At 44.8% G+C, this 135,022-nt stretch overlaps 1 protein-coding gene across 2 annotated transcripts; it reads right to left on the reverse strand.

Annotated features, from left to right (window-relative positions):
• Positions 1-52,539: 52,539 nt before the first annotated feature.
• Positions 52,540-120,456, reverse strand: MOB3A (MOB kinase activator 3A). Of its 2 annotated transcripts, none has more exons than XM_069218655.1 (4): positions 120,335-120,456; positions 101,310-101,852; positions 68,636-68,838; positions 52,540-57,479 (listed from the first exon to the last, which is right to left on the reverse strand). In XM_069218655.1, exons 2-4 carry the CDS (start codon positions 101,725-101,727, stop codon positions 57,450-57,452), a joined length of 651 nt encoding a protein of 216 aa, XP_069074756.1. In that variant the 5' UTR covers positions 101,728-101,852; positions 120,335-120,456; the 3' UTR covers positions 52,540-57,449. The 2 variants fall into 2 exon arrangements, with proteins under 2 accessions (XP_069074756.1, XP_069074757.1); XM_069218656.1 differs by lacking the exon at positions 120,335-120,456 and adding an exon at positions 120,116-120,226 and having other exon boundaries at positions 55,393-57,479.
• Positions 120,457-135,022: the final 14,566 nt, after the last annotated feature.

A 135,022-nucleotide genomic window follows, 5' to 3' on the forward strand; every position in this document is an offset into this window, starting at 1 on the left:
TCAAGACTCACTCTCATTTCATCAGTCCATAAAACCTTAGAAAAATCAGTCTTGAGATATTTCTTGGCCCAGTCTTGACGTTTCAGCTTGTGTGTCTTGTTCAGTGGTGGTCGTCTTTCAGCCTTTCTTACCTTGGCAATGTCTCTGAGTATTGCATACCTTGTGCTTTTGGGCACTCCAGTGATGTTGCAGCTCTGAAATATGGCCAAACTGGTGGCAAGTGGCATCGTGGCAGCTGCACGCTTGACTTTTCTCAGTTCATGGGCAGTTATTTTGCGCCTTGGTTTTTCCACACGCTTCTTGCGACCCTGTTGCCTATTTTGAATGAAACGCTTGATTGTTCGATGATCACGCTTCAGAAGCTTTGCAATTTTAAGAGTGCTGCATCCCTCTGCAAGATATCTCACTATTTTTGACTTTTCTGAGCCTGTCAAGTCCTTCTTTTGACCCATTTTGCCAAAGGAAAGGAAGTTGCCTAATAATTATGCACACCTGATATAGGGTGTTGATGTCATTAGACCACACCCCTTCTCATTACAGAGATGCACATCACCTAATATGCTTAATTGGTAGTAGGCTTTCGAGCCTATACAGCTTGGAGTAAGACAACATGCATAAAGAGGATGATGTGGTCAAAATACTAATTTGCCTAATAATTCTGCACTCCCTGTATAGCAAGGAGCTCTAGAAAATTGATATGGTGACCTTGGTACTGAGATGGCCTCTGTAAGTAGATTGTGTGATGAGCTAAGGGTTCACTACATCCCAGGAGAGAGGCGTCCAAGGTAATGGTTATGTGCGGGAAAAGGTCTGTGAAACACCTATCTTGTACCATATTTGTTGGTGTCCACCATTGCCGTGAGTAGTGAACTTTGGCCTGAACCAACACTAGATCTTCCTACTGATCCTAAGCTTGGGAACACTGGTCCGCCAGGCCCCCTTGCAAAACCCACATGTATGGGACTTCCCACAATGCACTGGATTTTTTTTTTGGGGTGTTTTGACTTCATTACTGATTTGGTACTGTATAAATAATTTACACATTGCTCCAGTTCAGCCTGGCCTCTCTGATCCATGACTACTGGGGGCTTGAGCTTCGGTTAATGTAGTGATTTTTGGGGTTCACCCTGACAAGTTAAGGTTATTAATCTTTGACGTGGGCAGCCACCCAGCCGAATTAATAATCTACTTTTTATAATCTGTTAATACTGTTGTGGTTTGTTGTGTTGAGTTACTTATCCTTTGTGCTGTTGCAGTTGTGGGGTATGCTTATTGTGTTTTATTGGTATTTGTATTGTTTTTTTGCTGGTATCATATTTATATTGTTTTGTTGATTTTTGTAGTGGTGCGCTGTTTTGCTGTGCTACGTATGTTGTAATGGATTGTGTGTTTGTTTTATTATTGTGTTGTCATGTTGTGGGTTTACCTTGGGACCATTAAGTCAGAGCAATGTGGTATTCAGTTGTAATTTATAGCATTATTGTATAATTTGCAGCATTGTGTTGCTTGGTCCTGTGTTATATCTTTGTGTGCTATTTTTCTGGTGTTATTCAGTTGTGTTGTACTTTGGGTACCATGTCCTACCTAACTTTAGAAAGGGTCACCCCCCGCCCAACGTTTGATGACTTTTCACCTTAGACTATCTTTAACTAGTACAAAAAAGGTGAAATTCTACCTGTTGACTGAGAATACCAATACACACCCGTTACCACTTTACTTTCACGGTGTAACTGAATGCAGATGAACGTTCGCTAAAACAGTTAAGCAGATAGAAAACGAAAAAAAAACGTTCGATATCTGAATCCAATAGAAACCCCTTAACTGGTTAGACTGAATTTCTTCTAGGGTAATAATGTTACTTGCTATGTGGTTTCATGGCCATGAACTCGTCTGCGGAAGTGGTACAACAAGTTTCCTGCAACACGTCAGCTCCTGTTTTATTACGTTAGATAATACTGCCCTCTAGTGGCAGATAGCAAGTGTAGCAGCAGGAAAACGCAAATCTTGAGAATAACCCCTCCAGGTGTAAAGTGAACCGCAGACCTTATTCTCGGGGCAAATATACACGCGCACTTTTACTAAGGCAGCAAGTTGGTACTGAAAATAATAGAGGTTCCAGTATATTATATTCATCCACAAAATTACCTCCTTTCTTTTGAAGCAAAAAACAGAAGGAAATTGGTTTCAAACATCAAAACTCCGTTTCCACTATTGGACACCCTGCTTACCCTTAGCTGGAAATCGTTATTATATATTTAAGTACACTATTTATTTTAGTGGATCTTCAAGGTTTCATGATATCCTGAGTACTTACCTAGCTGGGGGTATTTTATTTCGTATAAGACAGTGTTCAGTGCTTTATTTAAAACAAATGCAAGCTGGGCTGCTTGTGCTTAATTCGAGACAACTTCATGTCACACTAGAGCAGAGGTCTTCAAACTGGGGGGCGGGCCCCCCTTGGGGGGCCTCAAGTGATCCCAGGGGGGGCGTCAAACTCTGGCCAAAAGAAATATTATACAGATAACATGCCTTTGTTTTAAGCAAAAGCATGTTATTGCAGTTTTAAAAAGGTAACAATACTTAACTGCAATGTTTAAATAGGTTTAGACCTATTTAAACATTGCCATCTTTCTAAAATAATTGTGAAAAATTCTGAGGGGGGCGCGGCTTTAAAAAGTTTGAAGACCACTGCACTAGAGTGAGCGGGTTGTGTGGGTTTTAAAAATGGACTTCTGCAAACACTATTGTGCTGTCTGCACCGTAAAATTTAAACTGTGGCGCAATAACGTATTGCAAGCCGCCTAGAAGACAGTTTGTATTAAACTACGGTCTTCCTGCCACCTATTTCAGCAGCTCCATATTTTATTTAAAAAAAAAAAAAAAAAAAAAAAGAATGTACGGTGCACAATGACATTTGCTAGCTTCACATATTTATTGTGGTTCAACATGAGATTCAACTGTGCTTGCTTTAACTGTATAATCTGAGGGGGCGTGGCCGGCAAAATGTCCGCTCGTACGCACTAGAAGAGTGCTTGCAGCCCCGTTTTCAATATCCTGCATCATCCTGCCACCCTGATCCCTACAGACCCAGCAAAATAGTCGTGGGGGACTACGGGATCGAGGTGAAGCGCGGGGGACGGGGGCAGTAAAGTGTTTGGGCCTTGATGCCGAATTCCGAGAGGGCGCCTGACCCTAACATGGCGGCCGGCCTCTCGGCTGGATGCTAAGGCGATGGAGGGGTGTGGGGGAGCTGTGCCGCCCTGCAGACTTGGTAGGAGGGAACCCCGGTGGTGGTGGTGGTCAGAGCTGCGTGGATCGGCATGTGTGGAGATTTGTTTCCCCTACCTCGTCTTCGCTTGAGGTGAGAGTTGGGCCGACGGTGGGAGACTGGGCCTAATGGCCCTCTTGAACTAATCTGGCACCTGACGCGGTGGAGTCCCTGCGGAGTAGGCCGGTTACAGGAGCCAACGTTTTGGCGCACGAAAGACATTGGTGCTGGCATGGCCTGCGTGAGGCGCCGGCCTGGGACTGCTGGACGGAGATGGGTCCTTGGTCCACAGTGCTACAGCAACCGGTAAGAGTGTGAAGTTTGAGAGGTGACCCTGTCGCACGCACAGCGACCATCAGTACCCTGGGAGAGTGGCGTAGACGGACACTGCGCGTAGTACACACCATGGGCAAGGACAAATCGGGAAAAGGAGTTCAGCAAACCCGGATGGAGCAATATACAGCACAGAATGTGGGAGCGAGTTTACAAAAAGAACCCCGTGGTCCCCTGGAAAAGGGGAGTGAGCCCACTGGAGCACAAATCCTAGCTGCCATTGAGGCCTCTGGACAGCTGGTAAAAATCGCAAATTGCGGCCATGGCGGTTGACATGAACTTGTTGAGAGCGGATTTGAGAGTGGTAGCTGAGCGCTAAGTGGTGACTGAGCAACAAGTGGCTTCCATGCAGGCTGACAATGATACGCTAAAGACCTCGGTGGCTGCCCTGGAGGTCAAAGAGCGCAAACTGGAGATTGTAGGAGGCTGGCCTGGCTTGTAGTGGGTACTAGAGGTACTTACACCTTGTGCCAGGTCCTGTTATCCCTTATTAGTGTAGAAGAGGTGTTTCTAGCAATTTAGGCTGATAGAAGGTAGCTATGGCAAAGCAGCTTAGGCTGAACTAGGAGACATGTAAAGCTCGTACTATCCCACTGGTGTCATATGCACAATATCATAAGAAAACACAATACACAGAAGTACTAAAAATAAAGGTACTTTATTTTTATGACAATATGCCAAAAGTATCTCAGTGAGTACCCTCAGTATGAGGATAAGTTATATACACAAGATATACGTACACAAACCAAAATTATGCCGGTAATAGCAAGAAAAGTAATGCAAGCAGTGTAAAGTTACAATAGATTGCAATAGGAGCACATAGGTATAGGGGCAACACAAACCATATACTCCAAAAGTGGAATGCGAACCACAAATGGACCCCAAACCTATGTGAGCCTGTAGAGGGTCGCTGGGACTGTAAGAAAACAGTGAGGGTTAGAAAAATAGCCCACCCCAAGACCCTGAAAGGTAGGTGTAAAGTGCACCTACCACCCCCAGAGAGCACAGAAGTCGTGATAGGGGGGATTCTGCAGGAAGAACAAACACCAGCAATGCAACAACAGTGGATTTCCGGACCTGAGTACCTGTAAGACAAGGGGACCAAGTCCAATAGTCGCGACAGTGTCGAGAGTGGGCAGGAGCCCAGGAAATGCCAGCTGAGGGTGCAAGGAGGCTGCCACCTGTTGGAAGAAGCTTGGAGTTCTGCAAGAAAGAAGAGAGCTAGGAACTTCTCCTTTGGAGGATGGATGTCCCACGTCGCGATGAAACTTGCAGAGGTGTTCCCACGCAGAAAGACCGCAAACAAGCCTTGCTAGCTGCAAGGGTCGCGGTAGAGGTTTTTGGGTGCTGCTGTGGCCCAGGAGGGACCAGGATGTCGCCACTTGGAGGAGAAGACAGAGGGGGCGCCCATCAAGTCAGGGAGCCCTCACAGAAGCAGGCAGCACCCGTAGAAGTACCTGAACAGGTACTTGGAAGAAGAGTGAACCGGAGTCCACGCGAAGTCACAAAAGGGAGTCCCACGACACCGGAGGACAACTCAGGAGGTTGTGCACTGCAGGTTAGAGTGTCGGGGACCCAGGCTTGGCTGTGCACAAAGGAAATCCTGGAAGAGTGCACAGGAGCCGGAGCAGCTGCAAATCATGCGGTACCCAGCAATGCAGTCTAGCGTGGGGAGGCAAGGACTTACCTCCACCAAACTTGGACTGGAGAGTCAGTGGACTGTGGGAGTCACTTAGACAGAGTTGCTGAGTTCCAGGGACCACGCTCGTCGTGCTGAGAGGGGACCCAGAGGACCGGTGATGCAGTCTTTTGTTGCCTGCGGTTGCAGGGGGAAGATTCCGTCGACCCACAGGAGATTTCTTCAGAGCTCCTGGTGCAGAGAGGAGGCAGGCTACCCCCAGAGCATGCACCACCTGGAAACAGTCAAGAAAGCCGGCAGGATGAAGCAATACAAGGTTGCTAGTAGTCATCTTGCTACTTTGTTGCGGTTTTGCAGGCGTCCTGAGCAATCAGCGGTCGATCCTTTGGTAGAAGGTGAAGAGGGAGATGCAGAGGAACTCTGATGAGCTCTTGCATTCGTTATCTGGTGAGATCCCCAAAGCAGAGACCCTAAATAGCCAGAAAAGGAGGATTGGCTACCAAGAGAGGTAAGAGCCTATCAGAAGGAGCCTCTGACGTCACCTGCTGGCACTGGCCACTCAGAGCAGTCCAGTGTGCCACAGACACCTCTGTTTCCAAGATGGCAGAGGTCTGGGACACACTGGAGGAGCTCTGGGCACCTCCCCTGGGAGGTGCAGGTCAGGGGAGTGTCGCTCCCTTTTCCTTTGTACAGTTTTGCGCCAGAGCAGGGCTGGGGGGGGGGTCCCTGAACCGGTGTAGACTGGCTTATGCAGAGATGGGCACCATCTGTGCCCATCAAAGCATTTCCAGAGGCTGGGGGAGGCTACTCCTCCCCAGCCTTCACACCTATTTCCAAAGGGAGAGGGTGTTACACCCTCTCTCAGAGGAAGTCCTTTGTTCTGCCTTCCTGGGCCAGGGCTGCCTGGACCCCAGGAGGGCAGAAACCTGTCTGAGGGGTTGGCAGCAGCTGCAGTGGAGACCCCAGAAAGGCAGTTTGGCAGTACCCGGGTTGTGTGCTAGAGACCCGGGGGATCATGAAATTGTCCCCATTGGGGTGACAATTCCATGATCTTAGACATGTTACATGGCCATGTTCGGAGTTACCATTGTGACGCTGTACATAGGTAGTGACCTATGTACAGTGCACGCGTGTAATGGTGTCCCCGCACTCACAAAGTCCGGGGAATTTGCCCTGAACGATGTGGGGGCACCTTGGCTAGTTCCAGGGTGCCCACACACTAAGTAACTTTGCACCCAACCTTCACTAGGTGAAGGTTAGACATATAGGTGACTTATAAGTTACTTAAGTGCAGTGGTAAATGGCTGTGAAATAACGTGGACGTTATTTCACTCAGGCTGCACTGGCAGGCCTGTGTAAGAATTGTCAGAGCTCCCTATGGGTGGCAAAAGAAATGCTGCAGCCCATAGGGATCTCCTGGAACCCCAATACCCTGGGTACCTCAGTACCATATACTAGGGAATTATATGGGTGTACCAGTATGCCAATGTGAATTGGTAAATTTAGTCACTAGCCTGTTTAGTGACAAATTTGGAAAGCAGAGAGAGCATAACCACTGAGGTTCTGGTTAGCAGAGCCTCAGTGAGACAGTTAGGCATCACATAGAGAACACATACATATAGGCCACAAACTTATGAGCACTGGGGTCCTGGCTAGCAGGGTCCCAGTGACACATAACAAACATACTGACAACATAGGGTTTTCACTATGAGCACTGAGCCCTGGCTAGCAGGATCCCAGTGAGACAGTGGAAACACCCTGACATATACTCACAAACAGGCCAAAAGTGGGTGGTAACAAGGCTAGAAAGAGGCTACTTTCTCACAGAGATGAAGGCTGAAGATGCAGAAGGAAGGGGGCGCTCAGGTGTAACCTTCGCGTGGTGGGTTTCCCCGAAGGTGTGGAGGAGGCGAACCCAGAGGCATTCTTAGAGGACTGGATTTAAAAAAAAAAAAAAAAAAAAATCGCTGCTTACCACCTCCCTATCAGCCATGTTTATGGTTGAACGTGCGCATAGGGCATTTTCCCCTCCACCGGGTGCCCCTCCTCGATCGATTATTGACAAGATTCTCAACTACAGAGACCAAGACATTATTTTACAGGAGGTGCGCAAACACGGAGACTCTACCTATGAGAACCACATAAGCTGCTTTTTTTCTGACTATACTAGAGAGGTGCTGCTACAACGACAGTCCTTTATGGAAAATTGAAAGAACTAGGTTACACCTATATGTTGCTATTTCCTGCCATGTTGAAAGTACTCCATGCGGGCCGCTCCCATTTCTTTCAGTCTCCTGAGGCAGTATGGGATTAGCTAGAATTGAGTAATGGTGCCAGAACCCCGGGGTCCACTTGTGAAGGGGGCCACGAGAAGCCCCCAAAAAACGGGTGACTTGCAGTCCACTATACGCCAGAACAGCAGGCGACGCCGTGCTACCCCAAGCGCCAGAGTGATAGTATGTCCGGTTGGCACCTTGAGTATGGACCTGAGACGGCAGGAGCGGGAGGAAGCAAGACTTCTAATGCAATCTGTCACTTCGGAAGCGTCCCCACGTTCCGGATCTCCACGTGGTGATGGTGAACTGACACAAGACTCGGACAGCACCAACGCCTGAGGGGTTGTGAATTCATAACAGAACTGGATGAGTGGAGCTGGACTACCCCCAGGCTTGGGGATACTGTTCCCGGTTTTCCTCCTCCCCCCCTCCTTTCTATCAAGGTACTTCTTGTTGCTGGGTAACGGAGGTTCGGGCGGCTACTGGGTACGGGGCGGGGCCAGAGTGGTGTACATACGCTTCCTTCCCCCTCCCCCTAGCTTTGACCAAGGCTAACATTGTTTCATTATACCCCTTCCAACGGGGGGGGCGTTACTTGTTGTGGCTTATACTATTCATTGTAGTGATAAATGCAGTGATTTGGGTACAGTGTGTGCGAGGTCTGGATAATCGAGTGGGAGTATAGTGGTGACTCTGTCCAGGTCAGTTCCTCGCTATCGAGAAGGGTCAACGACTGCTCTTTATCTTCTGGACTCTGGGGTAGATAGCGGGCCGCACACACGGAGTGGGCAGACACTAGTTGAGGGTGGTGTTTACCCGGGGTGGGATGGGGGTGTTGTTTATGGCTCCTAGTTGTTGTTGGAGTTCTGTTTCATGCACTGAATGTACTGTATTTCCTGAGATGAGAAAGAGGCTCGGACCCCCACTGTTGAAAATGCGACATACTGGAGAGCTTGGATAGGGGGGGGGCTGCAGGCGGCGGGGTGGACTGGGATGGGGTTTGAAGTGGTGAATGAGATTTCACAAAGATCATGACAGGTACTCTAATGAGAATGGTTACATGGAATGTGAGGGGGCTGAACTCTTTTGTAAAATGCTATAGAGTGCATACATATCTTAGACGACTGGGGGCCCATATTGCTCTCCTGCAGGAGACGCACTTGTTGGATAATGAAGTGCAAAAATTACAGAAAAAATGGCGGGCCAGTTATACTCGGCGACATATTCATCCTACTCCAGGGGTGTGTCAGTATGGGTGGCCCCGGGGACACCTTTCCAACTAAAAAGCCGTACGGCAATTGTGCAGGGCCGCTATATTTTCTTACACAGAGATTTGGACGGCCACGAGCTCTGCATTTTAAATCTATATACGCCCCCAACTCAGACGATGCAAAGTTCTTTCAAAATCTCCAGTGTGAATTAGTACCCTATACGGGGATGCCCATCATTTGGGCGGGCGATTTTAATTGTGTCTTAGATGGTACCTTGGATAGAAGCCCGCCAAAGATAACTGCCCAACTCCGCGAAATCATGAATAACCTACACTTAGTGGATATATGGAGAGAGATGCACCCCATTTCCACAACATTTTCTTGCTACACTCCCATACATGGGGCATATAGCAGATTAGACAGATTTTTACTTACAAATGACAGGACCCTGGATGTCCGTTGAGCTGTCTATCAGGTCACATTTCTGTCAGATCATGCCCCTCTACTGTTAGAATGTGGTACACACATGCCTAGACCGGTGATCCCCCTGTGGCGCATGTGGCCTGAGTTACTTGGCAACCATGAGTATAGGTGAGATATTCAGGAGGCGCAGAATGGTTATTTTAGTGAGAACTGGACCACTTCCCAGAGCCTTGGCATAGAATGGGAGGCTTTTAAAGTTGTCATACGAGGCGAAAGCCTTACTAAAACATACTGTATTAGGAAGAAGCTAGATCAGGAACTGGCTCAGCAGGAGGATGTCCTAACTATCCTGCAGCGTCAAATAGACAGCGGAGTGGCATCGGAGACTGAGAGCAGATTGGTGCATGAGCGAATTTGAGCCCTGTGGAGTAGACTAGATAATCTGATAGAGACTTCTAGCTGCAGCTTCCTTACCTTAGAATTCCTTGGCGTCGGCTTCGAATCCGGAGTTTTTTGTGAGCAGTACCCTGCGCGCGCACCGTCGGGCGGCGTCGTACGGATCCGCGTGCGTCGTTGGAGTCGTCTATGACGTCACGGTTGTCTAAATAGATGCCGTCTCGGCGCACGTACGTCAGTTCTTTTCCTTCCGCGCCGGTTAAGCGCAGTTTTGGAAAGAGCTACCCTTCTTCGACGGTTTGTCGACGCTTTTTTGACTGTTTGGAGTCATGTCTTCGAGAAAGACAGGATTCAAGCCGTGTGGTGCGTGTCATCGCACCATGTCGGTGACGGATCCGCACTGAGTTTGTCTTTGGTGCTTGGACAAGGACCACGATTCCACCTCGTGCTCCGATTGTCGGGCCATGGCGCCGAAGGCCTTGAGGGAGAGATCCCTTAAGCTTCTTGCGGCCCGACATTCGTCTTCGGTCGGCACGACTCCACGGAGGTCACGGTCCCGAAGTAGGAGGAGGTCGCGGCACCGCTCCCAGAGCCCCAAGTCCTCTTCCTCGCACTCGAGGTCATCGGAAGGTAAGAGGCACAAGAAGAAGAAGTCCAAGCGGACTTCGTCTTCGCCACGCCCTTCGACCGACGAGGCGTCTAGGGCACATTGACGTTCAGAGCGCGGTTCTGCGGAGCCGTCGGCAGGGTCGACTCCGCGTCTTCACCCCTTTCCGGGGACCGGATCGACCCCCGCTCAAATTAAAGAATTTTACGAGGCCATGCGTCTCGTTTTTGAGCGGGCTGTACCCTCGGGTGGGTCTTCGGGCCCCGTGGGGTCAGCAGGGGCACCTTCGGATTCGACGCCAGCGGCTTCGGCCTCGACGCCGTTGGGGACCTCAGGATCCGATAACGGACCTGGACCAGCGCCAGTTTCACACAGTCTACCTCCTTCGGCGCCGGGTCCGACGTCGACGAATCCACCACCGGCGCCCACCGCTAGCAGCCCCATCCTTATTCCGGATGTTCCGGAGCCGGAGCGACGTCGACTCCGACTTCGACGGAGCCGATTCGGCCCAGATCATTGTCTGAGCATTATTTGGAACAGCCAGACGCAGGAGAGGAATGGGAGGGGTCTGAGGACCCTTTAGAATCAGGTTTGCAACAGGACTGGTATGTGAATCTAGGGGAGGCCAGTGGACTGGACACATCTCCAGATACTGGTATGCTCTCTCTCCTCCTAATTTGGCTACGGAGGAGGGGGCTTCTTTCGCTATGGTGGTGCGTAGGGCAGCTGAGGTCTTGGACCTAGATTTGCCTACGGTGCCAGTCAGGACAAATATCCTGACAGAAGTGCTTCAGCCGGGGGTGTCAACATCGGAACCGTTGTTGCCCTTCAATGAGGCTCTTACAGACGTCCTTCTGGGTACGTGGTCCAAACCCAGCACAGGGGCTCCTGTGAATAGGACGGTTGGCCGCCGCCATAGACCCGCTCCCAGCGACCCTAGTTTCCTAACACAACACCCCACTCCTGAGAGCTTGGTTGTCCAAGCCTCTACTTCACGTGGTGCCTTCCCTTCCGCTCCCCGTATAGGGAATCCAAGAGGCTGGATCAGCTTGGGAAGAAGATGTTTTCTTCCTCCAGCCTGGCATTGAGGTCTGTAAACACCTCTTGCCTATTGGGCCGTTATTCCCATACTTTATGGGATACGCTGGCGCAAGTGCTGCCCCAGGTCCGGGAGGGCGTGCGGGACACTCTCACCCAGGCTGTAAAGGATGGGAGAGATGCAGCCAAGTTTACAATCCGGTGTGGCTTGAATACGACCGACTGGCTGGGCAGAGCGATTTCATCATCAGTGGCCCTTCGTCGCCACGCCTGGCTACGTTCCACTGGTTTTTCAGGGGATGTTCAGTCCAGCTTGATGGACATGCCTTTTGATGGCTCTCGCCTTTTTGGCGAAAAGGTAGACTCCGCGCTTGAGAGGTTCAAGGATTCTTGAGCCACGGCCAGATCCTTGGGCCTTTCAACGCCAGCACGACAGCAGTCTGTTTTTCGTCCCTTCCGAGGCTTCGGGAGGGGTGTGGTGCCACGCCAGCCACAATTTAGCCACCGTCATCAGGCTTCACAGCATCCCGGAAGAGGACGTGGTACCATCAGACCCAGAGGGTCTGGCCAGAGGTCGACCGCCACACAGCCCCCCCTCCACTGCGCCCAAGCCCTCCTAGTGTGGTTCTGCGGGATCACGTCCGTCCAGTTGGAGGGAGGATTCGTTTTCATCTCCCTCACTGGCTTTCCATCACCACGGACAAGTGGGTCCTGCAGATCATACGGAAGGGCTACTCCCTTCCAGTCTTTCCCTCCTTCTATCCCTCCGACAAAGGAATGGCTGATGGAGGACCAATTAGCTTTGCTCCGCGAGGAAGTTTCGGCTCTTTTGGCCAAGGGAGCCATAGAAAGATTCCCGATATCAGAAGTAGGCAGTGGTTGTTATTCCCACTACTTTCTGATTCCCAAAAAGAAAAAAGGCCCTTCTCCCTATTTTGGATTTAAGGGACGTCAATCTCTTCCTCAAGAAGGAGAAATTCAAGATGCTCACTCTTGCTCAGGTTTTGTCTGCCCTAGACCAAGGAGACTGGATGGTAGCGTTGGATTTGCAGGATGCGTATTTCCATATTCCTATCCTGCCAAGCCACAGGCGTTACCTGCGGTTCAAGGTGGGCCACGAGCACTTTCAGTTTACCGTGCTTCCTTTCGGTCTCACCAGTGCCCCTCGGGTGTTCACAAAGGTGATGGCGGTAGTGGCGGCTCATTTGCGCAGGTCAGGGATTTCAGTCTTCCCCCTACCTGGAAGATTGGCTGGTGAAGGCTTCTACGCCCCAGGCTCTCGTCACCCACCTCCAGACGACGGCGGACCTCTTGCATTCGCTGGGGTTCACTATAAATGTGCCGAAGTCACACCTGACTCCCTCTCAGAAGCTCTCTTTAATCAGAGCTGTTCTGGACACAGTGCAGTATCGGGCTTATCCTCCCGATCAGCGGGTTCAGGATATTCAGGTTATGATTCCGATGTTTCGGCCTCTATCCTGGATCTCGGTGAGACAGACTTTGAGGCTGCTGGGACTCATGGCTTCCTGCATCCTGTTGGTCAAGCATGCCAGATGGCGCATGAGGGCTCTGCAGTGGGACCTGAAGTTCCAATGGGCATAGCATCAGGGAAATCTTACCGACGTGGTTCAGATCTCGGAGAGGACTGCGGAAGATCTGCAGTGGTGGTTAGTGAACTGCGAGTGGGTCAAGGGCAGACCCCTCTCCCTTCCCCAATCAGATCTAACGGTAGTGACAGATGCGTCACTTCTGGGATGGGGCGGCCATCTGGGGGAGGTGGAGATCAGAGGTCACTGGTCTCCGCCGGAATCCGGGCTCCACATCAACTTGTTGGAGCTTCGGGCGATCCGGCTAGTATTAAAAGCATTTCTTCCTGTTGTGAAAGGGAAGGTGGTGCAGGTGTTCACGGACAACACTACCGCAATGTGGTACTGCAACAAGCAGGGCGGTGTGGGGTCGTGGACCCTTTGTCAAGAGGCTTTACGTCTCTGGACATGGCTGGAACAGCAGGGCATGACCCTGGTGGTTCAACACCTGGCAGGTTCTCTGAACGCCAGAGCAGACGAACTCGGCCGAAAATGCTTAGAGGATCACAAATGGTGTCTCCATCCGGAGGTGGCGCAAGGACTCTTTCAGCAGTGGGGAGAGCCTTGGTTAGTTCTGTTAGTTCTGTTAGCCTCTGCAGAGAACGCGCAATGTCAGCAGTTTTGCGCGTTGTGGTTTCCAAGGGAGCTATTGCTAGGCGACGCTTTTCGTCGCCAGTGGAGTTCAGGCCTCCTGTACGCCTTTCTGCCTATACCACTTCTGCCCAGAGATCTCAAGAAAATCAAGAACGACCGGGCCCAAGTAATCCTTGTGGCTCCGGATTGGGCACGGAGAGATTGGTATCCAGAGCTTCTCAAAATGAGCATCGGTCCTCCAATCAGGCTGCCTCTTCGGGAGGATCTTCTGTCGCAGCAGCAGGGGAAGGTTCTCCACGCCTGCCGTTGGAAACGTTTTGTTTCTTATTGTTCAGAGAGGTCTATTGATCCTCTTTCTTCTTCTCTGTCTAACATCCTTTTGTTTATTTTGTCTCTCGCCCAGCAGGGTTCCTCCTTGGGGACTCTCAAGGGCTATTTTGCAGCCTTATCGGCTTTTCTTCAGTTGCCTGATCAACCATCTCTGTTTAAATCACCTATAGTACAGAGGTTTTTGAAAGGGCTTGTACATCTGTTCCCGCCTGTGCCTTTCGTTATGCCCCAGTGGGATCTTAATCTGGTTCTTACCTTCCTTATGTGTGCTCCTTTCGAGCCCTTGCATAACTTTCCTCTCCGGCTGCTCACTATTAAGACAGCCTTTTTGGTGGCAATTACATCTGCCAGGAGAGTAAGTGAGCTGCAGGCTTTATCTTCTAAATCTCCTTATCTCATGATATATCCTGACAAGGTGGTGTTAAGAACTCGTGCCTCTTTCCTCCCCAAGGTGGTGACCCCTTTCCATCTGTGTCAAAATATCACCCTGCCCACCTTCTTTGCACCACCGCATCCCTCTAAGGAAGAGGAGCGTCTCCATTGACTGGACCCAAAAAAGAGCGTTATCGTTCTACCTTGACCGCACTAAAGAGTTCTGGGTGGACGACCAACTCTTTGTGGGGTACGTTGGTGCAAAGAAGGGTCGGGCAGTACAGAAGCGATCCATTCGCGCTGGGTTGTTCTCTGTATAAAAATATGCTACGCTTTGGCGAAGAAGCAGCCTCCTGAGGGCTTGAGAGCTCATTCCACTAGGGGGAAAGCTGCTACCACTGCGTTGGCACGTGGCGTACCGGTGGTGGACATATGTCAGGCCGCAACGTGGGCTTCTTTACACACATTTGCAAAGCACTACTGCCTGGACAGCCAGGTGAGGAGAGAGGGGCATTTTGCCCGTTCTGTCTTGCAGGACTTCCTTGTATAATAAAATTAAAAAAAAATCTCCTTCCGACCCACCACCATGGGTTATAGCTTGGGTATCTATTCTAAGGTAAGGAAGCTGCAGCTAGAAGTCTCTATCAGATGAACAAGTTACTTACCTTCGGTAACGAGGTATCTGGTAGAGACTCTATCTAGCTGCAGATTCCTTACACCCGCCCAAGCCTCCCCGCTCTGGGGAATTTTTTCCCATGTACATATGTGTGTGTGTATATATATATATAGATATATATATATTTCGTTTTGGCAACTTTTTGCCTTTCTTACAGGCATGATAGTGTTTTTCTCCAAACAGTCAAAGAGGTTAAAAGTGTATTGGTTGGTTCTTCCATGACTCTGTGCTTCTGGCGCGGGAAGTTGTGGAAAAGAACTGACGTACCCGCGCCCAGACGGCGTCTATACAGACAACAGTGACGTCATAGACGACTCCAATGACACTGACGACGCACGCGGAGCTGGTCGACACACGCGGATCCGAACGACGCCGTCCGACGGCACGCGCGCAGGGTACTGCTCACAAAAAACTCCGGACTCGAAGCTGACGCCAGGGAATTCTAAGGTAAGGAAGCTGCAGCTAGATAGAGTCTCTACCAGATACCTCGTTACCGAGGGTAAGTAACTTGTTCATTATGTCCGTAAGGACTTCAGACAGAGATTGTATCGAGAAGGGGATCGCTCGGGTCGCATGCGCGCTTGGCTGCTCAGACGTGAACGTCCTATCCCCATAATCCTATCTCTCCAGGGTCCAACCGGGGAAAAGATTTTAGGTCAAACACGTGTGAATACCCATTTACGCGAGCACCTCAAAACCATATACACCTCACCGAAGTGTGACGATAGTTGTCAAATACAAGAATACTTAGACTTGCCCCGGCTTACGGATGCTCAGATGGAGGCGACGGCGGGGGAGGTGTCCCTGGAGGAGCTCCAGGAGGCCTTGGGGTGTATGGCCTCTGGGAAAACGCCAGGCCCTGATGGCCTTCCGGTTGAGTTTTATCATGCATATTCTACAATGCTTCTTCCCAGATTGTTGGAAATGCTTCATGAGTCACGAAGAGAGGGCCTTTTGCCAAAACAGATGAGGGAAGCGTTGATTGTTATGCCACCAAAATCAGGGAGGGATACTGCAGACCCGGGCTCCTATAGGCCGATCTCAATGCTAAATGTCGATGTGAAACTCCTTGCCAAGGTCCTGGCAATGCGATTAGGACGAGTGGTGACTCATTTAGTGGGAAGAGATCAATGTGGTTTTATACCTGGGAGGGGGACTCACATGAACCTATGGAGATTATCGCATGTCATGCACAAGATGCGTAAACTTGCTGGCCACACAGCATTGGTAGCCTTAGATATAGAGAAGGCGTTCGATACTCTGTCCTGGGAATACTTATAGGCGGTTCTGTACAGGATGGGCTTAGGACCATACTTCTTATCATGGGTGCGTCTACTCTGTTCATCACCGCGGGCCCGGGTACGTACTGGGGCAGTGGTGTCCGAGGCATTTGATATTGAGCAGGGCACACAACAAGGTTGCCCCTCTCCCCGCTACTGTTTGCTCTGGCCATGGAGCCCCTAGCTATACAGCTGCGGACACGACTGCAGAGTTGGGGCATACAGGTAGGGGCAACGACACACATTATATCACTGTATGCAGATGATGCCCTGGTGTATGTTACCGACCCGGAGCGATCGGTCCCACTCTTATTAAAGCTGATGGACAATTTTGGTATGGTATTGGGACTCCCGAGTAAATCAACGGAAGACGGTATTGTTCCCTATGGCAAGTCTGTCGGCGGTGGCGGAGTCAGAGCTGCTGCGGCAGGATCTGGAGTGGGAGATTGAGTCTTTTCAGTATCTAGGCATGCCGGTGACACACTCCCCTCAATTACAATATGACTTAAATATGGGTAGAGTGATAGATGGCCTCCGAGCCTCGGTCCAATTTTGGACTTCCCTCCCACTGTTGGTTGTGGGCAGAATTGCACTCTGCAAAATGATCTTACTCCCGAGATGCCTGTATATGCTGCAGAACTCGTTCTGTGAAATACCACCTCCTCTTTTTCAACAGTTAGATAAATTACTTCTGTCCCTGGTCTGGGCAGGTAGGCGATCCAGAGTCCGCATGGAAGTGCTGAAGTTGGACCTGGTTGATGGAGGACTGGGCCTGCCCGATTTGTACCTATACTACGTGGCGGGCAGGCTGCAGTATGCTGTCATGTGGTGTGATGACGGCCCAATTGGGAAAAAGAACTGTTAGAAAGCTCTGTTTGTGTGTATCATCTACCGTATCTGCTGATGGGTGGCTCTAAGCACCCGCCTGATGCCCCCTTCCTGGTAGCGCAAGTGTCGCGGGTTTGGGAACAGGCTACTATGAGGGTGTTACGTAGAGCACCACATGCGCGCTTACTACCGCTCTGGTGGGTGCGTCCCTTTGCCAATGCTGCAGAAATACTGGACTTTGTGAAGTGGCGAGACAGCGGATGTAATACCGCAGGTGATTTATATCAAAATAATACATTTATTACCCGGGAGGAAGCGGAACCCCTCTTTGGAATTGACCAAGGTCAATTTCTGCAATACGCAAGCCTATCACAGACAGCCCAAGGGATTTGGACCTCTTTCCACACAGAATCGGTTGAATCTCACCTTACAGCCACTCTTGTTGACCCTGGTTGTGAACGGGGTCTCCTTTCCCGACTATACAAGGCTCTAAAAAATGACAGGCAGATAAACATCACTGGGACAAGAGATCGTTGGGATGCACATCTGGAAACTCCACCTACAGATGGTGAATGGACTAGAACCTGTTGCCTGATACGGAATGCAACTAGCAATGCAAGATGTGAACTGCCACACTTTTATTATATACACAGGGCTTACCTGACGCCACACCGCCTACATAGAATATTCCAAACACGGCCGGACCGATGTGCTCGCTGTGGTGGGTCCTCTGCTACTTTTGAACACATAACATGGGCATGTAACATTATTAAACCCTTTTGGCACCAAATAGTGAAGACACTGAGGGAGGCGACAGCTGTTAACGCGAAGGTAACCGTGAAACACAGCCTGTTGGGATTAATTCCCTACCCCAAAAAAGGGCGCAAGATGACATACAGATTTGCACAGTTGGGGCTTATCTTAGTCAAGTGACGCATTGCAATCCACTGGGCGAACCCTACCCCTCCATTGCATGATACGTGGCTGGCTGATCTTGTTGAATGCGCGACTGCGGAGGAATGTCGACTACGTAAAGTGCGTTTAGATGAGTACGCTGAACGTGATCTGGAAAGGTGGAGAGACATGATTGATGGACTGTTAGAGGAATCTGTAGGGGTTGTGGAGGACTCCTCAGAGGGTGCTTCCACTAGCTGAGTCTGGATGTTGGCCTGCCAATATATGTGTGGGTTGTGACTGACTGGTCGGAAGTGGCTAGAGGATGGGGCTACTCCTCGCCTGTTACTTTGCTACTTTGTGGCGGATGGCCCCACCTTTTCTCCTGCTTCAATGGGAGACCCAGCCTGGGCCTGGGGAGTAATGTCTGTTGGCCCATGTGGGAGCCTCCCCAACAGACTCCAATAGTTTGGTCTGTCTGGCTCGTGTCCGTAGTTGTCTCGCCAGTATTAGACTTAATACATCAGCTTGGTAATAGTAGAATACAATGGTTCGCTCTGAAATGTCTTAAAAGTTGTAACACTTATAGTAAATGTTGTCCATTTCTCCAATGCCCACGTATTGTATGACTGGCGACAATCGCGTCTGCAGTCACCTTTGGTTGTTTTGGTCCACCCCCCCATGCGTAGTTAACACTTTGTGTATTGCTGGAAACTGCTATGGACCTGATGTGGGCATAATAACTGACAGTTTGAACTGTAATGCTGTGCTGATGTAATGTAACTCATGAACAGTGCAATTCATGTGTATGTTATTCTATAGTGAATAAATAACGTTTTTTTTTAAAACTGTATAATCTGATAGAAACTTCTAGCTGCAGATTGCTTAGGCTGGATCTGGAAACTTGCTGAGCAATACCTTTTGCCCACACCGTTGGGTGACCTCATTTGGCTCTGCGTGGTGTCATTGGCACCAGAAGTCACATCGCGGCCACCTATATAGGTGCCACCCTGGCACGCGGGCTTCAATTATTTTCTTTCTGCACCGGTTAGCGCAGATCCTGAGAGAGCTACACCTCTGTCGATGTTTGACAGGTCTTTCTTTGACTTTTTTCTTTGTGTCAAGATGCCATAGAGGAAAGCTGTTTTCAGACCGTGTGGCACCTTTCACCGTGCCATGTCAGTCACTGACCTCCATCTCGTTTGCCTCTGGTGCCTCGAGCGCAACCATGACTCCAAGTCGTGTTCGGACTGCCGGGCCATGGCGCCAAAGGCTTTGAGGGAGCAGTCCCTAAAGCTGCGTGTGGCCTGATAGCAACACCGGCAGGCATGATTCCAAGAAGGTCTCGTCCCGGTCAAGGAGGTCACGGGATCGATCTTGGAGCCCCAAGTCCTCTTCTTCCCATTCGAGGTCCTTGGGAAAGAGGCATAAGAAGAAGGCGTCTAAGAGGACTTTGACTTCACCTTGTCCGTTGGCTGACGAGACGAGTGGAGAACATCGGTGTTCCCAGCACAGTTCTGCAGAGCCGCTAACAAGTTCGACTCCGCACCTCCCACCTTTTCTGGTAACCGGATCAACACCTGCTCAAATAAGAGTTCTACGAGACCATGCGCCGCATATTCAAGTGGACTGACCCCCCTGGCACGTCTTCGGGCCCCACGGGGTCGGAAGAGGCTCCAACCCAATCTACACCAGCTGCTTCAGCTCTGGGGGAGTCTCATGGATCAGAGTCTTGATCTGGACCGGCACTGGTCGTACCTAGGCAACTTACTCCGGCGCTGGTCACGACACTGATGCTTCTGGCCCTCACCGGTGACGCCAACTCCATTCTTATATCCAATGATTCGGAGCTGGAACAGCATTGCACGACGCAAATTCCAGTGCCCAGAGATGTCAGATCATTGCCTGAGGATTATTCTTCATAATGTAACGGCAAACAATGGTTCACCCGGGGGAAAAGTGTAGTTCTCAGCTTCCACGACAGTGGTTGTACCACTAAAGCACTCTGCCTCAGTAGGGTTCAATCATTATTACATCCAATTTATTAGGAAAAATTATACTTAAAATGAACAACTAAAGCAGAATAATGTATCAGGTACTCCTAAATAGTGACAACGCAGTGCAAGTGAATAAGGTGTCAAAGTGCATCAGTGCTATTTACAAAGCAATAAAATCAAATGTGGCTAAAAGTCTTGTAGTCTCCTTTGAACACCCTAGTGTAGGTGTCCAGAATCTACAGGCACTTTTCAAAGCCCAATCCACATTTAGATTCTATGTGGACGTTTCAACCCCAGAAGCTGAAATTGATTCAAACGGGTCATCATCAAGACAAATTATTTTTGTAGGAAGCACCTGGAAGGAAAAAAATCATGTCAATTTCCTCAAAGTTGTCATACCTTAACATATGATTACTCAGCAAAGCAATCTAATATTAAATTTGTTTATCACATATGTATAGCATGTGAAATGGAATCAATGCCCAAAATTCTGACTCCCCTATTTTAAGATTAATGTTACTCATATATAGCTCTCCTGGATTGAAACAATTATACTCACTGTGAACTTAAAAACAAATACAAAGTCGGGCCTTCTCATTAAGAAAGGTCCAAAATTTGCCAACTGGAAACAAAACCTTGTTAGAGAGGTACTCGCCACTTAGTGATATTAACAACGTACAGCCCTCTCAGGCATAAATCAATACATCACGAATCACCAATTCGTTATAACGTGGCCATAGTGCGCTATCTATTTTTTCACTCTGTTGCATAAGACCTATTTGAATAAAAATAAAACAACTTTGTAAAACACCGGAATAAATACTCTTTAGTGTCAACCAAATAAGGGGCCCTGTATTGAGTGTCAGAGAGTCAATACTAACTAGAAAAACATTATATAGTTACCTATTGACTTAAGAGGCCATCAATGAAATAAGATGGAAAAAAACACTTTGGTGCAGGATCCCTTTTAGTGGCTGAGGCAAAACCATCTTATCCGAACTGCTCATACATACAGAAGCCAGTTACCTCATGGCCAATCTCAACTGGTTCACCCTGACTTCCGAGTTCTAAAAAATAGAAGGGAGCAATTGTCTAAATAATGATAATAAGAACCGGCAACTTAAGGAAGTTGACTAATCCTCTGTATCACTGTTATCTGAGCACACTTACTATCGAATTCTGGGACGGGGTAATGTATCCATTAGGCACCCGCCGCCCGTATCAACAACATTTATAAGTGGACGATCCAACGTAACGTGCACGCGGTTGAGCTGGTATGCCATCCAGTGCCCAAAGAGTCCTGCTGGAAACTTGGTCCAAGTCCAGCAAGAGGCTCTTCTAAATAGGATGCCCAGCTCTGGGCGACCCTAACCAACACCCCTCTCCTGAGAGCTTGGTGGTCCAAGCCTCCAAATCCCACGGCGCATTCCCTTCCACTTCCCTGATAGGGAATCCATGAGGCTGGACTATCTGAGGAAGAGGTTGTTTCCTTCCACCAGCCTGGCACTGAGGTCGGTGAACACCTCATGCTTATTGGTACATTTTTATCATACCATTTGGGACAAGGTTGTGCAAGTGCCGCCTCAGGTCCCAGAGGATGCCTGAGCTATTCTTTCTTAAGTGGTGAAAGATGGGAGGGATGCAGCTAAGTTCACCATTCGGTGTGGCTTAGATACGACTGACTCGCTGGGCAGAGAGGTTGCATCGACAGTGGCCTTAAGGTGGCAACCCTGGCTGAGGATATCTGTTTTTTGGGGGGATGTCCAGGTAAATCTGATGGGCATACCCTCCGATGGCACTCACTTGTTTGTCGAGAAGGCAGACGCGGCGCTGGAGTGCTTTAAGGACTCTTGGGTGATGGCCAAGTCCCCTCAGCGACCCCTCGTCCACGGTCTGCCTTTCGTGGTTACAGAAGGGGCGTGGCACCTTTCTAGCCATATGCCAGCCACCATCCCATGCAACCAACCCAGGGTATTAAAGGACGTGGTGCCTTCAGACCTAGAGGGTCTGCAGGCCAGAAGTCATCTGCTACACAGCCCCCAGCAGCTGCAGCCTCAAAGCCCTCCTAGTTTGGATCTGCAGGACCATGCTTGCCCAGTTGGAGGGCGAATACACAATCATCTACTCCACTGGAAGTCTACAACCTTAGACACATGGGTACTGCAGTACCATCAGGAAGGGCTATGTCCTGCCTTTTCAACCCTTTTCTCCTCCTATTCCACCAATATTTGAACGGCTGGTGGAGGATCATTTGTCACTATTCCGAGAGAAAGTTACGACTCTCTTGACAAAGAGAGCCATAGAAAGGGTCACGATATCAGAAGTAGGCAGTGGTTGTTATTCCTGCTACTTTCTGATACCCAAAAAGAACAAGGGTCTTGGCCCTATTCCAGACCCACGGACCATAAATCTCTTCCTCAATAAGGAGAAGTTCAAGATGCTCATGTTGGCTCAAGTCTTCTCTTCCGTAGAAGGCTGGTTGATAGCACTGGACTTGCAGGATGCATATTTTCAAGTCTCCACCCTGCCAGCCCACAGGCTTTCCTGCAGTTCAAGGTAGGCCACAAACACTTTCAGTTCACCATGCTGCCATTTGCTCTTAACAGCACCCCTTGGGTGTTCACCAAGGTGTTGGTGGTGGTCTCAGCTCATCTGCGCAGGTCAGGGGTTTCAGTCGTCCCTTACCTCGATGACGGGCTGTTGAAGGTGGGCTCGCCCCAAGCTGTTGTCTCCCACCTCGGACTACGCCAAACTTCCGGCATTTGCTGGGATTCACTATAAACGTCCCAAAGTTACACCTGACTCCATCTCAGACACTCCCTTTCATAGGAGGTGTTCCGCATGCAGTGCAGTTTTGGGCTTATCCTCCCAGGATATTCAGGCTATGATACTGGTGTTTCAGCCTCTGTCCTGGATTTCAGGCAGAATGACTCTGAGGCTGCTGGGCCTCATGGCCTCCTGCAGGTAAAACATGCCAGATGGCATATGCGGGCTCTGCAGTGGGAACTGAAGTTCCAGTGGGTGCAGCATCAGGGAAATCTCTCCGACATGGTCCAGATCTTGGCGGGAACTGCAAAGGACCTGCAGTGGTGGTTAACAAACCTCAATTGAGTCAGAGGCAGACTCCTCTCCCTTCCCCAACCAGACCTCACAGTAGTGACAGATGCATCACTCCTGGGTTGGTACGGAGTTATTCTTTTCACTCTTTCTCTTGCCCAACAGGGTTGGGGACACTGAAAGGCTATCACTGTGCTTTATCAGCCTTTCAGCGGCTGCCTGATCAACCCTTTCTTTTCAAGTCCCCTATTGGAAATAGGTTTCCCCTACTTCCTTTGTTATCCTTCAGTGGGATCTCAGTCCAGTTCTCACATACCACATGTGCACTTCTTTCGAGCCACTGCACATTTATCCCCTCCGGCTGCTCACCATCAAGACAGCCTTCTTAGTGGCAAAAACATCTGCCCGGAGGGTGAGTGAGCTGCAGGCCTTAATATCTAAGCCACTCAAGTGTTTTCAGAAAAGTAGTGCTGTGCACCTGGTGTCTCTTTCCTTCCCAAGGTGGTGACCCTATTCCACCTGGGTCAGAATGTCACCTTGCCCACATTGCTCAGCAAAAGTTTCCGGATCCAGCTGGATGCCTGGGAAAATGTTTTCCCAACATCCCTGGACCCAAAAAAGAGCATTGTTATTCTGCCTTGACCACACAAAAAAGTTCTGGGTGGACAACCAACTCTTTGTGTGGTATGTGGGAGCAAAGAAGGGATGGGCAGTACAGAAATGGTCCATTTTGTGTTGGGTTGTTCTCTCTATTAGGATCTGCTATGCCCTGGCCAAGAAGCAGCTTCCCAAGAGCTTAAGGGCCCATTACATCAAGGGAAAGGCTCCAACCACAACGTTAGCACGTGGAGTCCCAGTCCTGGACATCTGCCAGGCAGCAACTTGGGCATCCCTGCACACGTTCACCAAACACTACTGCCTGGACAATCAAGTCCCCATGTACAGGCATTTCGCTTGTTTGGTCCTACAGGACTTTATAGTCTGAATTATTGTCTGCAGCCCACCGCCAGGAGGATATGGCTTGGGTATCTAATCAACGGTAAGGATTCATAAGCTAGAATTCTCTATCAGATGAATAAGTTACTTACATTCCGTAACTCATTATTTGGTAGAGACTTTATGTAACTGCAGATTCCTTACACCCACTCATGCCTCCTGGCTCAGTGGACTTGTTACTAGGGTTAGGGTGATCCCTTTTTCAGGGCCCTATTTTTGACACACATTGCATTAGTTCTTGTCGTGGCTCTGCGCTTCTAGCATGGAAAGCTATGATAAAAGTAATTGACGCCCATGCGCGTCTATATAGCTGCCCGTGACTTCACTTCCGCCGCCAACTATGCCACATGGAGCCACTCAATGGCACGGGCAAGTGGTATTGCTCAGTAAAAGTTTCTGGATCCAGCCTGACGCCTGGGAAAGTCAAAGGTTAGGAAACAGCAGCTAGACAGAGTCTCTGCCAGATAATCCGTTACGGAAGGTAAGTAACTTGTTCTTCAGTTCCATGGAACAGTAGCCCGAGCATAGAACTTTCACGTCGTTAATCCACTGTACAACGGGAACAGCTTTGAGAGATTAAAAACTACTATTGCCTCAAAAGTCTGTTATTGGAATTCTTCCCATGCATTTACTACACAGCTCATATTTTTTATGAAACACTGTACAGTTAGAATTTACCAGTGTTCGTACAGGTCTTGGCATTCACAAAGAATCGGCATATCTATTTGTCAGCAAGAAAAACATCTGTTTGTAAAAGCAAACATATTATTACACAACTGCAGTGCTAGGCGCTGCATCAAAAACAACAAAGTGGACGAGGGGAATAAGGACTGGTAGAAGGCTTCTGCTCCAGACTCGCATGCTCTTTGTTTCATTGCACCATCCCACCCACTGATTTTGGTTCTCCTGGTTTAATGTAGAAAATTCTACCTTCAGTAGGTGAAATGTTCCAGGTGAGTATTGCCATTATCCATTAGGCTATACCCAGGCTCACTTGAAGAAAGTGTCAGGGAAGGACCAAAGTAGGGGGTCAAGAAAAATCCAATTGCAGGGGGTGATGCTGCACATTTTCTGATTGCGTTACTTCATTATTTAGTCACTTGTTATCACTGTCTGGGCATAGGTTACACCGCATTAGTACCGGTTTAACATCCAAATAAAGCAGTAAGCAGAATGGTGACCAATCAACTTCTGCAAAGAGCATTCCACTGCCCCACAACACGTAGCCGCACGTTTAGTAACTGTTGAACTAGAAACAATTATTATTATTTAAATCTCCAAATTATGCAGAACATAATGGATTATGTGCAAATGCAGCAAAGCCATAATTATGCAAAAAAAAAAAAAAAACACTGTGCCCACACAATTGCATAATTCCAATGGCCATCGCTGTTCCGGCAAATGCCCTTCTCTTTTCTGAAAGGCTCTTGCCTGCATCTCTAGCCTCTGATAAGAAATGGGGCTTTTTACAGTTGTTAAAACCCCAGCAGCGGGCTACATGCTATATTAGAACACTAGAATATTCAAAGCTCATTTGAAGGCAAGAGAGAAACATAAGTCCAATAGAGGCTGCTGTAGGCCTTGTACATCACCATTCAAACGTTTGCATTTCTTTTTCTCGGTGTTTAATTTAACACGTACCGATACTGTTACAGCCCTCCTGCTCTTGATCTTGTCAAAGATACCCACACTCGCTATAGGACTGCACTTAATTCCTGGAACCCAGAAGGGCCTCCCTCAACCAGTACACCCCTATGCCGTGGCCAATACAACTATATTAATCCATCACTACCAAACGATTATCCGCAGTTTCCCTCACAATAGCACATTTGGCAGAATTGAACTCGAGACAAAAGACGCCTTGGTGGTGTTTTGGACGCAGACAGTAGGTATAGGGTTGTCTGTCAGTTTCTTTTGGACAATGAAGGCGATGGATCTATCTGTAGAAAATTAGTAATTTTCCACCTTTGTTGGCCGACCTGTTTAGTTTGATAAACAGTATGAAGAAACTATTAACATAGCCAAACATATTTAAGCTGAGATAACCATTTAATCCCTGTGCCAATTCAGGAGGAAGTCTGATCGTAAATTTCAGCTACAGCTTGAATATTCCATTGGCGAATGCATCTCATTCATAGTTTAGATGAGCAAGAGGACATAAGCATCAAAAGGAAAGTCCAAAACCCTTTATTAACCTTACATCTGCAGTTTTAGGAAGAAAATGCATCTGGCAAGCCATCGACAGCGATGGTCATAATGACATTTCAAGGCCATAATGACATGCCAGCATGAACATGTTTGTTGGATCCTCCTAGGTGGACCCAGCTCTATTTACTGCGGTGTTTGTGTGTTTTCACATTTGAAGCTTACACCCAGTCATAACTCTGCATGGTCTTGACAGAAGTAGGTGGACATAAAGGTGTCATCAAGTGATACAGACTTTGTCTATCCCTGCAGATACCTGATGAAACCACACATGACTAATTGGGGGTGGTGAGAAGAGGTTCACTATACCTTGTCTGCAGAGGCCCTGAACTTGTCTCTCTTTATGGTGGTGGATGCAAAGGACCAGAGCTTTATGGAATCATGAACCTTTGAGACATAGTAACAGCTTTTAAGATACCCTCCTTATAAACAATGGGTATTTTTTTTTGTTTTGTTTTTTGCTACCAAGTCAGAGCAGGTATCTCAAAGTGTGCATTTTCATGCGAGGGCCTCCTCCCCTCCAAATGGACAGGGAGAAGGGGAAATCTTCCTTTTCCATGAGCCAAGTCAGTCATCTTTTATATTCTGATGCTGCAAATAATCATATTATTCTAACACCCTTTCAGGTACTAGTACCGAATATCTCTCACACTGCTTAATCATATGTAGCACTGACACCCAGAGTGGTCTTGTCTGCACTTATTTAAAACAGCCAAACATTAAGTGATAAACTTTATAAATCACAGCTGACCTCCCCAGTACTACATTATGTATTAACCTCTGTATGCACAGACCTAGAACTTTCTAATTAATACTAGGCATTCTTTTGCACTTATTCTTCTAAATCTGTGCACAAGAAATCTCTACTTTGCTGCAAGTATTTTAATTTCAATATCCTTTGTCCATGGATTAATCTCCAAAGCTAAGTGTTTTACCTATTATTTTTATACACATCATATTTATTTCTGTCTGTACAGACATCTTTTTAAAGTGCTAGGATATCTTTCAGCTACGTTTATGTTATCCAGAAATGCAAAAATAAATACTAATACATTTGTGCAGGTGTAAATTTATTTTTTGCACGATGGGTTTCGTTTCAGAAATGTTTACTGCTGTTTAACTTGTTGGCAAACGGCGTACCCAATATCAGTGTCAGACTCCTTACATGTGTCTTCTCGATCAGGAAATATTGTGAACACATTCCCTTCCTCGGATGATCACACCAGCTTCAAGCAAAATGAATACCTCCTATTGTAACTGGAGTAAATGTTACTAAAACTGCTGTACCAGATATAGTGGGTGGGATACATTAGCAGGGTTACCATCCCAGAGAAAATAACACTCAAACGCATACAAATCTTATTCCATAGCTGCAGGAACTCTGCGATCCTACTACCCACCAGAGTGCTGATCACCAAGGACGATGTAACAAGTGAGGGTCCTTAGTTTCTGATAGTCGCAGAACTCTTCTTCACTAGCAGGAAGAGTGCCTAAATCATTCTGTCAGGCAAGATGCTGGGCAAAGGACTGCTTTTTAGGGTCGAGCCTGCGTCGCATGCGTATCGCTAGCGAGACACTTTAGTAATTAAAAAGGGCTCCGAGTCCTGTCTACGTCACGTCAGTGTCTTTCACTGGCTCGTGGGCTTGCCTGTTAGGATCTGCTTGATTTCATTAGTGGAAGGCATGCATACGTCATGCCTTTTCCTGTGGGTAGCCCTCCTCGAGCGCATCGACCAAGTACAGAAAACATGCGAGGCTCGCTGTTTTCTGTCCGGCTGTGGACTACTTTTTCTCTATTTTCCCAGCGCGATCTCCCTTGGCAGAAGTCGAGCGCTTTACATAATAGCGACCCTGTTACAGTTAATTGCACTTTTTCCGGTTAGTACATAAATGCACTTTTGCCGATAGGTTTCATTACCAGTGAAAAGTCGGGTTAGGAGTTTACAATGCTATCAGCTCTAACACGAGCAAACGCGAGACCCGTTGCATTGCAAATGCTTGTTTATAATGGTGTTTAGTATCTCTTTCTTTGTTTTTAGAATCTCATTAGTCTTTCCTTTGGCAGTATAATCATCGGCTTGGGAACCAATCGGCATTGCCTTGATGGTAGATTCTGTACATTTGCTAAATATCAGAACACAGCCGTTAGATGTAGTCTCAGGAGCGTTTTTTTTGTGTGTGAGATTTGGCACATCTCATTATTACCAAGCAGAGACATCTACTATCACATCCTAGGTACATTTCTGAGAAAACATTACACTGTACTAAGGGCATCTATTGTAATACTCTAGGAGTGCACAGGAGTTTGCAGTTGCTCTTAATGTCAAAACACTGGTTACACACATTTTTTCCCCATCAAAATGATCCCGTGCTTTTGAGGGAACTAGAAAAGACAGGGGACGTTCTACCTGAATATCTGAGAACAAAAGGATCCTCTGAAAGAGCTTGATGTTTCTTCTTATGTCTTTGTGGGCAATATCTTATTAAGGTGTCAGGAAAACTAGCATTACTGATTCTAGGTGGCCTGGAACTAAGGGATGATCATTCTGGAGAGAAAATGCCTCACATGGACACAAACACAGTAGAAATTGCCATGTTCAATCCTTTGAATGCCTTCCGTGAAATTTGAATCAACTGGAAAAGACAGGTTTAGGAGACCTCTCGGAAATATTGGCACAGGGCCCAAGATCCAGTTTGCTCCACAAAGAGCATCAGGACAAACCACTCATGGCCATGGTGCTCTCTCAATGCTCCCACAAATGCCTTTCTGTAACAATAAAGAAAAACTCTTTGCTGGGCCTTCCTTAAAAAGATTGTGAAACCCCAACTATTTCCTAAAAGCTATGTCTTCTACTAATAGTATGCCTACTCATAGTACAAGCTCGCTACTTAAGTCATACAATTCTGTGGAAGAGCCTGCGCCACAGGAGGATTGATGGTTGTCTACAGGGCTGTCAGCATCTCTGGTTCCAATTAATTGTGCTACATCAATTTGAGACTTGCTGAGGAGTGTCTAGAAATTCAGTGCTAGTGCTGAAACTCCAGAGGGGAGCCCATCATCCTCAAAGAACCGCTCTGTAGCAAAGACCAATCTTGGGCTTACGTACTAATCACCTTCAATACCCGAAATAAAACACCCATCTCGGAATTCAAAGTGTAGGTCACCGCCAAACCAAAAAGCCCCAAGAATGTTAATTATTATTATTATTTTTTTTTTTTTAACATGCATTCTCGTTTTTTCGCCAACAAACTATTTGCATATAGTTGCAGGTCTTTCTCAAAAGACATAGAACATGCTAGACCAAGAAAAAAATTAGTTAAGTCGACATTATCACATTCCCAGAGTGAACTCTACCCTATGACATAACAAGGATGATAATTTCATTACAGGACCAGAGGCTGTCATGCATTATTCCTTTAATGCCTTTCCACACAGCACTTGAAAGAACTTTATAATAAAAATAAAAAAAATCTAGAACAGAACACACGTTGCATATCATTTTTCACTGGCAGTAATTTGCTTCTCATTTCATAATTCATCCAAGTATTGCTATAAGGCTTTTTATGAGTCTTTACAGTTCTAATTTATGGAACTTACCTGTGTTATTAATTAGGAATTAGCGTACCGTTTGTCTTAAGGAGATGTAGGGGTGGCGTTTCAATGACTAGGGGGTGGTCGCCCCTTGACCTGTTCACGGTGTACGTTGCGGGCGGCCGGGCCGGGAACAGAACAGGCTGATGTCTGCTCTCTACCCAGGCTGCCCTTGAGAGCAGGCTGCCTTTGCTCAATGCCCACGAGCCTCGGTCTGCTGAGGCTCCACTCTTAAGAGGGCCACCTACTATTTCTTGTCCGTGGGACCTGGTCTACTGGGGTTGCCCTTCAGCGCCTCGGAGCCCCGGGTGATATTCCTTTGGGGCTATGTGGACCGCATTCACCCAAAGTGTCTCACAATGACGCGTTGGGAGGAAATGAAAAAGTACTGGGCCACGACCCAGCACACAAGGTGCTGCCATTTTTTATTGGGTTTTCATTTTGCATCCCAATACATTCAAGCAGCTACAAGGAGACGCTGCCAACATCACGGTGATAGTTGCAGTATCTCTGCGATGAACTGTTTGGTGAATTCTCTCAGGATTTAATTTTTAAGTTATTATTAGCCTCATTAACTAGTAATAAGCCTCTTATTTAACAACTTTAATATTAATAAGACTATCCCTTTGAAGTACTCATTATCTGGAAGAATTTCCACTCATTATCCTAAACATGTCAGATCAGGAGATCGAGAGCCCTAAGACTTCTCAGGCTAAGGTTAATGAGGAACTAATTAAAACAATTGATCCAGCATGAATTGCGAACCTATGTGGCAAACTCATTAAACGATTGATTAGGAGCCCACTTGATAAAGAGGCACGTATTATTCTAAAGGCTGAATGTTCAAGGCCTGTAATTCATGAGAAAGTGGGCCTGACCCCTAAACTAGACCTGGAGCTCATTACCTTCCTCTTTAAGCTAGGGAGGGACCCAAGGAAGGGGCTTCAGCGATCCTCAAGGCTTGTAAGGACCACCTTCTTGAAGTTTTGAGACCCCTAGCAAGGATCGGCGACACAGCCAAAGAGGCACATGTTAAACTCCCTTTAGATATTAACCTCCTCAGAGGTTTTCAGTCAAAGAGCTTTAGTCCTTCTTGGAAATGCCAATGCTGCGAGGCATAGACTGGTTCTCATGAGAATGAATCCCAAACTCTGAGACCTGGCTGAGAGAGAACCTTTAAAACATCACAAAGGCCTACTCTTTAGAGGATATGATTAAAGTACTGGGCAAGTACATAGCTACCTTTACTGCCCTTAACAAGGCCCAATCTAACATGTGCAAGGTTTTCAGCCTGGGCGTTTTTGGACGAGCTGGGGCTCCCAGAGGTCCCACTTCACAAACTTTCAACAAAGAGGCTTGAGGATACTAAGCCGGAGGATCCACGGCCTTCTATCCTCAAAGAGGACGTCTGCATCATGCGAGGGGGAACAGGTTGCGCGGACAAGGCTCGACTGGTTTCTAGGGCGAGTACAGTGATTTCGCTGACTACTTCTTTCCTGCGAAGAGTGGTAGGTCGCCTCAGACTTTTTATCCATGCCTGGAAGGCTATAAGGCAGGACCCTTGTGTGTTCGAGACTATTCTGATGGATACAACCACCTGATGAATTCTCCCAATGCGCCAGCATTCAACGGAAATTTTCTTCCCAGCTCTGCATGTCGACAAGGACGTCACAATTGCCCGACTCCCACGCAACACCGTCTGACGTCATCGAGGCAATAAGAGGTCCTCACTGGCGTGCTGACATCAGTTCCCTTTTTTCCGTGCCTTCGAAGTAACAGTTTTTTCTCCTGGCTCTTGGGAGCTACTGTTTCTCGGAGGTGATACTTTGTAGGAAAATGTCTCCACCTCGGAAGTCCGGGTTCAAGCCTTGTAGGGAGTGCTGGGGCCGTAGGGGTGCTTGAACTCCGAGCATGACGTGGAGGAGTGTGGTTTGTGCCAACAGGTGAACCCAAAGGCGCTCAAGGAGCGTGAGGCCAAGCTGTTTTTGGTCAAATCAAAAAAGAAGGAGAAACATCGGCATCGGAGGTAGTCTTCAAAATCTTCAAGATCCCATAAGAGGCGTTGTCGTCATGACTCCTGGCGTTGGCATGATTACCGACGTTGTTTGGAGAAAGACCAATCCCGTTCAAGATCTCCATCTACTCGGCGTCGTACGACGTGGGAGGTCAGCCCGACAGTGATGCCTCAGCCACAAAGCCCTCAGGCTTCGCCGGCGCCGGTCTTTGAAGTGGTCGAGCCTCGCCTTGCTTCTCGCCTGCACAGTCAGAGGTGCCTGATCCAGCGCCGACGCCGCAGGGGTAGCCAGCGCCGATGACGCAGGAGTATCCTGCATTCCCGGCTCCAGATGCGGATCCGGTGGCATTCTTGAATGCTATGTACAACATCAATCAGCTCCATGGCCCCTGGCGGTGCACCGGCTGGTCCCTCAGGTCCCTTGGCTTTTGGTTTGTGCATTCCGGCTCGATACAAGCAGACGCCATTCATGCCCTTCTGTCCAGTAGAGGATGCTGGTCCAGCGCCTTTGGCCTCGCCGAGGAGACCTTCACCGGTAGCTTCTGCTGATCCGGTGGCGCCGCTGACTTCGCCACGATTCCAGTCAACGCCGGCAAAGAGGGCTCGCCTTTTCATGGCACCTATGGATCCGATGTCCGCCGAATCCGAAGATCCGCGTCACTGATGTCGACGTCGGCCAATTCCTTATTGCCGCCGAGGATAGAGGCCAGGTTGTGCTCGAGAAGGAAGGCTCTGAGGCTATTGGAGTGGCAGGAAAATCAAAGGCAGCTCCTGGAGGAAGGAGAGATCGCAGAGCCCCTGGGTGACTTTCAGGGGTTGGACTCTGCCAGCGGTCTCGATATTTCCCCAGAGCGGGATTTGGCTTCTCCTGGGAAGTTTACGGAAGAGGCTGCCTCGTTCCACTCAGTGGTGAGGAAGGCAGCGCACTTCCTAGATGTCCCGCTACCCGCAGCTGAAGTGAAAACGAACATCCTCACAGAAGTGTTACATCTTGCTTCGGCTGCTGTGCAGCCACTCCTTCCTTTTAACAAGGCTCTCACAGAACTGATCCTGGAGGTTTGGAGAAAACAGTTGTCTTCGACTGCTGTTAGCAGATCAGTGGCGAGGAGATACTGAGTGGCTCCTGGGGACCCAGGTTTCCTCTGTAGCCATCAGACTCCAGAGAGTCTGGTGGTTCAGGCCTCCTGCTCCTCGCGCTCAGCTCCTGGATCCTTCCCTGGGGCCCCGTCGGACAGGGAATCAAAAAGGATGGAGCAATCTGCCAAGAAGACTTTCTTCGTGCAGTATGGCCCTGAAGTCTGCTAACTCCACTTGTGTCTTGGGCAGGTATATCCATGCCCTGATGGACGCGACCAAGGCTGAGCTGCCTGATTTGCCCCAGGACATGCGGGGTCTTCTGACTGATGCACAAGTGGCAGCGACTCAGGTCATTCAGTCTGGGCTGGATACATCAGATTTGGTGGCCAGGGCAATGGGCACGTCCATTGCAACCAGGAGACATGCTTGGTTGAGATAGTCTGGATTTTCATCAGATGTGCAAACAACCCTTTTAGATTTGCTGTTTTGATGGCGACAAGCTGTTTGGTTCTAAAGCTGACTCTGCCTTAGAGCGCTTCAAGGAGAGCAGGGCTACCGCCAAGTCCCTAGGCTTGCAGGCTTCTACTACCATCCCGTTCAGATCGTTTAGAAGATTTAGGGGGTTTGGACGAGGCTCTTCCTTTCAGGGGAGACCCCAGCCAGCAGGCCAACAATCTTCTACTCTTCCCTATAGGCCTATAGAGGGCGGGTAGAGTTCGAACCAGAGGAGCCACCCATCAGCACCCTGCCCCTTCCTCTTCCTCGGGGGGGGGGGGGGTGCAACAGGGAAAACAGCCTTAGTCCTCCATCCATTGCATCCCATACTTCTCCTGTAGGGGGAAGGTTGTTTCATTTTCTCCGCATGTGGGAGTTGATCACATCGGATTCCTGGGTTATCAATATTGTGGGGAAAGGTTATGCACTTCCCTTTCGGGAGTTTCCCCCTGCCATCCCTTACCAGCCCTCCTTTTGCACGGAAGACCACCTCCTGTTGTTGCAACAGGAAGTTCTAGTCCTTTTGTCGAAAGGTGCAGTGGAGTTGGTTCCAGAGCAGGAAAGGGGTCAGGGTTGTTATTCAAGATATTTCCTAATCCCCAAGAAGGATGGTCGGTTGAGGCCTATCCTGGACCTGAGGGTTTTGAACTGGTTCCTCAAGCAGGAGAAGTTCAAAATGCTGACCCTAGCGCAGGTGCTTTTGGCATTGAACGAAGAAGATTGGATGGTGTCTGTCGACTTGCAGGATGCTTACTTCCATATCCCTATTCTCAAGTTGCACAGGAAGTATCTCCGGTTTGCGGTGGGGTCGCAACACTATCAGCTTGCGGTCCTTCCTTTTGGTCTTACTTCCGCACCTCGAGGTATTCCCTTACCTGGACGATTGGTTGATCAAAGCCAAGTCTCCAGAGCTCGTGCTGCTTCACCTGCAGATGACAACCCAGTTGTTGTTCCACTTGGGCTTTTCGTTAAACGTGCCCAAATCTCACCTGGAGCCCCCTCAACGCCTCCTGTTCATAGGGGCAGTACTGGACTTAACATTGAATCGGGCCTTTCCTCCGCCTCAGCGGATTCAGGACATTCAGGCGTTGATTCTAATGTTTCAAAGTGGAGCGGTCTGTTCGCTTCATGCATTCTGTTTGTCACTCAAGCACTCTGGCTCATGAGGGCCCTTCAGTGGTGCCTCCGCAGGCAGTGGTTTCAACACAGAGGGGATCTCGAGGAGTCGATAAAGATCTCCAGAGACACTGCAGCGGATCTACGATGGTGGGCTGTGGACAGCAACCTTTCCCAAGGAAGGCCGTTTTCACTACCTCCTCCAGTGGCCACGGTGATAACGGATGCTTCCACTCTAGGATGGGGAGCTAATCTGGGGGACCAGGAGATCAAAGGTCGTTGGTCTCCAGTGGAACGGATGTTTCATATCAATCTGTTGGAATTGCGGGCGATACGTTTGGCTCTCAAGGCCTTCCTTCCCTCCCTTCGCGGACAGTCGGCCCAAGTTCTGACGGACAACACTACTGCGATGTGGTACATCAACAAGCAGGGAGGAGTAGGGTCGTACCTTCTCTGCAGAGAGGCTCTGCGGCTCTGGTCCTGGGCACGGGACCATCAGGTTTGCTTAGTAGCAAACCATCTGGCCGGGGTTCTAAACATACGTGCGGACAGTCTCAGTCGGCACTTCTCGGCCAATCACGAATTGAGTCTCCATCCGGACCTGATCCTTTACATCTTCCGGATGTGGGGATTTCCTCAGGTAGACATTTTTGCCACTCGGGAGAACGCGCTGTCTGTCGTTCTGCAGCCTCCAGTATCCGGTGCAAGGAGCTTTGGGGGACGCATTTCAGATGTCCTGGTACGCCCAGTTGCTTTACGCGTTTCCCTCCATACCTTTGATTCCTCGGGTTCTGAGGAAGATTTGCCAAGACCAGGCCCAAGTCATCTTAATAGCTCCGGATTGGCCAAGAAGGGTGTGGTATTCAGACCTTCTCCAACTCTCACTGTGCCCTCCGCTCCGTCTCCCTCACATGGCAGACCTCCTCTCACAGTCGCAGGGGCAGGTTCTACACCCCCACCTCCAGAGCCTGCAGCTTCATGCCTGGAGATTGAACGCTGCAATCTGAGTTCTTTTTCTCTCCCGCCAGAAGTGGTGGATGTTATTTTATCGGCCAGGCGACACTCCACCAAATCAATCTATGCTGGCAGATGGGCAAAATTTGTGGATTGGTGTGGAGAGAACCAAATTGATCCCTTATGTGCCCATTTGTCGGACATTTTATTGTTTTTTTGTGTTGTCCTTGGCGCGGAGGGGTTGTGCAGTTGCAACTGTTGAGGGCTATTTGTCGGCGTTTCTGTGCCTTCCTGATCAACCCTCTTTGTTTAAAAGACGTGCCAAATCACTTCCTTTGTTTGGACCCCGGTTGCTGGGCAACATGAGGAGGGCGGAGAGACTCCGGGGCAGAGCATAGAAAACGCTGCTGGTGCTCCCGCTTCGCGGGAGGCGCCGAATCACTTCCTTTGTCTGGACCCTGGTTGCTGGGCAACGTGAGGAGGGCAGACAGACTCCGGGGCAGAGCATACAAAACGCTGCTGGTGCTCCCCCTTCGTGGGACACGCCGAATCACTTCCTTTGTTTGGACCGTGGTTGCTGGGCAACGTGAGGAGGGCTGAGAGACTCCGGGACAGAGCATACAAAACGCTGCTGGCACTCCCGCTTCGCGGGACACGCCGAATCACTTCCTTTGTTTGGACCCTGGTTGCTGGGCAACATGAGGGCGGAGAGACTCTGGGGCAGAGCATACAAAACGCTGACGCACGTGGGCAGTGCCCGGGCCAAGGGCGGGCCCGTCCTTCGCCCGTCATTGACCGGAAGAGGCTGTGCTGGGCCCCCCCTCTTTAATCTATGCCAAAGAGGCCCTGGAGACCGGCTTAATATCGTAGCACCGCTGTCTGGAGGAAAAGGTGGATCTTTGTTAGGCGTTTAACGCGTTTTGCATTTTTATTTTTAATATTTTAATGTTCCAGTAATTTAAGTGTGGAATAGAAGCTGGAGGCTGTTTAGAATTGTAACCTTAATGACATTTTCCTCTCAATTATAAGGTATTAAGCCTCTACTTTGGAACTCGTTTGCCCTATCTCAATGGGGAAACGTAAGGGAGACCATGGAGAAGGGGGGCTCTTCTCAGGAGGTTACTGCCCCCAAGTTGATAACTAGCTACCTCACTTCTGTGATGGGTGTCATCGAGTCGGAAATAGGAAAGGTGGAAGTCACCCTAGAATCAACATTTGAGAAGACAGGGAAAGGAGTGATAGAAGTAAAAACTCCTCAAGTAAACTCGTTATCAAATAGGATAATAAATCCCTGTGTTATAAGGGATAAGGATCCGTGAGCTGACCAAATTAATTCTATAACCCTTGAGACCCCACCCATTAAGAAGAGTAGACAATTAGCTTCTCACATTTTAGATTCTTTTATAGATTCAGCTCTGCCCCCTGTAAAACCCAATGTATCTGAAAAGGCTCTAGTAGAAATAGAGAATAGTAAGGGTAAGTTACAATCTAAACTACCAAAGAAACCTACGGGGAAACAGACAAGAGATATTAAAACCATGAAAATCCCCAATGAATTCCTTAATCATATTGATAGCCAGCTAGGTGATATTAGAAGGCTATGCTCCTTGGTTCTGGAGAAGGTGGCTGTTCTTGAGGAGAAGGTTGCCTCTATATCGGTGATAATGAAATCGCCACAACTGAGGATGGAACCGAGGGCGGAAATTCAGTCCAGCTGTACTGACTCTCTATGTCCAAATATCCCAGTTACTCTATTAAATCAATAAGGTAGGCAAAACTTTCCCCTGAATGCAGCCACAAAATCTTTGAATTCTGTGGATACAGAAAAATCCACAAATAGGTTGTTACAGCGGGGAAGAGACAAGCAAGAGAGTTGTGAGGGTCACGTCCCCATAAAACCCCAAATATCATACCCAAAGATTCCACTGGTCTGTGCTCCATATGTTATAATTATGAAAAATGTGCCCACACTAGGAAATTCATGTCCTGAGTCTCACACATCCTTGTTAAATTAAGTCACACATTGGGTTGGGAAGTTTTTGGGGCAGAGGTCCGATATTTGTAAGGATATTATAACTGTGAGACGGGTCCCTTGGGTTGGCACATCGCTTAAAACTTCGCAGGGGGATTGTATAATTATACATTTTAGAACTGAACTCCCCGGATAGTTAATATCTTGTACCAACATCTCTCAACCACAATGCAATCTATAGGATTCATAAAAGTTAAACGTTTAACTGAGTTTATTTTACCTCCAGCCTCCCTTAAATTTCTCGATTCAAATCATCTAAAAGTACAGAATCCCAGTCATTCTGGTGTATCCAAGCCATATGATACTGCCCTGACGCTGTCTAATAGGTTTGAGCCCTTGGTTCCTCTAGAGCAATTAGATTGACCATTAGTAACAAGGTCTCACTCAGAGGAGAACTCTGAGACAAATATATTACACCAGCCTTACCTGCAATCTGAGGGAGTTCCCAGTATATCAGGTACGACAGTTTCAGGGATTATTTCCTGGAATGTGGCAGGACTGAAGTCAAAAATGGGAAACCCTGATTGGCTGGGATTAGTGACAACCAATCTTTTTATCTGTTGTCAAGAGACATGGCTCATAGAGCTGCCGCATGTTAATGGCTACACTACATACAGTGTTCCTGCAACTAAATCCCCCGCGGGTAGGCCTAAGGGAGGATTAGCCACCTTTGTATCTGTAATGGCAAGGGGTGTGGAGGTGCGTGTAATGGGCATATCCACCTATTTTCTGGCTCTAATTTTGAAACTTTTGGAGCCATTTGATGTGTTGTTGGTTAATTATTATAATAATAACTTTGACCATTCGGACACTAGTGTGACCGATAGCCTTGAAATGATAATACACCAGGCCTTGAACACAAGTAAGGAGGATTTAAGAATAATTTGGGCTGGAGATTTTAACATCCATCGTTGTGAATTAGAGCTTTCAGATTGCTGTGGGCTCTATGACGAAAATGATTGTCCCATTCAACACTTCAAACATTCCCCCTATGGGAATGCTTTAAATCGTTTGAAAGTAGCCAATTTTTTGCTCTTCCCGACTCCACTAGTAGAGGGGGTACCGACGTTTATAAGAGGCGACACCCAAACTACAATTGATTTTTTCATTTATTCTAAAGAGCTTATCCCCTTTTTTGGGAAATTCAGGGTGATGCTAACTTGTGTTAGTGATCATAATACGATAATTATAGAATTGAACAACGTCTCAAGAAAAGAGAAGCGATATCCAGATATGAAGTTCTCAGCTCGTAAAGGCCTGACTATTAAATGGGGGAAAATAGATAGTAACAGTTTTTTCAAAGATCTAATTGTGAACAAGTGGACTGATGTCATGATAACTTTGGGTGAAAATAATCCCCCTCATGAAATTGTTTAGGCTTTTTCTTCCCTGACAAAACATATGGCCGAAAAACTGCAGCATCCTAATATAGATAAAGAGAGTGGCCCCGATGGTTCAACCATGCATGCACCTCTTCTTTAAAGAATTTGAAGAAAACAATGAATTTCTTCCCTCAAGATCGACAGGCTATCAAAAGCGCAAGAAAGGGGTATAAGGATGCACTTGCAAGCAGAAAGGCTGAACTAAGGGACTCTTCTTGGGAAGATTTGATAGAGGCAAGCAAAAATAGAGATACAGCTGCCTTTTGGCGAGTGGTTAATTCTTTACTGTTGAATGATAAGGCCAAAATGGCCACGGACACTGTCATCCCAGCACAAGCTTTGGTGGTCTATTTTTCAAAAACCTTTGCAATAGAGGACAATGCATTAAAGCAGTGGTTCCCAACCTGTGGTCCGGGGACCCCTGGGGGTCCGAGAAGCCTTCTCAGGGGGTCCGCGAGAGCCTAGAAAATTAAAAAATATTAACAAATATTGACAAATTAGGTCCCCAGCTTCCAGTAATGACTCAGACGGGTGTCCCCAGATTCCCATGATGATTCAGTGGGGGTCCCTGGGTTCCATTAATGCTAAAGTGGGGGTCCACAGAAATCAAAAGGTTGGGAACCACTGCATTAAAGGATGATATGAGTTGCTTTATGCTTATAAATAACGCCCTGATTAGTATGGCCTTCAGTAACACTATAAATGTAGTTGATGTAAAACAGGCTATTCTAGATTGCCCATCGGAGAAAGCTCCTGGCCCAGACAGGATCCCAGTCGGCTTATATATAGCGCTACCAGATTTTTGGGCACCATTGCTTACTAATGTTTTGAGATCTGCTATGACAGGCCCAATAGTAGATACCTGGAGAGAGGCGATCATTGTCCCGATTTTTAAAAAGGGGGATATCACAGACCCCTTATGTTATCGACCAATCTCTCTTTTGGATAGCTCGGTAAAGATTTAAGGCCGAGTGATCCTAAATAAGCTGTAAAATTGGGCAATGGAGACTAATTGCCTCACAAAAGTGCAATTTGGGTTTCGACCAGGGCTGGGTACAGTTGAACAAACACTCAATTTGACCTTGATAGTACAGAAATATACGAAAGTCAAAAAAGGGTGTGTGCATTTAGCATTTATGGACTTATCATGTGCTTTCGATACAGTTAATCGAGAGAAACTGTGGATGGTCATGTCAAAAATGGGGGTGGACAAGGATATAATTGTCTTACTCAGCAGACTCCATGCATGTACCTCAGCACGAGTTAGTTACTCCCAGGAGGGTGATTTAACAGAGAAGTTTTCTTCATTAAAAGGGGTAAGACAGGGCTGTGTGCTGGCCCCCTTTCTTTTTCTTCTTTACATACATGGACTAGAGAAATTTCTCTGTGAGCTGGGGAAGGACCTTCCAAGCATTAATAATTCCCCAATTCCAGTACTGCTTTATGCGGATGATGCTGTACTCATCTCAAGGACAGCAAATGGTCTTCAAATTCTATTGAATGCTTTTAATGCTTTTATGGGAAATCTTGGCCTTAAAATTAATAGATCAAAGTCATTTGTGATGAAGAGTGGGCCAAAGTTAGCAAAAACTAAAAAATTTATTCTGGAGGGGGAAGAAATATCTAAGGTTACACATTTTACGTATTTGGGGGTTCCTATTGATGTTGATTTTAATTGGAAGTTTTTAGTAAATGTACGCCTAACACAATTTCAAAGAGCTATAGATGCCGTTTTTAGATTTTCAAAAAAGTTGGGGCATAAACCTATAGAAGAGATGATGACTGTATTTTCTAGCAAATGTCTTTCTATCGCGACATTTGGAGCAGGGGTTTGGGGCTACGCTGATTCATCAAGTATCCAGGTTGTAGAAAATAAGTTCCTAAGGAGGTTATTAGCAGTCCCGCAATCAACTTCGGTAAAGTTCTGTCATGATGAAGTGGGCTTGAGGGTTATATCCGATTATATAAAGCTCCAACCAGTATTACTCTGGTTAAAAATCTGGGCGAAACCGGAAGCTCATTTATGTAGGATGGTGATACAGGACTGCCTCTCGTTAACAAGATCATTGGATATAACTTGGCTTAGATATGTGCGTTCTCTGTTTTTCTCCCTTGGAGAAGGGGAGATCTTTTCTAAGACGAATCTTATAACAAAGCGGGACATAAAAGAGGTAAAGGAAATATATTGGCAGCAAACACGGGACCCAAAGTTAAATTTATGTCTAGAGAGAAAGCAGGAGACGACCCAGCCTCAGCAATTACAACCAATGTTATACCTGGTTATTACCAGTTCTGAGCGTCAAAAGTTTCTACTTACCAGGTTACGCTCGAATACATTGCACTACCTGGTAGCATTTCCTTCCTGTGGAACTTGGTTTAAGAATCTTCCACTATGTTGCTGTGATGGAAAATCATCTCAAAGTACATTGCACTTTATACATTTTTGTAATTTTTATATTTTACCAAGAAAACGTTTTTTACGTCCTGTTCTTTTAGCTAAAAGTATTAGAACTAGCCAGCTTGCTTATTCGTATTTGCACAAGTTGGGAGATGAAGAGACAATACAGGCTATGTTAAATTATATACATGCTGCTTTTGGAATTCGGAACTTGTATTAATAATGTTTTATTTGTTTCCGAAGTTTGTATGGCTGTATTTATTAAATGTCTTTTTATGGTCTATTTGTACCGAATAAAGTATTAAAACAAAGAAAGAAGAAAATCTCCTATAGTTATAAGGTTCTTAAAGGGTCTTACTAATAGGTTTCCTCCCTCTCCTTTTATTATTCCTCAATGGGATTTGAATTTAGTTCTCACATTCCTGATGGGTTCGCCGTTTGAACCTTTACATTCATGTCCATTAAGGTTTTTGGTGTTAAAAACTGTTTTTCTCATAACCATCACATCAGCTAGGCGAGTGAGTGAACTTCAAGCGTGTAGCGTTAAGCCCCCTTTCACATCTTTTCTTGCGGACAAGGTGGTGCTGAGCACCAGGGCGGCTTTCCTACCTAAGGTTGTTACACCCTTCCATTTAGGGCAATCTGTAACGCTCTCATCCTTCTACCCTCCTCCTCATCCATCAAAAAAGGAGACTCCATTGGCTTGACCCGAAAAGAGCTTTAAGCTTCTACATTGAAAGAACGAGAGTGTTACGATTAGAAGATCAGCTCTTCATCAGCTACGTGGGTAAGAGGAAAGGCAAGGCTGTCCACAAAAGAACACTATCCAGGTGGGTCATTCTTTGCATAAAAGTATGTTATTCCTTGGAAACAAAGGTTCCTCCTGTTGGAATAAGAGCTCATTCCACCAGGGCTAAGTCGACCTCTTTGGCTTTAGCTAGAGGTGTTCCTGCGGCTGATATTTGTAAGGCCACAACTTGGGCTTCCCGCCACACTTTTGCAAAGCATTATTGCTTGGACTCCGAGGTTAGGAGGGATGTCCATTTTGCACTGTAGTGCTGCAGGATTTCTTGGTGTGACCATTCAGGCACCCGCCACCGAGTGCGGTACTGCTTTGGGACTCTATTCATGAATCCTCAGGTAGTTGTATCCATCAGAAGAACAAGTTACTTACCTTCGGAAACGCCTTTTCTGGTGGACACACCAGCTACCTGTGGATTCCTCACGGTCCCACCCGCCTCCCCGTTGCCTGGTTGGTCTTACCAAGATATCCTAGGGTGTATATGTATATAAGGATGTGTATATATGTTAGATGGTATATATATATATATATATATATATATATATATATATATATATATATATATATATATATATATATACACATATACATACATACACACATACATACATACATACATACATACACATACATATATATATATTTGATATTTAGCTGTTTATATTTGATTAAATGTTATGTTTTAGATTTGATTGATGTATTCATGTCAAGTATGTATTGTCGGTAGTCACCTGTTCACCTTGAAGGCACGTAAAAAAAAAAAAAAAAAAATGTGAAAACTGACATCAGCATGCCCGCGAGGACCTCTTATTGCCTCGATGACGTCAGACGGTGTTGCGTGGGAGTCAGGCAATTGTGACGTCCTCGTTGACGTGCAGAGCTGGGAAAAAAAAATTCAGTTGAATACTGGTGCATTGGGAGAATTCATTAGGTGAGGAATCCACAGGTAGCTAGTGTATCCACCAGAAAAGGTGTTACCAAAGGTAAGTAGCTTGTTCTTCAGGGTTTCAAGATAGATTTCCTGATTGAACCTGTAGTGTGGTTAGTTTTACGTATTCATTGCGCTTTAGCTTCAGGCTTTAGGCCTTTGTGCACTTTGCCCTGAATATATTTTATTCATTTGCTGACAGCTTAGAGCCTCTGTGCACTTTGCTCTACATGCTTTTTATTAGGCTTCGTACTATTACTTTTCAAATAGCCAGTTCTATGGTGTTGTTTTTTTATTCATAGCACACTGTTTTGTCTACTTCAGCACTGGAGTTCTCCATAACATATTTACTCTGTGCTTCAGTCAAGGATACAGTCTGGTACATTGCCGATAGACGTGGTAAGAGTTTAGACTTGGCATTCCTGCGTAGGGACATTTTGTGATCACGATGACATGTTAGTTATAAAATCACTTCCTTGTCCCAATACACGCAAGAGGGAGATTCCGACCAGGGAACCACAACTAGACGCTGACTGCCTCGTTGCAGATGCTGAACCAAGATCACAGGTCTTTGCTCAGGTATGAGGGCTGATGTCTCCACAGTGATTCTAATAGGCAAGCTAGAAGCTTAACATGCTGTACTCTAAATAGAACAAGCACAGGGAGAGTAGAAACTGTTAGACAATATGATAGCTTTGTTCTTATGTTTTACTCTCCTAGTGACTATTTCAATCCTACTGTGTTGTATCGTTCTGGTTATTGCGGCTCACGCCTTAATATCTAAAATACAGTTGTTTTATTAAAACATTATATAAAACTTATACTGTCTTTGTCATTTGTATATGAGATCATATTGGAAATAAGAGTTGGTTTGGATCTAAGTAACCACGACTTCCCTGAGAAGTTCCAAAGATGTCATGCGCTCGGCTGCCAAATCATTCCTTCCACATAGGAGAAATGAGGCACTGCTAGTTAGCCGGAGCAAAAACCGGATTTAGGGTGACAGAGTTCTTTACACGTGGGTCAGACTCAGTCCCCCACACCGTTATAGATCCTGCTACCCAGAAATCCAGTAGTCTCATTTAGAATAATGAGAGCCCACGCGACAAACCCTTTCAAGAAGTTTCCCCCAAGAGAGTTAGCTTTATCCACAGATCAACAGAGAGTGGTGGAAGAAGAGGTACAAAGTATATGGAAAGGGGTGCCATCATAGAAAATCCCTTAGCCCACAAGTGCCTTGTCAGTACACTTTTCTTGGTGGAAAAGAAAGACAAAGGGTAGAGGCTCGTAATAAACTTATGAGATCTGAACAGGTTCCTTGTATTCAGACATTTCAAGATGGAGGGTATCCCTCTCTTAAGGAATATGTAAAGAGAAGGACTGGTTGGTAAAATTGGACCTGAAAGATGCCTACTTTAACATTCCAATGGCCAGGGAGTGTCAGCATTACCTTCAGTTCTCTTGGCAGGTCTGTCTTCATCAATTCCGTGCACTTACCTTTGGTCTCTTGTCAGACCCATGGTGCTTTACCAAGGTGACGAGAGCTGTAGCCTCCTACCTCAGAGAACGGGGTGTGCCTATGATCGTCTATTTGGACAATATCCTAGTGTAATTAAATATGTGTTTTGACCACTGACTGTGTTGCACCTGGATTAGCTGTACAGTGTCCACCAGTTATAGACTACATTTTTATTCAGTTTAGCCTTAGATTAATTCTGCCTATTGACTTTAGCGTAGCATTAGACACTGTGATGTTGAAGGTTGCCCATAATTTTCCACACTATAAACTGTGCATTCTTTCTTGTTTGCATGCTTTTTCTCACCAAGGGCTTTGGTTGATAAGGATGTACTTAGACGGCAGGGTTTGCTTTGAGTTGACATCTTGGGATTGTGGCCAAACCCGAACCTGTTATTTTCAAAGCATACCTAAACTAGCCAGCATGTTTGAATCGCAAAATGAGGTGGTTTTTTTTTTCCAGAAAGCTCCTTTTTCTTTTTTATTTTTAAGATATAAAAAGACCCAGTGAGAGGGTCAGTGGCCTCAATCAGGATTCTAGACATCAGATCCCTGCTATCTTTCCAGTGAGGTTAGAGATCTCTTTTTCTTTCGCAGTCGAACAAGGTCATCGTCTTGCTGGCATGAGAAATATGAAGCACCTGATAGGCCCTACGGTGATGCATTTTTAATTCATTATTTGCTTTGCATTATAATATAGATACATATATTTGCTGTGTATAGTGGAGTAGAGAATCATTTTGGTATCTTTTCCTTTAATTGCTGTGACTATTTTTAAACGTGCTTTCAACATGCTAATCTCCTGTTAGGAACTGTGTGTAGTGAAAGAATACATCTCTTCTTTGGCATTCCAGAGATTTTTGTCAGCTGGGTCATTAGTGAAAAGCAAAACTCCTAGTCATGTCTCAATGCCAGACAAGTTTTGAAGGACTTGGACATAGTTATGTCTCTTCTATAGAGTTTAGGTTTCATAGTAAACAAGGGAAAGTATATTCTTACTCCCTCCAAGTCTCCTGAATTCTTAGGCTTCACAATAGGCACTGTGAATTTGGTTCTCCATTTGTTGGTAAAGAAGATCAACAAAATTCAAAGGAGATAAGGTATGTGCAAAAGTCTATCTGTAAGGGAATTAGCCAGACTCCTGAGTCTTCTGTCCTCTTCCATTCAGGCTATCTTTTCATGCCCTTTAAATCATTGGGCACTGAAGAGAATAAAAGTAAAGGCCCTTCGGGCAGGTTTGTGGGTAACGAGACCAGGTAGCTCTAGAGCAGAAAGGCAAGCTGGAGTTGAACTGGTGGCTGGAGAATTTCAACATTTGGAATGGCAGAGCGATCTTTGGATGTCCCCCAGAATTCATTCTGGAGTCAGATGTAAGCCTAAAACTTTGGGGTGCATGCTTGGGTGCATTGGACACTGGGGGATAGTGGTCGCACAGAGAAATCACATCGCAAATGTAGGTCCCTATGCCTTTACAGGTTTCAAACGTTTGCAAGGCAAAGCAGTTCTGTTAAAGATGGACAGTGTTTCTGCAGTAGCATATATAAATCAATTAGAAGGGAAGAGATCTTCAGACCTGTCAGATTTAGCCACAAAACGTTGACTGTTTTGCTTGGAACACAAGATCAGCTTGAAGGCAGAGTATTTGCCTGAAAAGGCAAATATATCTGTGGACTGGAATTAAATGTTTTTAAGGGATTTCCGTGACTGGAACTTGAGCATGGCCTATTCCAGGAATCTGTGTCAGTTTTGGGGTACACTAGATTTAGACCTCTTTGCAAGCAGGCTAACATTTCAACTTAAGAGTGTAGGAAAGGGCTTCTTTCTTGGCATGGTTGCCCCCATTTTGTGCCTTTTATCAGTGTGTTTGACTGTGTTCACTGGGATCCTGCTAACCAGGCCCCCAGAGATTATGCTCTCTTTCTCCTAACTTAGTAACACTGCCTTTTTCTTTCCACAATTGGCATACTGGTGCCCCCATGTAAGTCCCTAGTATATGGCACCTAGGTTCCCAGGGCATTGGGGTTCCATGGGATCCCTATGGACTGCAGCAGTTATTCTGCCACCCATAGGGAGCCCATGCAAAGGGTTCTGCAGGCCTGCCATTGCAGTCTGTGAAATAGGTGTATGCACCCGTTTTCACTACAGATCACTGCACCAGGTCACCATAAGTCACCCCTATGGCAGGCCCTCTCAGCCCAGGGGGCAGGGTGCAGGTACCTGTGTGTGAGGGCATCCCTGCACTAGCAGAGGTGCCCCCACAAACTCCAGTTTCATTTTCCTGGACTCTGTGAGCACGGGGACACCATTTTACACATGTACTGGGCAAAGGTCACTACCTATGTCCAGCTACATAATGGTAACTCCAAACCTGGGCATGTTTGGTATCGAACATGTCTGAATCATACCCCAATACTGTTGCAAGTATCAGGAGTATGATTCCATGCACTCTGGGGGCTCTTTAGAGGACCGCTAGCATTGCTACCACTAGTCTTACAGAGCTTTCCAGGTAGCCCAGCTGCTGCCACTCCTCAGACAGGTTTTTGCCCTCATTGCTGCTTGATCTGATCAAGCTCAGGAAGGCAGAACAAAGGATTTCCTTTGGGAGAGCAAGGTAACACCCTTCCCCTTTGGAAATGAGTGAGTGGCTTGGGAGGGGTAGCCTCCACAAGCCACTGGTTTGCTTTGAAGGGCACATTTGGTGCCCTCCGTGCATAAACGAGTCCACACCAGTTGAGAGATCCCCATCCACACCAGTTGAGATCTTCCTCCCAAAGTCCCTGCTCTGTCAAGAAACTGGACAAAGGAAAGGGGAGTGACCACTCCCATGTCCATCACCACCCCAGGGGTGATGCTCAGACCTCCTCCAGAGGGTCCCTGGGTTCTGACATCTTGTTGCCAAGGTTGGCAGGGAACTCTGGGAGCATCTGAGTGGCCATGCAGGTCATGGCAGAGCCCCTTCACCTGGTTAGGTGACCAATCCCCCTTTCAGGGCTATTTAGGGTCTCTCTCTTGGGTGGGTCCTCCGATTCGGCTTGCAAGATTCCAGCAGGATTCCTCTGCAACCTCCTGGCTACTGGAACTGCGACTGGACCCTCCAGGCATCAACAATGCTGCAGCCAACAAAGAAGACTCTTCTGCAACCTTGTGTCCACAACTCCTGCCAGCTCTGCAACATTTTCCCAGCTGTGCATCCTCAGAAGACAGCAACTCTTCAGCCTGCACAAGAAGGAATCTCCCTTGGAGTGAACGAGTCACTCCCCTGCAACCGCAGGCACCTAAAGCAAACGACTAGTTGCGTGGATCTCCCTTCGTCTTGAGCAGTGTGGATCCTGCATCACGGGTGGTGGTCCGGAGTAGTCCTCTTGGTCCGCTCTGCCAGCTGTCCAAATTTGGTGGAGGTAAGCCTTTGCCTTCCCACGCAGGACAGTTACCCCGTGCACTGTCTTTTGCAGCTGCCAAGGCTTGTTGGCGTCTCCTCCAAGGGATCTTCAGGCTCTGTGCAGCTCCAGCCTTCCTTCCTGCAAAGCACAGCCTTCTGCGTGGTTCTCAGGTGGCGTGGGATCCTCTTGTAGTGCTGCATGGAATCCTTCTGCGACTCCTGTGTCCCTGTCCTGTGGGACTCCTGTAGGTGCTGCCTCTGCTCCTGTGGACTCTCTGCGACGCTGACGGCCCCCTGTGACTCCCCCTTGTGGGTTGAGTCCGCCTGGACCTTGCTGGTCCCCAGCAGCACTGCTTTACCACTAACCGCAAGTTTACTTTTGCCAAGGCTTGTTAGTGCAGGAATTCCACTGACACCCATCTGCAATCTTCAATCCAGCATGGGACATCTTCATCCATCAGGAACTCTTCTCAGGGTTGCAGTGCTGACCTGTTCTTCCTCACAGTCAACCAACTCCTGCATGTACACCTGGGTGGGTACTCCATTGTGGCTTTTGGACTTGGTCCCCTCTCCACAGGTCCTCTTCTTCAGGAATCCACCGCTGGTTTCTTGCAGTCTTCTCTGGTGGCTTATTTTTCTTCTTTTCCTCCTTTTGGTTGGTTGGGAAAATTCCAGTGATTTAGTCCTGCTTTTCTGGTCGCTTGCTTTGGGGGTGGGGAGTAATGTGTTACTTACCTCTGGGGTTTTCTAATACTCCCAGCTCTCCTCTACACTTTCCACTTACCTAGGTGGGGGTACTGTGTTCACATTCCATTTTTTTTTTAGTACATGGTTTGTGCTCCCCTAGGGTCACTATAGTTTATTGCTATTTGCACTGTGTTCTAACCTCTTCTATGCCTATTTCTGATTACTAGTGTATATATTTAGTGTATTACTTGCCTCCTATTGGAGGGTATTTTGTGGTATTGTGTTCCAAAAATAAAGTACCTTTATTTTTGTACAACTGAGTGTTTTCTTTCATGTATATAAGTGATGTGTGACTACATTGGTGTATGAGCTTTGCATGTCTCCTAGATAAGCCTTAGCTGCTCATCCACAGCTACCTCTAGCAAGCCTGGCTTCTAGACACTGCCTACACTTCACTAAGAGGGGATACCTGGACCTGGTGTAAGTACCTTGGGTGTCCACCACACACCAGGCCAGCTTCCTTCAAAGAGGTACTACAGTTGAATGCAGACTTGGGTGCTCTAGCGATAATTGCATGAAGGAATATGACTCCAGGATGAGTGAGTTTCATCCTGATGATACTAATCAACTTCTGATTTCCTTTGTGAAACCATTTCAAGCACTTACCAGTGCAACTATAGAGAGGTGGGTGAAATGTATTGTGCATTTAGCTGGTATTGATTTACAGACGTTTCAAGCTCATTCTATGAGGGGGGACTATGGCTAGCCATTCCTTCTAGAAAGGAGGCAGATTGGAAGATATCTTGAAGGCCGCTGCTGGTCTAATTCTTTGACATTTGCAGAACATTACTGTAAGCGAAATGAACACGTCTGATGAGGTGCTACAGGGCTACCAATGTGCAGAATAGTAGCTGCCGCTCTTGTAATGAAATAGCGATTCTCCAAATTAAATGCCAAGAGAATCTGAATTTCATTAAAGACAAGGAGGCTAACATTATCCCGCCCTCCCGTTCTGGAAGTGGAGACTTAACTTTTGTTGGGTTATTGATTAAGTATGTATATTTAATACAAAAGAAATAATAAAAGCTATAGACACTATTGAATATTTGCTTGATGATACTTTTTGTTTCTTATTCTTCAAAGCTACTTTAGGTTGTAAATGGATATTCTTTTACTTTGTTAATATCCAGTAATTTGTCTCTTACAAGAAATGTTATTCTTCTTAGGTTTTGGACTTCCAGTGGACTCTAACTTTGTTCATCAATCCTTTATCGTCGTTCAACCTTGAAGGAGGGAGCAAGTTTCGCATTCAAAAGAGGCGGATTGTTCCATGCATGGACTTGTTATATGCAATGGATGTTATGTTCTAGAACATGGATACTCAAAGTACGGCCCACGGGCCTCATGCGGCCCCTCTGACCTTTACATGCGGCCCCTTGGGCAACAGGAGCACTGGGCAGCTGTTTGCTCAACTCCGCACTAACAATGAAAATATTAAATACACACACAATCATTTATTTCAAACTTAACTGGTGTTAAAGAAAGGAAGTAACTAGGGATTTAGTTAACATGCAGAACCTTTTTGCCTTAGTAAAAAATATTTTATCAGTGCATTGAGATGTATTCCTTTAAAAGTGATAGTTTTCAAACATACATTTGGAAACATACATTTTGAAACATTAATTATTTCGCTTACCCTGAGAACACCACTAATAGTAAGTTAGAGAGGCAAGTCACTTGGTATGTGCACTTTATGGGTTGCCTGGGTTCCTATCATACATTAACAACATTATAGTTTATTAAATCAAACAGAGGCAGGTTTCGTGCAGCACACACCCTAAATCATGTATTTCGAGGTCATCTTAAATGTGATAATCCAAAAAAAGGAGGGAAAGTGAGACTAAACAATTGCCTAGGATCACACAATTTGGAAAAGTGGGTAAGCCAGGATTCATTTCAGGTTTTCTGGTTTCCCATTGTTTATTTCAGCCACTAGATATATATAATTTGCTTCTCCTACACCTACCTTGCTACCAATCCCCCCAGCCACCCCACTTGCCCGCCACTGCCCTGGCATCAATGCGGCCCCCAGACCAAACTTTTTGGCCCCTGGGAAAATGTTTGCGAGTACCCATGTTCTAGAATGTTTTTCTTTATGATGTTAAAGTTCTTTCAAGTGCTATCTGGACTGGCATTAAAGGAATGCATAATGCTAACCTCAGTGTCTTTAAAGAAATTCAGATTCTCTTAGCATTTAATTTGGAGAATCACTATTCCCAGCAAACAAGCAAATTACACCTGGTGGGTCATCCTCTCTGGTTAAAAGAGGCAAGAAAAGACCCTTTTCACCCTTCTCTGCCATAACTGGTCTCTGTAGCCCAGTTCCCCCCCCCCCCCCTTCCCCAATCCTTAGTGGAACAGGAGCCATTTGAGTTATCAGACTTCAAAATTATTTATTCTAGTGGCTTGACTTTGGATCGGTCTGGTTACAGTGTCCCAGAATCAGTAGGACACTCCATTTTGTGGGCTATATATTCTATTTTAAATCTGTGAGGGACGATTACCTCAGTCTGATCAGTACAAAACTAACACCCAGCCCCTACCTACAACCTGCACTGAAGGAACACCTTACAGAGATGCTAATGCTTCTATCTTAACTGAGAAATGGGTGAACACTTTACGCATCCCAACAAGCTTTTCTGGCTGTGTACAACAGAAAAAGGATCAAGAGTGGGTTAAGAGTACACTGTGATGGGAAGGGTTGTTAAGTATTTTTCTAGTTTGGCTACCCAAGGGCCTTTTGACAAACAGATGGAATAAAGCTGCAGAATGTCTCTCCCAGATGGTGCTAGGCCTCTTTGTAAGACAATGCCTCCGAACTGAAAGTCATGATGAGCAGGAAGGCAGTATGACCCCTCCACACCCCCTTAAAGCGGTAGTACATGAAACAGTACAATAGAAGAAAAAAAATCTACGGCTTCCTAAAGAGGAATTCTGTTCAGCACTCACAAAATATTGAAACACAAAGGCATCCTCTTGAAGATGTGAAACAATTTAGAATGTAAAAAAATAAAAATCAATGTGTATAGACTCTAGAAGCCTAGGTTTTGTTATAAAGAATCAAGATGTAGAATGGATTTCTTGCTCACATAATTAGATCCACTGACTGTAGAAAAAAAATAGAAGAGTTTTAAGCAGATGCTAAAAGAAAGGGTTGTGATTTCTGGAAAGAAAAAAGTTTAAAAAAGAATATAAATTTAAGGGGCTTGAAGGACCAAGCCTGGTAACTGGGTAGTATTCCAATGTTAAGCATCAGAGATGATCTTATGCTGAAGAAACACAATTGTAAATTTGATAATGCCCCATTAATTGCATTGGCCATGTACAATGTCAGCTGAAAATTCAGCTTATTCTCTTCCTTCTGCCTATCCTGCTAGTAACACTGCCTTTGTTAAAAATAATTGTGGTGTGGAGAGTAGAAGGGCAATACTGCGTGCATAGAAACAGTATGCACGCTCTCCCCACGTGGGCATATCTAATTTCTTTAGACAAGTGCTTCTAGCATGCCACAGTATGCTTTTTTTTTTAAAAGCAACAGTTTGGAAGTTATGGGATAGATTTTCTTTCCCAAGGGAGTTTACGCGTTCAATTTTTTGGCTATTTGTCTGTCTGCAGTGGGCAGGAACAGAAAAATCTTAATTCTGCTCCTATATCAGTATTTTGGTAGTTGTTCATCCTTTCAAGCAAATTCTATTCACTTTTACTTAATTTTACCCTTTGGCTTTTTTCACATCTCTTATATTTTGGCTTTTTCCAGTACACGTTTTCTAAACAGTAGATTTACCCTTTTACAGAACCTCTGTATTTGGTCTCTTGCACTCATTGTTCAATTGTTGCCCTAGGCATTAATGTATGTAAGTGCTTGGTACCCAGATGCCCCCAATATTTGTCCTTGCATCGTAGAATAGACATCTGTGGCTCGTGCCCATGTTGAATCTTTCCAAAATATGTATGCCTGCAGTCAACCTTTAAGTCAACATTGGACAGCCTCAGGCTATGCAATCTGCATATTATTTCTGTTGTTGAACACCAACAGGCAACAGCACTACATTACATGGCTAACATTCATTCTTTTATCAATTATGAATGCAACAACTAAGGTAAATAGAGTGGTCTTTATTTGTACTTGAAAAGAACATTGTGCAAACGTTTAAACTACCACATTCTTGTTATGAAATAGAAACGTTACCTTCAGAATGACCATAAATGTTTTAAGTTCTCCCCATTTCCAACAGTGGGAAATGTCTAAGTTTATGGTGGGACAGGAAACTGCCTCCTTAGTTGCATTTGTTTCATTAATGCCATGCCAGTACGACATGTGCTCGGCTTCACAGACCTAAGCACATCCTCCTTTTCATTCCAGTGCACACCCACCTTGCGTCTTTTGACTGTGACCGGAGCCACATCATACGAGACACAAAAATATGCAATAAGCAATGGGCTGAAAGGTTTGAGCCAACACTTTACCACTGAGGATTCATCCAGATCACAGTCCATTCCCTCTTCCTTTCTGCTTGTTTGTGATATTACTGAATATTATGATATGAAAGCAAGCTTTAATCATGGTCATTAAACTAACGGCCTGAAATACGTTGTCGAGGACTTTCTGGAAGGAACCAGAAACCCTATTAGTTTCTATCAGTGAAGTACAGCACGAGCCCCTATGCAGAGGTTATTGAGGCTAGGCAGTACGCATGACCAAAGGCCATCAAAATAGTTAATGATTTTCGTTTTACACAGGCTTTTGTTAAAAAATTTAATTGGGGAAATGCCCGGAAGTTAAAAGGCTTACGGTTACAAACAATTTCCTATGTTTAGGAGCACACTGAAGTCTGCTCAGTTTGTCTTCCGGTCACATTTACCTTACAAGGACTTTGGACTACTGCAAGGTAAATAGAGGCAGATTTAAGTCCCATGGCTATCTAGCAAAGGCGCACACCCTTAATGGAAATCATGGGCTGACGCTACCCATTTTTGCGATCACAATTCACCACAGGAAAACAATTTAAAATGAGAAGACTTTCGGGGACTCAGGAAGAAGCGTGGCTCGACTTCAAATCCAGACTCAAAATAACTAATACATTTTGATTAACAGGTTAAGTTTTTCAAGATTATGATTTTTATCCATATTCTATCTTGCGGGGTTGTGGGGAGTAACTGCCTGAACATTGGGAAGGGTTCTGTGCTGTATAAAACAAATTACACCCCACCTCAAAAAAATAAAATAAGTAAATAAATGTGCCCTAACCAAACTTAAAGACATGAATCAACTGAACTGGTGTTTCTGAACATCTGATGAAGTCGTAGTGGGCGAGTGGCTACAAAGACTCTCCAAGCCATGTCCACAAACAGCAGCTGCTCAACAACAAACACGGTATCAAATATGCAGATTCCCTGTTCACCACTTGGCAGACTAAGTACCTATACACTGTAAAGAGTAGAGACCTTGCCATAAGCGTACCTCTTTTCTGTCACAAATAAAAGATGTTTAAAGATTGTTTCATACAAAAGTTTAAAAAACAAATCTTAAATATTTTCACAATTATTACCAATCTAGGCTTTTAAATTATAATTGCCCCTTAAAAGCTTTTCTTTAAAGACAAAACAGATTACAACAGGGGGGAACGAAGGTGTTGGTCTTGCAAAAGAAAAGATACAATCTCTGAATGCGTACAGTATAACAGGCAAGAATCCCGGGTCTACCTGTGTAAGCAGAATACTTGACAGCTGCTCTCCCCAATCCACTAAAATTCTAGATAAAATGAGCCACCAGCCATAAGTAAAAAATGTCCTTCTCTCAAAAGTTTTTTTTTTTTTTCTCTCCTCTGCTGGATACAAATTTAGTTGCTGTAGTTTGGAACAAGTTGACCTTTTAGAAAGTGTGGTCTCTGAGTCTGTCCAGTCTATTTGGCTTCTCCGGCTATATACAACCTTTTCATCTCACACCATAATCAAATCAACCGGTTCTTGTATGCTTTGCTTCAATCAATTTTAGCAGTTAAGCAAGGCTAAAAAATAAAATACTTGCAACACCAATTGCTACCCATCTGACGCCACTGTTCCTAATGCAGTGAAACAAGCAAAGGGACAGTCATCGCATCTTACATAGCCAACAGCCAGTTTTAGTGCACCAGGCGGTAAAAGGGTTGCAGCTGGCATAGATGTATTTATAATTTTAACATTTACAAAGAAATAAAGGAAATAAAACAGCTATATTTAATACAATAAAAGTAAAAATGGCTCTCCTAATTGGACCACTTCTATAGACACACACACGTTCCATCTGCACCCAAACATACAGAAAAACAGTAAGTAATAAGATTTTTTTCATTCAACGCACATGATTACACACAAGATGTTACCTAATTATGAATAATATCTCCAGGATGTGCTCAAAAGTATTGTATCCCCACCCGAATTAGCAGGCTGAAGCCATCAGAAGACTAAAAAAACATTTCACTCTATCCCGAAGACTGCATAATCATTTTGTTTGTGCTCTTATGCCATTGAAACAACTTTTAAAAAGCTCTATACCACTAAAACAATTTCCGACTGCTTTTTAAGAGCTAGAATGAGACTGAATGGACCCCTATAAAGTTTGCAGAGTCAGATAACCAAGGTATGCAAGCTAGACAACCACTCTTACAGGCAAATCACCTTTTAGTGCTGAGCAATTAGGTTATTCTACAATGGACATGATTCAACAACATCAGGCATTGGCAATCCACAGGCAAGAGAAAAGGAATGAGGCCCCTTTATCTGCACAAGTTTTCCATGGACGACTAGCCAGCTCAAGTGACCAACTGCTTACCAAAGGTTTCCTTATGGCAACACTGCACGTTTATGAAGAGGGGTAAGTAACCAAGTGACAACGGAACAACTCTATAATTTAGATTGCAAACTAACTTCTACTGTAACAGAATAAAATCCTACAATTTTTGAAATGTTCGTCTATTATTGCCCAAGATATATTTAATTGCCCTGCCACTCTAGAATCAAGTACTCCATTATTATCTCACCAACACCCTAGAAATCATCATGGACTTTTGGATATTTACAGGCTGGTTATTAGGGTCTCCAGCGCATTCCAGCTTGTTGACTATTTTTTTTTCATTTTTAATCGAAAAAGGTTTAAGCAATTGCTACTGAACATTTCTGTTTAAGCATCAATTATCTGGACAATAAGACCCATGTCTTTCACATGCAGTTCACTACCTTTAAGAGAGTGTAGTCGACATTTTTGCAAGGGTATTTAAATGGATGGAGCACTGTTGCCTTAAAATCAACAGCTCCAACATGGAAATGTTTTCTTAGTTACATAAATACACAAGCTTGCCTTCCCAAAAGGCCACAATTAAGATCATTTGCATTACTAAGACTACTCCCAGTACAAAGAAAACAATGTGGGTTTTGTTTTGGACGCAGCTGTGACTTTGATGTCGACCGCATAATGGGCATTATATTTTCCCCTAACACGAAAGGATCATCCAGGTGTGGACAGTTACATCACCAATCCCATACCAGAGGAGGCAGATGAACTGCTTCTGATACGTAAACACCACCTACATCTGCACATGACTTCAGCAACTAGAGTTTGTCTTGGGCTAACGCACAAGATCTTCCTCTAATCAGTCCTCAATCTGCAATGCCTACATGAAAAATCTGAAGTCCCCGCAGAAACTATAAGATCCTGTCAAAAGTCAGTCTGATGCAGTGCCTGTAGATCACCGAAAACTAGGCCAGCATACTGGGCATAACATAAGAGCAGCTCATCCACCATAGGTTAGTGATTTAGGTGTGCCCCTAACTGAAGAGGTCCCCTGTCCGTAAAAGCTCCACATAGGTAGAATTTGTTGCACAGTGGAGTTACAATCTCTATTAAAGCTTCCAACTACCCCTGTCAAGAATTAAAACCCACGTGTGCACTGAATATGTCCCTTTCAACATTGCAGTTGTATGATACCCTCACAAGCATAAGCCTGCTTAGAGATGTTTGTGCAAGACCTTTAACTAAGTTGCAAATATGTTACATTCAGTCCTGGTTTGGTCGACTCCAAAGTAGCATGGTTCTGATCGCAGTGGCAAATACCATCATGTGCAAGTTTAAGAGTTGTGACCCTTGTAAATGTACAGTTGATACTTGCACAATGCTGAAACAAAGTGTATTCATCATAAACTGCCAGATTAGAATCACTTTCTACCACTAGCACAGCAGAACCTGCTAATATTGTTAAATGGGATTTCTGCCTGAAAACACAATTAAAGATTAATTCAACAAAACGTAAAAGCAAACGAGAGAGAAATGAACACCTTGAGTCTCTGAAAGACAGCCTTCTTCCCTTAGACTAATGGAGAAGTAAAAAGAAGAGAGTAAGAAGTGTCACAGGCAACTCCAAGTTTTACAAAGTCATAAGAGTACAAACAAAATTGCTGCACCAAAATGATGTGGGGTCTCTGCTTTTGGAGCTAGAAATTAGCTGTAAATTGTTAAAGCCACTAAAAGAAAAACTAGGTTTGTGGTAAGTGGGGTGTGAGCAGCTTTCCAAGTGGAGCCATAAGGGGCAAAGCCAAGGGTTATACAAATAACAGGTGCTCGACAGTAGAGAATACAAACATGAAGGTGCTAGTGATCATATTAAAATCGGTGGTTACAGTTTGTGCCTTGCATCTACATTTTTTAGATGGTGCTATTCAACAAGGTCTAGGAATGATACTACAGTTGTCGTCTAGTACCCAACATTTCTGGAAAATAACACAAACATCTAGTAGGCGACATTACTATATGAGGCACAAAATATTCTACAGCACAGCCAATTCTGGCAGTATCACAGTTTGCAAACAGAAAGCTGTTGCAAGAAGATCTTTCAATACAAAAATATATTTCTATACATTTAATTAAAAAAAGAAAAACGAGAGTCTCTGATCTCCTAGTGGCATCTCTGTTAGAAGAGATGAGATTCAGCAGTGATCGACAAGTTTTTCAGACAACAGGAGGGCAGGGGAAGAAGTCCTTAATGGCACATCCTTGAAGTCATTTCCTTCTGTCAAAAACAAAGATAAATTGATTAATATGCATAAGCAAAACAGCCAATAAGCACCCCTCTCGGCCACTATAAAGAGATGCGATTCTTAAAATGTTGCTTTAAAAAACATTTGCTTTGCACTTGCATTAACACAGTTCTGCTCTTTTTGGATCCCGAAGAACATGGCTAGTGATCATATGTACATGAGGATGTGTTTTCTTCACTGCAGAATACTAAGATTCACAAGAAATCTCCAGAAAAAGGGAAACATTCTCCTATACAGACAGATTGTAAAATATTACAATTCATAATGGTTAATCTCTCATGAACGACTTTATTGTCATAGGGTACATGGATGAAACTCACAATTTCACATGAACCAGCTACATAAAAAAAAAAAATAATATATATATATATATATATATATATATATATATATATATATATATATGCATATGCATAGATGCTCATTTATGTCACTAGATAGCAACGGCCATAATATGCAATGTACATTGTTAACTTGATATGAGAGTTTAATAATTGTATTTTTTTTAATCTAATCGAAAAAGTAGTTGTCAATTTAATCACCATACCTTATCAAGCATTTTCATCAAAATCAACTATTATTGGGAGAGTAAAGCACAGAGTTTCGAAAAGATGCACAGTGGAGTTTTTTCTCTCACGCGGCTCACCATCGTAAAGTTGGTCAGCGAGATTCCTGAAAGGCGGTTGGGGCAAGTTGCCGCTTGAGTAGAAAATCTACGGGAGCGGCATAAAGAAGTTAGCACCCTCTGGTGCTCCGCGTGATGCCTTAGGCGCTAATTTTACAGTGCAGGAGAAGCTCCCGCTACTGAATATCAGCATGAACAGCACGACTTACCCAAACTCCACTGATCGTGGAACCCTGCGTAGAGCAGCAGAGTTTTTTTTTCAACACTTCAGAGTTAATCAGCCAAGGCCTAGTTATTAGGAAGTATTTCTGATCTGGGATTGCACAAAGGTGGTGGGGGTAGTCAGACACACCACACAACATACAGGACTCTGAATACAACCATCAGAATTTGCCTCACAATACAGTCAGCATCTCCAAATCTATTCCCACCATTTACTCTCAGATCATAGTAGGTCTATGTGGACAGCCTCCACACTGCGTAAATAGGAGCTTCCTGTTGCTCATACCAGTCCACCCCCTTACGCTACATGGTAAATGTAGGTAGATATGGTTGGTTCCACCCTCAAGCCATGTGTTTTGGCTACGCCCACCAGTGTTTTCTTTTAAAATGTGTTCCCCCCCTCCCCCCAAATAACCCCACCGCCCCCCCCTGCTTGTTGCCCAGGTCATTTAAGATTCCCAGTAAGGAACTCTTTGGCCATAGTGTGATGTGATATTCCAGTGCTCTGGATAAAGTATCATTGAGATTCTGTTTGGGTAACAAGCTATAGGGGATATAGCAACCATGATAGCAATGCATATATGTTTGTGAGCTATACTTGAAGGCTGGACAAAATGTATCCAGCATTTACAGGCCATTTCACTAAGATTGCTCGCCCCCATTTACAATCACAGTAGCTGTGTATGTACTGTAAAGAAAACAGCACAAAGTGCACACTTTCAAGCCATGTATCTACATTGACAAAAAAACACTCCTATGCTACCTTCTGATGGACATGCCAAATTTATTCATAATGAGGAGCTCATTTGTTGGGATACACGCATATTTGCAATTTGAACAGGACAGGAAGTCCCACATCACCAAGTATACGGAGTTCAGTGGGAAGAAAAATTCTAGTGATCCTGCTGACATCTCAGGAAAAGAAAGTGCAGATTGGCGAGATGAGGTTATCATGGTTACATATCCTCAAATTCACACTGTGCACAAACAGAATGATCCTTTCACCCTGGATCACTTTTCAAGATAGTAAATGAAGGATGAATGGGGCTATGTTCTGTGCAATCGAAATGCAATGCTGCTATGGATGACCTATGCTTGCATCTACCACATTGAGACATTTTAAGGCAGGGGCAAAGTGGGCCCTAGCCTCCAACCTTTCACTGAGCCCCCCTGAAAGATGCAGCCTTTTCTGCAGAGAGTCTTGCCCTGATGACGCTGAATAATTCTTAAACAGATTGTTTTAAATATCGTTTTCTTTTAATGTGGGTGGTGTGTTAGAATCTTACATACATTTTGCAGAGAAATGCGTGTTTGTTTCATGCAACATCCCTAAATAAGTTTATTTTAAATCAAAACAGGACATCATAGATGAGAAATGGAGGCCTGTATTGTTTGCAGTAATATTAGTGAGTTGTTGCAGTGTTACAAAATCGAAAACACACGTCACTATCCCTGAATATTATATCTAAACACATTCAGAATTTGTAGGAGTGCGTCTGTGTACCGTCAGTGACCTGCCCAAAGAAGGCACGAAAGATGAAGTTGGTTCATAAATGTAATGGTGTTCCGAACAGGGGGTTCCCAAAATACGTTTGGCCCAGTGCCCCAACATCCTTAAGATGTCCCTGACCACATGAGAGAATCCAATATCATTTCCAGGATTTCAAGGTTACTCAGAAAGTTTACAGAAAAGCAAAGGAAAAACGAAGTCACCTGGGCAGCCACAAACCTCAAGATGGCCAAACTGATCATCAGGGAAGGATAGCTATATAACGTCAGTGAAAGCAAAGAGAAGAACCAATGGGCAATATTACAATAGAGCATCCTACTAATAATGTTGCATCATCACGGTGTCTATATACACAAAGGAAGACTGGATTGAAATACATTAGCATTAACAGAGTCGGACCAACCCTATTGAATTTAACCAATCCAAACCGTGGAATATATTGGTTCCAGGAAAATTACCTGTGCATTATGTCTAACTTAAACAATGTTTTCCAATCATATGTTAATCGTCTACAGGTAACAATCACTCTTTGAAAGCTATAAACAGATTCTGTCTAACCTGCAGTATAAGTGGCAGGGAGCAAATAGGTAATCATGTATGTAAAAGGTGGTTTACACTTCTAAAGCTTTTCTAAGCACAACTTGACCAGAGTTCATCAAGCAAGATCAAAAGTCAAATAAAAAGGCCCACTGTTGTGTGCAAAGAGTCCTTATTCTGTAGGCAAGGAGGGATTAACTCAGTTATAGGAAAGAAGACGCATTATAGAGCATATGGTATAGTTTTTTTATATTCATTGGGTGTGAGAGTAGTAGTCAAATCAAATCAAATCAAATCATTAACATTTATAAAGCGCGCTACTCACCCGTGCGGGTCTCAAGGCGCTAGGGGAAAGAGGGGGTTACTGCTGCCCGAAAAGCCAGGTCTTTAGGAGTCTCCGGAAAGCGGAGTGGTCCTGGGTGGTCCTGAGGCTGGTGGGGAGGGAGTTCCAGGTCCTGGCCGCCAGGAAGGAGAAAGATCTCCCACCCGCCGTGGAGCGGCGGATGCGAGGGACGTAAGCGAGTGCGAGGCCAGAGAAACGGAGGAGGCGGGTGGGGACGTAGAAGCTGAGGCGTCGGTTGAGGTATTCCGGTCCCTTGTCGTGGAGGGCTTTGTGTGCGTGGGTGAGAAGTTGAAAGGTGATCCTTTTGCTGACTGGGAGCCAATGCAGGTGTCTCAGGTGTGCGGAGATGTGGCTGTTGCGGGGTACGTCGAGGATGAGGCGGGCCGAGGCGTTTTGAATGCGTTGCAGGCGATTTTGGAGTTTGGCTGTGGTCCCAGCGTAGAGGGTGTTGTCGTAGTCCAGGCGGCTCGTGACGAGGGCGTGGGTCACGGTTTTTCTAGTGTCGGTGGGGATCCAGCGGAAGATCTTGCAGAGCATGCAGAGGGTGAGGAAGCAGGCGGAGGACACGGCGTTGACTTGCTTGGTCATGGTGAGAAGAGGGTCCAAGATGAAGCCGAGGTTGCGGGCGTGGTCTGCGGGGGCCGGTGCGGTGCCGAGGGCCGTGGGCCACCAGGAGTCGTCCCAGGCGGACGGGGTGTTGCCGAGGATGAGGACTTCCGTTTTTTCAGAGTTCAGCTTTAGGCGGCTGAGCCTCATCCAATCTGCGACGTCCTTCATACCCTCTTGTAGGTTGGTCTTGGCGCTGGCAGGGTCCTTAGTGAGGGAGAGTATAAGTTGGGTGTCGTCGGCGTAGGAGGTGATGATGATGTCGTGCTTGCGTACGATGTTGGCGAGGGGGCTCATGTAGACATTGAAGAGTGACGGGCTGAGTGATGAGCCTTGGGGTACGCCGCAGATGATCTCGGTGGGTACTGAGCGAAACGGAGGGAGGTAAACTCTTTGGGAACGGTTTGAGAGGAATGAGGCGATCCAGTCCAGGGCCTGGCCTTGGATCCCGGTGGAGCGGAGGCGGGTGATTAGGGTGCGGTGACAGACGGTGTCGAAGGCAGCCGATAGGTCGAGGAGAATGAGGGCGACTGTTTCACCGTTGTCCATCAGGGTTCTGATGTCGTCTGTGACTGAGATGAGGGCGGTTTCCGTGCTGTGGTTGGTTCGGAATCCGGTTTGTGAAGGGTCGAGCAGGTTGTTGTTTTCCAGGAAAGTGGTCAGCTGTTTGTTGACAGTCTTCTCTATTACCTTGGCTGGGAAAGGCAGGAGAGAGATGGGGCGGAAGTTTTTCAGGTGTCTTCCACAGGTCACTTTTGTGAAAAGACCACGTTTTCTAGGTACTGCTTAGCTTCTTCTATATTCAGAAAACAATTTACTAAAAGACGTGGCATATAGTGTGTCATATAAATATGCCCTAGATACCTACTATGGGGTTTTAATGTTGTAGGCAACTAGAACATCGTAGTTGCTCGAGATATTCCACCAGAAAAGGTTTCTGACTATTTACTTTTCCACCTGGGCAGAAAATGTACACATAGGCTAATTGAATGAGCTTAAGCTTCAAGACCAGAACCAGCAACTGAAGCACAGAACTGTAATAAATCCTGTGACAAAAATACATAATATTTAGAACAAAAACAGCAATCTTGGAACAGGTACAAAAAAAAAAAAAATCATGAGATCATCTATGCATACGTGCTACGCAAGTACCGTAGCAAACACCTATAGTAAAAACCCAGAACTGTTTTCTTTTCATACATTTGGGCATACTGCATTCTCCTGGTACGATTGCATGTTGTAAAAATATGTGGTAAGCCTTGTCACGTCATTACTTTTTTCATCAGACAGTGCTCGAAGGCTGAAGGAAATGGAAAAGAAATTCTTCAAAAAGAGAACTGAAGTGAATTTCTAGGGAAAAAGATCAGGCAGCTAAAATTCAACAAAAATAAAACAAAATGTTGTACAATGGCATATGTGGCTGTAGATACACATGGTTTGCATACTCCTGCCATCTAGTGTTGGGTCCAGAGTGTTACAAGGTATTTTTCTTCAAAGAAGCATTTGAGTCAAGGGAATCGAGTGACTCCTCCTTCATGGCAATACTGCGCATGGATCAACTACTTTGTTAGATTACTTTCTCACCACAATTGGATTCGGACGTGTGTCTTGGCTCCAGTTCAAAAGCTTTCTTTCGGTCTTCCCTTTATCAACGGCATTGTTTCTCGATCCTGTATTCCCATGTTAGCATTCGTCTCCACTTCTCAGTCCGGGCACAGACCGTGTGCCCACTGAGGCAACCTCACACATTGCAGGCCTACCTCACCACAGGACACCGAAGAGGAGGCTGGGCTGATGGAATGAACACCGTTTCATTTCTGTCCTTGGTGCCTCTCGAAATTCCCCCCACACGGACCATCATCTGGTGTGTAACCTGTGCCTCTCCCCTGATCACCAAGAAGCTACCTGCGATGCCTTCAAATTATTCCAGTCAAAGAAGACCCTTCAGGACCAAAGAACTAGTTATTTGGAGATTGCGCACCAGGCTCCAGACGACATCCCAGACGTCTTTGGGGAAGTACATTTCCAGGAGGAGCTGGAACAAGAGGAGGCCTTCTCCATCCAGGACTCCGACGTCGAGTCAGATATCGAAAGCCACGAGATTACATCCATGCAACCTGCGAGTATCGTGGCCCCTCCGGCCCACCCCAAGACTGTTAAAAAGCCCCTTGCAGCTGCCACAAGGCCAGGGTAGGATTTGAAAAACTGTTTTGACTGCTCCGGCCCCAAAAATAGCCAAAAACAAAACACACAACGTCAACCACCGGCACCTCTGTCTGAGACACTTCAGTCCGCCCTTTGGCTCCGAGTACTTCAGTACTGACCCGAACAGCTACCACCTCCACCTCGGTGCCAAGTAAATTGCACAGACTGAAACTTCAGTGTCAAAAAACACAGACACAAGATCTTCGAATCAGAAGGACTCTAGCCACTCTTTAGCTACGCCTTCACCTGTGGAACCCGTTTTTGAGACCAAGTATGCTTGACAGTGCCACCTCCATACAGAAGGGTACAGTGTGCATTATTGCCCCCCATACTTTTCAAAAGGAAATTGTCCTTCCAAGAGGCTTTGGACACTTCACCTCCAAAGGATACTAAGAACAAGGTTTCCTCCACACCTACCAATCCGTCTCCACCTCTTCCTCCTCCATCTTCTACACCTCCTCCACCACCCCACTGCTTCTCCTCCACTTCCTTACCTACAACTATTGTGTTAATGAAGAGCCCCACATGGCTTTGATACTTTGGGTTCAAACCAGAGGTCCAGCAGGCAGTGCTTAATATGCCCTTAAACAAGGAGCACCTCTTCGGCTCTCAAATGGACTCCACCCTTGAGAAGCTGAAGAATGATACGGACACCGCAAAAGCCATGGGTGTGCCCTTCAGTCCCCCTCACCAAAGTGCATTTTTTGTCTCCCAACATTCAGAGGTGGTTACAAATCTACAATCTCAGAGGCTTCTACTCGCCAGCCCAGACAGCCTTTAGCCTCATATTCTAGGGGTTTCTTCAGGAGAGCATATAGAGGCAATAACCAAGGCAGAGGTAAGAGCACCATCACCTGAGGCTCTACCTCCAGTGCAAAGCAGTGACTACCTCCAACTTCCCCCACTCACTCCTCACCTGTTTGGGGACGACTCCGAAACTTTCATTCAGAATGCATCAACATAACACAGATCAACGGGTCCTTTCCATTATCCAACATGGTTATTGTCTGAAGCTCATCACCACTCCTCCAAATATTCCCCCTTGTACACTCAGACCACCCCAAGAGCATCTTGCACTTCTCAAAGAAGTTAAATCCCTTCTTCTCAAAGGGGCCATCGAACCAGTCTCCTTACAATAACAGGGATCGGGAGTATATTCCCTATACTTTGTCATTCCCAAAAAAAGGACTGCTCACAGGCCTATTCTGGACTGCAGACCATTGAACCACTACATTCTCTCAGAAGACTTTCATATGGTTACTTTTCAAGACATTAGTCTGCTTCTGGAACAAGCATGGTCATCTGAATTGCCACAAGTCTCTCAGACAATTTAGAAGTGGGCTCCCCACCACCACATTCACTTGGTGTCAGTATCTCCCAGGAATAGAAAAAAACTTTGCAGACCTGCTCAGCAGGGCGCAGCAAGACGTTTAGGAATATGAACTCCACCCACAAGTCCTTTAAAAATACTTCTTATGGTGGGGAACGCCACAGATAGACCTTTTTGCCACAGCAGAAAACACAAAATGCCTAAGCTTCGCCTCCAGGTATCCACACCCTCTATCCAAGGGTAACGCTCTGTGAATGAACTGGCCAGGGATATTTGCTTACGCTTTTCCACCTCTCCCTCTCATTCCATTTTTTGTTCAGAAGATCAGGCATACATGATCCTGGTAGCTCCTACTTAGGCGTGTCAACCATAGTTCAGGACACTTCTGGACCTCTCATTAGTTCCTCACAAGAAGCTCCCCAACAGGCCGGACCTTCTCACTCAAAATCAAGTCCAGATCAGACATCCAGACCCCAAGTCGTTCAACCTTGCGATATGGCTCCTGAAGTCAGACTTTGGTTACTTAGGATTGCCCATAGAATGTATTAACATTCTCAGGGAAGCTCGTAGATCCGCAACTAGAGCATGTTATGCTGTAAAATGGATACGTTTTGTATGCTACTGCTAACCCAAACATATTCATCCCACTAAAGCTACTGTCCAAGACATTTATTTTTTGCTACACTTACAGAAAGCAAATTTAGCTTATGCTTCCATTAGTTTACATCTCGCAGCTATAGCTGCAAATCTGCAGAACAGACAACATACTTCCTTGTTCAGAATCCCAGTCATTAAATCTTTCATGGAAGATCTTTAAAGGGTTATTCCACCCAGAGTGCCTCCTGCATCATCTTGAAACCTCAATATTGTGCTTACCAGGCTCATGGGCCCTCCTTTTGAGCCACTTCATTCATGAACTCTTCAGTATCTTTCTTGGAAAGTGGAGTTCTTAGTCGCAATCACATCACTCAGACTGGTTAGTGAGCTCCAGGCCCTAATCTTGGAAGGACCTTTCTTCCAGATCCATAGAGACCAGGTGGTCGTTGGCACAAACCTGAAGTTCCTTCCTCAAGTGGTTTCCTAACTCCATATTAACCAATCCATTGAATAACCAGTCTTCTTTCTGCTGGGTGCCTTAGTTGCAGGGGAGGGGTCTACACACTTTAATGCTAAACAAGCACTTATGTTTTACATTGACAGAACCAAAGATTTTAGGAAAATTAAATGGCTCTTTGTAGCTTTTTCACTACCTTACAAAGGCAGTCCAGTATCAAAAAACAGTATAGCTAGACGGATAGTAAAGTGTATACAAACTTGCTATGCTAAAGCAAAGAGACAGTTATCTGTTACTCCTAGAGCACATTCTACTAGGAAAAAAGGAGTCACAATGGCTTTCCTTGGAAGCATACCTATAGCGGACATTTGTAAGACAGCTACATGGTCTACATGACATACATTTACGAAGCATTACTGTGTGGAAGCACTGGCACATCAGCAAACCGATGTAGGTCAAGCTGTGCTACAAACACTTTTCCAGTCAACTGCAACTCCCCACAGGCTGGCCACCCACTTTATGGAGGGACTGGTTTACAGTCTATGCAAAGCATGTGTATCTACAGCCACACATGCCATTGAACGGAAAATGTTACTTATTCAGTAAGCATCTGTTTGTGGTAGATAGTACTGTAAATTCACATGCGCCCTCCCTCCTCCACAGATGCTTGTGGCCGTTTGTTACTTCATACTTGTATATAGTTGTACATATGTAGTTACATTTGCAAGAACATCTCTTTCTCTATACCTCCTAAACACTCCTTTCTCACCCACCTGCAGGAAAACAATCCAACAAAGGAGTTGATGCTTATTCGCAGTATCACCGAGAAGGGGCAATTACTTGATCCAGTGTCACAAAAATGTTTATTCCAAGAAAAACAACTTGCAACACTGCAGACCCAACACTAGATGACAGGAGTATGCAAAGCATGTGAATCTACAGCACTACGTGCCACAAACAGATACAGATCCTTACTAAGTAAGTAGCATTTTCCTTTTCTTTCACGTCGAAAAAAGTAAAATAAAAAAGGTAAGAGCTCTTTTGTATACCAGCATTTTGGAGATCTTCAAAATAAACACAACAAACTTTAAAAAGCAGAATCTCACTTTTTGAAGGGTCCTAAATGTAATAATGTTCTTTTACTTGGTGTGCCTTATTAAAGAAGGGGGTTCATAAATGTGTTTTACACCCTGCCCTAGCAGCAGAGACCACTTCTGAATCTGGGAAAGATCATAAGCAGCTCCATCTACAGGGAGGCTTTGAAGTAGAGTGGAGTGGAGTGGAGTGCAACTAAGGTTCACCCAGAGAAGAAAGTCAGTCTCTTCCAGCTTTTAGGATTATTTGGAGTTTCCCATTAATTAGTCATGTGAGGCAGCTAGGTGTCTCTTGTGCTTAAGGCAGTTTTGTGTAATCCGCTCTTGTCCAGCATTGTGACCTGCGGAGTACCATTCTGTGAAGGATACTGTCAATCTTGAGTCTACAAGGTCCACTACACCATCTTGTGCCTTAGGTCTCAGATTGATTATTGCAGTGGCATTCAAACTCTGAATACAGTGGATGTAAACCTACATTTAGCACTGCATGTTAGGAGACTGGAACATACTGCTCTATCTTGGCTCCTGTGCCTCTGCACAGACTGTACCTTGGCGAGCAAGCTTTATTTCTAGCTTTTACTGTTTTTAACTGTGGATCATATATGATGTCTTGAGAGGTGTTTACTGCTGCTGGTTATTAAAAAGCACACCATTAGATGAGTTAAAGAAAGCTTGTTTATTGAAACCTTGTGCTGAACATGTAGAGCCTGGAAAATGGGAAGGAGGTTTTGTCAGAGGAAGGGAGGGAAAACGTTCTCATGCCCTTAATTCTGTAATCCATTCTCAGTCTACAATGTAAAAAGAATAATCAAATCATAATCCTGAATAGTACTATAATTTCTGGACACAGAAGAAAACTAGGAAGTGATTAACACAAATGTCTAGTGACCAATAGCTAAACTTGTGGGCTCAATGTGAGAAGGTAGACCTGGGTAATGGTGCAGCTATCTGAACAGTGGCAAGCCCCATTTTTAACGGCCGTTTAAGACAACTTTCAGATATAAAATGGTTTTAGCACCGGGAAAAGGCAAACACATGCAGCTTATCTTGAAATCACAGTGGGACTAAGATTCCTTGGCTAGCGATAAAGGTCAAAACCATTGGATTTGTATGTGGAAAATAGTGGGATTTCTAAGCGATCACTGTTACCAACTACCGGTTGATAATTCCCAGCAAAATGAGTAATGTGGTATATTTAACCAAATGCTGGCAGAAAACTGGCTTAGCCAAGATCTTTTTAGTATGTAAATACAAGGTCACCAGATTACTCCAACATTTCAAGCACAGACTGTTCCAAATCCAGTTATTCCTTCTACAAATCACTGCAGACACGAACTTCAGTTCAATTATTTGTATTCAGCAGAGGACAGCCACCAATCCAAGGATACACTGGTTGGATCTATGAAAGCACAGGACTGCTACATCGGGTACTGAATGAGACTGAATCTTCACATAACCCTGCAAGAAATCACTCTTTCAGCTGACCTTCTGGACCTCAGTTTTAAATATGTGCACTCACCTGGAAGTACAATCAAGGACCATGCAGGCTGGATTTACATTTGATCACGGTCAACCAATCCTTAACCATCTTCACTGACTTACCAGTGGTTCTAACTCCTTGGTATCCATAAGGTTAAACTCAATGACGAAATAGTAGAAGTGCTTGTAGCAGGTGTTCACATGTGCTTCGGCCCCCATCTGAATAATTCTATCGAAGTGGTGTATGTAGACATGGACAAAGACGCGGAACAACCTGGACAGAATCTTCTTTACCACTTGCATGAAGTTCTTGGGGAATGGAGTACCTGGTAGTGTGAAACAGAAATAACTTGCTGAAAAACTGTCAAAGAACGGCACAAAAGAGAGGAAAGGCACTGCTGCTTTGGAAAAATAAGAAAAAAGGAAAAACGACAACATACTCGTCTACGTATTTCAGACACACTAAACAGCAGCTTCTTCATATTACTCAACGGTTATTATACTACAGGTTGTGCTGAGAAACTGCAAACCTGCTGCGCATATTATCTGAGCCTGGAAAAGTAAAGAGAACCTCTATTCTATTCCAAGTTGAGGGAATGTTTAAAGGACTTCTAATGTGGTCAAATTCAAACCTGAAATCATATCAACATCCAAATTGTGATTAGTTTCCTCAGTAAACCTCCAAACCTTTTTGGAACGCACACCAGGACATGATTTATCAAAAAGAATATCAGACTATTGTTGGAAACAAAGGTTGGAGAAAATCCAAAGACCATAATCCGTGACAATGATATTCTGTGACAGAAAGCAATGTGAACCACACTTTCCCCTGACATGATTCCCATAGAAGGCATTTTTCTCTGATGGTATCAGACATCACTGACTGAGGGTTGACACTATTGGAAGAACTTCGCAAGGTGCTTCATTTCTGCAAGTGTAAATATGTATGTGAAATTTATATAGCACAATCCTAGCAAAAGGCAGCAGAGCACTGTTCAGGGTCAAAGGCACAGTCAGAACGTGGCAGAAGCTAGTTAGGGGCTGCTGCTGCATGATGGTAAGTGGTGTTCTTTAAAGAGATGTCTTGAGCTCTTTTCTTCGTTGAACCAGGATTGCAGAGTCTAGATGGATATGGGGATATTGTTCTATATACTGGGTGCGAGAAAGCTTATTGTTTTGTTCTTTTGTGAACTACTCTAATGGTGTCCCAGCTGCACGACTTTTAGGAGCCACTAAAGATGGTGAGCTTGCCAGCCACGTAAACAGGAGTGTCGGTCATGATGGATTTGGAGATGAAGCAGCTAGTTTTGAAGAATGTACAGACTGGCAGAGGAAACAGTGGAGTAAGAATGAACTCCACGGACTCTGCCAGACTGCACAATCAGGGTGGGTTGGTGTGGTCATATTTCATCAGGCTGTTCATGAGATGTGCTGCAGCATGCCCTTGTGGGGATGCCAGTGTGGAGAACGAGAGGCCGTGGGTCAGGGCATTGGTACAATCCCAGTGAAAGTATATGAAGGCTTGAACAACTGTTCTAAAGGTGATTTGTTCAGGGAATGGTTCAACTTTAGAAGAGAGTTGGAACCAGGTTGTTTGGGTTATGTTAGTGATGTGTTCCTGTAGGGTGACACTGGTGTCCAGGAAGAAGCTAAGTGACTGGCAAAGGGAGAAAACTGGGGGTCTAATCCATCCAGGTTCATGCCGTTGAGCCAGGTGTGGACTAGTTGTTGTTTGTGGAACATAGTAAGAATTATGTTTTAATTGGCTCCAGGTAAGTGCTAGTCATTCAGGTCTAGATTGGTGGAGGTAGTGTTTGAGGTGTTGGATGCCTGGAACAGAAGAGATTTAGAAATACAGCTGCATGACTTTCAGCATATTGGTGAATGTTGGTGTTATCTGTGAGTGGAGCCCCAAGGGGTTTCATGTAGAGTTAAAAGATGATGGGTGCACAATTTGAAACCCTCTGAAACTCTGCTGGTGATTAACATCTTTTAGGACCCTGGAACATCAATTAAGTGGTGGTGATTTGACACACAACTATTTCATTATACAGATGCACATTGCATTCTCATAGTTGAATGAAGCATAGCAACAGTTTCTAAAAAATGTTCTAATAAGGTCTGCTGTGCAAAATAACTAAAAGTATATTTCCTCTGAACCTTTTGTGTGAAGCATAGTATACTGAAAGGCGTTGCTTTACACCTATCTGCTAGAATTTTATTTTTCATGCATAGATTAACTCGGAAAATTCAGTGTCTCGTAGATTTTAACTTACGTTGGGAACAGTCATTAGAGAAGAATAGATTTCATTGACAAAGTCACAATATCGAAACATCAACGCTAATAGTGCAGGATGCGGTTATATCACTCGCACATCAAATTCTATTTCCGTCATCAAACAAATCACGCCAGTGACAATCCATTGTTAATGGATACTCCGTCCAGACAGGAAAACGTAACAGAATCTACTACCAAACACACTTCCTGCACTTAAAGCCTAACACAACAAACCAATGAAGACATGTCCAATACTTCGTCCGAATATATACCCTACATATTCAACAGTTGCACCCAATGGTCAGACGTGCAGAGCTTTTTGTGTGCCTCAGTACAACCGAGATGAGCAAAAGGTTGGAATTGTAAGCAGTCTGCTGTATAAGTAGTGCACCTGTTTAGTACCTATAATGAACCACCCAAAACGGAGTAGTGCACACACAAAACCATACCAAACGACTATATGCACGGTTTGTGTGTGTGTGTGTGTGTGTATATATATATATATATATATATATATATATATATATATATATATATATAGTGCACACGTTTATATAATAAAGGTATAGAATTCTGCTATTTTTGCTACATGTACTGAAAAGGAATCTTCAAGTAAAAACTCATTGTGTAAATGTGTAGCTATGTAGAAAGAAACTGAGTACATAAATAAATGCTTCAGGTTTATAGCTCGTAAAATATTTTTCTTTTTTACCAGATTCCAACTACTACCTTGCTTAAAAAAAAAAAAAAACACATCAGAGGCATAAGTAGTATCATGTTTTTTGTACCATGCTCTGAAGCACATCTTTGAAGTTCCACTACTTTATCCTTGTAAAAACAAACAAGAAGCACCTCATGAATTTTAAAGTTAAAAGCCTGTCAGTCATGGTCCATGTACTGCACACTACCCAGACTCCTTCAACCATTGAATACAACTGACCCTAACATCTTTAAAAGCCACCTCTCTGCTTTCAGTCCAGTAAGGAATACATGTTCGAAACCTCCCATGACAAGGTACCACAAGGCTGTTTCAAAATATTCTTCAGTAAATCCCAATAAAAAAAACGACATACAAATAAAACTAATCAAACTACTTGGGTTTAGATTTTGAACATGTGAGACTTCTCCGAAAAAAATAACTTCCTTTCTTCAGCACAATATTTCAAGAAGTAGATATCACGCACTCCTCAGCCTTCGGTACTTTAAGTCCATCATCCCTTCTTCCTTTGAAGTGCGGTGAAACTTCTGCGTAAAAAGATCACCAGTCCGTATTCTTAGCACTTTTTTCAGAGAGTAGTTTCTTACTCCTGGGTTGGGCATGACTTGATCCTGAACTTTTAGTTGTACGACCATTCCACAAGGGCAATCGGGCACACACTGAAGGGAAGGTGGTTGGGATAGGAAATTTGGGGAGACACAGGAAAAGGCATCTAGTGAAGCCTCAAAGGTTTAACCACAGATGCCCCTTTTCATGACTTGGACCTAAGCTTTAGAGCTAATGCTTGCGTTGTTCAAGGCATAATGTAAGAATCAAATTAATATGAACATACCATGGGGAGCCATCATGCACTGGTTCTGGCTGCGTGAGCATGTATACCAGTGAATGTAGATGTATGACATGCTGCACAATAACTAGCATGAAACATATGGCTCAAAAGGCAACAAGGCCACCTCTAGAACCCACATACTGGTTAGTAACAGTATAAAACGGACAAGGTCTGAAATGTGCATAGATTAAATACCCTACAGGTACAAAAACGGGGCCTGATGTACGAAGGCCGGGTTGTATATTTTGAATAGTTTGACTGCTTGTAGCCTAATCTCAGTTTTTTTTTTGTGCAATGAATGTACAATTACGTCGCAGCGCAAACTACCATCCAGCAGAATCCTGCCTAAGTAATATTAATAAGAAAGGAATCAGAATGTGAGTCCCAATGGACAGGCCTAGAATGCAGGAATAGAGTCCATTGAGGAGAGATCACCATCCTACATTCACAGAACAACTTTTTTTTCCAATGCAGCCTTGTCACCCAACTTAACCCAGAATGCGCCTATGCAGTTTCACTTAGTGAAAGCTGTGCCTCAGGGACAGCTTCCACTTTGTAAATTAATACCAAGCCTTTTCAGGAGTCAGTATCTGATCAATTGTTTGGGACCACAAATGCTGTTATAAACCACTTTTACATGGCACTACAAGTCAGAAGGAGAAAAGAGATGCCACGTCAACACCTTTTTCATTTTATAATTCGCAATGAATCACAAAGTGTTATTCCAAATCACATTATACTTGTATATTCATATTTTCCTGCACAAAACCTGCAATTTAAAAATGACACACTGCAACCACATAAAGGGTTTGCAAATTAGGCTTGGAGTTACAAATCCTCTCGGCCACTGAGAATGAATTTGGAAAGAGCTTTTAATGGCAATCCGCTACCGCAAGCAAAAAAAAAAAAAAAAAGAAAGAAAAAGAAACAACTACGTATGAAAGGACAGTTGGAACCAATGGACCATCATCTATAATTAAGACTTTTTTAGTAATGTCTCTTGCCTTTATTCTTGTGTCCAGAAGCAAAAATCTGCCAGTGTTGGAAATAGCAAGTATTCACTGAGAAAACAACACTATCTTACAGAAAAAAGTAGTAATCTACTTCCACCAACACAATATGCCTTCAAGGACAACTACAAAAATACTTTGAAGCTCATCCACATATATTGCCCCGTTTTAGAGGCTATGGCGAGTGGAAAAGAGGTAACCGGAAGCAGCGATCACTGGGACCGCGGCACCTCCTGCATGCCAGTTGTCAAGAAGCAACCAAAGCGTGGCCGACGGGGGTTAGCGTCAGATCGTGGAAGGAAAGTGAATCTGCTCTGTTCTTCTAGTGACACCTGTAATTTGATCTTTCAACATGCATAAACAGTGGTATCTCGAAAGACTGTCTTCCACATCACAAGCTTTAGACCACTGGTTAAAAGTACATATCAGCCAACAGACACCACAATCTTCAAGTTTAAGGGGGTGGAGTAGAGATGCGCAAAAAAAATACCGTTAAAAATACACACTAATTAAAAAGCAGAAACAATTCAGAAGTACTGTTAACATCAATTGCCAGAAGGCATCAACCCGTTTACTAGAGGGAGCCTGATGGAACAAATTAAAAGATATTGTACAAAACTTAAGTCACGGTATTGACCGTCTTTCACCTAATGCACGTTAACCAAGTGAAAGCAAACTGGTCATGTATGGAAGTCTCACTGATAACATTTTCTAGCCTTGACAATAATATCACTGATTTTTCTTAAGTTGCCAATGCCGTTTTAGCAGAGGATTTCAGGGGCCACATGACAATTTGTTTGTCAAATCAGGAGTAGATATTCTTCATAGAAGATGTTACTTGTAACATCTAAGAAACAGACTGAACGTATGTATTTCAGGCCTTGAATAGAAAGGGGTCCACAAGTGGGCGATCCCATCACCAGAAAAGACTTTGCATCATGTATAGAACACTCGGAGTGAAAGCACAACACCCTTCCCCTAGACACTTTTTAAGAAGGGCTAGAGCAATATCACGAAGTCCATGGCCCAAACCGTAGCACTGCGGCTAGACAGTAGAGTACAAAGGAATCTACACTCTCAGTCTATTCACGTACAACATAGCTGTCGCTAGCAAAAATTAGGGCCATGTTTTTAGAAATTTGGGGGCAGCATGCAATATGAATATTGTTGCCTTTAGCTCCAAGATGTTCTTATGATGAAATTTTACATACACTGTGACCAACACTTCTGTGTTGCAGAGTAATTTGATGCAAGGATGTACAAGACCGAACAAAAGCACTGTTATGAGGATTTGAACAGCACACTTATCACCCGAGTGGTATCCAGGCGCTGGAGTAGATGAATAGGCCGATCGGGCTCCTACTTGAATAGCCAGGTCTTCAGTTTCTTGCAGAACTCTATTAAGGATGGGGGAAGTCCTGATGTGGAAGGCCGTTCCAGTATTTGGCGGCAATGTATGAGAAGGCGCATCGCCCTTATTCGCATGCTGAGGATGCCGGGTATTTGTGCGAGGTGGAGTGTGACTGAACCCAGTTGCCTGGTGGGTTAGTTGAGGTAGGGTGGTGGATGGCGCTGTATGTATGGGTGAGTACTCTGAATTGGCATTGCACTGTGGGAAGCATGAAGGGTGTGTCTGGGACCAGCCTTCTGGGTGGTCTGCAGCCATTGTACGAGTTGATTCATAATGCCAGCGTAGAGTGTGTTGCGTAGTCTAGTCTGCTGGGGATGAGGGCCTGGGTGACCATACATCCGGTTTCAGTAGGGAGCCATTGGAATATTTTTTGGTGCATACATAGGATGAAGAAGCAGGAGAAGGTGACTGCATTCACTTATTTGGCCATCGCGAGTCTGTCATCCAAGAGGATACCTAGGTTTTTGGCATGGTCATTGGGGGTGGGCATCATATCTAGTTGCCCAACAGGGTGAAATAAAATGTGTTTGAATTTAAAGGCAAGACCAGCTTAGGATGCTTGAAGCATCTCCACGAAGGGCTTCACAAGACAGGATTTGGCTTACATGTGTGCATGTGAGGGGAAGTAGGACCCAAAGAACTTTTATTTTCACTTAACAGTGAAGATATAATTGACCTACACTCACGTACATTGGCGAAACATGGATGGCATGTGCCTTTATATTTAGCTGAGAAGGACGTTTTCCACTGTACATCAGGTTGGGACATAATAAGGGTTGCGGGTGAAGATCACATATCAGACGGAAGGCGCAAGACCTTTTTGTAGTTAAGGGGTGAACATTGTCAATGTAAGGCCAGTGTGGTTTTGCAATATGGTGTTCTATTGACAAGATAACAAGAAAAGCGGACATCCTCCTTCAGTAAGTAGCCGTCTATGTGGTTTGAGTTCTTTTTCAATATATTTTGGAAGTGAGTTAAGGTTTGTACGGTAGAGACAGTGGTTAAAGGTACGACTAGGTGTATTTAAATGTGCAACACATCAGTACATCCAAGTTAACTCTCCAATTGTCGCCTCCACTTAACTGTGGCACACAAACATTCTAACAGACCAGTTTGCACCAGTTAGGCTGAGCGATACGATATGTATGACATCTTGCCAGGGATACAACAATGAGATAAACAATCAGGGGACAGTTAAGTAAAAGGAAAAAATAAAAACTCAAACTACAACATTGCTTTAACCTGCAAAATTCTGGCAAGCACAATCAAGTATTGAACACTTGATGGCTTGCACTTCAGCCACTGAATCCCTCCATTTCCTTCCATGACAAAAGTGGCAGCAGTGAGGCCTTTGTTTTTGTACTAGTTGGCAGAGGCGCACATCCAGCTGGGCCCTTTGTTGTGTGTCAATATATGTACCCATTTATCTGGCCACTGAGAGATGAGCTTGCACTTGACTTACTGAGCAGTATAGATGACATCTTGCCCAGGACTACACATCCCGCCATCTAGTGTTGGGCTCGGAGTGTTACAAGTTGTTTTTCTTCAAAGTCTTTTCGAGTCACGAGATCGAGGGACTCCTCCCCTTTCGGCTCCATTGTGCATGGGCGTCGACTCCATCTTAGATTGTTTTCTTTCCGCCATCAGGTTCGGACGTGTTCCTTTTCGCTCCGCGTTTCGGTAAGTTAGTGAAAATCTCGGAAATTTCGACGGTATTGTTTACGTTCGGTATCGGGTTAGTTACAACAGATCGAGACCGAATTTTGAAGAGCTCCGGCGGCCCTTCGGGGTTTTCGATTTCCCCGGCGGGGCCTGGTCGGCCCGAGCACGTGCGTCTTCAAGGCTAATGGAAAGGACCCCATTCTGCTTCTGCCCCGAATGTCACAACAAGTATCCTTATACAGATCAGCATCTGGTCTGTAATTTGTGTTTGTCTCCAGAACACAAGGAGGATACTTGTGAGGCCTGTAGAGCGTTTCGGTCCAGAAAGACCTTAAGGGACCGAAGAGCAAGAAGACTACAGATGGCGTTGGTGCCGACAGGACAAAAACACATGGAGGAAGAAGAGGAAGCCTTCTCCATCGAGGATTCGGACTCGGAAGCGGTCGATCCTGAACAGACGCCGAAAACCGTGAGTAAGACGTCGATACACAAAACTCACGCAAAGACCACAAAAGCCCAGGGGACGCCACCGCCGGCAGTCCATGGCTTAACCCGAAAAATAGGTGACCGAGCATCGGCACCGAAAAAGGGCATGCATGTGTCGAAGTCATCCCACTCCGGTCGAGATACCGGCACAGAGCAAACTCGACCCCGAGACACCGGGTCAGAGCAATCTCAGCACCGAGAGAGCGGCACCAAAGCAAGTCGGCACCGAGAGATCACTACGCCAAAGAGCAAAAAAGTGTTGTCGGAACCGAAAAAGGCAGCCAAAAAGGTTTCGGTACCGAAACATCCGGCCTCGGAACCGAAAACAAGTTCCTACACAGAGTAACAAGGCCTGTCCTCACAAATGCAAACACATAGATTTGGACAGGAGCTAGAGACAATGGAGCCAGATTACACACAAAGAAGGCTCCACTTTCAAAAGGAGACAGGGAAGATCAGTACTCTCCCTCCAATAAGAATGAAACGGAAACTTGCCTTCCAAGAAAAAGACAAGCAGCCACTGGCAAAAGTGGCAAGAGAAGTAACCCCACCACCATCTCCACAACGCTCACCACAACCATCACCGGTAGCCACTCCACCAATGATGCAGTCCCCAACTCATACAGGGATGAGTCAGGATGATCCAGACGCGTGGGATCTTTATGATGCACCAGTGTCAGATAACAGTCCCGACTGTTATCCAGCTAGACCGTCACCACCTGAGGACTCTACCGCCTACACACAGGTGGTGTCAAGAGCAGCGGCGTTTCATAATGTCAGCCTGCATGCAGAGCCAATTGAAGACGACTTTCTATTTAACACACTGTCGTCCACACATAGCCAGTACCAGAGCCTCCCCATGCTACCTGGAATGCTAAAACACTCCAAACAAGTGTTTGAAGAGCCTGTCAAAGGAAGGGCCATAACTTCAAGGGTGGAGAAAAAATATAAACCGCCACCAACAGACCCTGTGTACATCACACAACAGTTAACACCAGACTCAGTGGTAGTAGGTGCAGCACGCAAGAGGGCTAACTCACACACCTCTGGAGATGCACCACCTCCAGACAAAGAGAGTCGTAAGTTCGACGCGGCCGGGAAAAGAGTGGCAGCACAAGCAGCCAACCAATGGCACATTGCCAACTCACAGGCATTGTTGGCAAGATATGACAGGGCTCATTGGGACGAAATGCAACATTTTATAGAACATTTGCCCAATGAGTTCCAAAAACGAGCGCAACAAGTGGTGGAGGAAGGACAGAGTATCTCGAACAATCAGATACGGTCAGCAATGTATGCAGCAGACACAGCTGCTAGGACTGTCAATACAGCAGTAACAATACGGAGACATGCATGGCTGCGTACATCTGGATTCAAGCCGGAAATACATCAAGCTGTGCTGAATATGCCATTTAACGGACAGCAGTTGTTTGGGCCGGAGGTGGACACTGCTATCGAAAAAACGTAAAAAAAGACACTGATACGGCCAAAGCCATGGGCGCACTCTACTCCCCACAGAGCAGAGGCACATTTCGAAAATCACAGTTTCGAGGGGCGTTATGAGGACAAAGCACCGAACCCACAACCAAGGCCCACTTATCAGAGCCAATACCAGCGGGGAACTTTTCGGGGACAATATAGAGGGGGACAGTTCCCAAAGAGTAGAGGGAAGTTCCAAAGTGCCAAAACTCCACAACATAAACAGTGACTTCCATGTCACAAATCCCCAACACATAACACCAGTGGGGGGGGGGGGATGGGGGGATGGGGGGATGGGGGGATGGGGGGGGGGGGGGAAGAGAGACTAACCAAGTTCTACAAAAACTGGGAGGAAATAACAGACACGTGGGTCCTAGCCATTATCCAGCATGGTTATTGCATAGAATTTCTAGAATTCCCTCCAAATGTCCCACCGAAAACACACAACATGTCAAAGCAACACATAGATCTTCTACAACTAGAAGTTCAAGCATTGCTGCAAAAAGATGCAATAGATTGGTACGAATTCATCAAAGAGGAAGAGGAGTTTACTCACTGTACTTTCTCATACCCAAAAAAGACAAAACTCTAAGACCTATATTAGATCACAGAACATTAAATATCTACATCAAATCGGATCACTTTCACATGGTGACACTGCAGGACGTAATCCCATTGCTCAAACAACAAGACTACATGACAACACTAGACCTAAAGGATGCATACTTCCATATACCGATACATCCTTCACACAGAAAGTACTTAAGGTTTGTATTCCAAGGGGTACATTACCAATTCAAAGTGTTGCCATTTGGGATAACAACTGCGCCAAGAGTTTTTACAAAATGCCTGGCAGTAGTGGCTGCTCATATCAGAAGACAGCAAATACATGTGTTCCCGTACCTAGACGATTGGTTAATAAAAACCAACACGCAAGAACGGTGCTCACAACACACAAAGTAGGTCATAGAAACTCTTCACAAACTAGGTTTCTCACTCAACTAAAACAAGTCACACCTTCAGCCGTGTCAAATACAACAATACTTAGGAGCGACAGTCAACACAACAAAAGGGATTGCCACTCCAAGTCCACAAAGGGTACAGGCATTTCACAATGTAATACAGGCCATGCACCCAAAACAAAAGATACAATTCAAAATAGTGATGAAACTACTAGGCATGATGTCCTCATGCATAGCCATTGTCCCAAACGCAAGATTGCACATGCGGCCCTTACAACAGTGCCTAGCATCACAGTGGTCACAGGCACAGGGTCAACTTCAAGATCTAGTGTTGATAGACCGCCAAACATACACCTCGCTTCAATGGTGGAACACTATAAATTTAAACAAAGGGCGGCCTTTCCAAGACCTAGTGCCTCAATACGTAATAATAACAGATACCTCCATGATAGGGTGGGGAGCGCACCTCAACCAACACAGCATCCAAGGACAATGGGACAATCAACAGAGACAGTTTCACATAAATCACTTAGAATTACTGGCAGTATTTCTAGCGTTGAAAGCTTTTCAACCTATAATAATCCACAAACACATTCTTGTCAAAACAGACAACACGACAATGACGTATTATCTGAACAAACAGGGAGGAACACACTCAACACAGTTGTGTCTCCTGGCACAGAAAATTTGGCATTTGGCGATTCACAACCACATTCGCCTAATAGCGCAGTTCATTCCAGGAATTCAGAACCAGTTAGCAGACAATCTCTCTCGGGATCACCAACAGATCCACGAATGGGAGATTCAACCCCAAATACTAAACACTTACTTCCAAAGATGGGGAACACCACAAATAGATCTATTTGCAACAAAAGCAAATGCAAAATGCCAAAACTTCGCATCCAGGAAACCACAGGATCAGTCTCAGGGCAATGCGTTATGGATGAGTTGGTCAGGGATATTTGCATACGCTTTTCCCCCTCTCCCACTCCTTCCATATCTAGTAAACAAATTGAGTCAAAACAAACTCAAACTCATACTAATAGCACCAACTTGGGCAAGACAACCTTGGTACACAACACTACTAGACCTTTCAGTAGTGTCTCATGTCAAACTACCGAACAGACCAGATCTGTTAACTCAACACAAACAACAGATCAGACACCCAAATCCAGCATCGCTGAATCTAGCAATTTGGCTCCTGAAGTCTTAGAATTCGGACATCTAGACCTTACACAGGAATGTATGGAGGTCATAAAACAAGCTAGAAAACCAACCACAAGACATTGCTATGCAAATAAGTGGAAAAGATTTGTTTATTACTGCCATAATACACAAACTCAACCCTTACACGCATCTGCTAAAGAAATCGTCAGCTACCTACTGCACTTACAAAAGTCAAATCTAGCTTTCTCATCCATTAAAATACATCTCACAGCAATTTCAGCTTATCTGCAAATTACGCATTCAACTTCACTATTTAGGATACCAGTCATAAAGGCTTCTATGGAGGGACTGAAAAGAATTATCCCACCAAGAACACCACCAGTTCCTTCGTGGAACCTCAACATTGTCTTAACACGGCTCATGGGTCCACAGTTTGAACCCATGCACTCATGTGAGATACAATATTTAACATGGAAAGTAGCATTTCTAATTGCCATCACATCTCTAAGAAGAGTAAGTGAAATACAGGCATTTACCATACAAGACCCCTTTATTCAGATACACAAGAATAAAGTAGTCTTACGAACAAATCCAAAGTTCTTACCAAAAGTCATATCACCGTTCCACTTAAATCAAACAGTAGAACTACCAGTGTTCTTTCCTGAACCAGATTCTGTAGCTGAAAGAGCATTACATACATTAGACATCAAAAGAGCATTAATGTACTACATTAACAGAACAAAACATATTCGAAAAACAAAACAACTATTCGTTGCTTTCCAAAAACCTCATACAGGGAATCCAATATCCAAACAAGGCATTGCCAGATGGATAGTTAAATGCATTCAAACCTGTTATCTCAAAGCAAAAAGAGAACTGCCTATCACACCAAAGGCACACTCAACTAGGAAGAAAGGTGCTACCATGGCCTTTCTAGGAAATATTCCAATGAATGAAATATGTAAGGCTGCCACATGGTCTACGCCTCATACGTTCACCAAGCATTACTGTGTGGATGTGTTAACAACACAACAAGCCACAGTAGGACAAGCAGTGCTACGAACTTTATTTCAAACAACTCCAACTCCTACAGGCTGAGCCACCGCTTTTGGGGAGATAACTGCTTACTAGTCTATGCAAAGCATGTGTATCTGCAGCTACACATGCCATCGAACTGAAAATGTCACTTACCCAGTGTACATCTGTTCGTGGCATGTTGCGCTGCAGATTCACATGCTGTGCATTATCCTGCCATCTAGTGTTGGTCTCGGAGTGTTACAAGTTGTTTTTCTTCGAAGAAGTCTTTTCGAGTCACGGGACGGAGTGACTCCTCCCTTTCTGCTCCATTGCGCATGGGCGTCTACTCCATCTTAGATTGTTTTCCCCGCAAAGGGTGAGGTAGGAATTGGTAAAGTAAGGATACTAGAGGTGCCCATGCAATGGAGTATAAATGTATGTACATAGTGTGTATTAAAGGAATATTTATTTACATATTTACAATTTACATGCAACTAAAACGGCTACAGGCTCCCGGGGAGGTGGGAGGGCGCATGTGAATCTGCAGCACAACATGCCACGATACTGTGCATAGACTACAAAGCAGTAATCTCCCCAAAAGCGGTGGTCAGCCTGTAGGAGTTGAAGTTGTCTGAAATAATGTTCTTAGTACAGCCTGTCCTACTGTGGCTTGTTGTGTTGCTAACACATCTACACAGTAATGCTTAGTAAATGTATGGGGCGTAGACCAGGTGGCTGCCTTACAAATCTCGGTCATTGGTATATTACCAAGAAAAGCCATTGTGACGCCTTTTTTTTCTAGTGGAATGTGCCCTTGGAGTAATGGGTAATTCTCTTTTAGCTTTAAGGTAACAGGTCTGAATACATTTGACTATCCATCTGGCAATGCCCTGTTTGGATATAGGGTTACCTGCATGAGGTTTTTGGAAAGCTATGAACAATTGTTTTGTTTTTCGAAATTGTTTTGTTCTGTCAATGTAATACGTTAGCGCTCTTTTAATGTTTAATGTATGCAATGCCCTTCCAGCTACTGATTCTGGTTGTGGAAAGAAGACTGAGTTCCACAATTTGGTTTAGATGAAACAGTGATATGACTTTTGGTAAAAATTGTGGATTTGTACGGAGAACCACTTTATGTTTATGTATCTGTATAAAGGGTTCTTGGATAGTAAATGCCTGTATTTCGCTAACTCTTCGTAGAGAAGTGATGGCTATTAGAAAGGCTACTTTCCAAGTCAAGAATTGGATTTGACAAGAATGCATGGGTTCAAATGGTGGACCCATGAGTCGTGTTAGTACAATATTAAGATTCCACGAAGGTACTGGTGGTGTCCTTGGGGATATGATTCTTTTTAGTCCCTCCATAAAGGCTTTGATAACTGGGATTCTAAAAAGCGATTTTGTATGTGTAATCTGCAAATAAGCAGATATTACAGTGAGATGGATTTTAATGGAAGAAAAAGCTAGATTTGATTTTTTTAAGTGTAGTAAATAACTTACAATGTTTTGTATGGAGGCGTTTAGCGGCGTAATTTGATTAGCCTGGCAGAAGAAAACAAACCTTTTCCATTTATTAGCATAACAATGCCTTGTTGTGGGTTTTCTTGCTTGTTTAATGACCTCCATACACTCTTTTGAGAGGTTTAGATATCCGAATTCTAAGATTTCAGGAGCCAGATTGCTAGGTTGAGCGATGCTGGATTCGGGTGCCTGATCTGTTGTTTGTGTTGTGTTAACAGATCTGGTCTGTTTGGTAGTTTGATGTGCGGTACTACCGAGAAGTCCAACAGTGTGGTGTACCACGGTTGGCGAGCCCACGTTGGTGCTAGGAGTATTAGTTTGAGTTTGTTTTGACTCAGTTTGTTGACAAGAAAAGGAATGAGCGGGAGAGGGGAAAAAGCGTAAGCAAATATCACTGACCAGCTGATCCATAGAGCATTGCCCTTGGACTGAGGGTGTGGGTATCCGGACGCAAAGTTTTGGCATTTTGCGTTTTCTTTTGTTGCAAACAGATCTCTGTTTGGTGTCCCCCAGCGGTAGAAGTGATCTTTTAGAATTTGGGGATGTATTTCCCATTCGTGAGACTGTTGGTGATCTCGACTGAGATTGTCGGCTAACTGATTGTGAATGCCTGGTATATATTGTGCTATCAGGCGAATATTGTTGTGAATTGCCCAATGCCAAAAAATGTTGCGCTAGGATACACAGTTGTGACGTGTGCGTCCCCCCCCTGTTTGTTTAAATAATACATTGTTGTCATATTGTCTGTCTTGACAAGAATATGTTTGTGGGCTAGAAGGGGCTGAAAGGCTTTTAGTGCTAGAAAGACTGCTAGCAGTTCTAAGTGATTTATGTGAAGTTGTTTTTGTTGACTGTCCCATTGACCTTGTATGCTGTGATTGTTGAGGTGTGCTCCCCACCCAATCATGGAGGCGTGTGTTGTGATAATGGCGTGAGGTACTGGGTCTTGAAAAGGCCACCCTTTGTTTAAATTTACAGGGTTCCACCATTGAAGCGAAGAGGGTGTTTGGCGGTCTATCAACACTAGATCTTGGAGTTGACCCTGTGCCTGCGTCCATTGTTTTGCTAGGCACGGTTGTAAGGGCCGCATGTGTAGTCTTGCGTTTGGGACAATAGCTATGCATGAGGACATCATGCCTAGTAGTTTCATCACAAACCTGACCGTGTATTGTTGGTTGGGTTGCATGCTTGATTTTATATTTTGAAACGACTGGACTCTTTGTGGACTTGGAGTGGCAATTGCTCTTTGTGTGTTGAGTGTTGCTCCCAAGTATTGTTGTATTTGGGATGGTTGTAAATGTGATTTTTGGTAATTTATAGAAAACCCTAGTTTGTGCAGAGTATCTATTACATATTGCGTGTGAATTTGACATTGTTGTTGAGTGTTGGCTTTTATTAGCCAATCGTCTAGATACGGGAATACGTGCATGTGATTTCTCCTTATATGAGCTGCTACTACAGCTAGGCATTTTGTAAATACCCTTGGGCCGTTGTTATTCCGAATGGCAACACTTTGAATTGGTAATGTTTGCCTTGTATTACAAACCTGAGGTATTTCCTGTGAGATGGATGGATGGGTTTGTGAAAATACGCATCTTTTAGATCCAGTGTTGTCATGTATTCCCCTTGTTTTAGTAAAGGGACTACATCCTGTAGTGTTACTATGTGGAAATGATCTTATTTGATGAAGAGATTCAGTGTTCTGAGATCTAAAATAGGCCTTAACGTTTTGTCTTCCTTTGGGATGAGGAAATACAGGGAGTAAACCCCTGTTCTTCTCTGGTGATAAGGTACCAGTTCTATGGCTTCTTTTGCTAGTAGTGCTTGGACCTCTATTTGTAATAGGTCTAAGTGTTGTATGGACATTCTGTGCGTTCTTGGGGGGGGGGGGGGGGGACATCTGGAGGGAATCTTGTGAACTCTATGCAGTAACCATGCTGGATAATTGATAGAACCCACGGGTCTGTGGTAATGTGTGTCCAATTGTGGTGGTATTTTGTTAATCTCCCCCCCCACTGGTGATGTGTTGGGTAAGTGTGACATTGAAGTCACTGCTTGCTACCAGGGGTCCGCTTGGCAGGCTGGAATTTCCCTCTTCCTCTTGGGAACTGTCCTCTGTAGGAACCACAAAACCCCCCTCTCTGGTACTGAGACTGGTAAGTGGGTTTTGTTTGGGAGGTGGATGGTTCTGAGGGTTGCTGTCTAAACCCTCCACTAAATTGTGGTTTCCTAAATGTTGCCCTGTATTGAGAGGAGTAGAGCGCGCCCATGGCTTTGGCCGTGTCCTTTTTCATTTTTAGGGTCGAGCCTGCGTTGCATGCGCTCGCGCATGCGTATCGCAGTGAGACGCTTTAGTGTTTAGAAAAGGACTTGGAGCCCTGTCACCTCAGTGTTTTTGATTGGTTTGTGGGCTTGCCTAATAAAATCTGCTTGCTTTCATTAGTCGAAGGCATGCATACGTCATGCCTTTTCCGGTGGCTAGCCCTCCTCCAGCGCATCGACCAAGTACAGAAAACATGCGAGGCTTGCTGTTTTCTGTCCGGCTCGTGGACTACTTTTTCTCCAATTTACTAGCGCGATTTCGCTTGGCAGAAGTCGAGCGCTTTACATAGTTAATTGCACTTTTTTGGGTTACGTACATAAATGCACTTTTGACAATAGGTGAAAAGTCGGGTTAGGAGTTTACAACGCTATCAGCTCTAACATGAGCAAACGCGAGACCCGTTGCATTGCAAATGCTTGTTTCTATTGCGGTATCCACTTCCGGGCCAAATAGTTGATGTTGATTAAACGGCATATTCAATACCGCCTGCTGTATCTCTGGTTTAAACCCAGAACTTCGCAGCCATGCATGCCTTCTGATTGTTACAGCGGCACGAACTGTAAATACAGCAGTATCAGCAGAGTCTAGTGCAGAGCGGATCTGGTTGTTTGATATGGCCTGTCCTTCTTCAACCACTTGTTGGGCACGTTTTTGATGCTCTTTGGGGAGGTGCTGGATGATGTCTTGCATCTCGTTCCAGTGTGCTCGTTCGTAGCGGGCAAGGAGGGCTTGTGAGTTGGCAATTCGCCACTGATTGGCTGCTTGCGATGCCACTCTTTTCCCTGCTGCGTCGAATTTACGACTTTCCTTATCAGGGGTGGCACATCCCCTGATGACTGCGAATTAGCCCGTTTTCTTGCAGCCCCCACAACCACCGAGTCCGGAGGGAGCTGTTGTGTAATAAACACAGGGTCTGACGGGGCGGTTTATATTTCTTCTCAACCCTTGGTGTGATGGCTCTCCCTTTTACTGGTTCTTGGAAAACATGTCGTGCATGTTTAAGCATGCCCGGTAACATTGGCAGGCTTTGATACGATGCATGCGTGGATGCCAGAGTGTTAAACAGGAAGTCATCTTCCACTGGTTCCGAGTGCATTGTTACATTGTGAAATGTTGCTGCTCTGGCCAGTACTTGCGTGTAGGACGTACTGTCCTCTGGCGGCGAAGGTTTTGTCGGATAACACTCTGGACTGTTGTCCGAAACTGGTGGGTCATATAGACCCCAGGGGTCCGCATCGTCTTGAGTCATTCCAGTATGTGTGGGTGACTGTGCCATTGGTGTACCCACTGGTGACAACTGTGATGATTGAAGTGGGGACATTTGTGGTGAGAATTGTGGGGGGTGGTGACCTTTCTCTAACCACTTTGGCTTTTGGTTGCATCTCAGTCTCGTGAAAAGCCAGTTTTCTTTTGGACTTGAGCAGAGGGATGGTCTGTATCTTCCCTGTGTGTTTCTGGATTTCTAGCCTTTGCCGAGTTTGATCATGCTCTTCTAAATCCAGTTCCTGCTCAGATCTGTGCTTTTCTTTGAGCTGTAGAGAGAGCCCCTGCTCTTCCGTGTAGGATGTCTTTTCGGCTCCGAAGCTGTTTTTTTCGGTATCGAAACTCCGATGGAGATTGTCGGTTTCGGTTCCGAGTGGCTTTTTCGAGGTTTACTCGACTCGATTATTTAATGCGGACTCTTTTCGGTGCCGGTTTCTCGACCAGAGTCGGAAGTCTTCGGCACTAATTTGGCCTTTTTCGGTACCGATGTTACTTGGTTACCGTCTTTTCTGTGGGTTGAGCCATGGCCTTCCGGCAGTGGCGTCCCCGAGGCCTTTTGTTTCTTGACCTGACCTTGGGTGTGGGACGGGGCAGGTGTACTCACTTTTTGTGCCGCCGTCAGTGGTCGATCCCCATCGGATTCATCCGAGTCCGAACCCTGGATGGATATCTGCATCTCTTCTTCGGCATCGAGATGTTGTGACTGTTTCGACGCCATCTGTAACAGTCTTGCGCGTCAATCTCTTAAGGTCTTCTTGGATCGAAACGCTCTGCAGGCCTCACAAGTATCCTCTCTGTGTTTGGGCGATAAACACAGGTTACAGACCCGATGCTGGTCTGTGTAAGGATACTTGGCGTGGCACTTCAGACAGAAACGGAAAGGGGTCCGGTCCATTAGTTCTTTGTCGACGGGTGTGGTCAGGCTGACCAGGCCTTGGTGCAGTGCGGAAGCCCCAAAGGGCCGCCGAAGCGGTCTTGTTGTCGGTGCCGATGTGATGATACTAAACCAGTCCCGAACGCAAACAATACCGACGAATTTTGATGATTTTCTAAGTTTCCCCGATTAGAATTACGGAGCGAAGAGGAACACGTCCGAACCCGATGGCAGAAAGAAAACTATCTAAGATGGAGTCGACGCCCATGCGCAATGGAGCCGAAAGGGAGGAATCACTTGGTCCCGTGACTCGAAAAGACTTCTTCGAAGAAAAACAACTTGTAACACTCGGAGCCCAACACTAGATGGCAGGATAATGCCCAGGGGTCACCAGACCACAAGTTGGGAACCACTTCCCTAAAGAGTCTCCCTAGTGTACCTTAGGCTCCTGCACTGCACTTGTCAGGTCAATGTATTAGCAGTAGTGACCTAAAACTAGACAGCAGAATACAGAAAATGTCAGCTGTGAAGCCTCTTCTTGCTTTCCTAGCAGGTTATAACTCTGGTGAGTGCTCCAGAGGGGTCTTCTTATCAACCAGTAAATGCATGCTAACAAGGCCAGATGGGCACATTGGCCGTTCTGAGAGCGATGGCTGCATGGTATACAGAAGTCACTATCATATGAGTGTATAAGCAGTCTTTGAGAGTTTCTCCCTTCTCACTGGAACAAGTCTTGAAGAGACACGCGCCATTAGATTATAAGTACTTAATCAAATTCCGTACCCACAACATAAGTCATGCACGCAATCTGATACAGACTATGATAGACAGAATAGATCAGAGGAATCAATTACAATAAAATTTTGAATGATTACATAAAAAAGGAAAATCAAAAATCAAATAACATTGCTATGACCTGATAAGTAATCAGATTTTAAATAATGATGGTTTTTACTGTGGTGACAACTCTTTAATGACCAAGTATTAAAGCCTTGACAAAGACGGTCACCTCAAAACACATGTTGGTTGGTTCTGGATTTAAGGTTTTTGTATCACACATTAACTAAAAGATAGACTGATGAATAAGAAGAGCTATTAATCTAAAGAGACATTAGAGTACCGCATTTTAGTGTAAACCTGGATGAGATTTTGCCTTACTGAGACCTTAGGAGTTTATTAAATTCCATTCCCTGTCAACAAAAACAAACAAGCATTAGCAATGCAATAGGTCTCACATTTACTGGAGTTGGAGCTCTTAGCGTACATACATAACTGAACTTTTTTGCCACCTAAACTGGTCAACCCTGCTGCATATTTTGGTCCTTTCTGACACATAATTCCAGTGGCCTTGGATATACCTAAAGGGCTAGTAGGCTTACTAGATTTTTTTTTCTCTTCAAACAAAGCCCTTAAAAAACAGACTACTACCAGGTGCAAAACAAAAATTCCAGCCATAAAAGAGCTTAAAAGTACACTGAGTGGTGGGATGGGTTATTAGTTTGGAGTCCCCTCTAACCTAGTGTGAGAACACAGAGATGATCTAGACATGGCGGTAAATGTTTTGAAGGTAGTCCCATTGCCATTGGACCACCACAGGCTGAATGTTTTGTAAAAAAGAATGCCCTGCAAAGCATTATGGGGTGAGTTACCAAGTGCTGGGAATATTGTAGTATGTTGACTGTATTGCTCACAACATCCCCTAGAGGACACCACAAAAAAAACACAACATTTGAAAGAAACATGGTCATGTAACCATATAGTTAGCCTGTAGAGGAAATAGCCACGTGAAAACAGAATGGCAGAAAGTAATGTAGTGCAACCGTATATTTAGCACCTAGAGGGCGTAGTGCATTTCATATTTAAATGGCTAGCAGGCCTACTATAATATTACAAACAAGGCCCTTAAAACACAAACTCCTCTCAGCTGTAAAACAAAAGTTCCAGCTATGAGAGATGTTAAAAAGACATGGAATGGTGGGAGGGGTTATTATTTTGAGGTCCCCAGTAACCTAACGTGGGAACTCTGAGATGACCTAGACAAAAGAGTGCATCGTGCTGAACATTTTGGTGGTGGCCCTATTGTCCTAGGACAACCACAGGCTGAATTATGGGCAAAAATGTTTTGAAAAATAATGCTAGTAAAGTATTATGGAGCAAGTTTCCTCAAGTGCAGTGAATATTGTAGTATTGGCTCTCCCGCTTTGATAATTTCTGTGCTTAGGTAAAGTAATTACCAATTATAGGTTTTTTTTTTTTTTTTAACCTCTTCTGTGCCTTGGACGAGATGATCTCGTCCAAGGCTACAGTTCCCCTGTGCCTTGGACGAGATCATCTCGTCCATGGCACAGGGGAACTTGGGGGCGCGCTAGCGCGCCCCCCGTGCACCCCCCTCCCCCCCCCCCCAAGTCGGGGATGGAAGGGGAAGACCTTCCCCTTCCACCCCCGACCCCCCCCCACACCCCCCCCCTGTGACGTCAGCGCGCGCGCTGATGTGTCACAGGGGCCTCCCTCGTCGCGCTGGAAGCTCTGCTTCCAGCGCGATTGAAAAAGAAATGCAAAAGCATTTCTTTTTCAATCACTTGGGAGGCCCGGAGGGGCTTCAAAGGGAAGGAAAAGTATTTCCTTCCCTTTGAAGTCCCTCTGAGGGTTTTCAAAAGCCGGATCCGGCTTTTGAAACCCCACTAGACACCAGGGATTTTTTTTTTTTCATTGAAATTGACAAAAGGGAGCGACCCCTTGGGCAAGGGTCGCTCCCAAGGGGGGCATTTTTTTGAAAAGGCCTTTTCTGCCCCCCCCTGGGGGCAGAAACCTCTAGGCACCAGGGACCATTTTTTTTTTTTTGTTTCATTTTTTTTTATTGAGGTGGGGAGCGACCCCTTAGGCAACGGTCGCTCCCCTTGGGGGAAAATTATATTTTGGCCATTTCTGCCCGCCTATTTTGATGAGGCCAATCTGCCCCCAAGGGGGGTAGAAACCACTAGACACCAGGGATTTTTTTTTTTTTATTGTTATTGACAAAAGGGAGCGACCCATTGGGCAAGGGTCGCTCCCAGGGGGGGCATATTTTCGGGAAGGCCTTTTCTGCCTACTATTAGGCCGATCTGCCCCCAGGGGGGTCAGAAACCTCTAGGCACCAGGGACCATTTTTTTTTTTTGTTTCATTTTTTTTTTTTTTGGTGGGGAGCGACCCCTTAGGCAAGGGTCGCTCCCCTTGGGGGAAAATTATATTTTGCCCATTTCTGCCCCCCTTGGGGGCAGATTGGCCTATTTTGATGAGGCCAATCTGCCCCCAAGGGGGGTAGAAACCACTAGACACCAGGGAGTTTTTTCTTTGCGTGAATTTCACGCAAAGGGAGCGACCCCTTAGGCAAGGGTCGCTCCCTGGGGGGGGGAGGGCAATTTATTTTAGGCCATTTCTGCCCCCCCTGGGGGCAGATCGGCCTATTATTAGGCGGATCTGCCCCCAGGGGGGGGAAGAAACCTCTAGGCGCCAGGGCAATTTTTTTTTTTGTGTTTTTTTTTTTTTGTTCTTTCTTTTTTTTTTTTTTTTTTTTTAGAGATGGGGAGCGACCCATCAGGCAAGGGTCGCTCCCCTGGGGGGCAAATTGTATTTAGACCATTTCTGCCCCCCTGGGGGCAGATTGGCCGATTTTAGGTCAATCTGCCCCCAAGGGGGCAGAAACCACTAGGCACCGGGGATTTGTTTTTTGGCGCCAATGTCACGCAGGGGGAGCGACCCCGTAGGCAAGGGTTGCTCCGGGGGGGGGGGGGGGGGGGGGCAGAACACTCTAGGCGCAGGGTCAATTTTTTTTTTGTGTTTTTTTTTTTGGTTGTTTCTTTTTTTTAGAGATGGGGAGCGACCCATCAGGCAAGGGTCGCTCCCCTGGGGGGGGGGAAATTGTATTTAGACCATTTCTGCCCCCCTGGGGGCAGATTGGCCAATTTTAGGTCAATCTGCCCCCAAGGGGGCAGAAACCACTAGGCACCGGGGATTTGTTTTTTGGTGCCAATGTCACGCAGGGGGAGCGACCCCGTAGGCAAGGGTCGCTCCCGGCGGGGGAGGGTGGGGGTTGGGGGGGCAAATTTATTTTAGGGCATTTCTGCCCCCCCCCCCCTGGGGCCGGCTGAGCTACAGGCCAAACACCACAGGTAGGCACCTTGCAAAAAACACCTCTGTTTTCTGTGAAAAAATATGTTGTGTCCACGTTGTGTTTTGGGCCATTTCCTTTTGTGGGCGCTAGGCCTACCCACAGAAGTGATGTACCATTTTTATCGAGAGACTTAGGGGAACGCTGGGTGGAAGGAAATTTGTGGCTCCTCTCAGATTCCAGAACTTTCTGCCACAGAAATGTGAGTAACATGTGTATTTTTAGCCAAATTTTGAGGTTTGCAAAGGATTCTGGGTAACAGAACCTGGTCCGAGCCCCGCAAATCACCCCTCCTTGGATCCCCCTAGGTCTCTATTTTTCAGAAATGCACTGGTTTGCTAGGTTTCCTCAGGTGTCGGCTGAGCTACAGGCCAAAATCCACAGGTAGGCACTGCTTTTTATAAAAAAAATGTGATGTGTCCACGTTGTGTTTTGGGCCCTTTCCTTTCGTGGGCGCTAGTCCTACCCACACAAGTGAGGTATCATTTTTATCGGGAGACTTGGGGGAACGCTGGGAAGAAGGAAATTTGTGGCTCCTCTCAGATTCCAGAACTTTCTGCCACAGAAATGTGAGTAACATGTGTATTTTTAGCCAAATTTTGAGGTTTGCAAAGGATTCTGGGTAACAGAACCTGGTCCGAGCCCCGCAAATCACCCCTCCTTGGATTCCCCTAGGTCTCTAGTTTTCAGAAATGCACAGGTTTGGTAGGTTTCCCTAGGTGCCGGCTGAGCTAGAGGCCAAAATCTACAGGTAGGCACTTCGCAAAAAACACCTCTGTTTTTTTCCAAAATTTAGGATGTGTCCACGTTGCGCTTTGGGGTGTTTCCTGTCGCCGGCGCTAGGCCTACCCACGCAAGTGAGGTATCATTTTTATCGGGAGACTTGGGGGAACGCTGGGTGGAAGGAAATTTGTGGCTCCTCTCAGATTCCAGAACTTTCTGCCACAGAAATGTGAGGAACATGTGTTTTTTTAGCCAAATTTTGAGGTTTGCAAAGGATTCTGGGTAACAGAACCTGGTCCGAGCCCCGAAAGTCACCCCTCCTTGGATCCCCCTAGGTCTCTATTTTTCAGAAATGCACAGGTTTGGTAGGTTTCCCTAGGTGGCGGCTGAGCTAGAGGCCAAAATCTACAGGTAGTCACTTTGCTAAAAACAGCTCTGTTTTCTGTGATGTGTCCAGGTTGTGTTTTGGGGCATATCCTGTCGCGGGCGCTAGGCCTACCCACACAAGTGAGGTATCATTTTTATCGGGAGACGTGGGGGAATGCTGGGTGGAAGGAAATTTGTCGCTCCTCTCAGATTCCAGGACTTTCTGCCACAGAAATGTGAGGAACATGTGTTTTTTTAGCCAAATTTTGAGGTTTGCAAAGGATTCTGGGTAACAGAACCTGGTCCGAGCCACACAAGTCACCCCTCCTTGGATTCCCCTAGGTCTCTAGTTTTCAGAAATGCACAGGTTTGGTAGGTTTCCCTAGGTGGCGGCTGAGCTAGAGGCCAAAATCTACAGGTAGTCACTTTGCTAAAAACAGCTGTTTTCTGTGATGTGTCCACGTTGTGTTTTGGGGCATATCCTGTCGCGGGCGCTAGGCCTACCCAAACAAGTGAGGTATCATTTTTATCGGGAGACTTGGGGGAACATAGAATAGCAAAACAAGTGTTATTGCCCCTCGTCTTTCTCTACATTTATTCCTTCCAAATATAGGGGTGTGTGTAAAAAAGACATCTATTTGAGAAATTCCATGTAATTCACGTGCTACTATGGTCACCCCGGAATTCAGAGATGTGCAAATAACCACTGCTCCTCAACACCTTATCTTGTGCCCTTTTTGGAAATGCAAAGGTTTTCTTGATAGCAATTTTTTACTCCTTATATTTCAGCAAATGAATTACTGTATACCCGGTATAGAATGAAAACGCACTGCAGGGTACAGCTCATTTATTGGCTCTGGCTTCCTCGGGTTCTTGATGAACCTACAAACCCTATATATCCCCGCAACCAGAGGAGTCCAGCAGACGTAACGGTATATTGCTTTCGATAATCTGACATTGCAGGGAAAAGTTACAGAGTAAAAAGTAGAGAAAAATTTATGTTTTTTTCACCTCAATTTCAATATTTTTCTTTTTCAGCTGTTATTTTCTGTAGGAAACCCTTGTAGGATCTACACAAATGACCCCTTGCTGAATTCAGAATTTTGTCTACTTTTCAGAAATGTTTAGGTTTCTGGGATCCAGCATTGGTTTCATGACCATTCCGGTCACTGACTGGAAGGAGGCTGAAAGCACAAAAAATTGCACAAATGGGGTATGCCCCAGTAAAATGCCAAAATTGTGTTGAAAAATTGGGTTTTCGGATTCAAGTCTGCCTGTTCCTGAAAGCTGGGAAGCTGCTGAGTTTAGCACCGCAAACCCTTTGTTGATGCCATTTTCAGGGGAAAAACCACAAGCCTTCTTCTGCAGCCCCTTTTTCCAATTTTTTTAAAAAAAACGAAATTTTCACTGTATTTTGGCCAATTTCTTGGCCTCCTTCAGGGGAACCCACAAAGTCTGGGTACCTTTAGAATCCCTAGGATGTTAGAAAAAAAGGACGCAAATTTGGCTTGGTTAGCTTATGTGGACAAAAAGTTATGAGGGCCTAAGCGCGAACTGCCCCAAATAGGCAAAAAAAGGCCTGGCACAGGAGGGGGAAAAGGCCTGGCAGCGAAGGGGTTAAAGTCACGGAGCATGAAAGGTAGGGACAAAACAAAATAGAAATGACTCACATTAGGTAACAGTGTGACAAGCGCCCCAATTCCACCAATATTGCAGGGGAGAAGGTGTTGAACAGCCCCATAAACCACTATCTGAGGAAGTAGCTTGCTGAAAGTAAGCCCTCTTAAAAACAAAGTTTTCACTTCTGCTTGCCACAACATCAAGTAGAAAAAACAGGAAGAAGAAAGAGGAAACCAGCACCTCATTCATGTGCTCATATTCACCCTCTTGGTAATGTCGCTTACAGGAAAATGGGGAAGCTAGGTGGAGAAAAGATTATGTGCCAAAGGATATTACTGAAACTCACATCCAAACTTTGTTTCAAGCATCAATTTGATTCTGCCTGAATAGATTAGCCAGATCAGGGGTATTCAAACTTGGGGGCGGGCCCCCTCAGGGGGCCTCAAATGATACAGGGAGGGGATGGGGGTGACAGGCTCTGACCAAAATAAACATCATGCTGGTAACCGGGCTTTGTTTAAGGTGGAATAAATGAGCAGCAGTACATTTTGTAATGGGCCATTACTAATATGTTTTGTCATTTACATCCAAGCTGGGAGTGGGTGTCAAAAGGGAAGAGACTCCAAATACTCTTCAATACCCCCACCCCACCCCTAGTAAATCACACTGTGGACACTTTTACACGTTAGTAAGGCCTGTCTGACCAGAACAGTATGTTTGGTATAATGTGTTTCATTGCAATTTTAAAACAGTAGCATAACTTAACTGCAATGTATGAATATGTCTGGACATATTTAAACATTACCAATGTATTAAATTAATTGTGAAAAATTCGGAGGGGGGCGATTACTTACCTACTAGGGGGGTGGGGTGGCATTATAAAGTTTAAAGACTACTGACCTAGATGGTTAGCTATCAATATCATCATGCAGACACAAAGTTAAGGATGAGATCAACTGCGCTAGGTCAACACCAACCTAAAGTCACCTGATGGAATGCATCAATCAGCATAGCCTAGCACTCTGAAATCAGATTTTCAAACGTGTGAAAACATATTCATAAAGCAATGCTGATAAGCAATGTTGCCCGCTTTTCTTCAACGTTTCTTCCTCTTATTCATGTTAAGCAAAGGGTACAGGGGATCTTCATGGTGCACAAGGATTCCTCCACATATATTCTGCCTTCTTTAACACTCCTGGACCCTGCACCAAAAAGTCTAACACAGCTACACACAGATTGAAGTGCCTACTATATCTTCTGGTTTTCTCTTGAGGGCACCAAGTTCGTTTGTGTACGCATGGACATTTAATCCATTTTCTGGTTATATTTGGTAGTGTTCTATCCGACACATTTAGGGCAACCTGCTGCAGTTGCTTAAAATGCACATATCTGAAACTAACCTTGACAAGTTGGAACAGAAATATTGCTGTAGTGTCTATGTTAACCCCAGGCTCCTTCAAAAGGAGATCAGAATTTTAGAAAATCTCCGATTCAATACATTTCCACTCTACTTACAAACAACATATTTGGAGTCAGAAAATGCAGTCCGAGAGGTTCAACTGACAAATGTCTATAAAGGAAAATGTTCAAACTGAGAAGAGCCTTAACCTTGTAGGGGATGGAAATACCCACCAGCTGAGCGTTCTTAGCTTCAAGTGTGCAAAAAGGAAAGAACCTCAGATTTTGGTTCAGTACCAAAGTGAGCGATGTTACTGGAAGACAGACTTAGGGAAAAAAAAAAAAGTGTGTGTGTTTCATAAAGAAAATTGGGATGAGGAAAATAAAAAAGATGAGATATTTTAGTTTGTGGGTGGCAGTGTAAGAGGCTGACCTGGCTTATATTGGGTAGCTGATGGTACTTACACCTTGTGCCAGGTCCAGTTATCCCTTGTTAGTTGATTAGTAGTGTTCTAGCAGCTTAGGCTGATAGGAGGTAGCTATAGCAGAGCAGCTTAGGCTGAACTAGGAGGCATGAAAAGCTCCTACTATCCTACTTATATCATATAGCACTAGATCATAAGAATCACAATCCTCAGAGTTACTAAAAATAAAGGTACTTTATTTTAGTGACAATGTCAGAAATATCTCAGAGGATATACTCCCTCAGGAGGTAAGTAAAATGCACAAAATACACACACAAACCAAAATCAGGTAAGTAAACAGTTAGAAAAATAGTGCAAACACTGTAGAATACAATAGGATGCAATAGGCCTAGGGGCAACACAAACCATATACTTAGAAAGTGGAATGCAAACCACTTGGGGACCCCAGGCTTAGTGTAGTGTGTAGAGGGTCGCTGGGAGTTCAAGAAAACACTAAGGGTGTTCAAGATACCCCACCCCAAGACCCTGAAAAGTAGAAGTAAAGTGACCCTACTTCCCCAGAAACACACAAAGTCGTGATCGGATATTCTGCAAAGACCACAACTGACTGCAAAGCACTGAAGACGGATTCCTGACCCGGGGACCTGCAAAGGAAGGGGACCGAGTCCAAGAGTCACGAAAGTGTCCGGCGGGGGGGGGGGGGGGGGGGGGGTTTCAGGAGCCCACTAGGGGCTCACAGGATAACTGTCTGGCGTGGGGAGGCAAGGACTTACCTCCACAAAATCTGGACAGATGGACCACTGGACTGTCTGGGTCACTTGGATCCAGCTCCCGTGTTCCAGGGACCACGCTCGTCACAATGAGGGGGGACCCAGAGGACCGGTAAAGCAGGAGTTTGGTGCCTGCGTTAGCAGGGGGAAGATTCAGTCTACCTACGGGAGATTTCTTCTTGGCTTCCAGTGCAGGGTGAAGGCAGACAGCCCCCAGAGCATGCACCACCAGGAAACAGTCGAGAAAGCAGGCAGGATTAAGCCCTACAATGTCGCTGGTAGTCTTCTTGCTACTTTGTTGCAGTTTTGCAGGCGTCCTGGAGCAGTCAGCGGTCGATCTTGGCAGAACTCGAAGAGGGAGATGCAGAGAAACTCTGGTGAGCTCTTGCATTCAGTATCTGAAGAGAAGCCCACAGGAGAGATCCTAAATAGCCCTCAGAGGAGGATTGGCCACCTAGTCAGGTAAGCACCTATAAGGAGGGGTCTTTGACGTCACCTGCTGGCACTGGCCACTCAGAGGCCTCCACTGTGCCCTCACACCTCTGCATTCAAGATGGCAGAGGTCTGGGACACACTGGAGGAGCTCTGGGAACCACCCCTGGGGTGGTGATGGACAGGGGAGTGGTCACTCCCCTTTCCTTTGTCCCGTTTCATGCCAGAGCAGGGGCTGGGGGATCCCTGAACCAGTGTAGACTGGCTTATGCAAGGAGGGCACCATCTGTGCCCTTCAAAGCATTTCCATTTCCAGGCTACTCCTCCCCAGCCCTTAACACCTATTTCCAAAGGGAGAAGGTGTAACACCCTCTCTTAGAGGGAATTCTTTGTTCTGCCTTCCTGGGACTGTGGGTTGGCAGCAGCGGTAGCTGCAGCGAAAACCCCAGAGAGCTGGTTTGGCAGTACCCGGGGTCCATGCTGGAGCCCCGGGATGCATGGGATTGGCACCCCAATACCAGATTTAGCATGGGGGGACAATTACATGATCTTAGACATGTTACATGGCCATATTCGGAGTTACCATTGTGAAGCTACATATAGGTATTGACCTATATGTAGTGCACGCGTGTAATGGTGTCCCTGCACTCACAAAGTCCGGGGAAATTGCCCTGAACTATGTGGGGGCACCTTGGCTAGTGCCAGGGTGCCCTCATACTTAGTAACTTTGCACCTAACCTTCACCAAGTGAGGGTTAGACATATAGGTGACTTATAAGTTACTTAAGTACAGTGTAAAATGGCTGCTGCAGTGACACTTCTGTGTAACAATTGTCTGAGCTCCCTATGGGTGGCAAAATAAATGCTGCAGCCCATAGGGATCTCCTGGAACCCCAATACCCTGGGTACCTAGGTACCATATACTAGGGAATTATAAGGGTGCTCCAGTGTGCCAATTAGAATTGGTAAAAATGGTCACTAGCCTGCAGTGACAATTTTAAAGGTACAGAGAGCATAAGCACTGAGGTTCTGATTAATAGAGCCTCAGTGACACAGTTAGGCACCACACAGGGAACACATTCAGGCCACAACTATGAGCACTGGGGTCCTGGCTAGCAGGATCCCAGTGAGACAGGCAAAAACAAACTGACACACAAGTACAAAATGGGGGTAACATGCCAGGCAAGATGGTACTTTACGACAGGCAGCAAAAGTTAAAAAGCATAGTAGGTTAGCTGTAATATTAGACCATGGATACACCACTTGTGCACATTCAAAGATTATCCAGGAGTTTAACAGCCACAATTAAAAAATTAATTACATTCAAAGGAAGATTAGTAGTTATTCGCTTGTAGCAACTCATGAATTGGCTACCATGGACCAAATCATGAAAGCAGATTAAACTGAACAATTTTCCACGACAAATATGGAAACCCACATCAATACACTCACTCCAGGAATTCTTTAAATAAAAAATAAAAAAAAAAGTGCAGCAGATCAATATGGGTTATCAACCAGTGAAGCGGTAATTAACTTCACAGGTCAAAGATCAATGGGAATTGGCAATTCAGAACCATATTTCGAACCATTAGCCTATGCTGACACTGGAAGATCGCCCACAGTATTCTTCTGCACATACGATCCGACCGAAAATCTTGCAAGACCAAGACCCTCCTCTGTCTCCATTTAAAAAAAAAAAATGAACGAATACAGTTTTCGCTGGGAGTGCAACAACAGCCTGGATGTGTCACTCAAATATCTAGAGCATAAACAGACGGTGGAGATTGTTAGATGCTGACAGTGGTACAAACGGTCAAATTTCTAGTGCCTCTTATGCAGAAAAAAATCTTTATGTGGATGTCCTTTGTGGGCCGAGCGAGAGGTCAGAATGGAGGTAGTCCCTACCCTGACCACCCTAACTCACCCCTGCTTGCGCCTCAGTTCCCTCCGAAGCAAAATCCCATCAGTTTTTTAGAATCATCCTGGACATGTTAAGGCATAAATTTCAATCATCCAGAGTGCGAGGATGACAGTGACAACATACAAATAACATGGGTTATATGCAGCTTGTTTTCCTCCTGCACGAAGAGCACTTCAAAATAGTCTGGGCATTATGAATGCGCTGTGACAAACACTAGATTAGGTCCGTATTTAATGTCCTGGCGCAAAATGGGTTGGCACCTTACGGCAAGGCACATGGGAAGGAGCCTGCAAGAGCGGGCAGACGAGTGTACAGCTGTAAAGTAGTTCTTCCTGCAATTCAATGCAAGTACTTAAATGGTCAAGGAAGGATACAATCAAATAGCCAATAGTACTACGTGAGAGTTTAATATCCATCAGGGCCAAGCAAAGAAGTGATTGTCAAAGTCTCAAAGCCAATAGCGGAAAGAAGCTGGTCGAAAGAAGGCCAAAGGTTGAAACGGGGGTTACCTAAAACCCACTGGATGGATATTGTAAGCTACTTGTTCAACAGCTGCAGTGTCAGCCCTGCTAAATAAAACACTGACATTTTGCCAGCGAGAAAAGGTGGTCACTCAAATATGTAAAATAAAAAATGATTTACTTAAGGACAAAATTCTTGTCAAAATAGTCTGATGAAAAAAACCTTTTCTGTGACCGTACTCACATAAGCCATGGAAAAACCGACTACCGAGCAACTGCCGGTAAAAGGGATGTAAAGAGGAAAAAGGCTGGTCCCTTGAATGCGTCTTGCATATTTTTCAGCAGTTAATCATTCTATTCTAGTATACAAGGTATTTTTTTTTCAACTAGATGCATATGGCACAGCAGCCACAAGGAATGAAAAATAAGGTTTGTAAGGGGTACAGGAGCAAAGAAGTGGTTACTTATTTATTCACAAAAATACATAGTAATTGATTACTTACTGAACCATAACAACAGCGTATCTAATATGTTAGTGATTTAGTGAGATGCAGAGTATTTACAGCCAGTCTGATACATTTCTAATCACCCGCACCGGATTACACTGAGATAACATCCATGCTGCAGCTGGCTGAGAGTCGCGATGTGTAAATGGGTCATTCCCAATCCCACGCTTTATTGGGCTCTCAAGTAAAGAAATGCATTGGACCGTTAACAGCAAAACTCATACTTTTCAACCTGCTGACTGACTGGATTCCCAACAGAACCCTTGTAACCATATACTAAATAAACTAAAACGAAGAGCAGAAGCAAATCACTATTCACAGCTATTAAAGGCCAAACTTTACTTTCATAGGAAATGTCCCCACCAGTGTTTTCCTGAGCTAACTCTGTGGTTACTTTCAAGAACTTTTAATTGATAGGTGGACACAATAACTCGAGCAGTGGTGGAAACATCATAATAACGCAAGGATAACTTTGGAGACAAGCAGGGCATGATATGTTGACACAGGTATGGACTCAGCCACCAAAATTCTCGATTGCGCTGAAATGTGCAGTATTAAAATACAGATCAGAGAATCAACTCCTAAAATGGTGAAAACGTATTAACCACTCGACTAACACCTACGTCTCTTCAAATGTTCTACTTTCACGGACACAAATAAAACATTAGTAATAAACAGTATCCTCTAAATTAGAAAACATGCCCCCTACCCCTCCCCCTCCCCCCCTTCAATCACTACAGAGCCAAACGAGGTACACTTCAACACTCTGCCATATCATTGTGCAAAGAAGTATAGAAAATAAACCTTCATGGGTGCATTTTAGATCAAGCATTAGGCCCCAAATCACAATTTTTCGGTGCCCCCACTATCGGTCAAAATATCCAAGGCAACTGAGATGACCAAGATCACACTATAGCAACAGATGAAACATGGACCACAAATGCACTCTTTGAGATGCCTTAAGCAACGTACAGCAGCCACTTTCTCCCAGAAGACTGTATCTGGACGACCACTTTCCCCAAACTCACCGACGTTGGTTGGGAAGATGTCCTCGTTGTTAATCTGCACCTCGATCCAATCCATCAGCAGGTTCATATACTTGGGGGCAGAAAGGGCTGTGGGCTTCCGGTACTTGTGATCATCTTGCCATCGGTATTCGTACTTGGGGCCACCAGACATGACCGGACAGGACTGCTCTGTGCAGTTATCGCTCACTGTACCGTAGATCAGATTGATGCGGTTAAAGAAGTCCACCACATGCACAGCCACCCAGTCATTCTGGTCCTCGCCGTGTGGTAGCTGGACAGCCAGCTTCAGGTCAAGCCCAGCGTTGAGGGAAGCCTGTGCCTTCTTGTGAAGCTCGAAGCGCTGCGTGCCAGGCTCAAACTTCCGCTTAGGCCGGAAAGTACGGTCTTTGTTAAACACTTGCTTTAAAGGGTTGGACATGTTTGTGTTTTAAGAATTTTTAACAATCTGTCTTCCTCAAGTACCAAAGAGATGCTGAGATTACCTCGGTGTTGTTGTCAGCGATAACCTCGTAGTCATTGAGGCAGTTACTTCTTTATGAATGCCTGCATAAATAACACAAAAAAAAAAAAAAAAAACACACACAAGGAAAAGTCGTTATTCACTCAAAACCTGGAGTTACGTTCATAAAAAAATCAATTATCGGGTCAATCTGCTTCATTAATGCCATTGTCTGCCATGACCAAATAAAATGAGAATTTAGGCTTCTTTGGAAAACAATCAGACATTACCCTTGACCAAGTAAACCCTACCACCACCCCATAAACCAGGGGAAGTGCGCTAGGAGATTAAAAAAAAGAGCTGTGGGCATGCTATCCTAAACTCACAGCAAACGACATTACATAATCCTTTCAGATGTGATTTTAGGCAGCAGTTAAGCAGCCAGCGATGGACAAGCGTAAACTTCTTACTCGAGGAATCTCGCAGTAGGAGGCCCACACTGGCAATGCAGCAAAGTACCTGCTGTGTTCCCAGTCACATCCCAGAGCAAAGTACATTGTTCATGGCATTCAACATGCCCTCCCCTATTCCAGAGCATTTCCTATGGGTTAATGAAAAGATTTCTGCTGATTGAAATAAAGGATTGGTCTAGATTTTGTCCAAAGCAAGATGGCCTTGAGTATATTAAAGTTGTTTAAGTAATAACGTTTTAAAGTAATTCATTTTACTTGACCATCCATTCACTGTAACCCTACAGTACTAAGGTGATTATGGATGCGAGGTACTAATTCAGATTCTCCCTAGCCCCCACCTATTTAGGGGGTAAAAGAATAGTATAAAAAGTGAACAATTTTTGGCACATGCCATGCAGTTTTGTTTATCAAGGTCCATGTCCGAGGACAGGCTGTTATGGCTAGAGTGACAGGTCTCGGAATGATTGCGGGGATGGTAGGTAGACGCGCAAAAAAAAAAAAAGTGTCAACTGTTCAAGGCTCGCATCAAACTCTTTCCCTCCATCCCCCCTTTCTTCTACAGGAGCCTTTTTTAACGATAAATGCTGCAGCCAGCTGTTGCTAGACCACATCCTGTGACGGCAACCATCTCTGCAGCAGTCATCATTTCCTCTTCAAGAGGAAACTTGCATGTGGCTGTACACGTCAGTGTTCGGGTCAGATGGGTTGGGGAACAGGGCCACAACTGCCAAGTCTAACAAACATTGGAAAAGCCAGTGGGTCTCGCCTATGCGAGATCGATAGGGTTTGTCTTTTTTTAATTATCTTAATTTAGCCATGTCAGAGACACAGCTGAAAGTGTACAAAAAAAAGTGCTATGACGTGGCGAGGCAGCAGTCCTAAAAGGCAAATGGAGGAGTGGGTGACAGGTGGGAGAAGGATGTGGCGCTATGCCAGAGCTGTTTACTTCAAGGAACTAGGCAACCAGCTTTAGCGTCACCTGAATATTCTGCGATTCTGGGCAAATCACAGTCTTCCTGCCTGAAAAAATTAATATGTATGTGTGTAATGTAACTGGTGCTCATGTAAAGCTTTCCAAAGACATTAGGTCAACTTTTGTAAACGTGTAAAAAAATAATATTAACCCAAAAAAAAAAAAAAAATAGTACATCAAATTGCAGTACGAGCAGCAGACACACTAATTAAGATCATTTAATCCGTACTTCATGCCATGCTCCACACAAAGAAAATGAACACCGCCGAATTAGAAGGCAGCAAATAAAAGTGATAATCATGCCAACGAAAACACAATAGATCGTCGCCAAAGCAACAGTGAATGTGCAATGCCTGCAGCTTAGACCTAAAAACCTTTTCAAGAACTTGTTTGCAAAGATGAAAATAGATGCAAGGGAAAGGCCTATCTATGTATAAACTCAAATAGCCCTCAAACACTCAGAATGGACGGGATAACAAACCAGAGATGCATGTCACACCTTACATGGGAGTCTGTTACTGCTCAAACTGCAGTGGTGTCAATAGCCAAAATTAAAAGTAGATCATAATGGAACTTGTTTTTCGAAAAATTGAAGGCGTAGGCTAATTCTGGCACATTTATGATTTTGGAAATTCTGAATTGTAGAAAATTCATTCATCTGTCGTCATTCCTGCTCACGTAATGAATAATTTTCTACTAGCATTAAAATGCAGTTAAATACGGAAACATATGCCTTTAATAAATTCTCTTTATTCAGTGGACAGAGAAGTGTACAAAGGTTCTACGTCACAATATCGAAGTGAAGAATATCACACCTATCGACTCCACAGTATCGACCAACAATATACTAAGAGCATATTTTCTATCCATAACTCCACATCACTTAACTTGTTGACAACACGTAGGGAGACAATAGTTTCAAGAATATTAAGGGTGAGTATCTGAACATCGATACTGTGGTAGAACATTCGTAAACCAGACTCGGCGAAATAAACGTGATCTGTAACACCACGGGCAAGCCAAAGAACGTGTGCACACGGGCCAAGCGTTAGCAACTACCGGAAGATAATCACACATCCCGTTGGCATAGATTAAAAGCATGCCAAAATAAATTGTCAAAACAGTACTCTGGTACTCCGTCCCTTCAATTCAAAAACACCCCACCCCACTGTAAAAAGAGCGTGTAACTGAGTCAACTACAACAAGCTCCCAGCCGGAGTGGTAAAAGCTCCCCTCTTTAGCAATCAAAGTCCACAAAAGCAAACAGACCTGGGTCCTGGGCAGAGAACGTGTAATAGTAAGACCAGCTCACATGGCGTGCCACCTACCCAGCAGCCACAGCCTTGTCAGTTAACAGAGGAAAACTACCAGCAAGTTAACAAGGGCAACAGAGGTTACTGGTGAAATGCATAGTCTTCCGACTGGAGCAAAGACCCGCTTTCAAACCAAACACTGCTACATTCGTGTTCATGCATTTAATAACAAGCATTTGCAGTGTAGTGGGTCTCGCATATTTCAAACAAGTTAATTGACATCGTTTGACCACAGCGCCCACAAGCAAAAAAATAATAAAAATAAAAACATGAGAAAACTGAGAAAAGACGACTTAGCAAAAGAAAATAAAGTTAGCTTTAAAAAAAATAAAAAAACTTTGCAATTTTGTTGGTCTTGCTGGGCACGTTATTGCCAGTCACAGGCCTTCTGTTTGCAGGGCACTGAAAGTTATAAAAATTAAGTTGAAATCAATTAGTGCTTGATCCCTGCTCCACACAGACACACAAAGGAACGGAAATGATGCCAGACATGCCTTGACAAATTACAAGGCTGTAAAGAAGAGTGCCACGCTAAACAACAAATGGTGAGTGACAGGCGGGCTCCAAGTCTTTTACTGAAGAGAACAGCGTCTCGCATGTGCTATAGGGTGACCACGCATCCCGGATTTGCAGGGACAGTCCAGTTTTTTTGCACCAGCTGTCCCAGCAGGTTTGGGGGAATTTAGCTCATGTCCCAGTTTTTAGAGATAGTCACCTTAAAACTGTGCGAGGTTTTTCTTTATTTCCAAAGAAGAGATAGTTATCAGGTGTTAACAGAAAGCAATGTAATTAACAGGCATTATACTGGCTTTAAAAAAATGCATGTTATTTATGTTCTTAGTGCCTCTTCTATAATTTGGTGCTGATAAGCGCTGTCATCCTGTGCGCTCGTTTGAAGTAAAACTGTAGTCCTATTTACTGTAAAATGTCCCGGTTTTTCACCTTAAAATTCTGGTCACCCTAATGCGCTAGCGCATGCACTCGCAGGCTCGACCCTAAAAAAAAAAAAAAAAAAAAAAAAAAAAAAACACAACTTTTTTTTACCTTACTAAGGTCCATTAGAGATCCACCTTCAGGCTCTATACTCAAAGTGTAATAAAATCTGTAACCAGATGAATACCTGTTGTCCGAGGTATGAGTTTCTCATTTTCCAACATGCATGTTAGAGTTGCTAAATTGATGTCTGGAACGGAACTAAGATCAAATCCAACTTCCTGTGGCAGGAAGACTCGCCTACTGCAGGTTAAACCAAAGCTTGAGAAGCTGATCCTCTACATAATCTCAGAACATGTCATTGTCAGTGACCACATAAAGCTATCCTGCGTAGCAGCACAAAAGGTATTTTGTCTAAATTCATAGCATACACAATTTAATTAAAACTTGAGAACTCAAAATACCCAGATGACATAGAAGTCTATGAAAGGAAGGGCGTTCCGTCTAAAAAACACAGCAGCAAAGCTTGGAAACAAGAGTTCCCAAAGCAGAGGCACTGGTCTTGATGCTAGACTAGACCTTTCTTGCCAAATGACTATGGTTTCTACTGCCCAGACCCCGTCTACCAAACAGCAGCCTCAGTCATGTGTCTCCAAATTCCTGCCCTTAAACATCTGTCACACGTGGACTTTGCTGAGCAGCGCATCTAGTCAAGAAAGGCCTCTGTCCTCGGGACAACAATACTCGAGGCAACCTGGTAGAAATGTTCAATCTGCCAGTTTGTCTGTCTTTTCTCTCATGTAAACACAGGAAACTGAAAAACAAAGTATGAGAAAACAACAAATAAATTAATATTTCCTTATCTTCGGCATGCAAACAAATATTAAGGCACGACTCGCCTAATATGATGGAGAAAAAACTTCTGAGGCACCTCAATGAAAAGATGCATTGAGTTGTTCAATAAACCAATAGTGAACTTCTGAAGAAAAAGGCTTGCCTACAGTGAAAACGCAGCCTGGCAGAGAAAGGGATAATGCATACAAGGACTAAATGCGGTTCTAGGATACCATAAATTGTTCAAATTAAATGTTGGCCCATGCAACAACATTTGATTCAATTTCACATAAGTGTGATGTCACAATACAGACTGCAAGCCAGTAACATAAAGCTTACCAAATATACAACAGTATACCGAGCAAAAGTCAAACGATAAGGCACGCCTGATGAAATCGAGATACTCACGAAAAGAAAATATATGTTTTGAATTTAACATCAAAGTCCCCGGCTACAGGAAGACCGGGTGTCATACACACTATAGGGTATTCAGTGTGCTACACTAACACCAAACGCATACTGAGCAAGGACTGTGGCACACATATTGTACAGCTGTGGGGTGGTACACAGGAGTACGATGCACACTATGGATGTTGGATGGTGCAGAGGTTCTGCTTTGCAGATCTAAAATGACAAAAGCCTTATCTCAAAGTGTACAGCAGTCTTCTTTTTCGTTCTATGTTTCAACAGCACAGCTATCAAACAGTCAAATTACTAACACTATACACTGAGTACGCTTTGCTTCCCCCATTCCATCAACTTGAAACTTTGCCGATCACATGTGGACTCATCCCAGGAGTGTTTTTCTATCACCTAATACTACTGGCTGTCTGAGAGTTTATTTCCACTGCCGTTCTAGGGCTTGCATTGAACTCCATGAGGTATTTTACAACTATAGCCCCCTGTCTGCTGCTGGTTCCTTTACATGTTGCTCTGATGTGCGAACACCGGGTGCACTAGCACATTAAACTCAGGCCTACTGGCTTTGCTAATGCTTATTTAAGCTGCGGATAGTAAAAGATCTCCAGGGTGAAAATATTTAGTTCTTGTTAATGTAGGCTGTAAATACTTGCAATCTAAGCCGGTGCTCTAGGAGAGCTTCACAAGATTTAATTGATCTACACTGCAATCTGTCTCTATTAAATAGACAGTGCCAACATCTGAAGCGGGACATTGGATTGTGCTTCACACGGAGATGGGGAATGGCTTCTTTCATGTCCGTGCCTGCGTGAGAGTTATACTTGTTCTTTGCTTACAGATGAGCGGATATTTCCTTGCAAAGGTGGAGTGTTTCCCAAAACACTCCTACAAAACGGAAATAGAGTTGGAGGAAGGCCCGAGAGGTGTTGCATGAGGCAGATGTCCGACTGCGAAGCCTCTGATCCAGCGACAGCACACTAAACACTGTAATGTGCCAAAATGTCTAAGCATAAAAAAAAAAAAAAAGGGATAAAAGTTTAGATCCGTGAGTTTTATTGATGCAATTACTTAGTTTAATACTTACATTACTTACAGTTATCAAATAGTAAGAATCACTGCAGTCTAAGCATCCCCTATGGGAGCAAAAGCACAAGCGAATACATTATTTATTATTACAAGGATGGTAACTCACAAGCAGCAGGATACATATGCCTTAGTAACAGACAATCCTCTGGTACAACAGCTCTTAGTATCGCTTAGACGGTAGAAATATTGCTCTGATTGCACACATTCCATTTCTTTGCACGAATGCTGCAAGATAGGTCACCCTTCCTCCTATGAGGTCTGGTTTGTTTTAGGGCTGTATACACCGAAACCAGTCTGATGTTATTCGGGATCAGATGTTTACTCTAACTCTTGTAGATATATGTGTGTGTATAATATATATATATATATATATATATATATATATATATATATATATATATATGGCTTACTGGCATAGACTGGTCTTCTTTAGATTTGGCAGCTTTTCTTTGAGTGATAGGTTTGGAACTATAGGTAGCAAAACTCTGACAAGCTCGCATCTCTTAGTAACCCTTTAACCAGGAAAATCCCTGAAGCAGCACAGGTTTCAGTAACACACAAGTAAGTAGTTAACAACACAACAGTCAGATGGTTTCCAAACAAATCCCACATACCACCAATCCGTACAGATCAGGGTTGCTGTCCCTGTGTTAGCCTCAGTACGCTGTTAAAAAAAAAAAAAAAAAAAAAAGAATATATATAATCTATTCCTCGGGATCACAGAAATCGACAGACCAGTAAATGGTTAGAAGACACCTTGATATGAATTGTAGGATGAAACATTTACGGTGTCCTCACTGCTTCTTAACTCACCTCCCACCCCTCTTCAACTCGGTCCTCCTGTCATCCATTGCTTCGCTGAAAAAGCCTGGACAGGCCGAAGAATCTGAATAAATATGTCGAGAGTCCCTTTTCATCGAATCTCAATAGAACCCAGCCACCAGAGTAACTAGCAAAATAAAATTACACTGAGACTAAGTCCTACTGGAATGACAGCAAGCCTAGCTGTAATAAGTGAGTCACCAATTTCTAATCAACAAAGAAATTTAGACTTTTTGTCACAAAGGCTTATATGCCTCAGCTTAAAACTGGGACCCATTCATTCCACGTGACTTCCTACCATGGCTGAAGTGAGCGCAGGATACATACACATTGAAGGGGTGTTCCTTATACTGTACATAACCACAGTGTGGCAGTATCAAAGCTGTGCAGCTGTATATTAGAGGGGAACCAGGCCTGTGGTCTAACTTTTTGCTGTTGTAAGTCATTGTTAAATTCTTCCAGTCAAATGTCAGAAAGGTTGACATTCCATAAAAGTCCTAAATGTCTATCTTAAAACATGCACTAACAAAGCCAATAGGCCTGCAATGGCCAATGCTCGTTTTGTTTGTGTGTGATTTTTGAATGAAGGCACAGTTTGTATTAAAAGACTAATTGTCAAAAAAGCATAAAGCATAATATATAAACACACACACTTACTTTTCACCAGTAATCCCTGGTTGACACTACAGCAAAGCGACAGATAAAACGGTTTTGGAAGAGACTGCAAAAGACCTGCAGTGGTGGCTCCACCACAATTAAACCCACAGCAGCCCCGTGCGCTGCCCCATCCAGAGCTGACAACGTTTTACTGCTGGGATGAAAAGGTTATCTGAGAGAGAGGGAGATAAGATGGATATCCATCTCCATAGCAGCCTTTTGGAGTTGCAGGCGATTTGCCTGCCACTGAAAGCCTTTCTAACTTCTATCAAAAGACTGGCTCAGGTTCTGATGGGCAACACTGACACCATGCGGTAATGTAACAAGCAGGACAGGATGGTGTCCTGTAACAGGAGGCCTTACATCTCTGGAGCGGACTGGAGTAACTGGGGGCCCCCAGCAGAGTACATGGTTTTCACATTTGGCAAAAAGTCACTCTCCCAATGTTCGTTGCTCCGCTTCACCCTTTGCAAGAGGAGAAGAGACTATCACCTGGATCCCCAAAGAGCTTTTATCTTTTACAGCAATAATACCAAAAACTATTGGGTGGACAGTCAGCTGTTTGTGGGGTTGTCTAGGGCAGAGAAGTGCAGAAAAGATCAAGGTGGAGAGTCTTCTGCATTAAGATTTGCTACGCACTGGCCAAGAATCAGTGTCTGGGGGATTCCACCAGGGTGAATTTTGCTACCATTGCAGTGGCACATGAAGATCCGCTTGTTCTGGACATCTGTCAAGCTGCAACAGTACACATGTTTACGAAGCCCTACTGCCTTAATCTCCAGGTCCAAAGGGGCAGGCATATTGCCTGTTTGGTTCGGCAGAACATTTTGGTCTGAGGAGGTGCTGCTTGATGCCTAATTTAAAGGTGAGGAATCTGCATTTAAAAGTATCAATCAGAACACCCTTAATACCTTACCTTCAATGCTCTTTCTGGTACGTACTTTTACCTAACTGAAGATTCTTCACCACCCTCCCTCCTCTCAGTTCTGTGAAATTGTCTTTCTTTCCCCCATCTAAAACAGTTCCCAAGTTGGAGCTCATTCCTATATCTACTGTTAGGCACCATCTCTGGGGGTGCAGAGTCAAGAAAGAAATGAAGGTTGTCGCATGGGGGAATGGCACTTCTGTGCAGCCCCATTATTCAGGGATGTGGAATTCCTATCGCCCGACGCCTGGGACATCTTGTTTGGGGTCAAGGGCAACAAGTTTTTATGTTTCCTTTGTCCTTGGGACAAGTAGGCCCAACCCCCTGCAGCACAAACCCATTGGCTGCCTGTTTACAGAGAGTTGAACTCTCTGCAGTTGAGGTAATGTGTTTCCAAAAGATAATGCTGTTCGAACTTGTATTTATGGTTCATTATTTGAAAGCCTTCATTATTAGGGTGCGTGCTGTAAATAAATGTTTTAAGGTCACACTTCACTACTGACGTTGGTTCCAGTACAAAAAAAAAAACACGTGTACACACATGTTTGAAAAGTTTAGGCTAAGAGGCTAAGTATAATGCTCCCAGAATGCTCTCTGATTATATGCAAATGAAGTGTCATTTAGTAAAATGTGTTGATGCATGCTAGTATTTCCCAAAAATATTTCTAATGGAAAATCAGTGTAACCATTTTCAACACGATTATGGGAAGCATGAAAATAAAACACTGACAAAGCCAACTGATCTGACATATTTTTTATAAGTCTTTTAGTTTCATCAATGCGTGTCTTGTTTTGACATGGCTTTTGTAACACTTTATTGTTGTGGGAGCTACCAGGCCCTCAACATTGTAACAAACATTGGCAAAACCCCCCCAAAAGGTTTTTGAACTCTTAAAGCACACGTTGTCACCAGCAGCATAACAAAGGCCCCACAGCCGCCCTCCAGGGGGCCCCGTCAGCACAGCACCTGCCCTGAGTGAGTCTGGAGAGGGTGCTCCTCCATGTTCTTTGCAAAGGGGCACCCTCCAGTTTCGTTACGTCACTGATTGCCACTGTAGTTCCTGACACTGAACAAAACTACTTTGTGTGGCAATATGCTCCTTGTGGAAGAGAAGAATGCGATCACTCACAGTAAAGCCAGCCGAAAGAGAGAGAAATAGAAGTTTAATAAAAACAAAATGTCTTTGTTAACACCAGACCTAATTAGGGACCAAGACCCACATGTAGGTAGCTTTTTGCATGTCGCAAACAGCGACTTTCGCTGTTTGCGACGTGCAAAAAGCACATTGCGATGCACAAACCCAGTTTTGCGATTCAGTAACCTGGTTACCGAATCACAAAACGGGTTTGCGACTCGCAATTAGTAAGGGGTGTTCCCTTCCTAATTGCGACTCACAGTGCAATGTAGGATTGTTTTGTGACCGCGAACGCGGGCGCAAACCAATCGCAGTTTGCACCCATTTCAAATGGGTGCTAACACTTTCGCAAAAGGGAAGGGATCCCCATGGAACCCCTTTCCCATTGTGAATGTCACTGTAAACATTTTTTCAGAGCAAGCAGTGGTCCTGTGGACCACTGCCTGCTCTGAAAAAATGAAACGAAAACGTTTCATTTTTCGTTTTTGTTATGCATCTCGTTTTCCTTTAAGGAAAACGGGCTGCATTACATAAAAAAACAAAAAAAACTGCTTTATTGAAAAGCAGTCACAGACATGGTGGTCTGCTGTCTCCAGCAGGCCACCATTCGTGAGGGGGTCGCAAATTGCGACCCACCTCATGATTATTCATGATGTGGGCATTTGCGAAGCCCTTGCGAATCACAGATGGTGTCAAGGACACCATCCTACATTCGGATTTGCAACTCGCAATTTGCAGGTCACAAATCTGAACCTACCTACTTGTGGCCCCAAATTCTTAAAGAAAGTCACAAAAGTGCACCCATGGTATATGTCGTACCCCAATAAAATATTTGTGAACTGTATTTTAGCGTGGGTAAATACGATGTGTAGATTTGCTCATGTGAAAATCTATTGAGCATTTGCAAGTTCATTTTCCCTCCAGCCACTTTCTTCCCAACCCTGGAAGAAGTTCTAATTCTGCCATTGTCAGGAGTAAATGTCCAACCTTTCTTATTATGGGAAAATATTAGAGAGAAGCTGGTAAAAATCTTTAAAATATGCAGGTTAGTAGGTTTGCAGACTCAAAGGCATTCCAGCCCTGGAACTATTGCTTACTGCTTCCTCCAGCCCCAGTATGCAGATCTGCAGAAAGGTGGCAAAATAAGGAAATTGCTACAGTAGGGATTGAAACTCCAAGTATTCAAGCCCTACTATGGTAGTAGCCCTGGCATAATCAGAGAGGCTATTAATTGCTGCCATAATTTGTCGCCACACTACATGGCACCAAAGGGACAAGTAGATCTTTTTACAGGACAAGTAGATTTGAGAAGCAACCTGTCCCCTGGACAAGTAGATATTTTAATAAATTCCACACCCCTGATTATTACTTCCATGGCAGAACAAAGTTGACCTGGAGCCGCACAGCGCCACCTACCAGCGTGTTGGGACATTGGGCATAAAGCTGTTAAGATACTCAAGACCCAGTTTGGCACCTGGGATATTTCAAAGGAAAAGAATCTGAAGTTAGAATATCCACAAGAAAGCATTACAGAAGGTAAGTTACTTGTTCATTATCACCCTTTTAGAAACTGTCAAAGAACTCCAGTCTTTCTCATTGCTTGAATGGTATGTAAATAAACATAGTTTTTAAAGTTTTAGTGCCAAGGCCGACAAATAGTACTAGGGAGGATAACAAACATTTACTTTTTGTATCACCCTCCACTTTGATTTGTCTCTACCCCCCTTTTCCTGTACTCTCCTGCTTTAGCTTCATACACCTGTGTTCATCTCTACGTGTACCAATACTGCACCTCGCCAAGTTGATTACCGCAGTGCTATAAAGCCTAGTTTGCCCGGGTATATACCCTGACTCCAAGAAAGCTTAGTGACTAGATAGTGCACACAACTAATTCTCAAGCAGTGTAAGTATCCACAATGAGGCCTGGAGAGAGCATACTGCCCCAACTCCAAGTAACGACATCCTGCGTCAGCTACTCAAATACTAGTCTGTTCCATTGCTTAGCATGGGCATGAAGCACAGTCACACTGAGGATTGACTAGCCGCAAGCTAACCCACCCATTATTGGTTGTCCCAGAGATCCAGTGGTGCACACAAATCTAGCTGTGGAACAGGTGGTGCTCAAATAGACGTGGGCAAAAAGGCAGCGAGCAGCCTGCGCAATCGCCAGTCGGACTCACTCACTTTTGCCACAGCAGATGTTTAGAGGGTTACAAGGACTGCACCAATCACAGAACCTTTGGGTTACGGCAGGCAGTGCTGCAGAAAATGGTGGGAAGCGAACTGCTTTCCTCACCCAAGTGTTCTGGCGCATATTCTCTGGTGGGAGCAGTGGGTCCGAAGCGCAGCCAATGCCACTCAGGGCTCTCTTCCTTGTGGTCACAGCAGCCAGAAGTAGCTGCTAACTGGAAGGCCTACCCTGCCTAGACCCCACAAAATGCATTTCCGGAAAGAAATCAAAATATCCACTATATATGTCAGCAACAAAACACTAAACCGCTTTACTCTAATAAACAGCACAAAAGAGGAGGGGACAAGGCAATGTTCGACACAGGTCCAAATCACACCTCGATTATTAATCCAATGTAATTATGATAGGCAAGAAGGTACCCATACTGTTTCCTCATGGAGTATCACAGAGAGATCTAGCACCTCAATAACCATATCTATAGGAGAAACTCAGAAAACAGGATACAGCAGCAAATACATTCAGAAAACCCAAATACCTGGTACTACAGCAAGATTAATAATATTGCCCTTGAGACTTCCCAAAGTCAACATAACTAGTGGCGGTTGTACTTCAGCCCATAATTCCTAGGGAAAAGGTATGTGTGTGTACTATATATATGTACACACACACACACACTACTGGAAGTTATAGTTAGGACCTAGTTTCCATAGGAAAAGTGTTTGACTTGGCTATATCCTTGGCACCTTTTGACAAATCTTCATGAAATTTTCACACAAAAAAAGTGTCTTGGGTCTTGTGCATGTAAGGTTTTGGGATGATCCGTCAAGCAGACGGAGGGGTTAAACAAAAACAAAAAGTGTTGGGGGGTTAGATTAAAAAAAAAAAGTATTTCCCATGTTCATTCTCAGAGTGATTTTGAACAGGACCACAACCCAAACCGCTGGACGGAATTACACCAAATTTGGCAGAAAGGTAGCTCTTGATCCAGAAAGTATGCTTTTTTGGTGTAAATCCGTTCAGTCGTTTGAGATTTTAAAGGAAATCTCAACTGAACCTCCTTGCTGGAAACCGAACGGTTGCTTACGCACGCAGGGAGCTGCACTTCTAGCACCTCTCTGCGTGAAGGAGGAAAGTGGGGGAGCCAGTTGGGACTGTAGGGGCTTTGAGGCTTCCCCGCTGTTCCAAACGATGCACACTGGGTGCCCTGGGGCGAGGGGCCAGAGCACCTAGGTGCTAGTGGCTGAGCCACAGATGGGGTCCCTGGGGAAGAAACAGGCCCAGGGAAGGGGCCACATGGCCTGCCACTTTTTAGACTTTGTATTTGGCCTCGCAGAGGTGGTGTTCCCTGGGCCCAGGAGAGGAGGTCTGTGCTGTCCCCTTCCTTTATTAAATTAAAGCCCCGGGGAGGTGGCAGTCCCCAGGGCTCAAGGAGCCCAAGGAGGGGGTGGCCTGTGCTCTCCTTCCTAAGAAGGGAGCACTGGGGAGCTGGTTATCCCTGGGGCTCTAAAGAGCCCCCTCCTTTTTTGTTGTTGTTTTTTTTGTCACTATTGCCATGCCCCTGGGACCTGGCCCTCCCAGGATTTTTGTTAAAAACAAGTTTTTTTTTTTTTTTGCCTTGGCGGGGTCCAAGAGAAATCCCAGCACCACGGCTAAAGGGTCAGGGTATTTCTACCCTGCCCCCTTTTCTTTGCCAAGGACGTGCGTGGCACAGGCTTGACTGCTTAATGTGGTGTTAGCTGCAGGCCAGGCACTGTGCCTAACTCTTGCCGCGCACGGCCAGAGGCTGTGCATGGCACAGGGTTGGGTGCGTATAGGTGGTAGGCTGCAGGGCATGGCCAAACCCCCGCCACACACAACCAGAGGCTGTGCGTGGTGCAAGATTCAGTGCTTATAGGGGGTAGGCCGCAGGCCTTGTGGCCAAACCCCACGATGCACAGCCGAAAACAGTGTGTGGCACAGGGTTTGGTGCTTATAGGGAGTTTGTCCGCAAGCCAGGCCCTGCTGCGAACACCCACTGCCCATGGCGGAAGCCCATTCGTGATGTGAGATTTGCTGGTGTAATGAGTTGGTGACAGGCCCTGCGACCAAACCCCGCCACGCACAGCCAAAGGCTGTGCGCGGTGGTGGTTGAATTAACGTAAAGTAATTAAAATTACTTAATGTTAAAAAGAATGTAGAAATTCACAGAATAAACCAAAAGGTTAAGAGACATTATAGTTAAGCTATATAATTAAAACATAGAAATTCACTTTTAAAAAAATCAAAAGGTTGCAAGGAAGTTATAATTAGGTTCACATTTTACTCAAATAAAACCATAGAAATTAAGCAGTTAGTTAGCTCAAGTAACTAAAACTCATGCCCTACAGTAGTTATAACTTGCACCCTTGCTGTACACTGCTAATTACCCCACATATTACAACACTTATGACATCTTTGATAACATAATTGTTAATATCAGTGTAATATTTGCAGTAAAATTATTGAGGCGAAAACTGTGCACGGCATGGGCATGAGTAACAGTTACCTTAGGGCACGAGTTAAAGTAACAAGTTATAGTTACTTGAGCCAACTATAACAAACTGGTGAATGAATATATAACTGTTGTAAGATATCACACAAAACATATTGGTAAGGTACATTCTCACCTTGCTGTAGAACAATGCAGTGCCCAAGTGCATGCTTAGGTACTTACGTTATAGGCGTTGTGTTAAATTATCATACAATATCACCTCTGTATCTACTCATACAATTAGGTAAAGGAACTGATGTTTTGAGCACAGAGTCTGTGCTTTACAAAATCTCTAATCAGTAAAAATTCAAGATTATCACCAGCAATAAACTACAAACCAACCATCAGTACTGAAACGTGAACCGATCAGTCGCCACATTTAATTAATATTTTGTGCAACAGCCTGTGTCAGTACACCAGAGGTTGTGTAGTTTTCAATGTTTGATTAAACTAACTAGGAAGTGAAACACAAAACCATATAAGTGGAGCAGGCCATGCAAATTCCATTCATAGTTGCTCAAGTATACATCTGTGTGTGGTCCAGTGACTAACTTAAAACCTGTCCAAGGTGCAGCACTCAAATCCTTTGAAGGCGAGTCCTGACCATTTAAATACATTTTTAATGCAGTTTTCTTTTTCAGAAGATTATGGGTCATCAAAAACAGGGAAACACCTTGTTCTGTTCAGATCCCAGCCAGGTCACAGAGGAGTAGCCCACTGCCTCACCTCCTCCCTGCCCAGCGCCTCTAGGCTTGCTGGGCCAACAGAAAGTCTGTTATTATTGTAGTTTGAGTAGGATTTCAAGTCCCGCCTCATGTTATAGACAGGGCCACTGGAATTATGGTGCACGCTTTGTTATAATAATACTTAGTTATTTTGTCGTTTTAAACAGGTTAACACAGTCTGGACATTAGTGACACCTCACCACTGCCAATTTAATACCCAAATATAGCAGCAATAAGCTACAGAGACTACAAGTTAGCCTTTGTAAAAGGTCTTTTACTGCACGGCAACATGTGTCTCTGCAATTTTAGTAACTTTTGGACACGTTTGAGGTAGAAACAATTTTTTTAAAAATCTGCAAATCATGCAGCAGCTGATGGGTTATATGGCAAATCTACAATTATGCGAATATCGCTGCGGGGGCACAATTGTATAATTCTAGTGGCGCTGATTATAGCTTAAGTTATTGAATGAAACCTGTGTCAGCTAGCAAAATAACCTAGACGTTGGAGGGAAATGGACCAATCAACTGAACCCAAACAGAAACTATTATGTTACACTGGAAATGTTACACAGTTAATCAGTGGGAAGGAAAGCATGGGTAAATGATCGCTTGTGAATAAACTGGTGCTCAGACCAGCCAAAAAAGAAGGCATTATTAACAAAAAAGTTTAATAGTAATTAAAAAAACAGGTGAGATTTAGAGGGGAGTGAATAGCAATTAATGTGCTTTGCTAGATTCCACTGAGGATCTGGTTCCATGGCACCAGAAAGAGGGATCCCATAGAGGGATCCCATTCTTGCATTAATTTCTAACATAAATGTTCCAATATGGTTAGCCTCAGTAGGGTACAGTGAAGGATAATAACGGTGGCGATAGAGAGCTGTAAGAAATTCCCCAAAAAACATTGGCGGGACGTTCAGAAAATAAGCGTTAAGAAAGTCATTCTATGGAGACTATAGAGCCACAATGGAATTTCAGCTACAGAAATGCGCAGAGCCACGAACGCTGACAGTCACGTTCAGATAAACATCTTCAGCATAACTTCAAAAAGGGGGCGGGGCACTGGATAGTCAAGCTGCTTTAATTTACGACCACCATTTCTTTTGGCAAGACTGTTTGGCAGAAGGTCAAATAAAGGTGAGGCGCAATCCGTAGAAAAAACTATATGCTAAAATAGTGCTGTATGTGCACAGTCTATTAACATATATGCATATTATTTACTAGTTTTGCTGTCCAGAACAGCGTGAGTAAAGAGTACCCATATAGTTCAATTCCGAGGATGTTACTTTTCTCCTTCATGAAAGGATTTGCCCATGTGTTTTACCCAAACGACTTTCGTAACATTGACAGATTCTAACCTCCGCACCCCATGCACTCAGAAAAGTGACCTATCACCATACAGTACATTCTATAGCCCCATCCTCCTTGCAGAATTAGATATGGTCACCCACTCAACCATACTGGAGTATTCAATCCTCCCAAAGTTTCACTAATGCAACGTTCTATAGATTTACCAATCGAACCGTTCCTTCGGTCATCCAGTTTCTTGAATTCCCTACCTACGTTGAAAACAATGGGCAACCACCGAAACCAACTGTAAGGCACACATTGTATTAATTACACCATCAGAGTCTCCTCCACTGGATTCCTCCGATTTCCTCTTTACCAGTCGTAACAATCAGCTCTGTATTTTGGTCCCTGAACTCCAATCCAAAAACTGAGCATCTAACAGCGAGGAGACATGTTGCTCATATCCTCACCTCCTCCTGTTGAACTTAATTTCTACCCAGCGTCCTCTGAATGGCAACTGACTGCCTCCATCTCCCAGACATGATGACATCCTCTAATAGGAATTTCGATGTGAAATCTGACTCCAGAATGAAGAGTGTTTCTCATCATCTTCAAGTCACTGCTGTCAGGTTCCAGCTTCTGAACCAGTGCATTACCTAGCCAGCTAACAAGTCTTCGATCCGTACAAAATGTTTCCATTATGACTTACATGAAAAATGCACAAGAAACAGTAGCGACAAGCAAAGGAAATACTAGAAATTTAGACCGAAATAACATTTTTAATTACCACATTCCAACATGATGATGATCTAGTTGAAGCAATGATCCAAAATAACCCAATCTCTTACAAATGTCCCTTTTGTCGTTAAAAAAAAGGGAAATGGGTGTAGCTTTCTAACTTTCTCAATATGTGCCTAAAACGGTTTAATCAAATACTGACGAAAAGCACGTAGAAACTTTTTTTTGGTTATGAGAAACTGACCAGTTATTACAGACACACAGGGTCTACTTCTCCACTTTTGGCAACCCAGAATGTAGTGAATTTAGACGTTCCACTCTGTTTCCATTGACCAAAAACCGTTTCAATATATTTTGGTCAGGAAAGGAATAATCTCTTGAGAGAACCACGCTGTACCTGTACTACAGATCTGCTCCCATCAACCCTTGAGCTCTGTGCGGTCCTGAACGCTTGATCGGAATTGGTAGCAATGCCAACCAGGAAATGCATAGTAACCATTTTAAACCTTGTTCTGGGGTGCGCCCTAAAAAATAAAAACACCACTCCTTAAACTGTATTAGCACTCGGAAATGTCTAACAGTTTCGAATGAAATACTGCGCAAAAAAAAGCCAAACAGTAATTAGGCCAAGTGTTCTAACATGGCAAAGCTCATTTTGTGTCACTGGAGTGCAGTGGGCTTGAGTAGAATTATATGTTTCAGTAGCAGCAGAATACGAGTAATTTAATAAACCCATTCAATGCCGTGGTTTCTATGCACTTTTTGACATATTTAGATGCCAAAAAGGAAGTGAAGGTCTTCAAACAGAATTCAAAATGACGGGCAGCAACTCAGGGAGACTAGGGACGGACATTGATGATGCATAACTTGATAGTTACAACGCAAATTTCGCAACGTGCGGCAAGAGGTTCGACAAGAGAGGCAGAAATCTTACTCTAAAATTCCTTATGCATCTTGTTTTAAAAAATAAACTGTAAAACACAGTTTTAAGCTATATTGTGTGACTCCACTGTTAATACTTCTCAAATACTAAGAGAGAGACGTATTAATTAAAGTGAAGATGCGCCGAACTCCTCTCGCCTCCGAGGCCCATGATCGTCACGTATTGTGCACGATTTCCTTAGGGAACATTTGTTTCAGTTCCCCGAGGCTCAAACACAACCTATGTATTCCGCCCGGGAAGCGCCGAGACCTGGACCCTCGCTGCAGCCGGGGTACGTGCGTCCCAAGACTCGACCCGGGCACCAAGGCCGGAAGGGCTCTCACGCGCGCCCTCCACCCCAGGGGCCCTCGCGCTCACTCCGTAAACCCAGCGCCGCTTGCGGGTGGCGCGCGCTCACCCGCTCCCTTCTCGAAATCCTGGGCTCGCGCCGGCTACTCTCGCAACCCTCACACCGGGCGCCGATGCAGTCTATGGCGCACTTTCGTCCTCCTCTCGGCCAGCAGAAGCCCCGTCCCCCCAAACTTCCCCTTTCAGTCCGCCAGCGAGTTCTTCGGCGGCTGTCCCAGGGCCACCTAGTCTCCCCGGTGAAATAAGGGAAGGAAAGCACCTTTCATACCTTCCGAGGGTAGGGGGTTTCAACACCGGGAATTTCTGGGGGGGTTTCACGGTCCTCTTCTACTTTTGCTTTTAGTCCAGGGGCTTCTGCGATAAGAATGTGCCCGGCTTCCTCTTCGCAAAATAGACCCGCCTTTTTCTTCTTAAAGGGTCCGCAGCGCGTTTGTTCGAATCCCTTTATTGCTGCCTCCAGGGTATGTCATGCTGTAACCCAGGCGCCCTCTTTAACCTTTTTTAATGGAAAGTTCAAATTACAAGACAGTCACGTTAACAGACAAGCACACAATGCGTCTTCTCTCTAAGCAAACAAGGTTCCGTGCACAATAAATAATTTTCTGTATACCACTGAAAGTGTTCGCGAAGCGCAAGGATGTGTATCGTACCTTCTGATATGGCTGCATAGTTTGGTAAGTTTTTATTGGTTCCTTCTTTTGTTTATAAATCATCCACCTGTTGCCCAGTGAATCACTATGAAAACAAGCATTTGCAATGCAATAGGTCTCGTGTTTGCTTGAGTTAGAACTAACATTGTAAATTCATACCTGGACTTTTCTTGCCACATAAATTGGTCAACCCTGCTTCATAATTTCTTTTTTTCCTGCCATCTATTTCAGTGTCCCTGCATTACCTTTTTCCTCTATCTGCAGCAAAAAAATAAAAATATTGCCATTTAGTATCCTAATTTAAATCTGCCATGCTAATTCCAATAGAATACTACTTTCACCACCCCACCATCAGAGTTGCTGGCTGGCTAACACAACCCCCTTAAAAAAAACAAAATAAAACAAGACAGCCACAGAGGAGTAATGAGAGAAATATACTAGATGGGTCACCCAAACATATCAAGAGTGTTCAGTCATAGTGTAATAAGGATGTTAAATTGGCCTGAATTATGGTCATAACTGTAATAAAAGAGATTATTAAAACACATACAATTATATAATCGTTTATTAGAAATAAACTTTTGGCTTTAGACTGTAATGATCAAAACAGCCCCTAGAGGGCACCACAACAAAAAATATCATTTGTAAGCAACATGGTCATGTAACCATACTGTTAGCCCCAAGAGGGAACTAACCCCATAAAAAAATACAGAAGAGAGTAATGCAGTGTAACCATATACATAGCCCCTAGAGGTCATTTGTAGGGCTAGCAGGTCTACTGCAATGATATTACAAACAAGGCCTTTAAAACAGAACAACTCCCAGCTGTAAAACACAAGTTGTAGCCATGAGAAAGCTTAAAAGACACTGAATGGTGAGGGGTTATTATTTTGGGGTCTGCGCTAACCTAGTGTGGGGACCCAGAGATGATTTAGACAGAGCAGTTTGAAGGTGGTCCTATTGTCCTAGGACCACTACAGGCTGAGTTATGAGCAAAACTATTTTGTAAAAGTAGTGCCCTGCAAAGCATTAAAGGGCATGTTTTAGTGCCGCAAATATTATAGTATGTTGACTGAAATGCTCAGAACAGCGCCTAGTTAAGTGGTTACCAACTTTCTGACTTCTGTGGACCCCAACTCTATTATTACTGAAACCCAGGGATCCCCATTAAATCATTATTAGAATCCCGGAACCCCCATGGAGTCATTACTGGAAGCCGGGCCGCCAGCCTAAACACTTCAGATGATTTGAAACCCAAAACAATACAAATAAAATAGGAAAACAAGTATTGATCAAACACATACACAAATGCTAACACATTTTATTTAATTTGCAAACAAATATGAATACAAAAATAAATAATGTATTTTTAATAGGAAGGTTGGAGCTTTTCTAAATTCAATAGAAGCCTCACATTGTCCATACTATATTCTGTTAGATACACCTGCACTGCTCCTACAAAGCAATCAGAGGATACTAATTTAATTTTTAGCCTCCAATTTCACATTCCTTGATATTCACTGCATGTTTTAAAATTTTCAATTGTTCATTTAGCCACTTTATTTATATACACTTAATCTGTTAATATAATTTTAATTTTCTAAGCAGTCACAGACCCCCAAGAGTCCCCGAACCACAGGTTGGGAGCCACTACCCTAGAGGACCCACAATGAAAGTAGGCTTTGTGAGACACATGGTCATGTAACTGTATAGTTAGCCCCTAGAGGGCATAACCACATGAAAAGAAAATGCCAGAGAGTAATGCAGTATAACCATATATTTAGCCCCTAGAGGGCATAGTACATTACACATATTCAGGGCTAACAGACCTGTAGCAACAATATTACAAAGTAGGCCCTTAAAACACAACCAACTCTCCGCTGTAAAAAAAAGGTCCAGCAATTTGAAAAGTTAAACAGACACTGTATGGTGGGAGGGGTTATTATTTTGAGGTCCCCACTAAGCTAGTGTGGGGACCCAAAGATGATATAGACAGAGCATGTGCAGGGTTGTGGAATTTAATAAAATATCTACTTGTCCATGGGACAGGTTGCTTCTTAAATCTACTTGTCCTGTAAAAAAATCTACTTGTCCCTTTGGTGCCATGTAGTGCTGCGACAAATAATGGCGGCAACCTTTTTATGTAAGAACTCTGATAATAGCCTTTCTGATTATGCCAGGGCTACTGCTATAGCAGAGCTTGAATACTTGCCATTTCAATCCCTACTATAGCAATTTCCTTATTTTGCCACCTTTCCACAGATCTACATACTGGGGCTGGAGGAAGCAGTAAGCAATAGTTCCAGGGCTGGAATGCCTCTGAGTCTGCAAACCTATTAACTTGCAGGTTTTAAGGATTTTTACCAGCTCTTCTCTAATCTTTTCCCATAACGAAAAAGGTTGGACATTTACTCCTGACAATGGCAGAAGTAGAAGTTCTCCCAGGGTTGGGGAAAAAAGTGGTTGGAGGGAAAGCAAACTTGTAAACGCTCAATAGATTTTCACATAAGTAAATCTAAACATGCATATTTGCTTGTGCTAAAATACAGTTCACAAATATTTTCTAGGAGTGTTATTTCCTGGTCTACTTCTGTAAGTTCTTGTGAATTCATGAAAGCCCCTTATTCAAAATCATATATTATAGGTGCACTTTTGTGAGTTTCTTTAATAATTGGATCCCTAACTAAGTCTGACGTTAACCAAGACATCTTGTTTTTACTAAACTTCTATTTCTCTCTCTATCGGCTGGCATTACTGTGAGTGATTGCATTCTGCTCTTCCTCAAGGAGCATATTGGCAGAAAAAGTAGTTTTGTTCAGTGCCAGAAACTACTGTGTCAATCAGTGGCGTAACAAAACTGGAGGCCCCCCTGCAAAGAACATGGAGGACCCCTCCTCCAGACTCACTCAGGGCTGGTGCTATGCTGAGGGTGCCTCCTAGAGGGATATTGCAGGGCCTTTGTTACGCCACTGCTGGCAATGTGTGTTTTTTTTTTTTAGACCAAAAACTTTTTTCCCTTTTTGCCAGTGTTTGTTACAATGGTGAGGGCCTGGCAGCTCCCAACAACAATAAAGTGTTACAAAAGCCATGTCAAAACAAGACATGCATTGACGAAACCAAAAGACTCACAAAAAATGTCGGATCGGTTGGCTTTGCCAATGTTTGTTTATATTCATGCTTCGGATAATCTTGTTGAAAATGGTTACACTGATTTTCCATTTGAAATATTTTTTGGAAATGCTAGCATGCATAAACAGGTTTTACTAAATGACCGTTCAAAGAAATAGCACCTAAAATGTAATAGTAGCAAAATGTTTTTTTTTTCCTACTTGCATTTTTTCTGAACATTTTATTTTAAAAGCAAAGAATTGTTACTCTTGCTTACAAGCTTCTGCCAACATATGCATCTAATCAGAGAGCATTCCTGGAGCATTATTTTTTACTGGAACCACTGTCAGTAGTGCAGCGTGACCTTAAAACGTTTATTTACAGCGCTCACCCTAATAATGAGGTTTTTCATTATTGAACAATAAATAAAAGTTTAAAGAACCTTAATATTACCTAAACTGCAGATAGTTCTCTTCTCTGTAAATTGGCACCCTAAGGGTTTATACTGCAGGGGATTGGACCTACTCCAAGACCGCTGATTGAGTTCACGCTGTTGTGCCTGTTCGCACTGTGAGTGCCATGGCCGCCATGCAGCATGAAGGGGAGAGACAAAAGAAATAGTTCTCCCATGCAACATCCTATGGTAGATTTTTATGTTCTGGACATTGTCTTAATCTGGGCTTCTAGTTGGAATATTTTATGTTAATACTTGCTCAAAGTTAACAGACTGTAATGCTGGCCCCCATGCACAGAAAAAGAACATAACTTATTTACGTGTTTTTGGAAACTTAGAGCAGCATTGGATTATACTTTGGCATGTTCAGGAGCATTGTATAGGTTTACAAAAAACTTACAGAGCCCTCTAACCCTTCTTCAAGTTGAGCTATTTGTTTATTTTTTAAGTACTCACCTCAGTACATTATTACTTCATGGTACTACCAATGTACAAAACTCCTAGTTAGAATAATGTGTTATATTTGTGTTGTTGAGTTGGTTATATTGATCCTCCCTTCAGCTTGTTAATGCTTATAAAATAGGTGGGGTGAAAATGATTACAAATATTCTGCTTAGCAGTTTATGTAAACAGAAACAAATATATTGCTTGACCATCTTTAAAAGAACTTACAGCAGTGATAGGTGTAGTGCTAGTCTCCTGTTCCAGTCTCTTAGTTGGTAGAATTAATTGAACTAAATTTCTAAAGCTCGATAGCTGCCCCACATGGCTTCCCTGGTGCTAATAAACGATCAGAGAGAAACTAAGATAATTTAGTGAGACTGTAGAAATAGCTAGATTGTTAGTAGCTTTCTAAACAAGGGATGAGAAGGAGTTCTGAAATCAAGCAGAAAAGAATTCTAGAGTTTTAGTGCGAGGAAAGCAAAAGATAAACCTCCTTGTCTAACCAGTTTAATTGTGGGAATGACTGAAAGTGACTTAGGGGAAGATCTGAGATTGCTAGTAGGACAGCAGGAGAGAAGTTCCTTTCTAAATAGAAAGGGGCCAATGATGTGGATGGCTGTGTGAACTAGGCCAAGAATCTTGAATGTGGAATGCTTTCGTAGAGGAATATGGGTGGTTCAGAATGAGATTCAGTTGGGAACAACTCAGCTTTGTTCTCTGGATCTGGAACTTACAATATCACACAAGCTTTATAAATCATATAGATCTAACTTTAGGCAGCAGAGCATTCCATCAGAATATAAATATAGTAATATGAGCCCCTGCTTCATAGAAAAACAATCTCACAGGTTGCACAAAATGTACGGGCTAAGGTTTCAGATACACAAAAATCTGGTACTTTTCAAAACCAACATATGTCTTTGAAGAACGAGAGGGAAGAAATGTTGACAGAACATTCACTGGAGAGCAAAGATGATAACACTTTGGGAAAAATAATCGTTTCAAATTCCTAAACCAGTGCTTCAGACATGATCACCATGGGATCACCACCAAAACTAGCATGGGTAAAAACTTTTGGCAACCAATGTGACTAACTGGCTTTGCCAATGCTTTCTGCAGATGCTTTGCAGGATTGGGAAAAAAAAAGAGCACAATGACATGTATCGTCATATAAGGCTATGGTGGCCCAGTGTAATGACATACGCACGGATGCATTACTACATATGTTCTGGCCTTTTTTCTTATTAACTCTTCAAAGATGGCTGATTCCAGTCTTGCAAGAATACATGTAAACAATTAATAAACATGTTGAACGTTATTTTTTTTTTTAAATAGAGTAGCCCAATAGCAAATGGCAGCTGTAGGGCTCCTAAGAAAACATATAATAAAGACTACAATGGGAGGGATGAGCAAAAAGTTAATGTGGCGTGGATGGGTAAGCTGGGGAGGCAGAGGCAGCAACAATGGAGCGTGTGGGTGCTTGAAGGTAGGTTTATATTGGTGGAAGGCCAACCAATAGTACATAAGCAATGGGCTGGTCCAAAGCCCACTGTAAGTTTTTATATTCTCCACAATTGTTGTTTGACCAAAGGCAGTTAAAAGCTGTTTTTAGGCGAGACCTAAAAATACTAGGTAGCTAAAAGATAGTTTGCTTACTCCCCCTTTTTGTTTTACCACAACTTGATGGCATCCCCAAGTCATTTACCATCTGAATAAAGGCGTTAGCATGACTTACTAGTACAATAAGAAAAACATTATGCCTTACTAGAAGTGTAAGAATGTTTTGCCAAAACAAAACATCAGAAAATGCCTATTGAATATAAGCTCTTGGACTCCTGTGCAAGCTGAGCAAAGTCAAGCAGGAATATGTTAATTCAGTCGCTCCCCTTACACAACAAGATAAGATCTTTGTTAGCACTTTTAATGCACCCTGAAGACTCACAAGAACCTGGTTTGGCTCAGTACTGTATAGTTTTGGGTGCACTGTAAAGATATCATTCTAAATATCCTTTTGTCTGCATGGTGAGTTTTCAAGGGTCTACCTTACCATTTTAATCTTCATACAGTATTGGTTTTCAGACTTTGTTTCAACCCACACAATTTAGAGGACAAATAATAGCAAACATTTCGATTTTGGGAAATACAAAATACTTGTAGCAAATAATCTTTTGTGATGTTCCCCACAACTTTTGCACTATATGTTTTGCTGTATTTGCAACTCTACACTTTACTCCTGCTAACCAGAAGTAAATTGACTGTACTTCACCTTTTAAACAAATTTAAATTCACTTAATCCTAAATGGGATATTTAACTTTCCTATTAGGCCAAAGTATTTAGTGCAGAAATACACCCATGACATGTAAAGTTGAAATTCACCTGCATACTGCAACACTGATTGTGTTATCCACTACGGGCAGAGATAAAACATGGATTCTGTTGGATACAACTACCTGTGGATTCCTCACCTAAAGAATTTTCCCCATGCGCCAGCATCCAATGGAAATTTTGCTTCTTGCTCTGCACGTCGACGATGACATCACAATTGCCCAACTCCCACGCAACGCCGTATGACGTCATCCGGGCAATAAGAGGTCCTCGTCGACGTGCAGACGTCAGTTCCCTTTTTTCCGTGCCTTCGAGTAACGTTTTTTTCTTCAAGGTACCAGGGAGCTACTGTTTCACTTCGTGTGTTACAATGTCTCAGCCACGAAAGTCGGGTTTTAAACCCTGTAGGGAGTGTGGCGGCGGAATGTCGGTCACAGACCCACACGAAATTTTTTTGTGGTGTCTGAGCTCTGACCATGAGGTCGAAGCGTGCGGTTCATGCCAACGCATGAATCCGAAGGCTCGCAAGGAGCGGGAGGCCAAGTTATTCTTGGCAAAATCGAAGAAGGAGAGACATCACCATCGTATGTCTTCTTCTGAATCTTCGAAATCGCACAGGCGTCATCGAGACTCCTGGCGCCGCCATGATTCACGACATCGATCGAGTAAGGACCGGTCCCGCTCGAGATCGGCGTCAGCTCGACGCCGAACGACATGGGAGGTTAGTCCGACTGCAACACCTCTGCCTCGGACGACTCCTACTTCTCTGACGTCTCCGCTGTCTGTCTTGGAAGTCGATCCTCATCAGGATCCGGCAGTCTCACAGGCGCAGACGGAGATGCCTGAACCGTCGCCAGCGTCGCCTCAGGCGCCGTCTCCGCAGGTATATCCGGCGTTCCCGGCGCCAGGCACAGACCCTGCCGCATTTCTTAATGCAATGTTTAACATCTTCGCCACCATGGCTCCGGGAGGTGGTCACTCGGGACCTTCGGGTCATTTGGCGTATGACATGGGTGTTCCGGCTCAGTACAGGCCGACGCCCTTCATGCCTTTCCTTCCTACGGGAAGTGCCTGTGACGCCGACGACATCTGCTGCCCATGACATCTGCTGCCCCGGCGCCGATGAGTTCGCTGCAACTTCCATCGAAGTTGAAGAAGCCTACGGCGCCAATGGATCCGGCGTTGGATGAATCCAAGGGTCGACGCCATCCAAGGTCTTCGGCGTCGGCAGATGCCTTATCGACGCCAAGGATAGAGGCCAGGATCCGCTCCAGGAGATTGGCTCTGAGGCTGCTTGAGGAGCAGGAGTATGAGAAGCAGCTCTTGGAAGAGGGTGAGCTTATAGAGCCCCTGGGAGACCTGCAGGACTTGGACACTGCCAGTGGTTTGGACACTTCCCCGGAGTGGGACTTGGCATCTCTGGGGTAGTACACTGAAGAGGCTGCCTCTTTCCATTCGATGGTCAGGAAGGTGGCGGATTTTCTTGACCTTCCTCTTCCAGCTGCTGATGTAAAGACTAACATTCTTACGGAGGTGTTGCACCCTTCTTCAGCAGTGGCAGAGACGCTTCTTCCTTTTAATGAGGCACTCATAGACCCGATAATGGGGGTGTGGAAGAAGCCTGTGACTTCGACAGCAGTAAATAGGTCTGTTGTGAGGAGGTATTGGGTGGCTCCTGGAGATCTAGCGTTCTTGTCCAGACATCCGACTCCAGAGAGTTTGGTGGTGCAGCCTTCATGCGCCTCCCGCACCGCTCCAGGATCTTTTGCAGGGGTTCCTTCGGACAGGGAATCCAAGAGAATGGACCAATCTGCTAGAAAGGCGTTCTCTTCATGCAGCATGGCCCTTAAGTCAACAAATTCTACCTGTATCCTGGGCAGGTATATCTATGCTCTGATGGACGAGGCCAAGACACACTCTGGATTGCCTCAGGAGGTTCTTAACCTTTTGGCGGACGCTCAAGCAGCTGCGACCCAGGTTATCCAATCTGGGCTTGACACATCAGACTCCGTGGCCAGGGCTATGGGCATGTCCATAGCTACAAGACGGCATGCCTGGCTACGGTCTTCAGGATTCTCTCCCGATGTGCAGTCAACCCTCCTCGATCTGCCCTTTGATGGGGATAAACTGTTTGGGACAAAAGCTGACTCTGCCTTGGAGCGGTTCAAAGAGAGTAGGGCCACGGCAAAATCCTTGGGCTTGCAAGCTTCCCCCTCTACTCCCTTGAGATCGTTTAAGGGGTTTGGGCGTGGCTCTTCCTTTCGGGGGAGATTCCAGGCAGCAGGACAGCAACCTACTACTGCTCCCCCTATAGATCATTTAGGGGAAAGGGTAGGGTTCGTACCAGAGGGGCCACCCAGCAGCACTCTGCCTCTTCCTCTTCCTCCGGAGGGGTGCAGCAGGGAAAGCAGCCTTAGTCCTCCATCACTCCTTTTGCATGCATCTCCTGTAGGGGGGAGACTGTCTCAGTTTCTCCACATGTGGGAGTCAATAACATCGGACTCCTGGGTCACCGATATTGTGGGGAAGGTTATACTCTTCCCTTTTGGGAGTTCCCCCCTCCCATCCCTCCTCGCCCATCCTTCTGTTCGGAAGACCATCTTCTTTTACTACAACAGGAAGTTCTAGTCCTTTTGTCGAAAGGTGCAGTAGAGTTGGTTCCAGAGCAGAGGAGGGGTCAGGGCTGTTATTCAAGATATTTCCTGATCCTCAAAAAGGATGGTCGGTTGAGGACAATCCCGGACCTGAGGATTTTGAATTGGTTCCTCAAGCAGGAAAAGTTCAAAATGCTGACCCTAGCACAGGTTCTTTTGGCGTTGAACGAAGGGGATTGGATGGTGTCTGTCGACTTGCAGGATGCTTACTTTCATATCCCGATCCTCAAGTCGCACAGGAAGTATCTCCGGTTTGTGGTGGGGTCGCAACAATATCAGTTTGCGGTCCTTACGTTTGGTCTTACTTCGTCACCCCAAGTCTTCACGAAGGTGATGGCGGTGGTTGCAGCAGAGCTCAGATGGAGGGGGATAGCAGTATTCCCTTATCTGGACGATTGGTTAATCAAAGCCAAGTCTCCGGAGCTCCTGCGGCGTCACCTGCAGTCGACAACCCAGTGGTTGTTTGATCTGGGCTTTTCGGTGAACGTGCCCAAATCTCACCTGGAGCCCTCTCAACGCCTCCTGTTCATAGGGGCAGTACTGGTCACAACATTGAATTGGGCCTTTCCTCCGCCGCAGCGGATTCAGGACATTCAGGCGCTGATTCCAATGTTCCAGAAAGGGGCGGTTGTTCCAGTCCTCAAGGTCCTTTGTCTGCTCGGTCTGTTCGCTTCTTGCATTATGCTGGTCACTCATGCACGCCGGCACATGAGGGCTCTTCAGTGGTGCCTCCGCAGGCAGTGGTTTCAACACAAAGGGTATCTCGAGGAATCAATAAGGATCTCCAGAGATGCTGCAGCGGATCTTCAATGGTGGGCTGCGGTCGGCAACCTTTCTCAAGGAAAGCCGTTCTCGCTGCCATCTCCAGTGATCACAGTGATAACGGATGCCTCCACTCTAGGGTGGGGAGCTCATCTGGGGGACCTAGAGGTCAAAGGTCATTGGTCTCCAGTGGAATAGAGGTTTTACATCAATCTGTTGGAATTGCGGACGATAGGTCTGGCTCTCGAGGCCTTCCTCCCTTCCCTTCCCGGTTGGTCGGTTCAAGTCCTGACGGACAACACTACCGCGATGTGGTATATAAACAAGCAGAGAGGAGTGGGGTCGTACCTTCTCTGCAGAGAAGCTCCGCGGCTCTGGTCCTGGGCTCAGGACCATCGGATTTGCTTGGTAGCAAACCATTTGGCCGGAGTTTTCAACGTGCGTGTGGACAGTCTCAGTCGACGCATCTCGACCGATCACGAGTGGGGTCTTCATCCAGACCTGGTTCTTTGCATCTTCCAGGTGTGGGGGTATCCACAGATAGACCTGTTTGCCACTCGGGAGAACCCGCACTTCCCGTCGTTCTGCATCCTCCAGTATTCGTTGCAAGGAGCTTTGGGGGACGCGTTTCAGATGTCCTGGAAAGGTCAGTTGCTTTACGCGTTTCCCCCCCATACCCTTGATTCCTCGGGTCCTGAGGAAGATTCGCCAAGACCGGGCCCAAGTCATCTTAATATCTCCGGATTGGCCAAGAAGGGTGTGGTATTCAGACCTTCTCCAACTCTCTCTATGTCCTCCGCTCCATCTCCCTCACTGGGCAGATCTCCTCTTGCAGTCGCAGGTTCTACACCCCCACCTCCAGAGCCTGCACCTACATGCCTGGAGATTGAACGGGGCAATCTGAGTACTTTTTCTCTTCCACCTGAGGTGGTGGACGTTATATTATCGGCCAGGCGACACTCCACCAAATCTATCTATGCAAGCAGGTGGGATAAATTTGTGACTTGGTGTGGAGAGAATCAAATTGATCCCTTACGTGCCCACTTATCTGACATTTTGTCGTTTGCGTTATCCTTCGCGCAGAGGGGTTGTGCAGTTGCGACTGTTAAGGGTTATTTGTCCGCACTGTCAGCCTTTCTGTGCCTTCCAGACCAACATTCCTTGTTTAAGTCCCCAATAGTTTTGAGGTTCATTAGGGGTCTCATTAACAAGTTTCCGCCCACTCCATTCGTTAAGCTGCAGTGGGATTTGCACTTAGTGTTAGCTTTACTAATGGGTTCACCGTTTGAACCGATGCATTAATTTCCCTTGAGGTTTTTAGTTTTAAAAACTGTTTTTCTAGTTGCCATTACATCCGCTAGGAGGGTGAGTGAGGTCCAGGCTCTTACTGTGGAACCCCCATATAATTCCTTTCATAGGGACAAGGTGGTGTGAAGGACCAAGGCGGCTTTCTTACCGAAGGTTGTTACACCCTTTCATTTAGGACAGTCCATCACACTTTCTTCCTTCTATCCTCCACCTCATCCATCAAAGGAGGAAGAGAGGCTACACTGACTAGATCCAAGAAGAGCATTGAGCTTCTTCGTCGACAGGACGAGAGAGTTCACACAGGACGATCAGCTCTTCGTCGGTTACGTGTGGAAGAGGAAGGGCAAAGCTGTCCACAAGAGAACGCTTTCCAGGTGGGTTGTTCTTTGCATCAAATTGTGTTATTCTCTAGTAAAGAAGGAACCTCCTGTGGGGTTAAGAGCACATTCCACCAGGGCAAAGGCGGCCTCCTCGGCCTTAGCTAGAGGTGTTCCTGTGATTGACATCTGCAAGGCTGAAACTTGGGCATCCCTCCACACATTTGCTAAACATTATTGTTTGGATTCTGAAGTCAGGAGGGATGGCCATTTTGCACGGTCAGTGCTGAAGGATTTCTTGGTTTGACCATTCAGGCACCCACCACTGAGTGCGGTACTGCTTTGGGACTCTATTCTTTAGGTGAGGAATCCACAGGTAGTTGTATCCATCACAAGAACAAGTTACTTACCTTCGGTAATGCCTTTTCTGGTGGATACATTAGCTACCTGTAGATTACTCACGGTCCCACCCGCCTCCCCGTTGCCTGGTTGGTCTTACCAAGATATCCTTGAGTGAGCATCTGTATGTTGTTGATATATATATACTGATGCAATGATTTTTATATGTGTATATAATTGTATATATATATATATATATATATATATATATATATATATATATATATATATTTATTATTTATATGTAGATATATAGATATATTTCGTATTGTAGGACTGTATACAGTAGGATGTTTATTTCTACTCCTTATGTTTCCTATTGGTTGAATTAAATTATGGTATATAAGTTTGATTGATGTGTTCATGTCAAATATGTAGTATCAATGTTCGCCTCAAAGGTATGTAAAAAATGGTGATAACTGACGACTGCACGTCGACGAGGACCTCTTATTGCCTGGATGATGTCATACGGCGTCGCATGGGAGTCGGGCAATTGTGACGTCATCGCCGACGTGCAGAGCTAGAAGAAAAATTTCCGATGGATGCTGGCGCATGGGGAAAATTCTTTAGGTGAGGAATCCACAGGTAGCTAGTGTATCCACCAGAAAAGGCGTTACCGAAGGTAAGTAACTTGTTCTTCAGGCCCACTCTGTGTAACTGTACTGAGCAACCTAAAATCTGCTATAAATACCTGTCAAAATAACCCTATTTGACAGACTGGAAACCCTGCTTTTTAATATTAATAATTAAACCATAAGCATGCCCTGTTGCCCACCATGTAGAGTACCTTATGTTTAAAAGAGTAATGTGCTAAATTAAAATAAGCATGTTCATCCAGTGACTAGGTCCTAAGAGCTATTTTCACTGGTAAGGCTGGAGCTGAATCGTAGAAAATGTCAAAGCACAGATTGTAAACTTTAGTCTGTAACGTTTGATAGAAAACACCTACAAAAGTCATTCAAAGACAATTTTCACATTGATTAAAAGTCAAATTAATTGGTGAAATTCTATATTTTTTAAATAAATGTTTACAAAAAGTGTTTTTAGAAAGTTTTTTTTTCCCTTCCGGGAGAGTAATTTGCAGGAACTCTCAGCAGCTGCCACCTATAACTGGCCTTAATGAGGTGTGTCAACTGCTCTCAGAGCAGGAACATCAAACTCAGTGCAGAGAGATGTTTCTCTTTCCCTTACAGAAAGACCAGATATAGTGGACCCAGGAACCTAATTAATTTATAAAGGGGTGTGCCCTTTCTCAAGTAAACGTAAGATGGGTCCTAATGAAGGCAAGCTTTTGATTCCCAGCCAGGCTGGCACCAAATCCGGTGGGAGCGGTGCTACCCTTAGAACTGGTTTGGAATGGATACAGGGGATGTAGGAGGCTGGCCTGGCTTGTAGTGGGTACCAGAGGTACTTACACCTTGTGCCAGGTCCAGTTATTCCTTATTAGTGTAGAAGAGGTGTTTCTAGCAGCTTAGGCTGATAGAAGGTAGCTATGGCAAAGCAGCTTAGGCTGAACTAGGAGACATGTGAAGCTCCTACTATACCACTGGTGTCATATGCACAATATAATAAGAAAACACAATACACAGAAGTACTAAAAATAAAGGTACTTTATTTTTATGACAATATGCCAACAGTATCTCAGTGAGTACCCTCAGTATGAGGATAAGATATATACACAAAATATATGTACACAACCCAAAATTATGCAGGTAATAGCAAAAGGAAGTAATGCAAGCAATGTGAAGTTACAGTAGATTGCAATAGGAGCACATAGGTATAGGGGCAACACAAACCATATACTCCAAAAGTGGAATGCGAACCACGAATGGACCCCAAACCTATGTGAGCTTGTAGAGGGTCGCTGGGACTGTAAGAAAACAGTGAGGGTTAGAAAAATAGCCCACCCCAAGACCCTGAAAGGTAGGTGTAAAGTGCACCTACTACCCCCAGAGAGCACAGAAGTCGTGATAGGGGGATTCTGCAGGAAGAACAAACACCAGCAATGCAACAACAGTGGATTTCCGGACCTGAGTACCTGTAAGACAAGGGGACCAAGTCCAATAGTCGCGACAGTGTCGAGAGTGGGCAGGAGCCCAGGAAATGCCAACTGAGGGTGCAAGGAAGCTGCCACCGTTTGGAAGAAGCTTGGAGTTCTGCAGGAAAGAAGAGGACTAGGAACTTCCCCTTTGGAGGATGGATGTCCCACGCCGTGAAGAAGCTTGCAGAGGTGTTCCCATGTAGAAAGACCGCAAACAAGCCTTGCTAGCTGCAAGGGTTGCAGTTAGGGTTTTTGGATGCTGCTGTGGCCCAGGAGGGACCAGGATGTCGCCACTTGGATGAGAAGACAGAGTGGGCACCCAGCAACGTAGGGAGCCCTCACAGAAGCAGGCAGTACCCGCAGAAGTACCTGAACAGGCACTTAGAAGAAAAGTGAACCGGAGTCCACCCGAAGTCACAAAAGGGAGTCCCACAACGCCGGAGCACAACTCAGAAGGTTGTGCACTGCAGGTTAGAGTGTCGAGGACCCAGGC

Source organism: Pleurodeles waltl, chromosome 12 (genome assembly GCF_031143425.1).
Source record: "Pleurodeles waltl isolate 20211129_DDA chromosome 12, aPleWal1.hap1.20221129, whole genome shotgun sequence".
NCBI lineage: Eukaryota > Metazoa > Chordata > Amphibia > Caudata > Salamandridae > Pleurodeles > Pleurodeles waltl.

What these genes read in the sequence shown, in the direction of transcription:
- MOB3A (XM_069218655.1), bottom strand. Translation starts at nt 101,727, where the DNA reads ATGTCCAACCCTTTAAAGCAAGTGTTTAACAAAGACCGTACTTTCCGG. An exon ending in CATCTTCCCAACCAACGTCG is followed by an intron (nt 68,839 to 101,309) that starts GTGAGTTTGGGG and finishes TCACACTACCAG; the next exon opens with GTACTCCATTCCCCAAGAAC. An exon ending in CCAAGGAGTTAGAACCACTG is followed by an intron (nt 57,480 to 68,635) that starts GTAAGTCAGTGA and finishes TGTTTTTGACAG; the next exon opens with AAGGAAATGACTTCAAGGAT.